The sequence below is a fragment of the Alligator mississippiensis genome, chromosome 3 (assembly GCF_030867095.1).
Source record: "Alligator mississippiensis isolate rAllMis1 chromosome 3, rAllMis1, whole genome shotgun sequence".
NCBI lineage: Eukaryota > Metazoa > Chordata > Crocodylia > Alligatoridae > Alligator > Alligator mississippiensis.
Window position 1 is genome coordinate 97478488 of NC_081826.1, and position 121896 is coordinate 97600383.

Consider the following 121896-nt stretch of genomic DNA (forward strand, 5'->3'; position numbering starts at 1 on the left):
ATATACAGGGCTTGATTGAAAACCCACTGGAGTCAATAAAAGTCTTTCCACTGACTTAATGGGCTTTGTATTGATCTTAAGAGAAGAAAAAAATCTGGGCTGAATGCACACTAATAAAGAAGTGCTAGAATTAATCCACTGCCATCTGTCTTTGTTTTGTAAACCACTCAACAGAGCCCAACCTGAAACTGTACAACAGATTCTGAAGAGCATACTATCCTTTACCACAACTGCCTCTGCTATACTTACTGGCATTTGTAGAAATGCATAATGATTGCCTGTAGGTGAGTTTTTTATATGGAGTTATAACAAAGAAGCAGAAGAGAAAGAAGCTCTATAATCTACAATCTGCTACAGCTGTTTATGTACCATATATGTCACATAAATTGACTGTGTAAGAAGACTATGGTAGCTGCAAGATCTGCTATAAATTACCTGCTGCATTAAATAGGCTACTAACATTGTTTGGTTTTAGGATAAAATGTTTAAATCTCTTGTTTTAAGAAGATTGGCCATGGTCAGAGCGAATGAAACTGTGATAACACTGTTAATTGTCTTAAAGTGAATTTTGTAGTATAGGGCATAGTGCTGGAGCCTGGCTATGTGAACCTGTTTGACCAGCTCATCTGGCCCCATAAGGTGGATGAGTGCTGTAGGGTCAGTCTGCAAATCAATCCAGTGCATGGGGCTATGTCATCAGGTTCCCCATGGGTCTGGAAATTTGTGGCAGTGTTAACTGCCATGGCTTCAGGAACTGTGGCAATTAATGCTGCCACTGCTTCCCCCACCACCAAATTTCCAGGCCTGTGGGGAGCTGCAAGGGTCAAATGACATAGCTCCAGGTTGGATCTCGCCCACAGGTTGGATCTTGATCACTTCTGTTTTAAAGCCATAAAAGAAACTGTGGAGCTTGTTCTCTGTCTCATACACGCACACACAAAAGCGAAAATGAGCTACTGAGGGGTTAGATCATCTGTTTCTTCCTAAAAGGAATTTATGGAAAGGCCACATATGAGCAACCAATTCCAGAGTTCCATTGACAAAAATGTTGAAAAATCGCCTACCAGGAGGTTGAATTGGAAATATTGTAGAGAGAGGGAAGGGCACGGAGGATTATCCCTCCAAGAAACATGAGATCAGTGCCCAGTGAGGATGCTAAACTTGCAGAAGTACAGTTGAGTAAATGAACCTGTTGGCACTGGGTCAGTAGGATACATGCTTCTGTGGAGAAAGCATTTCAGACATTTGTGGTCTTTGCTAAAATACAGTCACTTGGCTTCTGCTGCTTGATGACATAGCTCCTTTTTCTGACACTCTGTCAGGTGATGATACTATACAGAAAAGTTATCCCCTCTCTCAGTGTCATTCACAACAGCCAGCTGCTCCACCAATTTTATTTTTCCTGCCGCAGAGCTGATACCAGATGGCAATATACTTTACCTAAGATTTAAAAAAAACACTTTTAGTTAATAAATGTATTTTCCAGAGACCATCAGAAAATCACAATGCATTATTAAACTAACAATGATCAGCAATCAGCAGGAGACAGGCTTCTATTTTCCCAAATGATCTCTCTCGGCTCCTGTGAACACTTGATAATTTGTGGATAGATTTCAAAGGCATGACATGTTTACTTAGGATCATAGGAAAGTAGGACTGGAAGGGACATCATGAGATCATCTAGTTGACCCCCCTGCTCAAGGCAGTTTAATCAGAGATGATGATCCTATCTCAGCCAAGTACTTGACTTTGACTTAAAAGGAACTGCTTCATAATATCAAAGTTTCAGAGACTGTGTGGAAATAAGTCACTGGGCATTAAATTGGCAGGTTTCATGTCAATGGAAGCTCAGTGGATTATGGAGAGGACTTTTAAAATTTCTAGTGAGAGAACAGGTGATAACAACACTTTTCTGAGCCTTATGAAAGCCAATGAAAAGAGAAGCATTATAATTTCAAAGGAAACTATCCACCTTTGGCATTGTATTGTATTATGCCTACAAGAGATATTCTTTGTGGGAACATGAATAAATAAATAAAAAAAAAGTTTCAGCTACCCCAGCTCTTCAGACTAAGATCTGTCAAAAAGGCTGACGGATGAGATGAGATTATTTGAGAAATGAGACAAGGATAAAGACCTCAAAGGAGGCAGTCTGTCTCATTTTGGTCATTATTAGGGGTCTACGCAACTTGAAGAGGCAGGGGGCTGATCTTGACAGTCCCACCCCTCCCTGCAGATTGGCAGATGGCCTGAAATTGAGGTTTAGTTACCCTGATTAAGCCTGGGGAAGCCATTTATCCACACATTATTAAGTGTATATTAATGGCTTCCCCAGGCTTAATCAGTGTAATTAAGCCTGGGTTTCAGACCATCCCCAATCTAAGCATTCAATTAAACTCCACATATGCATTGGGGTGGATGGTGGGAAAAGGGCCAGGGGCAGCACAGCCCCAGCCCTTTTCCCACTGTCAGCCCTGAGGCACACGTGCTCCCACTGCTGACAATGAGGGAATTAATTTGCCCCAATGTATTTTTCAGAGGTTTGCATAGTGGTGAGAGATAATCCATGTGTGAGTCAAGGATCACTCACCTATCTGATAAAATCAATCAGAGTGACCAAAGTAAGGCTGCTGACATTGTAAATTATTGCTCACATATGTAGCATAATAAGCAGAATCCAGTACCCTTGCAAATATCTCAGGATTTGCCTACACACAAAGTTTGTCATACTCCCCCATAATGCTAGCACATTTGTAACACAGCCTACATCTAAACAAAAATACATACAAAAATGCTGTCGACAACTCCCAGGTAACCAAACAACCATAAGGATCAGACTTTCTTTAAGCAGAGAGCATGTCAGCAAGATCCTGTGCTTTGTTAAAGAACACTAAGACCATGCCAGCACACAGGACAAGCACTGGCATTAAAGGCCCAAAGGGTTCACCAACTGTTGTCACACAGTCACTGCTTAGCTGTCCTGTCTTGTCTGCTGTGTGGACTTCATTGCGTGCAGAGGCAAGTTTGTCAGAAACCACAAACCCGTATAAATAGCGCTGAACAATAGCAAAGAGCTCTTTGGACTGATAATTTCTGTTGAGCAAACAGGAAACCAGTTTGTAAAAAATAAGTCTATGTGTAATCACTACTTCAGTCACGGTTCTCTGGTATCCACACACTGACAAATCACCCCTACATTTACTTCTGTAATAAAATTAATACAAATCTTTAACAAACCAAAAGAAAAAAAAAAAACACTTCAAAGAACAAAAGGATGTCTTTACTTTTTAAAGCATCCATGATTCTAGTTTGCATAAACATCCTTCACCATACAAATTAAATGAATGGGAAAATTGAATAAACAGGTAAGCTCCCAAGAAGTCATTCTAAATAAAAATACGTGGTAAATTCTACTTCACTGTTACCTATGGTCCTTCCACAGCTCTCTATCATCAATTTAAAACGAAGTGCCCTGAAAAGTTTTAATTTGTAAAAGTAAGAAAGGAACAGTTTCCGATGCAACTGCCTGCCTGTCCACAAGATGCTGGAAGGCCTCTTGTTCCTCAATTGCAAGGGTGGGCAATTATTTTGGCTGGAGGGCCACTTCATGAGTTTTGGTGTCCTCTAGAGAGGGACACTTCTCTCTTTCTCCCACGCCACCATCCACATACTACCCAGAGCTGCAGTATGCTCTAGTCTCTACCCCACCTGGACCCTGCCAGCTGTGCTCACAGCTTATGCCAGCCCCTTCCTGGCATGGAAAAAGCAGCCTCAGGTGGGTGGTGGCATCAGCTGTGGATGCAACTGGTAGGTTCCAGGTAGGGATCAAGGCATCCACCTGGGGCCACAGCTGACATCTCATCAGGGCTGGGTGGAAGCAGTCCTGTCCACTCACCCAGCATAGTGGAACTAGCCCCACCTGCCTGGCATCACACAGTGCTCAGAGACAGAGTTGCCAGCTCTCCACAGGGCTGGATCCCATAAATTTGTGGCCACCTGCCCCTGGGCTGGATATATATAATCAGTGGGTAGACCACATCCAGCTCATGAGCTGCATTTTGCTTACCCCTGCTCTACTGCATGAGATACTGAGCACTTCCCTTGACTTTCAGACATATTCATGGAAACACAGGTGGCAGGTACTCCATTTGTGATCCCAGTCACTGAGCTGCCACTATGGGGTGGAGAAACATTTGCACGTTGGGTTTGGTTTCTGAAAACCACTCTGCATTGCCACAGTTGACTTGAAAAGTTTACAGAGGGGTTGGGTCCAGGCAAGTGTAACCTGCATGTAGCTTCATTGAACTGCTACAAGAAAGAGCATCCCGAGCACCCAGGAGGTGCAGATCTGGGATTTTCACAAGGGGTAGAGGTGCAGATGGTGTGACATAAAACAGACATTTCTTTTCCCAGTTAAACTAGATACTTTACTAACACGCTGGGGCCTCGGGCTGTATTATTCCATTTAAGGTGGAACAAAAAATGAACATAACTATCGGAGAGTGCATGGATTTGCTGAATTAGTTATAAAATTTTACAAAAAGCATCAAGTAGGCAGAAACAGTCAAAAGAGGCTGTGCCAGGCTTTTTTCTTTTTTTTTAGGAAATTGTTTATGTTCCAAGCCAAATCAAGCCCGACACCTCAGTAGGTACTAAACCACACCAGAAGAACAGTTATCTGTAGAAACGCTTAAGGAAAACTGCCTTCATGGACCCAGATACCTGGTGTTTCCCCCGGGCAGCTCATTTTGAAGTGAGGGGTGGACAAGGAATGAAAGCGAGGATCCCTGCACTTCCCCTGGCAGCACCGTCTCCTCCGGGCAGCGCAGGGGCGAGATGGGGGTCACCTTTCAGCGGCCTTGACTGGGAATGTGCTGTCTAGACCTGGGGGTCGCCCTCCCTGCAGCTGGGGGCTTGGCTGGACCTGGGGGCTCGCCCTAGACCTGCCTCTCTCTGGACCTCAGCTCTCCAGGCGCCTCCACCATGTCCCCGGCGGAGGCATAGCCCTGCCGACACCTCCCCTCAGACCCCGGCCCAGCCGAGGCCGCTGCCCCACGCGTACCTCCCCGCTCCGTGGGGCCGCGCCGACCCGCGCGGGGGGCGGGGCCTGCCGGGGGCGGAGCCGCGAGCGGGCAGGGGCTGTGCGGGTCCGGGTGCGGACGCGGCATGGAGACGGCGCGGGGCTGCGCGGGTGCCCTGCTGAGGTGAGTGGGGGCGTCTGGGCTGCCCGGGGGCTCTCGCGCAGGAAGCACAGGCGGTCACGCAGGGCCGCGGTTTGCAGGTGCGGGCCAGGATGGGGGCGGATGTGGGGCGAGCAGGAGACAGAAGGGCGGTGTCCGGGGAGGGGCGGCTGGCGCGGTGCGGGGCAGCGCCGCGCCGGGACGTCCCTGCCCGCGGAGCAGCTCCAGCGCCCGGGGTGCGCCGGCTGAACCCGAGCCCCGCCAGAGACGCCGCTTGGCCCTGCCTGGGAAGACGAAAGCAGCGATTCCCGACCACGGGTCCTCAACCGGGCGGTGCCCGGGGAGCCGGGAGAGCCTCGGGGCCACACGGCGTTAGCGCCCTGGCCCGATTCCCAAGCTGAACCCGGAGGTGTCCAATACGACACCTTAAAACAGGCCTTGAACCCCCCCCCCCCCCCCCCCCCCGGAGATCTCTGCAGCAGAAGAATCGCTCTGTTGTTTTTCTGTAGTCAAACCATGAGGAAAAACTGGGAGCTGGCATTTTCCAAGGGGAGGCATGAGTCTATGTGGGGTGCATCCAGCTGAAAGCGGACTGGAGGATGGGACATCTGGGTCGCTTGGGTTTCTAAAGCGTTTGAAGGTGATGAGAGAGCTCCACGGCACCAAGGTTTGCTTCCTCTTATAAGAGATATTAGTTAAGTAATGCTTGGTGCCCTAAAATTTGGGAGCCTAAGTACAGTAATAGGTGCATGTCTTCTGTCACCTGAAACTTCTGCCTCCTGAATTTCTAACTAGGTCATGGTGATATGAGTTTGTAGGTCACCTGTTAGACTTATAATATAACTTAAACTTTTAGGTACATGTTCATGTTGCTGCTTTTTTTCTTCTGTCCGTAGAAAGACTTGATTCTCACTATGGACTGGTCTTAAACTTGCTTGTTAATGTCTCTTTGTATGTTCCAATGAATGTACAATTTGGCTTGTCCACTAACTTTTTTTTTTAAGTCCTGTAGCCCACAGGGAGACTCAGTTGTACAGTTTGAAACCAGTTGCAAGACTGCCAAAAGCTCAGACATTGTTGGCTCACTTATTTTTTTGTCTATGAACTCTAACCTACAGGTCACAAGCCAGGCCATATAGTGGAGCCATTGGTGTTGTGCAACTTGTGGGTGCTCTGCAAGTGACTGAAGGCTGTTGCATGGCTGTCTAAGAATGTGCACTGAGACCTCTTGCACATAAGATGCAGGGTGAAGTTTAGTCTTCAAAGCCAACAGTGTGCACAGGTTCTCTGTAGCACTCACTGCCCACTGAAAAGTAGCTGAACTAACAGAAGCTACAATCCTCTGGGCTAAACTAAGTGTGTTAGGGGGGCTGCAGATATGAGCAACAGGTAAAGTAGATTGTAACCTTGCCTTATTCTGTCGTGGTCACTTGTATGTATGACTAGTTAGAAGATGCTTATCTTTCATCTGAGAACACTCTGGCAAGTCCTGGAACTGGCATGACTTATTAGTAAGGGATGAAAAATAAGCTAGAAAGACCCTTGCAATATTGAGGAATACTAGCTATAGACTTGCCTAGCTCTAAAAAGTAAACCACTTGCTAATTAAGTTGTTAAATATAATTAGAACTTTCTGGGTGTTCTTGCTGCTTGTCCTTCCCTAAAATAATTTCTTTCTCCACCTTCCCCCCACCCTCCCCGCCCTTGTCTGGGCTCTCAAACTAGTGGCTGAGGATCTAGACAAGTATATTTAAGACTTTGTCTGTGACAGGGGTGGGCAATTATTTTTTACTGGAGGGCCACTTAATACATTTTGGTGTCTTCTTGAGGGCCACCCCACCCAGAGCTGCAGCATGTCTCAATCCCCATCCCACCTGGAACTTACTGGCCACATTCACAGTTTACGCCAGCTCCCACCCGGCACGATGGAAGCAGCCCCAGTGTCAACTGTGGACGTGGCTGGCAGGTTTTGGGTGGGGATTAGGGTGTCCCCACCCCTCTACCCAGAACCTGCTGGCCATGTCTGCAGCTTACAGCAACACTTGCCTAGCATAGTAGAAGTAGTCCTTCTGGGTACCAGTATCAGCCAGTAGGTTCTGGGTGGGGATCGAGATGTCCACTTAAGTTCCATGGCTGATGCTGCCACATCAGTGCTGGGTGGAAACGGTTCCACCTGCCCAGCATGGCAGAAACAGCCCTGTCTGCCCAGCATTGTGTAGTAGCCAGAGCCACCAGCAGCCTGCGGGCTGGATCTCATGAGTTCTTGACTGCCTGCCTATGGGCTAAATACAATCAGTTGGTGAGTCAGATCTAAATGATTTTGCCAATCCAACTGATGGGCTGCCTACCTTTGGGCCGTATTTTGCCTACCCCTGGTCTATGAGAAGTAGAGTCTTTTGCAGACATCATGTTTAGAAATGTAAGGACTCAGCCTGGTGTCCAAATGAGTCCAAGGGCAAATTTGCTTACTGGCTCTTGTCATCATGTCACCTTATCACTAAGTGAAGCCTTGTAGTACCAAGTGAAACCTCAGCCTGATCCACTACTTTTGATCCCAAGTGCTATCTTCCTAAACAGGCAGAATGTAATTTAATTTAGAAAGTCTCCATATAAATGGGGACAAGGACCATGGATGGAAATGGTTAACTGATGGTAGTTCTAACAGTCTAAAAAATTGAGCTTTCATCTTGCTAGCCTTTCACTTTAAGGAGAATCCTAGGTATTAATTTATTCCTATGGATTTGTTTCCTCACTGGAACCACAATGAAGCATTATAGTAAGTCGCTGATTGGGGTAGACTTGAATCTCTAAATTACTGAAGAAACTTGATTTCAGGACTGCAGAAATTAGGTAACTCATACATTTGAGGAGGTATTACATGACCCCTAGTTAATATTCAGATTCATGTTTAGCATTTGGCCTTAAGTAGCACTTCCCTGTATTGGTAAGCATTAAAATTGCTTATGTGCCCTGGCTGTGTGCCCTGTTCATACTTTAGGGTTGTTTTGGTTTTTTTTGTATGAATTGTTTTCTTCCCCTCTGGGAAGACGAGGGTTCTTAAAGTTAACGGGGAGAATCCTTATGATGATAGAAGCTACTGACAGTACTGTAGCAGATAACTCAATATTAAGTGTTTTATGGTACTTGATGCCTGGGATTGTGGACATATCTGAAGCACTTCAAAATGCCCCTGAAGCCTGAAATAGTAAACAGTCCTTGGACCAGGGACTAGAATAATAACTAGTCCTAATACATAAAGTAGAGATTTATGCTCTTCTGGCCAAAGACTTGTGAATTGTTTTGTGCACTAAAGCAACTTCAGAGGAGGAATTGTGTCCCACCCTAGTAGCCTCTAGCTTCTCGGGGAGAGATGGCTTTGAATCCTTGAGGCAAGGAATTAAACCCAGATCTCTTGGTCTGGATGAGCGTTTCAAAGCCTGAGCTACTGTATTAAAAGGCACAGAGGAGAGGAAGAAACCATCTTCCCTGGCTAGTTGTCTCTTAAAAGGCAGTAGCCACTACTGCATTTTGTCCTAAGTCCAATCTGTAAGGTGTACTCAGAGAGCACCTATCAGAACAAGCTCCTGAGGGAAGATAAGAGCCTCAAAACTAGGTGTTTCTCAGCCTGTTGAAGCTTAACTGTGAGCTTGATAAGGCTATGCCACTCCATCCTGTGCAAACTGAGGATCTTGAGGGTACACAAGAGTATAGATGCCCAGAGAATGCAAAAATGCCCAGAACTGAAGTACCTGCTGGGTTAGATAACCGCTGAATAGACTGAGGATTTCAAAGTCTAGACTTGAGCACCAAAGTTCTGCCCAAGTCCCTCGTAGTTCTGGCCATTATGCTTCATGACAGTGTGTGGAACTCTAGTTTTAGGCTGACCGGTAGGTGGCAGTCAAAAGCTAACAACTGACCATTTGCAGCAAGCAAGGAGCAAATACCACATCACAAGCCACTTCGTAAACTGACGTTTTGGAGAGACGGACACATGCATTTGCTCACTTACAGCTGAGGCACACAACCACACAGTACAGAAATGTGTGGAGTTCTGTTTTATGCTGTACCCTATCATTACCTGAACTCTCCTTCTAAAGAGGGAGGAAAAACAATTTGGAAAGAAACTGCTTCAGTCATACATGGAACAAATAGTAATTATGGGAATATTTTGAATTAGATGACTCATTTGATCTCAATATTAAGTCACCAGCTCCTAGAAAAGGAAATGCCACTGGTAGCAAGCAGGCATATTGAGAACCAGCTAGAGTCAACAATAATGAAAGTTGTTTGGCAGTACTGAAAACCTAGTCTATGAGTCTTCAGCTGATTCTGGAAGAGGGTGAGGGAAGACTGACTACCCTAGTTCTAACTTCAATCAAAAATTTATACTAGCATTTAAAGTACTCATTAAAGTACCAATGTACCCAGAAGTAGCAGTGGATAACTGAAAGATGTGAGCACAAGTCTTGATAAGAAATAATGGCCTACAACGAAGAAAGATTACTATTGCTAACTTATACTGTACAAAGCATGAGGGATGTTATTTGTCTCTTGCTATGATGGAAGCTAATTGTGTGAATCCTTTCCTCTGATATGGAAACTATAAAGGTATTAGGCTGAATACCTACTTCTATGAATTATTCTTAACTGGAATAAAATTAGCTCCTGGAAATAGTTCATTTGATTAAAGTCTAGGCAGCAATGGTGTTTGACAAACCTGCATACCCCTCCAGTATAGACTTAAAAATTGGACTGTATCACTTAAGACTAAATTATATTTCCCCTTCAACATGATTGTGAACAAAGCCTGTCTACCTTACGGAGATGTAAGAACTCTTCTCTTTGAAAGGGGAGTTTCACTAATCTTCATATGGCTCTTGGGTGGTGGGAGATGACAGAAGTTTCTTGGATCTAGATTCCAGTTTCCTTTTAATAAGTTATGTGCCCTTTAACTACTTCCTGGCTATCCCAGAGAACTTTAATTCTTGCTTTCTAGCTGTTTCCCACAATATACCATCCTGGGGTAGGCAGAATAATTCAATTTTTCTCTTGCTACTTTCTTTATCTGAGCGTCCCCTTATACCTTTCCATGTCAAAGGAATTGATGATAGCCTATTTATTGGCATTGCTCAAGTACCTGATTGAAGAACATTTTTGATTTTTATGGATTGCACTTCAAACTGTACCTGCAACATCAAGAAGCTGGAGCTTTTTCAATAAAAAGCTGTTGCACAGTTAAAGCAAACATCTTCCTGTAGGAGACCCACCTTGATGAATAAAAACTCAGGACTGGGTGGATACGGGTAGGGATGTTTCATTGCTCAACTGGTGTAGCAATAGTATTTTGTAGGAGACTTGCCTCTAGAACTTGTAATTTGAGTAGACATGAGGCCTGTAAAATGTTGCTAATTAATATGAAGATGTGACCTTGTATCAATTCAACCTATGTCATCCAAAAAAACCTTTTTATCATGATTTTTCTAAGACTAATACTGTGAAATTGCTCATGGCAGGTGGTGGTATTGAGTCATTGGACCCATTAGACAAGTCTGGCTAGCTCCATGTATACAACTGCCTGGTAAAATGATGTAAAAAGGCTAGGGTTCAGAGGTCTTTGTAGAACCATGCAGTGATTTTTACTTCTCCCTCTTTTGCCACCTCCTTTCATGTGATCTTTGTGCTGACCTTGATTTTGCTAATTTATTTCCAGTTTTACCATTTCCTCTCCTATGATATAGTTTCTGGCATATGACAGAAGACTTTAAAAGTATTTTCTTCATAGCTGGTGAGAAATCATGCGGGCCCAGCACATAGGTTGTATAAAGTGCTAATTCATGGCTTTAAACTGTTTTGTTAAACCCAGGAATCATTAAGCTAATCCTTTTGCATGAAGTAAATAGGTTCCTCAGCAGGAACTAACTTCATCAGCAAATTGACTAACCCTGTTAAAGTTAACACTATTTTTTTAATGAACTCTGCTGGTCCAGGCGGTTTTGTTATGAGATTGGAACCAGAGTGCAGTACAAACGTCCTATGAACTGGACAAGCAGCATGCTTATTCAGTAGTCAACCTATCATATCCTTCCCAATGACTGACATCAATTTTCTCAGTTCAGATAAGACTCTTCTTTTATTTTTAGATCTCTGGTATCCATGGGAGCTTCTGTTGGGTCAGTAACAAGACAGACCCTTTTTCCTCCTCTTGCATCTGCAGGACGACCTTTTCGTATATCAAATCATGACCGAAGCAGTCAGAAAGGAGTTGTTGCAAGCAGTCTGCAGGACCTCACTAGCAAGGTATATCCAATGTTGCACCAGAAGCGTAACTAACAATTTTGTCAGTCAGAGATGCTGTCAAGAGACAGAGAGTGGAGTGGAGTGGAGAGGGGGATAGTGGTGCCACGTGCTGTGGGATGCTGCTGGTGCCCCTCCAAATTGGTGCCTAGGACTGGTGCTCTACTCACCTTAAAGTAGTTATACTACTGTGGTCCACTTTTTGGCTTTGATTTACCAACATCAGTAAGACTATCTGGACTGTCTTGTCTTCTCTGCTTTAGTGCAAACCTTGCTTTGGATGAGGTGAAGTCAAATGGTTGAAAATTAGACCCAAGTCACAAAAACTGGCTTCTAAGACACAAATAGACCATTATGGTATTTGCTAAAGGAGCCTTAATTTTTAAAATTCATGGCTTCCTAAAATAGCTTAAAAATTATATTTTTCTCTCCAGATTTAAAGGAGAAGAGGAAGCTTAATTAAAGGTTAAATTTCTATTTTAACTTCTGATGGGTATAATAATAGCTAAGATGGGCTGGATAATTTTGACCTTTTCAGGGCCCTCATGCTTAAAATGTGACTGAATTTAGTGAAATCTAGAATTCCACAGATAAGCATAGAAACCTCCTTCCATAGATAATGGGGAGGGGAGAGGAACTATTTTAAAGTGATCTACAATGAGGAGTATCCTTCTAAAATATTGTGTAGTTCTTAATGCCCAGAAGTTTCATTTCTCAAAAATCAACCCAAATTTTATATGCAATATCATAGAATCACAGAAAATTAGGGTTGGAAGGGACCTCAGGAGGTCATCTAGTCCAACCTCCTAGTCAAGGCAGGACCATCCCCAACTAGGTCATCCCAGCCAAGGCTTTGTCTACCTCAGTCTTAAAAACCTCCAAGGATAAGCGTGTACAAACTCTCTGGGTAACCTGTTCCAGTGCTTTACTACTCTCCTAGTGAGGGAGTTTTTTCCTAACATCTAACCTAAGCTTCCCTTGCTGCAACTTGAGACTGTTGCTACTTGTTCTGTCATCTGCCACCGCTGAGAACAGTCTAGCTCCACCCTCTTAGGAACAACCCTGGACATAGTTGAAGGCTGCTATTAAATCCCCTCTGTCTTATCTTCAGACTAAATAAGCCCAGCTCCTTCAGCCTCTCCTCATAAGTAATGTTCCCCAGCCCCCTAACCATTTTCACTGCCCCAATTTCCCCAGTTTGTCTATATCCTTTCTGTAGTGGCAGGCCCAGAACTGGACACAGTACTCCAGATGTAGCCTTACTAGTGCTGAATACAGGGGAAGACTCACTTCCCGTAACCTGATGTCAACGCTCCTACTTAAGCAGCCCAATATGCTGCTAGCCTTCTTCACAACAAGGGCACGCTGTTGACTCATATTCAGTTTGTCTAATGTAACCCCCAGGTCCTTTTCTGCAGGGCTGCTGCTTAGCCAGTCAGCCCCCAGTCTGTACTGGTGCATGAGATTGTTCCATCCTAAGTGCAGGACTTTGCACTTGTCCTTATTGAACCTCATGAGATTTCTTTTGGTCCAATCCTCCAGTTTGTCTAGGTCACTCTGAATCGTAGCCCTACCCTCCAGTATATCTACTAGTCCCTCCAGCTTGGTGTCATCTGCAGACTTACTGCGGGGACACTGCATCCTATTTTCCAGGTCGTTGATGAAGATATTGAACAAAAACAGCCCCAGGACCAGCCCTGTGGGGCACTCCGCTTGATATACTGGCTGTCAGTGAGACATCAAGCCATTGATACTACCCTTTGAGCCTGACAATCCAGTCAGCTTTCCATCTACTTTATAGTTTATTCATCATTCATCCAACCCATACCTCTTTAGCTTGCTTGCAAAAATGTTGTGGGAGACCATATCAAAACCTTTGCAAAAGTCAAGGTATGTCACATCCACTGCTCTTTCTGTATCCATATAGCCACTCATCTCATCCTAGAAAGGAATCAGATTGGTCAGGCATGACTTGTCCTTGGTGAATCAATGATGACTGTTCCTAATCACCTTCTCCTTCAAGTGCTTAGAAATGGATTTCTTGAGAACTTGCTCCATGATTGTTCCAGGGACCAAGGTGAGGCTGACAGGTCTGTAGTTCCCAGGATCCTCCTTAGTCCCTTTCTTAAAGATGGGAACTATGCTTGCCCTTTTCCAATCATCCAGGACCTCTCCCAATTGCCACAAGTTTTCAAAGATAATGGCCAGATAATGGCTTTGCAGTCACGCCTGCCAACTCCTGTCACTCAGCCCCCTAGGGTGCATCGCATTCAGCCCCGTGGACTTGCCCAAGTCCAGCTTTTCTAAATAGTCTGTAACCTGTTCTTTTGCCACTGTTGGCTGCTTCCCTTCTCCCCAAACTGTACTGCCAGGTGCAATCTGGGAGCTGATGTTGCCTGTGAAGACTGAGGTAAAAAAGGCACTGTGTACTTTAGCCTTTTCCACTTCATCTGCCACTAGACTGCCTCCCACATTCAGTAAAGGACACACACTTTCCCATATCTTCCTCTTGTTGCTGACATACTTGTAAAAACCCTTCTCGTTATCCTCGTGTGCATTGCCAGCTGCAAATCCAGTTGTGCTTTGGCTTTCCTGATTTCATCCCTGAATGCCTGAGCAATATTCCTTTGCTCCTCCCAAGTTGTTTGTCGAAGTTTCCACTTCTTGTAAGCTTCCTTTTTGTGTTTTAGCTTACTGAAGAGTTCCCTGCTAAGCCAGGCTGGTTTTTTGCCATACTTGCTAGTCTTCCTGCTCATCAGGATGGTTCATTCCTGTGCCTTGAGTAAGGTTTCTTTAAAGCACAACCAGCTCTCCTGGACTCCTTTTCCCTTCAGGCTGGCCTCCCAGGGGATCCTGCCCAAGAGTTCCTTGAGTGAGTCAGAATCTGCTTTGCTGAAGTCCAGGGTCCATACTCTGATGCTCTCCTTTCTTCCTCTCCTCAGGATCCTGAACTTGATCATCTCATGGTTGCTGCTGTCCAGGTTGCCATCCACTACTACATTCCCCACCAATTCTTCCCTGTTTGTGAACAGCAGGTCAAGAAGAACACAGCTACTAGTTGACATCTTGAACACCAGGAAGCTGTATCAGGAAGGTTGTCCCCAACACTCTCCAAAAATGTCCTGGATTACCTGCACACTGCTGTATTGCCCTCCCAGCAGGTGTCAGGGTGGTTGAAGTCCCCCATAAGAATCAGGGCCTCTGATCAGGAAAACTTCCACTAGCTGTTTGAAGAAAGCCTCATCCACCTCATCCTCCTGGTCTGGTGGTCTATAGCACCATGACACCAACCATGACATCACCCTTGTTGCTCTCCCCTCTGACCCTAACCCAGAGACTTAATATCAAGGCTTGCTTGAATAAGACTCATATTCTCCAGCTGCACGCAGCTTTTAGTTACTCGACTAGATGAGGAAAGCATCTTCTAGAGTAGAAGACAGTAAGGCATTAAATGAAGCAATACACAACTCCTTGAAATATATTCTGGAAATAGGTATCCCAGCTTGTCAGCTGAAAGCAGATCCAGATCCATCAGTGATGATGTTTTGGATTATCTGGCAAGTGACTTTACACCTAAATAAGTTTCAGAAGGAACTTAAGAGTTGGCAGCCTGAATTGTGTTTCACTCTTCCATTTATTATAGACCCTGGATGCCTTCCTGATTACAGCTGGAATAGTTACTTTGGTTTTAGAGGAAGATGGTACGGTTGTAGATACAGAAGAGTTTTTTCAGTCTCTTGGGGATAATACACTCTTCATGATTCTAAAAGAAGGACAGAAGTGGACACTAGTAAGTAGCAGTACCTCTTATGTAATAGTGGTGAAAGGAGAATTGTGGAGGATGGTAGTTTGGTGACAGTAAAAGGTTGGAAGAGGAAAAATATTTCCCCTGAAAGTATGATGTTAATCTGCTTGCCAAGGTTTCTGTGAAATCCTTCTGAAGGAGTAAAATAGGCAGCACCTCCAACAAAGCTCCATGGACTGGAATTATAGTGCTCCTATCAAAGTTCATATATGTGGGGATGAAATCCTGTTGCTGCCAGTACTTGAATCTCTCTCTTAACAAATAATTTTCCACTATCCAGTCTTTTACTAAAACAAAAGATGCTCCAAGATGCCTTTCATGGCTTGGGACCATCAGTCATTAAAGACTGGTACCAACCAGCAGCTCGTATGCAAATAATTAAGATCTATAAGTGCAAATAAGAAACAAGATAAGATCAAGTTTCCAACTATCCTTCAGTAAAATAGCTGGCACTGGAAAAATAAACTTCACTTAGCCAGTACTTCACATAGTTACAGAGTTAGTTCTACTGCTCTTTCCCAGTATATCCACATAAGTGACAAACCTTAAGCAGTCACCTAATTGTGAAATGGCATGATGTCCCCACCCAAGTAGACTGCATATTAATTCAAGCCTGCCAAGGTAATTATCACAGCTCCCCAGGAGCTGATATTGATCTCTCAATAGAATTCTATAAATGCCTATAACCTAGCTTCAAGTGTCATGTCCTTCTGACGAAAGAGCATTTAGTCTGTAGACCTAAAAAGCAGAAATACAAAACTGTCCCCACTAAACCTATATTTAACTGAAATTGGTTTGGTTATCTTGGCATTTCCTGTGCATTGAGGTGACTGGATAATGTGCTTCAGATTGTGGTAAATTAACTAGATAATAATAAAAATAAATAAATAAAAAGGTTAAGCATGAGCATAGCAGCCCTTTGAAGCAGGATGGCTAAGATGTATGTATCACCAACATCACACAAATGAAATGTGGTTTACTGTGGCACGCACCACCCTTGACTCTGACTGCAGCAAAATGTCCAGGTCCCTATCTAAATTTGGGTTGAGTAGGGATGGACTTCATCGCAAGTCTAAACTGAACCTCAACTCATGCCTCTAGAACTGGAGTGAGACAATTGAACAGCTGTGCCATTATGCCCCTATCTACAGTAAAATAGTCAAGATACAGTATATCCACTAGATGTCTCCCTACAGTGTGGAATGGATACAGGCAACTAGTTAAAGTGGTTTTCTTTCCTCCTTTTGAAATGAGGATACCAAGAGCAACTTTTCTTAACGTTGAGCAGACCAATATGGAGAGGGTCCAAAGGAGGGCCACCTGCATGATCAGGGGTCAGCAGGGCAGGTCCTACGAGGAGAGGCTGAGGGACCTGAACCTGTTCAGCCTCCAAAAGAGAAGGCTGAGAGGGAATCTAGTGGCAGTCTACAAGCTAATCAAGGGGGACCATCAGGCATTGGGAGAGTCCCTGTTTCCCTGAGCAATCCCGGGAGTTACAAGAAACAATGGACACAAGCTAGCGGAGGGTAGTTTCAGGCTGGACATTAGGAAGCACTATTTTACTGTCAGGGCGGCTAGGACCTGGAACCAACTTCTAAAAGAAGTGGTGCTGGCTCCTACCCTGGGGGTCTTTAAAAGGAGGCTGGATGAACATCTGGCCGGGGTCGTTTGACCCCAGTACTCTTTCCTGCCATGGCAGGGGGTCGGACTAGATGATCTCCTCAGGTCCCTTCTAACCCTACCAACTATGAAACCCAAAATGATGTTGAAATTACCTTTGTTTTCCATGCCACTCTTGTTTCTCTTTGCTTAGTGCTCTGCGCCAATCTGTGTGGTATAACTTCAACTGCATCAGCAATTCAAGAGATACTATTCCAAAGCTCAGTCACAAAACAAATTAGTATAAAATAAAAATGTTGAGCATCTAAGTTACTAATGAGTGTCGGGTTTCTTTATTAGAAACTAGCTATAGCAAATGCTTTTAAAGTACTCTTTTTCTTGGAGATTAGTGGAGCACTGTGTCAATATGACTCGTTTTGCTAAACAACTTAAATTCACTGTTAGTGTTGCAACCATGCTGGATTCCAAGTCTGATAGTGCAGGAAGTCCTGACTCCTCACCAGATAGAAATTGAACTAAAGGAAAGTAAATTGTTATGCAAACTGATACTTTGTAATGTCATAATTAGATTAACAGACGTACAAAAAACTAGAACTCTTGGTTCCAAAATTATACCTTTTATTAGACCAACTGGAAAACGGATTGATCCCAAAAGCTTGCAGAAAAAGACAATTTTCTTGCCATTTTCCAGTTGGTCTAATAAAAGGTATAATTTTGGAACCAAGAGTTCTAGTTTTTTGTATGTCTTTTTGTCTCAGACCAACATGGCTACCAAGTACACCCCTGATAATTAAATTAATGAATTAGACATACTTGAGAGGCCTAAAGGCCTGACCAGACCTTGAGTAACTTTTTAAAAGCCATAAAGTCACAGTCTTCTGTACTTCCTTTCATCCAAGGTAGCCATACCTTGCAAAAATAGGTGTGACAAAGAAGACTTTGTAATCTTTGGGTCTGAATCCAAAATCAAGAGGTTTGAGCTGCATGTTAAAACCTCTTGATACATAGGCAACATTATCAGAAAATATTCAATATGGAGTAAAAATTAAATCCTTCCCCCTCTCTTTTTTTTAATAGGGAGCAAATTGCCTTGCTGTACAGCAACCAAAGAAAATGGGCGTGGCCAACATCACATTTGATTTGTACAAGCTGAATCCTAAAGACTTCATTGGTTGTTTAAATATTAGAGCTACTTTCTATGAAATCTACTCTGTGTCATATGATATCAAGTGTATGGGAGCAAAAAATGTGCTGCGGTAAGTTTGAATTTCTAATTGCAGGGTGGTGGGGGGTTTAAAATAGATATACAGTGGTCAAGGGAGCATGAGCTCATCAAAAATGAAAAAGCAAAGAATACAAACTCGCAAGTCATGTCAGCATTAACGTGGACAAGTTGACAAAGGCCCATAATGCATGATACTTAAAAGAGTAACTACAATATCCCATTAATGTAGCTATGATTCTGTGGCAGAACCCCCAAGAATGCAAGATATAACACTTCCATGAGAAAAGTTGCTGTATAGAAACTACTTCTAAAATGAGGTGTATACTTAAGTTTTTATAGCAATATAAGGATATTCCATGTAATCCAGTCAATGAGACCAATATTCTGGGGGAAGAAAGCTGGAATACCAAAGTCCTTGATTTTGAAATCAAAATATGATCTAGCTACAGTGTGTTTATAACTCTAAACTTGAGTTCTAGTTGGATCACAAGTGTTCCCAGACTCTCCTGTCAAATGGAAGGAAATTGCATTCTTGCCCACCTCAGGTTTTTTTTTCTTTCTTTCTTTGGTGGATTGGAGCATGGGATATCTCAGTTGCATCCCCTAATTGCTCTACTGCTGGCTGGGTAGGCAGAATATAGAAAACCTGTTCATTCCAGCTTTGTAGCTAGACAAACATAAAGATTTTATTCATATTTAAATGAGATCTTCAAAAGTGGCTTTCTGGCATGGATGGATCCAAGCATTCTAAGTCCTAAGTGTAAACATTATTTGTTGTTCCTGTTTCTAGTCTTAGTGCTGCCCTCCAACCCTGTTTAGCCTCTAAAATTAAGCAGGGCACCAGGCTAAAATTAAGGTTGTAAACTGGTAGTTGTAAATTGACCATCTTGGAAAAATGAATGATTGCATTGGGATGATCTGGTCCTGTGCTACTTCATACCTATGCACAGCACTTCACTGAGTGCACAACTTGGCTTGACATACTCTTTTAAAATGAACACCTCTTAGTTTCTTAGTATCTGTAAAATTTCTCATACCAGAGCAAAATCATGGCATTCAACCGCATAACTGGGAATTAAAATCGAATTCCCCCAGCCAGTGCAAGATCCACTGTGTAAGTGACAGTTCCCTTATCCTCTTGCCAGCACTACAGCTGGTGAGAGAAACCTGACACAGGAAGTTCAGAAGGCAGAAGGAAAGCAGCTGACATAACTGGAGTTTGTGGGAGGCATAGTTATACTATAAAGTTCATGGGTGACTGGTGCCACCTTAGTCAGGGGGGGCACATGCCCCCCTCAGTGACCAGTGGGAATCTCCCTACGGCAAAACTCATTGACTGGGAAGTGGCCAAGTGGCGCTACATCTGACGCTTCCACTCCCCAGCTGGTGCGCGCAGGGAGGGTACTGGCACTCCTGCCTGCCCCCCTGTCCATCACCTAAGCAGGGAGCACAGTCAGTCGGGGGTGCACATGCACCCCTGTGTACCCCTATGTGTCGCCACTGCTATAAAGACCGCCTTCAGAAGCAAAGCCAGTGCATGCAAATCAAACTCCCTTCCATGCAAAGATATAGTAGCCTAAACGCACTTAAATTAGACACTGAGACAACCTTGCTGACTTGCAACGAGCTTGACAATTCATAAATATTGGCCAATGGACCATACTGATATTCTAAAACTTACTTCTAAGATTTCTCCTCCACATCCTCCTACAGAATATGAAGAAAAAGACTTTAAAAACACTGCAGTTGTTCTTTCAGTGGCATGGCAGGGGCTCTCTGCATGCTAAACTTGGTGAATTTCCTCTGACAGTTTCTTGCTGTCTTGACCAAGATCAAATATCCAGCAGAACAACAAATAACTTCCTTCACACCCAGGGCCAGTTGTCACGCATGTTGCAGCTGTTCTCAAACTCAGTTGTATGGCACCTGGTCCTACAAAGTTGTTAGGCCAGCCCCACCAAATGAATTCTTCCTAGTCTAATTGTGAGGAGAACATCCTGAACTCAGGTCAGATGGGTGTGTACAGTATTAGGGACAAGAAACGATTGCTTTGAAGAGCGCTCGGAAATGAAGTAGTAGTAGCACTTTGTAATCAGCATCCAACTTACTCAACAGAAATAAAGCAAAGTAAACCCTTTTTTCTTTTTTTCCTGGTAAAAGAATTATGGAATTGTCACATGGGGAAGAGAACCTGTCCTCCACACTAAACAAAAAATCTCTGCCGAGGTGGGCTATGTTAGAATCACACTTCCTATTCCTGCCCAAGGACCAAGAAGAAACTAGGCAGACAAAGCCAGGCTTTCCCTTGGAGGAAAGGAGAGCTCTTTATATACTGATTCCTACTGTAGTCTGCATTTGCAACTCCCTTTTGCCCCTGTTTCCTTAGTATATTTAGCTTGGTACTCAAGTCTAGAACTCTTGTCTGGGCAGGAAAGGAAGTGGGGTTAAAGAGAGAGACTTAATAGTGAAAGCAAAATTTGTTGGTGTAGTACCCGGTCTTAATGTTATATATATTTTTAAATATCTGGAGACCGGAAAGAAATGTGCCTAATGAGCAATTAGACATAAATCTGCATACTTGATACTCTTATAGTCTGTGGTTCTTGCTCCTTCTTCATAAAGCTACAGCTCTCATTGTCTTAATTCTAGAGGCATAATGACCCAATACCTTGTCTAACCTTGCATGTTTTAAGCTGTTACTTTTCAGCACTTACATTCCAGAGTACAGATAAATATTTATTTCAGTGTGAGGACAAAGCTTTAATTTTCCCAGGTCCATCAGTATTCTTGCCAGCTTGCCCTAAAAGTCCCCTCTAATACAGCAATAGTATGTGCTTGCTTAGCCAGAGTCTTCCCTTACTTTGTCAGTACATGCCTAAAGGAATGTGTTGCTCATAAAATTGGAAATGAAGTAATGCTGGGGGGATCCAACTGATTTCCTAATGGCTTCAAGTCACAGTGGTGTTGGGAATGGTTTAAGTGGGTGACAGCTTTACTTGCTCGGTGCATTCTCTTCTTCCTGGGACCAGCTGTACAATATATACACTGCTCCGTTATAACTACTAGGAACTGCACTGGCAATAGAGTGAGGCTATTGGCTAGTGTAGCTGTGTGTTCCCAAACAGCTGGAAGTGGGTGAAACAAGAAAGTTGTTAATGAGTCTTCTGAGTTCATACCAAAAGCTCTTTGGTCTGAAACAAGAAAATGGGGAGGAGGGACAGTTCCTTTTGTCTCTTTCACCACAGCCTGCTATTGACACTTTTTTTTCTTCTTGTAGGAAAGTGCTTCGTCTTGTGTCCCACCTGGCACAAGTAACTGGGCAATTCCTCCTCTTCACGGGAACTTACGTGTTGCAGTTAATGGGTGACTATGAGGAACAGGGCATGTGTACAGGTTCAAAGCACTAATGATGGGCAGTCTCGCTCTCTTTAATTCTGGATCCTTTCTCTTTTCAAATGTTTCCATGTTCAGCTTTAAAGGTAGTGGTCTGTGATGAAGGCTTATTGTTCTCAAAGTAGCTGGATGTCTGCTGAAGTGAATAGAAACTTTGCATGGCAAATTGTGTGGATCGTTTCACTCATAAGAATGTGACTTGTAAATTGGGTTGGAGTCTTTTCTTTTGAATGTAGTAAATGAAAAAAGTGTCTAATGTTTGGGAATGGGAGCCAAATGTCAATCCAAACTGTGTATCAAACCATGCATTCTCTGTGCACACAATGGATTTGCCTGCACTGCTCAAGATATGATAGCCTTGTAGGTGAACAACTACATTACACTTTCAAAATATATTCTCCCTAGCTTTTAGATCCTGAGGCCTGAATAATACTAGGAATAGTATACACTCTGGAAAATATACTTATTAATTTCTACTAAAATGTAAATAAGCAACCACTTTTTCCAGTACAATAAAATTCACTGCATCAGGGTTTGACTGGGTAGTTTAACATAAGCAGTAAACTAAATGAAAGTTGCTATCATTTCTACATGGGGTATGTCTTTCCAGCACAGTAACAACACAGTAACTGCTTCTATACATCTCCCTGGAAAGGGACTAGATTTCTTAGCCCTCTAGTAGTGCAAGCATGGTTGCCATCTGTCCATAAATTTAGAGCCGTGAAAAATTCAGGCTAAATATTTCTGTCCACAAACTCCATTAATTAATTTAAGCCTTCTGTAAAAACTATCAAGCCTAAGCTGTTTTGTGAAGCTCCCTCTTGGAAAGAAGCTGGGCAGCTGGAGCTTGACTGAAGCACAGAGCTGAGCAGTGTCACCTGGTATCTGAGCAGGAGCACAGCACTGTGCAGCAAGCCTTCTTTTAGTATTTTGTAGACTCTTCCACCTATAGCCATGTGCTGCTGCTGCTGCTTCCCATCCTCTAATACTGCTAGTTGCAGGTTAGCTTCCTCAGGGGTCTTTGATAGAGTGGGGCCAGAGGTGGGGAGAGGAGGAGCAGTCACATGATGTAGGTTACAGTCAGGAATGTTGGTGTGGGGTGAGTAGAGGACCTCTGCTTGGGAAAGCAAGATGGAAAATCATTGCTGCAGTCTATGAACCCAAGATTTTATTTTTTTACTGACGGTAGAAATATGTCAGTAAAAAAGGTTGTCAGTAAAAAGCTGATAGATTGTCAGTATAAAAAATGTGGTGAGCCAGGCATGAGAGAGCATCATTTAATACTATCCCAAAAGTAGCTGGACTGAAATGGGCAAGTGTTTTCACTTTCAAGGCAGTAATTGCACTGTCTTATGGGACTCCTCAAGACACCACTGTTAAAAAAGTAGATTTTAAAGAACACTTGGCTGGTGCAAGTTTACCAGTCTCAAAGTGCTTATTTTCTCAGCATTGAAGCCACACCATGAGCCACAACCTGCATTTTCTTCTGTTCACTGCTGTTTCCCCAGGATTTTTTTCCTTCTGAAGAAGCAGGATTAGATTAACAGCTCAAACCCATCTCTGCCTTTTTTGGTTCCCCAAAAGGACAATTGTGTAATCCAAGAGTGCTGGATGGGTATTGTTCTTAGAACAATCCTCTCTCTACAACTAACAGAAAAAGGATAACAGGAAGTTAGTAAAATTAAAGCCTTAATACTTAACTGTATACTGCTTCTTCAGAAATTAAAAAAAAATCTTAAATGGCAATGCATCTTTTAAGAAGTATGAGCACTGATCAGTGCCTCTAGAACAGTAACATCTAAGTTGTAAAGATTCAAGATGGAAAGATTCAAGACACGTACTAGATGTGCAAGAGTAATATTGATTACTTGTTAGACTTTTGGGTTGTAATGTAGGTGTCCATGCTGTGAATAAACTTAATTCCCTGCAGTTTCTAATGCAATAGATTTAACTTCTACCATTGCTTTAGTTTAGATTTGTATTGATTGCCTCTGCAGTGCTAGGGATATATAAAGCATTCTGGAAATCTGTTTTGTACAGTTTTATTCTTTAAATTTAATCTTTCTGTACTTGGCTGGAAACATTAATTTTGGTACTAGCAATCCATAAAGCCATGGGAAATTATCAAAAGTTAATGGGGTCGTAACATGAATTTTTTAAAACCTTTCTCAAATTCACTTATGTAACGCTTCTCTGAAGAAGTTAACATGTAAAAGTTGAACTGATTGTTCACCCGAGTAACAGTACAGTCAAAAAGTTTCTTCCTCAAAGTCTTTCCCTATTCTAATTCAAACACCTGAGCAGAGTCGCAACATGTCCCAAGTTGTATTGAATCTTCACACAGAGTGGAAGAAAAAGTATTTGAATAAGTGAAAAAACGTGGATGCTTTTGAAATTAGTTTCCACTGTCTAGCTTAGGGATTTCCAAACTGTGGTACACATACTTTGGGGGCATGTAAGGCATCTTTGGGGGATGCACAGGAGAAATTGTGTCATGGTGAATTTAATTTTTAGTATTATAATAATTGGCATTTAAGAGGTTAAATATACAATGTAAGCTGGTAGGGGTATGTGGGCAGCTGATAAATGGAAGGGATATTCAATAAGAAAAGGTTTGGCAAACTCTCATCTAGATGAAGTAGGATTATTTTTATTATGTTATTTCCTATTATAAAGGACATCCTTCAGAGATAGGAAAGGGGATTTGATTTAAAGTTGTAGGAGATCAGTCTTCCAAATGTGAGCCACGCTAATTATTATCGCGTATTAAGAGGTATGGATTTAATTGGGGAGAGGAGCGGTTTACTGGGGGGAGGGACTGTAAAAACAGTGTAGTCTGCTTTAAAATGAAAAAAAAACTGCAGAAAATGGTGACATGCTCTTCGGGCTAGGAACAGATGTTGCATCTGTCCCTGGACTAGTTGTCCCAAAGCAGAAATGACCCAGGACTGGTATGTACACATGTTGGCCTTCTAATCAGGGTTTAGTGAATGCACCGCTATTTTTCTGCCATTGATTCAATGATGTAATCCTGGGGTAACCATTTGGGCACACTTCACAATGTCCCAGAATAAACAGTGTTAGCATTTCTTATTCTGTGAACCTTTTTGAGGATTTATCCTGAGGCAGAGGACATAGATGTCTGAATGACTGCATTTTGTTCTGGGATGAAATGGTTTGTCCCAGGACAAATGTGACATCTTTTTGCAGCCCATGGTGTTTCTTGGTATGGTTAAAATGAGTCAGAGCAAAAGCTTCCTAGTCCAAGCAAATGCAAAGAAAACTACCTTTACTGCCATAGTAAAGCTAGTTTCAAATTGTTAAGCTCATTTAAGTTTTAGTGCATCCCTAGCGAAGTTGCACTTGTTACTGTTGTGGTTGGGGCTTATGAAATTCTAAGTGTCAAAGTTCTCTCCCTGTTGCATGCATTTTAGTGCCCCTTTGTCTGTAGTAGTTCGCCTTGCGTACCAACCATCCAATACACTTAGTCAAGCTCTCCAGTTACCAAAAAAGGAATTTTTCACTGAAGTACTCAATCCTGTTGACTCAGACACTGTTCATAATCCATAGGCAAAACAAAGTTTGCTCTCTCCAAGAGTGGAGTAAAAAAAAATCAAAGTAAAATCCTGCTGGCTTCCTTTGACTTCCCTTAGTCTAATTCTGTGTTCATAAGTATCCTTGCTGGTTTGGAAACACACAGATGCAAATGCTATTTTATAATTGTTTCAATTTAGAGAGAAAAAAATATTACTGAACTGATTTGGTCTGGTGCACTAGAGAAAATGATAACCTTGATTTTTGCATTGCTGATTATTTTGCAAGAGAAGGTGTGGTAGTTTACCACTTAAAACAAACTTTTAAATCAGCTCACTTAATCTCATTAGAAAAGTATGAGTGCTAGTGGCATAGCTTCTGAGGTAGTATTTATAATTAATTGGCCCATGCATACATAGGAGGATATAGTGTTTTTGGTTGAGGTGTTCATTTTTATTCTGTGAATACTTACTCCTAAAACACTGAGGAATATTATTGGATTCATGTGTGTAAACTGGTCTGCCACAGGCAGCTTCTGAATGCTGGATTTGCAACATTGAGGTAAATGGATACTGTTATAAAACCTGCACAAAGCTGCATACTTCTAATTCTGCCTCTGGTGCTGATTCATTTTGTAGCCTTGTACATGTCATGAAACCAAATATTTTAGTGGGAACAAGGAGGATAATGATGTTTGCTTTCCTCCAGCTGGATTTAGGATTATAAAGTACATTCATACTGATCATAGGCAGGTGGAAAAGACCTGGGGCATCTGTGTTATATCGGATGTTGCATTATATTGAGTCAAGACCACTAGAACTATTTTATAAAGCCTAATGGGAAAATTACTTGCAGTCATTCATCTGCCTCACAATGGCTCTTTTTTTATTGCAAGGAAGTGAGCCTTTCCTGAATAAATCTGCCATCAACTGCAGTGGCAGTTTTATAGAATTTGACTACTGTTTTGTGTTAACCCAGATCTGCCCAGTTGTTGGTGAAGCAAACGATATTTCTGTTTTTCAGTATTTCTGCCAGGCACAAAATGATACCACATGTTACTAAGATAGTGAAAGTAAGAAGAAATGAAATATAAGCAAAGAAAACTGGTCACTAAAGGCCAACTCTGGGGGAAGAGAAGTATTCAGATGCCTCACTCCCAAGCTTCTGTTGCAATCAGTGGGAGCCTAAACACCTGCTTGAAACTGGCTCTAAATACAATCAGACACTGAAATCAAGGGTAACTCTGACTGTGACTGTTTTTCTAAAGTTCTCAAAACTGCATTTGCAAAGGTAAATCCAGCTTTACCTAGATGGAGCAGGATCAATATTGTTATCAAAGGTCAAGACACAAACTACTAACCAATATCAAATATAAAAATTGTGTATCGGGTATCTCTTAAGGATACTCATCACTCAATGTTTTTCAGAGTAGACTGAGTATTTCCTGCATTAGGCAGTTTTAGTGTCTCTTTGTATTCTCTGGCTCTCATTTCAAAGAGTGCATTGAAGTGATATTGTGCTAGAACTTTTATAGGTATCTAACAAAATATAACTTTAGTTAAAGAAAAAAAAAAGCAGCATGCACTAATACAGTAGAAAGTCAATAGGCCACCTGCTCAGTTCCAACATAAAATATATTATCCAACCATCTCTATTGAAAAGGGAGTAGAATGTGTTAATGATTTTAGTAATTGTAAGCTCTGGATAAATCAGTGTTTGCCTCTTTTCAATATTATTAATATGGTAATATAATAATTATAATTATTACTAACACCGAGGTGTTTTGTGACTCATTGCTGGTGAAGCACTGTTTGTTTTTAATTTACTTTAATCTCTGTACTGTTAGTGGGTGGCAATCTACTGTAACATTAGTGAAAAGTCTCAGACATTTGACTGTAGGCTAAGTACAGACGGTCAGAAAGCCTGAGGCTGAATTGATTAAATCTTTGCAGGTTAGTCTAAACTACATAGATTGAACCAACAAGCAAGTAAACAGAAATTCACTTTTGATTCTGGAAATGCCTTCAGTGGCCCAGGCCAGAAGCCAGGGGGCTCTAGAGCACACCTCCCTGTTCTGCTGGAGTAGACAGCTTGGCCCAGGGAGGGTTTGTGGGGGAGGTGCAAAGCACCATGGGATGCTCAGGGACTATGAGTTAACTTGAATCTGGAGGGTATCTGGAACAGAAGTTCAATAAACTGATTTAACCTGAAGTAGTTAAGTCTGATCCATCTAGGTTTATCTTAAACTGATTTTGGCCATTTTGATTAGGGACAAAAGTTACATATCATAGATTTCATAGACATTAGGGCTGGAAGGGACCTTGGAAGATCATCGAGTCCAGCCTCCTGCCCCAGAGACGGGAAGTCAGCTGTGGTTACAGGATCCCAGCAAGATAAACATCCAATTGACTCTTAAAGGAGTCCAGAGTAGGTGCTTGCACCACCTCTGGCAGCAGTCTGTTCCAGGATCTCAGACAGTAAAGAAGTTCTTTCTTATGTCCATCCTGAAACAATCTTGGAGGAGTTTGTGACTCTTTGACCTTGTCATCCCATGGGGCTCTCTGGTGAACAGGCATTCCCCCAGATCCTGATGTACGTACACCCCTTGTATACTTATAGGCAGCTACCAGGTCCCCCCTGAGCCTGCGCTTTTCCAGACTGAAGAATCCCATAGCTCTTGGCCTCTCATCATAAGGCCTATTTTCCTGCCCTCTGATCATGTGTGGCTCTCCTCTGGACTCTCTCAAGCTTCTCCACATCCTTTTTGAATTGTGGAGTCCAGAACTGGATGCAGTACTCCAGCTGCAGCCTCACCAAGGTCAACTACAGCGGGAGGATGACATCCTGAGATTTATTTGAGAAGCATCTACGGATGCAAGCCAGAGTTTTGCTCACTTTGCCAGCCACATCACATTGGTGGCTCATATTCATCTTGTGGTCAGTCATGACCCCTATAAGCATGCTGTGGGTTTTTCTTCCCAAGGTGGAGTACCTTGCATTTTTTAGTGTTGAAGGCCATCGGGTTTTTGTCTGCCCATTTTACGAGCCTATCATATAAACTGGTTTAAGTGGTCAGGAACCAGTTTAAACCTGTAACAGAATGTAAGTTCAGTGCACATAAACCAGTTTCAAAATTGCTAAAACTGGTTTAAGATAAACCTGGTTGAATGTAGTATCAGACTTAACTGATTTGGGTCAAACCGGTTTATGCAATGTATGTCCCAGACCCTTTCCTGGTTTAAGTTAAATCGGAGTTCCCCAGAATCCCAGAATGCTTTTCAGCCCTGGTCTGTGCTCTCTGCTCAAACAGAGCAGGGCTGGCCCTGCCCCCAGCTGCCAGCAGGGACTTCAGCCAGGAGCAGGGCAGATTCCCCTGCCTCACCCCCTCCTCTGTTGGGGAATTGACTCGGCTCCTAGCTGAGAGGGGGAGTAAAGCCCCTACTGCCAGCTTTCCCCCTTCTCTGGGCATGGGGTGAGCATTTGTCCCCCTTGCTACTCCATCCTCAGCTGCCCCACAGACTGGTCAGGCTATGGGCTGCACTCACTAGGGAGCACTGCACTGCAGGATGGTTTGGGATGGGGGAGCTGCAGCCTGGGATGCAAGCCCCCTCCCTTCTCCAGTGTCAGCCACACTGCAGCTCTGCCACAGCCTGGTGGACGGAGTGGGCTGGGAGCCACAGAGGCTCTGCCAGACAGGGGTGATGGGCAGCACAGGCTGGCTCTGGTCATGTGGGTGGTGGGGGGAGGACTCATCCAACACCTGCAGGGAGTTTGGGGTAGGTCTGGCTTCACAGCGGGGGCAGGGGCAGGGATGAGGTACTAGGCTGCAGCTCTGCCCAGGAGGGATTGGGCAGCCCTGATGTTCTGACCACCCTCCCCCTCCTCCTCCCCCTCCCCCCCCCCAGCTGGCTCCAGCAAAGCAGCAGCACCAGGGGCCATGCTTGCTCCACCACTTTTGGGATGCAACAGGGGTCTGCAATGGAGGTGGGAGAGGGATGCGGAGGAGTCTCCCATTTTTTCCTCTCCATTCCCTTCCCTGCTGGCTGGGGAGAACATATCATGTTCATATCATGCTGCCATCCAGTGAGAGAGCAGGGGTGGTAAGACTGGGGACCCCTGACAGGGGCTGCTTCCCCCTCCCCCTCCAGGCACAGCTGGGCTAGGGTCTCTGTAGGCCAGTGGGGAGGTTTAAACCTTTCCCCAATCACACTCAGGCCTGCTGGGGCCTGGCCATGACACCCCCACCAGCTCAGTTTCCCTCCAGGTGAGGGCTCATGCTAGCGCCTACCCAGTCTGGCCTGAGCCACTGCAGCCATGTGCCTGCATTTCTGGAGTCAAAAGTGGATATCTGTTCACTTGCAGATCAGTTCAATCTACACAGGTTAGAGTAATCTGCAAAAATTGAATTAATTCAGGCTCCAGCTTTTTGAATGTGTTCCTAGCCTTCAAAAGTGGTTTATGTGCACTTAACTTCTGTTGTGTTACAGATTTGAACTGGTTTCTGATCACTTATACTGGTTTATGTGTAATTTCTGTCCCTAGCCATACAGTATCCTGTCCTAATGTTTAACTCTTTTTGGAACATCAGTTCACAGTGCAGCAGTAAGCTGTTTATTAAGCAGTTGTAATTTGTAAATGCCTCTCTTCTCCTTTCCCCCACCTTCAAACCAAAAATGTTTGCAACTATGAAAGAATATTTCAGTGCGTTTCTTTTTCTGTAGCGACTAAATGAAAGGGAACATTGATTGGTCACTGTACTGGGCAAATATGAAGTCTGCAGAAATGCTATGTGAGTTCTGTTTTGAAAATGCATGTAGAAATGGTATTATAGGGTTATGGCTCCAGGATTTCTGTATCAAATGTGCTTAATTTACAAGGAAAAAAGTTCTTCTTAACAACCCTGCTGATTGTGACTTTTTCCACATGGAGAAAATTATCCGAATAGTTACTGTGGAATAAACTACTCTCTTCCAAAGTAGCCATTCCAGAATAGCTCCCTGTATGGACATACACATTCAGAATAATGCTCACTTTATTTTGGAATAATTATTGTTTCCATAGCAGTAATTATTCCGGAATAAAATTACTTGCGTTCTGACTGATGTCTACATGGGGAGGTGTTCCTAAATAGGAATTGCAGAAAAAACTTAGCTGTTCTGCCCTATTTCCCCATGCAGACAAATGCTGCCAGTCTAGGTGCTAAAAATCAGGTTGTCCTTATCTCTTAAGCATTATAAACTTTAAGAAAAAAAAACTCTGCTGGAAAAATTATGGCCAGGATGACACTCAAACAATTCATGTTTGTATTTAATAGATCTGCACATGTGTAACTATGTGGAATTTCTTTAAAACAAACAAACCTGTTCTTATACAAATAATGCCCTTCAAGCCAATCAGCAGCACTGGCTCTGCAGTTTTTGTAAGAGTTATAAATTCACAGTGGAAATTAGTGTTTTGTCACTAAATGCAGCAGCTGTGGCTAAATCCATGCAAGGAGAAAATTTGATGAGTAGAGTAAGAAGTTGATTTTGTGTATGGTCCCATTTCAGAGCAGATCAAAATTTTAAACTTCACCTCCCTGGTGGTTTTTTCACCACTTTTCCTCCTCCCCATTTTTCTGTCAGGGCCCAAAGGGCACTGTTCTCCACTTTTTGGAAGGAAGGCTGAAGGGGATACGACAGTGGTCTATAAATCAGGAAGGGCGTGGATGAAGTGAACAGGCAACTGTTATTCACCAACTCCTAGAATAGAGCCAATCCCAAATTTACAGGAGAAATTTAAAACAAAACAGTGGAGTACTTGTTTACAAAGCACACAGTTAACTTGTTGCCTCTGGGAGGTGTGGAGGCAGATAGTATAATCAAGTTAAAAAGGGATTAGCCAAATTCATGGTGGACAGGACCATAGGGAGTTCCATGTCCACCATGAATTTGGCTAATTACATAGAAGAGTCAGGGGGTGCATCTTCTGATATCTCTAAACCAATGATGGTTGCCAGGGAAGGGACAGCAGAGGTTGGAGCACTTGAGACCTATCCTGTTCACGTAGTCTCCCTCTAGAGCAGGGGTGTCAAACAGCATTCACAGAGGTGGATTGTATGGCCCACTGGCATCTCACAGGCTGGACCACCCACCTCCACAGGGTAGACTTGGACTACAGGTCTCATTGCTGTGGCTCTATGGGCAATGGTTAATCTCTGCAGCTGCCAGAGCTTCTGTTTCAGCAGCTCTAGAACCTGGGATTCAAAGTCACTCGCCTCCTTATCTGCCACCAAAATCAGGGATTTTGGCACTAAGGCCACGTACAGACATTTCTCCTGGCAGAGTTGTTGCTCTCCCAGGAGAAACCAAGAGTGTACAGACATTCAGGATTTTTCTCTCAAGGCAAAAATGGTCAATCCAGGAGAAATATAATCTAGGAACCACCAGCATTAAATCACTCCCAGGGTGCTTCTCTAGGGCAAATGTCTGTACATGTTCTAAGAATGGCAGCAGGAGAACAGGGAGCAAGTGGCAGAGGTATTAACTCCCTAGGTTCCAGAGAGGCAACAAAATAGCAGTTCTGGCAGCTTCAGGAACTAACATCACCACTAGTGGGTCTTCTGGCTTGCAGAACAGTCCTGTGATCTGGATTCAGCTTGCAGAGGGGCAAACAAGTTTGACATCCATTCTCTAGAGCAGAGGTTCCCAAACTTATCTTATTGCATACCCCCTTCCAGAGCTGCCAACATACACCTACCAGTGTGTTTTATATTTCAGTGTGTTTTATATTTTAACCCCTTAAATGCCAATTATTATTATAATGAAAATGAAATTCACCATTACACAATTTCTCCCCCATACCCACCCAGAGATGTCTTGCATTCCACCAGGGTTACGCTTACCACTGTTTGGGAACCCCTGTTCTAGAGTATCTACTACCCAGCATTGTCAGAGGCAGGATACAGGGCTAGATACACCATTGGTCTGGCCCAGTATGGCAGTTTTAAAGTTCTGACTCCTCCTCTGCTTTCTCCCTACTTTTTCTCTTGGCAGAATCATCTACTCACCCTGTTTTTAATCAGTGATTTATAGATCATCTTTTCCACTCTGTGCTTGTCTTCTCTTCATCTAAATCTTCCTGTATCTCAGACCTTACCATCTGGATGTCTCATTATTACTATAAATTTTGCACATTCAATACTGAATACCAACTTTATTCTCTGAAATCCTTCCCCTCTCTCTGACTGCACATTTTTGTTAACAATGCCATGGATTTACCTCCTCTCTGCCAGGCCTGTGGCCTGGGCATTGCCTCTGACTCCTTCCACTGTAATGCCTGTCACAGTGAGGCTATAACTAACCCTTGATTATTCTTCCACCATAATGGCACCAAAAGATGTTCTGTACTTTTGCTCCACTCAGCTACATATTCGTGTCCACACTCGTATCATCTCCTGTCCTCATCACTGAAAACCTCTCTCCTTCAGTCTGTCTGACACGTTTCACCCCCTTTGTTCCATACAGAATATAAATGCTCCGATCATCTTCAACAATTGTCTCTTTGACCATATCCTCCTGTTTTTCCATAATGATTATTTCACTTGATTAACTTCAAGCTCCTAGCCATAACCTGGCAAGGGCCTTCCTAACTCTGCCTCATCTTATTTATGAGCTTGTTTCCTACTGTGCCAGGCCCTCCCCATGCCCATTCACCAGTGATGGCAGTTTCAGCCAGCCTCTTGCCCATCTATCCCACAGCTATCTTTGTGTTTTGTTCCATGCTACACTCTGCAGAGTATGTGAGCCCTGAGCTAATTTAGAATTAAATTTGACTCCTCTCACCTCAAATCCCATCTCAGGGCATACTTCTGACATACTCTGTCAAAAAAATGTCTAATGCTCATTGGTTAAGAGCTGCTTGGGAGACTTTGTTTTGTTTTTTAATCCAGTTGCAAATCTGAAGCAAATATTTAAAAAAATGTAGCAAATATATACATTTGCCTTGCTTTCCCCAACCTTCAAAGATGCTTCTGAGCAGAAGCAGTCTAGTTCTCTGCTCACACAGTACCTAGCACAAAAGTACACCTATCCTAACTGTCCACCCCCACCTTCATAGCTCTATATAAATGCTTAGTTAGAGGCTACCATGTGTTCTTGACAAATCATGGAAGTGATCTCTTTAACATCATTTATCATTTCAATTCACTGTAGAGAGGTCATTTAAACAAAGCAGAGCTGAATCTGAACATTTCCTGCACAGAGAATACAATAGCGTTCCCCCTCTGTTCCCCAAAGCAATGCATTCTCTTTTGTAGACAGCACATAAAGTAATCCTGTATCCTTCACTATCCTGGCCACACTGTTTAGCCAATGGACCATGAAATGGATTATTCAATGTGGGCGGGCAGTAGGATGAGCCCTGGACATGGGCCAGACTGACCTCTTACATTCTCAGCATTCATAAGCCTTTAAATCAGCATTATAGTAACACTTAACAGCCTGCAGCCATGTGCAGTTTGGCTTCAGTGCTGCATATTTTCCAAGTCTATTTAGTGCATATATGATTTCCTCCCCACTAATAATCCTTGACCAAAATCCTCCAGTGTTCGCTCAAAGGAGTGACTTCAGCTGCTTCCATGTAATCATGATGAGATTGCGTTCCTTCAGTGGGTAGTGCCACCATGCCTTTTCACTGCAGATTATCATTTTAAAAATAGGCTGGGGTTTGTTGTGTTGCAGCTTTGGCTACCCTCTTTGTGCTAAGCCTGGATGTGATTGCTAGGAATGTAATTTGAGAGAATCATTTGTCAAGAGGCCTAAAAGTGGTATGGTGAGATGGTTTGAACATGTGTGACATATGAATGGGAGCTGTGTTGGCTAGTAGATGCATCAGGAAGGGCGGAGGACAAGAGGAAATCATCATTAGAATGAAAGGGAGAGACAGGGAGAAAGAGAGAGAGAGACAAAACAGTGGACAACTGGTAAAGAAAAGTATAATTGACCTTACTTTCCTACATTCCCAATGTGGTCTCATTGTCTCTCCTAGCCAGCTGAATCACCTTCCCTTGCAAGGGAGTGGACCTCATCTGAAAAGAATACTTCACTTAATGTATATGCTATAACTAGCAATGTAGATGGGACTGTAACCCTTTTGTTCTAGCAACCTATTCCTTATATTCAAATCAAAGAGGATAACAAATTGAGAATTAAATTTTATGCAAACCTGTTTCCCTTACTAAAACAGGAGACATTTTTTCCAGAAGATGCTTTTTCCTGATAATCTTGAGACTTACTCTGTTGGCATCAGGATTCAATTATTTTCCTTTTTATTTGTGTTTCCGTCACTCAGAGCAGCAGATGATACTTAAATAAATGATGTAATATGATGCTTAAATAAAAGCTGGCAAAATGCTACAGACACCCTTGACATTCATTGTGTTCAGTGCTTCTCCTAGTAGCAGCCATCACTTCCATTTTGTGACAGTTCAACTGATTTTCCTTGAATCCCTTCTCAGAGGGATATGGCAAGTGAAATGCAACTACACTGAATCTCAGTTTAATTAAGGGGAAAAGTTGCCTGTCATCTGCATTACTGATGACACTCCATCCTGATGAGACAAAGGTCTCAGACTCTGTCATTGTCTCATGCCTACAGTGAAGAGGAACAAACCAAAATCCAGAAGTTCTCCGTTGCAGATGGTGTTTAGGAAAGGAAAACAGATGCCCAGTACTACCTTCTGAGATCCCTCACAAAGGAACCTGGACACCCATTCTGGATACTTCTGCAAGTAAATCAGCAGTAGCTCAGCTGTACCACTTGGGCTGGGCTATTGAGGCAGTCGTATTATGCTCTTGTTTTGTTTTGTTTTGGGCACTTTCTGCCTCAAATAAATCAGATTACAAAAGTCTCTGAGATATGCTGGTAGAAAAGCAGGGCACAAACCAAATTCTGCCTTAACTTTTAATCTCCTTGCTGTTCTAAATTTAATATTACATTACTTCTCTTGGGAAACTTCCAGGTAGTTTAATCCCCAATTTTGCACTAACTCAAACAGTTTACAGTCTGATGATGTCTGCTCTCTGGATCTGCAGCTTTTAAACAGATTTGAATCCACCATTTAAGTCTACAGTTAAAAGATGTGGCCACAATGCCTATAGGACACACCGAACACATACATCCTTCCCGTCTCCCCTGCGGCAACAGCAGTTGCCTGGTAGGCATGATTACCAGCCCTGCAAATGTTCCTGATTCAGTTACTGATAATGATAACACAGTTATAGAAAACACTGATAAGTAAAAAGGGCTGTAAAAAATGTTGGTCTCTCTCAGAACAGAAATGGCAGTAATTAATTTTCTCTCAAATGGGAAAAGATTGAGACCTGATTCTCAAAAGCATATGCTGAAAACAACACATGCATCTTCTTGTCCACTTATATCATCAGTAAGGAGAGTGTCTGCAGGAGAGAAATTTCCTCCTACACAGCTCACAGAATTTGCTCTGGGCTCTTCTCAGAGCATTTTTCTCTCACAATGCTTGATCCTACACTTCAGAAGTGCCATTTACTTGCACAGAGACAAAGCCATCGTATTAACAGGACTACCTCCTTTGAGAGCCACATTTTCAAGGAGGAAAAAAGAAGGCAGCAATCAGTGAGCTGGAACTCTGACTCACAGGGAAATAGTGGTCACTGCCCCTTCTATGACCTATAATCACACTAAACATGAAAATAAATTACTAAATAGAACATCTGTTGCAGTAATACTGGAGATATATGATATCCTTTTATGCTAAGGATGGAAGTTACAAAACACCTGACAAATAAATTAATTCACATAAGCAAATTGATTTTATCCCTGTTAAATAACTCACCTAGTTTAACTGTAATGTAACAAAATAAATATATTTCATTACAATACATTTGTACCAAGTTTGATTGAGCCTCTTAATTTATATGCACCATATGTATGAGAATGGACATATGGAAACCAGATACATTTTAAATATTTCTATGTCTTTTTGCAGTTTTGGAAACTTCACAATGGTCAAATGAAACAAGAAATAACAAGTGCTTTGACTTCCTCTTTGGTTTTTGATGTAGGAGGAGTTTTATTTATAAGATTGCTGACATGCCGATCCTTAGTGAGATGTGGGTTTTGAATATAGTTTTGATAATGAGCTGCTTCTTGTAAAATTATGCTGGTAGTACATGACGGATGCTTGTACATGTTCTTGTAAATCAAAATAAGATGACTAAAAATGACAAAAGATTAGGGAAACCTATCTGCATTGCTAATAATCATATTAATATCTTATAGTAACATGAACTTCTCATTACCCCTTAGAAATTTTTCTACCAAGTAGGAACATTTCACAAAAGCAGTATATTTAGGATGATCAGCTTTTCAAAATGCAAAGGTGGAACACATGTCTGCCTCCCACCCCTTCACCCCCCCCACCCCCCCATTGGGCGGCATGGCCGGAGCAGAGCCTGTGGGGGTGGGGAGGATGTGGGCTGCCTGCTGCTGGGCTCAGGGCTGCCCACCCTGCTGCCCTCCCCTGAGGGCTTCTGCAGGCCAGCAGCCAGGACCCAGCACAGGAGGGCAGAGATGCTCAGTGCTGCTGCTGCTACCACCACCAGGAGCCCCATACCAGCCAAGGTGTACCCTGCTCACCTGGAGGCAGTGGGGGCAGCAGTGGTGGTGCGGAGTTGTGCCCCCCTCTGCTGCTGAAAGGGCAAAGGGTGCCTCATCATGGCAGCATGGCTGGTGTGGGGCTCCCAGTGGTGGCAGCAGCAGCACCAAGCCTCCCCACCCCACTCCACTCCACCCTCCCACGCCAGGTCCTTCCCACTGGGTCATAGAAGCCCCATGGGGAGGGCAGTAGTGCAGGGAGCCCTGAGCCCTACAGTGGAAAGCCTGCATCCTCTCCCACCCTGCATACAAATCTTGGGGGCACATGTACCCCCATGCCTCTTCCCCAGCAGTGCACAGAGAGGTGGGGAACCAGCCCCCCTGTGCCTCCCAGACAAGCTACCTATGGCTCCATCCCACTTCCCCAGCTAGGCCTTGTGGCTGTGCATTTCCACCCTGGCCCTGGGGCCCAGGCCCCACATACCCCTTGGCTGGGCAGTATCCCCAGGCCCACTCCCTCCCTCACCATGGAGACCTCAATCTGTGCCCCCTCCGCCCCCACTCCGTAAGCCTTCCCCTCTTAGATTTACCTGCAGGCAGCTGGGGGATCTGCTCTCCATTGTATTGTTGGCCATGTGCACGTGTATGCACACACACATGCACATGGTACCCCCTGCATCCTGCTCCCCACAGCTCCAAGCAGGCCCTTGCAGGCTGGAACTCTGCCAGCCTGCAAGGGGAAACCATAGTTTCCCAAGTTTTTCTCCTTCAAAGGAATAAATCTGTGTTTTTCCATGGAGAAAAGAAAACCCAGATCCCTGCACATGATACTGAGATGATAGATGACTGTGGCGAGGGGAATCTGGGACAAATGCTGTCCCAGAATCATTCAGTCCGGGACCAGGACTTTATGTTTATATTTCAGGACTGTCCTGCCCAATTAGGGATGGGTGGTTACCTTAAGTATACTAAAAGCAACTACTTTTCCTGAAAAGCAGGACACAGCTTAGTAATCAAACCTCATGGCCACTAAACAGGGCAGAGCAACTCTGGTGTTTTTATAGGACAATTCAAAATATTCCATGTGGTGTTTTTTTTCTGACTGATTCTCATAGTTAAGAGGAAGATGACTATGTCTGATGTTATTGCTGGAACATCTTTTCTGTTTACTATGGTAACTTGTCTAGAACTTCCACACTTCATCCTGCATTATAGAATCCTTCTCCTTTATGACTCAGTATTTATTAATTTTCACAAGAACTAGAGGCTCAGTTTAAAGGTGCCAAATTGAGATAGAGAAAGGTATGTTATAAGCTTCTGTTTATTCAAAGAACAGGAACAGTATAACATAGGCAATGGCAGTGCGAGATTCCCTACACAGACCAGTACTTGAGCCATGATGCCATGGCACTCTGCAATACCATGGGATTCCTTTAAGAGTGCTGCACAAGATTAGCACTGTTAAGTATCTAGACACCTACACGATTGACACTATAAATCAATTCTAGGTGGGCTCCAGTCAGCTTGAACATGAGACGCAATTTAAAATTATAAATAATATGTGCAAATGATACACGTATGTTTAGACCACCTTCTTTACACAAGTGGTTCGAGTGATATACTGGGCGTATCTACATGAGACATTGACTGCAGAGCTGCCTGATTAGCTCTGCAGTAAAGTCTCAGCATCTACATGTGCTAGGCCTATTAGGCTGCAGGAAACTAATCAACTCTGTCATTAGTATTTGTAAACACAAGTACTATCTTATGGCATGGTTTAGTGAACAGCAATGCACATGTAGACACTGAACTGGCTGGTTGCCTCCTGGCTAGCCCCACACTGGAGCACCCTTGTGCCCCAGTCGGCCCCTCCACAGCACATTGAGCTGGGTCGGAGCAGCAACCTGGGTCCCTGCCAGCTGGGGCTGCTCTGACCCAGCTCAATATGCTATGGTCCCAGGCACACGTGTAAACATGGTGCCTGGGAACAATAAATTCTGGCATGGTATGCATCAGAGTTTATTGCATCGCATTGATTTCATGTGTAGACGCACCCACAGAGGAACTATTTATGGGTGTGAGACAGGCAGGGTTTGGCCCTAAACATTATTTATGTTTTACCAGCTGCTTCTGATGCCATATGTCTGTTAGGGTGTACATAGTCATGGGTTTGTGCAATTCATCAAGTTGTTTGGAGAGGCGTTTGGATGAAAGATGCCTAACGCACTAGTCAATACTGTCACATTGTTTCCTTGTAGTCCCCCACTGGTCTGTCTGTATCAGCTTATTGTCTCTGGTCTCATACTTAGATTTGGTGCTGGAAGCATCTTTTGGATTTGTGTTTGTACAGCATAATGTACATAATGTAATCTCCATCCATAACTAGGCTGCTCGGTGCTATGGTAAAACACAGAAAAAAATAATTCTAGAATGGCAACGCTGCTATTGTTATAAGACTGATGTGTGGGCTCCTGTTTTGAGCAAAGGATGTAGCACTACGAGTGACTGAGAACTCTAACTCTGGCTCTCATATTCCGGGCCACAGACTGCAAACCCTTACTCATGTGAGTAATGCATTGAAGACAGTGGTTTCCCTCTATATAAAATGAAGACAGTGCTTACTTTATAAGTAAGGCTAAATTGTCTGATGCTTGCAAAACATGGATTTGCATAGGAGTGAAGTATGGTGAGAAATATCTGTAACTTTTTCTTGTATATGTATGAAGTGTGTTGTTACGTGGTAAATACTAATCACAACATGCAAGAGCTAGTAATTATTTCTCAACTTACCTAATGCTAGAATTAAAAAAAAATCACAACACAACCATAAAACTTGAGACTATCCACAGTCTGCTGTCAGCAAAATACAGCTGCCTTTGCTCTATTCTGATGTTACTGGAAGACAAAGAGAGACATGCTATACAAATTTGAAGTGTTATTAACAATTATATTACGATCACTTGTTTTTGTTACTACTTTGAGCTTTGTCTGTTATAAATACATACTTTGGAGTAGAGATAATACCAAGTCCCACATGGTTAATGTTTTGGACTGTTCCACTTTGGTCCCTTAACAGCAATGTGGATGAAATGCCATTCACAGAGATCCAGCCCCAGGGGAGGCTGGCCAAAGCCAGTTGCTTAGCCTGGGCTGGCTGTTTGTGCAGGGAAGTTGCACACTGAGGAGAGCTGGGAGGGAGGATCACAGTCCTGGAGCCAATAAAACACTCACTGAGACTGCTGAACTCTGCAAAGAGTCAGAGAGAGAGGGCAAGAAAAAAGGGGAAAGAGAGATTTGGCCTTGCAAATATCACAATGAGGGAAATAGTGCACATCCAGGCTGGCCAGTGTGGAAATCAAATTGGAACAAAGGTAAGAGATCTTTCCCACCCCTAAATAGTAACGTTAACTTGCTTACTTTTTACTAAGAGCTGTATGTAGCGGCAGATACTTTACATTGCTGTCACAGCTCCTGTTTAAGCTTTCAGCAGCACAATGAAATGGCTCTGAAAAGCATCATTGCCTTCATGTGTTTTTTTTTCTTGAGAAACTCCAGGATAATTGGCAATTTCACTCATTGCTCTCCATGCCATGTTGGAGAATGTTTCTCTTACAACAAAATAGGCTCTGACCTCTCTTGAGATCTGTGCATATAGACTAGGCAGCTGGAAAACTAGCAAATAGGGAACGAAAAAACTCATCTCCTTCATGTGACCATAAAAGGCTTTGAAAAAAAATTAGAATGAAGGAGGAAAAAATGACTGGGGACAGTGGATCAAAAGAACAAAAAAGGCAGCAAAAATAAAAACAACCGACAAATAGCCATCAAAAAATCCTGCAGAATCCCAACCGTTTGTATGGTTGGTTTGAAATCCTGGTGCCTGTCTGCTTGGCTTTGTCTCTCCCCAACCCCACCCCATCTCCTCGCTGCTGTTCAGGCCAGGGGTAGGGAGGGGCTCAGAGGAGCAGTTCTCAGACATGCCAAGAATTTGGCAGCTGTTACTGCAACACATGCCTCCAAGGGCTGCCCTGTCCCTGCCAGGATTTGGATAATATGACGTCCCTGAAAGAGATGTGTATTGCTTTAGCAAAACAATCTAGTGGTTGTGTTTTAACCAAGTTTCTCCCACTTTTTCTTTCCCCCCTAAAGTTTTGGGAAGTGATCAGTGATGAGCATGGCATTGACCCAGCGGGAGGTTACATCGGTGACTCAGCATTGCAGCTGGAGAGAATCAATGTCTACTATAATGAATCATCTTGTAAGTGTATGGCAGCAGCTGCCTGAGGAGAAGTCACAAGGGGAGAAAGACGGGTCCTCCCTTAATGGGAGGAGGCATGTGAAGATAGCAAAGGCTTACTCATAGCTTCAGCTACAGACTTGATGAGACATGTGTGCATGGTTTTATTTGGAATCCATCATCTGGAGTTACTTTCTCAGCAGAGGGGAATGGTACAGGACAGCTACAAAACTATCAGTTATGGGGATTTTTTTGTTTTTTAGTTTGTGATAGATATTCTCTTGTAAGATGTGATTAATTCAAGTAAATGTGCCTCATTAGTTGGCTGATGCTAACCAGTCCCTTTTGCAATTGTACATTCATAGTCCATTGACTATGATTTCAGAAGCTATTAGAGTTGAGCCTTTCTTTGCTGGGAGGATCAGTGGTGATTCAGTGAAGCAGCAGCATCCCAGAACAGCTGATGTGGAAGGTGCTGTGCTGCTGAGGGAGTTGCCCCCGGTACGATCTGTAAAACTGCAAACAAGACTCCCTGTGCACATTCAAGACACTTTTAGTAAGTGTGGAAGTGTCACTGTGTCCTGGACAACTTCCAGCTTAGGGCATTCATTTTGTCTGCATGAATCTATGATCTAATTTTGAGTGGAAAAGGCATTCTTTGCTTCCTGTTATTAATTGTTATGTAGTAATGGAGCACACTGTTTTCCACCTCTTAAACTGGCTCCATTTCAGTCAAGGAAGGAAAAGATTCCTTAAAGTATAAATTTGCAAAGCATTTTAAGATCATTTGAATGAAGGCCCCTTCATACGATTGTATACAATTACAGCTGCTTACCAAGAACATGCAACTCATTTTGCCACAAAGTTGTCTCTCTGGAAGCCAACTGGTAAAAAGCTGTTTTAAAATACAGTTTAGGACGGTGCATATGACTGAAAACCCCAAATTATTTAAATCAGCTAGTTAATCACAATAATTTCTTCTGTAATGCTTGAGAGGAAAGATTCCTTTTTAGGAAGATGAAAGCTGTATAAAGATACACAAGCAAGCTAAACAGCCTAAAATGAAATATAGTTTGTTCGTATATTACACTAAGAAATATAATAGAAGAAATTAGCCTATTTTCATATGCTAAGAATGTATTGACTTTTTATTGTAGCCCAGAAATTTGTTCCCAGAGCAGTTTTAGTGGACTTGGAACCAGGAACCATGGATAGCGTGCGATCAGGTCCATTTGGTCAACTCTTTCGACCCGATAATTTCATCTTCGGTACGTGACTATCATCTTTGCTTTTAAAAATAGATGGTCAGTTACCAAAAAGTAACTTTCAAGTTAAAATGTACCTTGGATAAAAAGCATGAGAGCTGGGCTGTTTCCTCTACCCCGAGCAGCTGTAAGCAATCATTACTAACAAAAATTGAGAATCTAACGACACAATTCAAACTAACCAAAAAAATAACCTTTATCCAAAATAGGGTCAAACACCACTCTGTTAATTTCACTGAAAATCCCCTCAATTGCACATATTTACTAAACATTCTCTGTGATGTTCTGCTAATCTACACCATGCAATATCTATTTCATGTAAAGAAAAAATCCTGAGGGCCTCTATACTTTCATTAAGAAAAAATAGGGAATGAAAGACCTACCCTCGCTTACATAATCCATTAATAGTTGGATACCAATGAGAAACTGAGGAAAACAAATGATAAAGTACAGAACAGATTGTCATATACAATCTAGCACTAGGATGGTTGTTTTCCAGTAAAATTAGGAACTAACTTAAAACCGAACAGAACTGACACTGAAAGCAAATGGGGAGTTTCCATCCCATGTTGTTCTTTTTCCAGGATGCAAAGGTAGACCACAGATCCAAGCAATGGTAACTTTGGAAAAGCTAGTTTCTGAATTTCCATTATACAGCTGTGCTCACAGACCAGACCAACCCCCTGAAAATTAATTCACCTACGCATTGGAATCAGAACTTTGCAGACAGCACCCACCTCTAAATACAGCCAAATGAGCAGAAAGTCTCTCTTGAACAATAGGTTGCTGTACTGTACTCTCTTCCTGCCAAGCAAACAATGAGCTAATGCCACATGATTAAGTGGTGTCTGACGCTGAGTCTACAGCCAGCATCAGGCACTTTCCTCCAAATCTGCTGAATAATGTAGAATGGCTGCCTTTGAGCTCAAGCAATAATCTATTATGTCAGAAGCCAACAAAGCCTTTTGTTTTCTCTGTGTTATATCTGTTCCAAACAAAAGACTTTGTGGCAACAGCTGATAATTCCATACTTGCCATATTCCAAACCACTGAGACTTATGCTGATAGGGAGAGATTTCAAGCAGTTTTTTTTGCCCTCCCCACTGAAGTCCATATCAAAATAGGTCACAGTTTAGGTGTATTAAATACCTTTAATTTTCTTGAACATATGGGGCCTAGTCCTGCTGTCTTCCCACACTTTCCAGTAAGATCAAGGAGAAATTTTGCATGTGCAAGAAATAAGCAATCAGGATCTTAATTGCAGTTTGCATTAACAAGCTAACTGACCTAAAGGAAAGCTTCCTAGGAACTCTCCTGCTGTTTGTTTTTCTTGCTGTGCTCCTGTTTCCTAAGCTCAGGGTGGATGTGGATCACACCCACTTTGGCTATGTCACATTCAGGAAAGCTTAATGGTCTGCAAACACATGCTGCACCAAATTCACTAAATATAATTAGAAGTGGATTTATTCAAATGGAAGCAACCATTTCCCTACTTCCCTTATTTAAATGGAAGCAACCATTCTTCCATCAGCCAAAGTGTGCTCAGTATTGATTTAGCTTAAGTCAATTCCCTACCAGTTTAAAAGTGAACATACAATGGGGATGCCATGATTTATTTTAGATTGTACAATCCTTGGGACTAGGATCATCTATTTGTTCTGTGTTTGTACAGTTCCAAGGGCAATGAGGTGTTGGGTGCATGAGTAGGACTTCAAGGAATGCAAATATTACAATACATATAATAATAAACAAGTAGTGTTTGTATTTAAAGTTACATCAGTGTCACTTTTAATTGTTTTAAAATTAGATTAATAAAACTGGGGCAAAATGCCATGAGTAATCTTAATTCAGTTTAAGCCAAGTTTACATCAAACTGGAAATAGTCAGGGTAAGCTACATTAATATGAGCAAGGTTTAAACAGAATCCAAAGTATCTACAGAAGTCACACAGCTATGAAAACCCCCCCAAAGTCTTAAATTTACTTCCAAATGTATCTTGTATAGTTTCCCCATCAATAAAATGAAGAGGCATTGATGTTATGAAGATTTGGTATTAGCTGGGAAACCTTAATTTGGCTGTCATCACAGGCACTTTCTTCCATGGGAAGCCTGCCTGATTCTGTGCACAAAATGAACCATCTCAGGGGGTACACAGGGATTGTGCAAGATCTACAGAATTCCTCCCTCATTTGTTGCAAAAATCAAAAGTAGAGAATGAGACTGGAGATTGTAGGAAGAGAAAGCATGGCCTTGTAGTCTGAAAACAGGATTCTATCCCTGCCTCTGCCAGAGGCTCCATTTTGATTCTAAATATGAAACATTCTTCACAGCTGGTTGCTAATTACACGTCTGTAATTTTTTTGAGCATCTGACTTGAGACTTTGGAGTCTAATTTGCACACATGCTGAGCACTGGCAGTTGCAACTTAATGCAGTAGGAGCTCTGATAGGATTTATAATGCTAAGGCTTATGTATCTAAGATAGAATACCTAATGATAGTTAACCTTGTCTGCCAATGCTAGCGAATACTTTTAACCTCAATCCCTCTGTGCCTCAGTTCCCTGTCTGTAAAATGGGGGCATTAATGCCCACTCACCATACAGAGGTGATATGAAAACAACTCCATTAATGCTGGTTAGCACATTGATACTATAGTGCAATGGCTCCCAACCTCAGGGTGCAGCCCAAATCAGGGTCATGGGGGTCCGCCCCTTACTCCATCCCTCCTGCTTGTGGGGCTTTCCTGGTGCACAGTCCATGCAGCTCTTGCCACCGCTGCCCCCTGCAATCCCGGCCCAGCCCAGGCTCTGTTGGTGCTGCCGGGCATGAGTGAGTTGGTGGTGGGGCCAGGGATCGCAACCTGGATTTAGGGCGCAGCAAAAATGGTTGGGAGCCACTGCTATAGTGAATAGAGTGACAGCATGCTACAGGGAGCACCACAGAAAAGCCTGTAAAGAAATTAATACTTCTGCCCTCAGGGCAGGATTTGAATAGCGTACAGTGTATAAGGCACTGGATCACACATTGAATAAATAGCTGAAAGTCAAAGGTTCACCCAATCCTAACAGCCCATAGCACGAGGCAAGGGCAGATCAAGGGGGAAGGGGGGTGCACTTGCACTCCCCTTTGAATCCTGCTCTGCCCAGAGCTTAAAGGCAACTACCTGGCAGTGGCAGCAGCACTTCTAATCAGGGAGCAGTGAGCAAGTCAATGAACTTCATTGGAAGACTTACCTTATAAATCAACCTGATTCCTTATAAACTCTTCATTCCACAGGTGTTAATAACCCACTCCTTTTTAATGGTTCTTAATAGTTCCACTACTCAAACCATCCTTTCTTCTGGAATTCTTTCTGTTAGTTGCTCCTGACAATGTAGCTCCTAGTCTACAGCTCTGCAGACTGTATTTAGCTCTAGCTAGAAACATTAAGTCAGGTGTGGAAATTTTTACTCAGGTGTGAAAACTTTCAGAGAAGCACTGGGTGCACCGTCAAGATGCTCAAGAAGGCTTGATTTTGTTTTCTGAATCTGAAAGAGATGTACGTTTAATTCTAATGACTACAGGACTAATGAAACAACAAAACAAAGTCTTTTGAGTATTTTTGTCTAGTTAGTTGTATTTTTATACATAATATATGATATGACAAAATAATGTACATTCCAACAAAGTTCTATTTATTTTTGCTTCAATCGAACTGCAAAAGGTAGACCTAGGCCCCCAGCATATTAGTAATGCTTCTAGGTTTTCTTTAACTAGAGAAAAATGTGTGTTGTATTATATGTGATGAGGTACCACACCATCTGCATCTCCCTTTCCAAAATCCTAGATTTGCCCCAGGGGTTAGGTGATTAATGCATGCTAGATAGTGTAACTAATAGCACACATGGGATATGTGCTAACATCATATCCATTTCCAGCTTGAATGATCATGTATTCATTTAGAGCTGGGTTGATTAGGAGGAGGATTTCGCATGAATCAAGAATGGGCCTTGAACGCATAGGTTTAGAATTGTAGCAAAAGAGGCCTATACCCTGGCCACATACTGAACAATCACCATAAAGTAAAACAGAATAGTGGTTTAGTGTGTGTGTACTGAATGAGATAAGAATCCTGGAAAGATTCATTCTCATTCCCATTCTCACCACCTATCCAGCCCCCAGTGCCTTCTCCCTAAGGCTTCCATCAAACCTCCAGTCTCTTTATTCAGTCAGCATAAGATTCCCAATCTGGGCTCACTTGCCTCTCTTGACCCAATAATATTCTGCTGCAATCCTTTTGCTTGTGAGAAGTACTTCTCTTCCTGTGCCCCTTTTACCTTCATCAGCCCTTCACCTCCAGTCTTCTTGTCCAGACAATCCTAGTTTCACAGAGAAGTAAGGCTGAAAGGGACCTCAAGAGAAGAGCTCACCTAGTTTAAGCAGGGATCAAACCTGCAACTGTGGTATTAGCACCGTGTTTTAACCAACCAAGTTACTGCTTTTTCTCTCCCTAGATCCTTGTATAGTTCAGTGCACCCCATCTCCTTGTCTAACCAGTCACAGTCAGAGTAAACAGACTCCTCCAAATCTAGTCCTTTTCCTTCTCCTGGATGTGGCTTTTGCCTCCTCTGCATTTTTATCAATTGGCTTCCTGTTGCATATTGTCTGGGTGCTTGTATTAGGACATGGAACACAAGAGGGGGCTCCTTTTTCTCAGTTGCTAGACCCAGAGGCATCCTAGCCTGATAATGGCATGTGCAGTCAGCACTGAGTCCTGTGCAAGATGGAGCATGCTTAGGGAGGATGGAGTCTTTGGTAGTTTTAGTTAGTAGAATCAGATGAGTCTCTACTGAGTGTATATGAACTGCAGTTTTCAAAAGCCAAATATGGGTGGATTTTCATAAAAGCCACATCCCTGACACAAAGGCCATTCCCAGCCAAATTGCAAGTCCCTGTTCCAAAGCACAGGGCAGTACAACTTAAAAAAAACACCATGTGGCTGGGATTTAACATGGGCAAAACAATTTATTTTCCCTTTCTCTTAAAACAGGGCATCCAAAACAAACAAACAAAAAATCCAGCATGGGGCAGGCAAATATCTAGTATCAAAAACTTCAGCTCAGACAGTTTAAGTTTCATCATGTTATAATTAACTGATAATGGAAAATCCTGAGCACATATAACAATCGGCAGTTCTACCAGGCCTACTTTTACTACTGTTTTTGTTTCACTAGTTGGACTTTAGATCTAGCAGAAATATTTGCTGTAAATTACAATTTAAAGAAAGTCTGCATCAGTAAACTTATGGCCATCTACCAGAGCCTTTCAAACTGCAAGCTTTTGCAGTCTTTCATTTTACTTAGAGATGTCACAAGCAACACAATAGATCTTTAATTAAGATATATTAATCTGGGAATTTAGAGTATTCATCATATAGCAAAACATCTTCTGAAGTCCTCATCTTTATCATTTTCTCAGGAAAAGAAATCTATAGGTAGAGCCAAACCAAATTCAATTCAAGTTACTTTATCAAATGTAAACTGTTGTCTCGCAACTTAAACAGTTTTATTTCTGCCTCCATGGTATAATGGTATCATCACTAATGCCATTAAATTATACAGCTTTCTGCCACAGTTTTTTGTTTCATTTTATGGTAGATTGTTAGTTTTTCCCTCTTTATATCCCTCTCTAAATCAGCCTTTACAGGACCAGTTTCCAGTGCCTTGGATTTGTTTCCTGGCTCAATGTTATAAAATTCAATGGAAAATTTCCTGCATTTGTTTATATTATTTCATTTGAAACTGAACAACTCCTCTAATTGTGATTGAGAGGGATTCAGATCACTGCATGGTCACAAACCTAATAAACTATAATAGGTGCTCCAAAAATACCTATAATTCTCTGAATCAAAGGAGACAAAATAAGTGCAACTTTTGTGCTATTTATCTTACCACCAAACACATCCTATGCACCCACCTTGCTTTGAGAAACTTGCCTTTCCATGCTTCACATTTGTTCCCCATTAGTTTCCCATGTGTGTTTTCTACCCATTCCAATTAGAGCCAATCCCTCCTACTTAAGGGCCACTTTGCAGAGTAAGACACTGTAGTATCAATCTGGTCCTTTAGTAGGATCCTACCATACGCACAGAGCATTACTTTTTGCTAGCATTCTGACTGATGTGGCTAGTCACTCTGGCTGAACAAAGGTAATTTGAAGTTTATTCTGTGCTGGAGGATATTGTTTTGCATGCTATGCAGCTGGACAGGAAATACAGAGCTTCCCACATACTTAAAAGAAAATATAGCAACATATAGAACAATGCCTTTGCTAACCCAAAACAGAACAAGGAAACTGAAGCTTGGTGTAGTAAAGATAACATATGCAATATTTGAACAGTACCAAACCCTGTGATGTAGGTGGTCCACAATATATACAGTGGGTCTTAAAGTGAGTCACGGAGATAAGGAAGGAGGAGAAGAGTAGATCAGAGCTTTGAAAACTGGAAACCCTGGGTGTGATTGAGTAGTACTTATACACTGCATTTGGTGGGACTATCCAGTAAGTAGTAATTAATGTTAATGGCGTGTCAAACCTGGTCCCCTCTTACAACCTTCTACTATCAAAGCAGTAGAACACTAAAGTACACTGGGAAGGACCCGGAATAAGAAGGACTAAGGGTGTTACAAGATTCCAAAGCAAGTAGTCAGCTTTATTGCTACATCTGCTTTGTAGAAGGCAAAAATAAAGGGCCAAAATTATCAGTGAATAATGAAAACTACTCATAAGAACAGACCGAAATAAACAGATTAAGTTTTTCTAAAAATTTACAGAGCTCAAGCTGTCCAGTTCTCTCTAAAGTTCTCTCTCAGATGTAGAGACACAAGCTCCATTGATTTTACAGTCACTTACGTCAGTGCAATGTAAGACTAACTCGGTGCATCTACAAATGAAATTAGCATGTGGCAATAAACTCCAGTGCAGTTAGCACTGGAATTTATTGCTCCCAGACACAGTGTTTACATATGCACCCAGGACCGCAGCATGTTGAGCCACAGCAGAGGAGCCACGGCTGGCGGGGCCTGTCGCCCCAGAGCTATTCCGCCCCAGCTCAACATGCTGCGGAGGAGCTGGCTGGGGCATGAGGGTGCTCCCATGCGGGCTACCCTGCAGGCAGGCCCCCATGCTGTAGCACCCTTGTGCCCCACCCAACTCCAGTCACCGTCTATGTATGCGTTTCAGCACACTAAATAACTCCGCCATAGGATAGGACTTGTTCTGGAAAGTACTATTTTACAGCAGAGTTAATTAATTTACTGTGCCCTAATAGGGGTGCAAGTGTAGACAGTGATGTTTTACTGTGGAGCTTATTAGTCAACTCCACAGTAAAGCACACATGTAGATGCACCCACAGCATAAAAACAACCTGTTCAGGATGACTGAAGTGTTGCATCTCGTGCATTCATTTACACATGTCCAAAGCGAGTGGAGATAAAAAGCCAAGAACCGAGTGAGCATGGAAACTGAAGCGCTCTTCAGTGTAAAACATGCTCACTCATGTAGACTCCCTCATACTTTAAAATGGGCCACCCACACTAGGGATGAAGTAACTTTGATCAGGCAGCACAAGCAACTTGCCCTAACACTGCCCAGACTGCAATTTGTTGCCAGATAAATAAAGAGGTATTATTTCTGAGTGTATAACTTGGTTTCTGTAAAGATTTCAAAGCATGCTTGAAAGTGAAAATTCTTAGAAACACTCGTAAATGAAAGAGAAACTGCTAGCTAAGTGTAACACATGAAACAATAGCTCACACACTTACAACTCATCGTATATATGTGATTTGAAGCCATTACACCTCTAAGCTTAAGAGTGGTGCAGCACATTGACCTGTGAACTGCTTGCAAACTGCCCTGTTTGCTCTCCCCTGCTTACTTCATAAGAAGGTACTTATGATGGTTTAGCACCTATCAATAACTTTTATATTTTCTTTCCTTATCCTATGTTATTTCAGGACAAACAGGTGCAGGAAATAATTGGGCCAAAGGACATTATACAGAAGGAGCAGAACTGGTAGATTCAGTGCTTGATGTAGTAAGAAAAGAATGTGAACACTGTGATTGCTTGCAAGGATTTCAGCTCACTCATTCCCTTGGAGGAGGAACAGGTTCTGGCATGGGAACACTACTCATCAGCAAAATCCGAGAAGAATATCCAGATAGGATAATGAATACATTTAGCGTCATGCCTTCTCCAAAAGTCTCTGACACAGTGGTAGAGCCTTATAATGCCACGCTCTCAGTCCACCAGCTGGTTGAAAATACGGATGAAACTTACTGCATCGATAATGAAGCTTTGTATGACATCTGCTTCCGCACCTTGAAGCTTACCACCCCTACATACGGAGATTTAAACCACTTGGTGTCTGCTACAATGAGTGGAGTTACCACATCGTTGCGTTTTCCAGGCCAGCTGAATGCTGATCTTCGGAAGCTGGCAGTAAACATGGTCCCATTCCCACGCCTTCACTTTTTCATGCCAGGCTTTGCTCCTTTGACAGCCCGGGGTAGCCAGCAATACCGAGCACTCACAGTTCCGGAGCTCACTCAACAGATGTTTGATGCTAAGAACATGATGGCAGCCTGTGACCCAAGACATGGACGATATTTGACAGTGGCCACAGTCTTCCGAGGTCCCATGTCCATGAAAGAGGTTGATGAGCAGATGCTGGCCATCCAAAATAAGAACAGCAGCTACTTTGTGGAGTGGATCCCAAATAACGTAAAAGTGGCTGTTTGTGACATCCCACCCCGTGGCCTCAAGATGGCCTCTACCTTCATTGGTAACAGCACAGCTATTCAAGAGCTTTTCAAAAGGATCTCTGAGCAGTTTTCTGCCATGTTTAGGAGAAAAGCCTTCCTCCACTGGTTTACAGGAGAAGGAATGGATGAAATGGAATTTACAGAAGCAGAAAGCAACATGAATGACCTGGTTTCGGAATACCAGCAGTACCAAGAAGCTGCAGCAAATGATGGAGAGGAAGCATTTGAAGATGACGAGGAAGAAATCAATGAATAAAACCAATTATCTTATAGCAGGTCAAAATTCTTATATCTGGATTTCTAAAATTAGGTTTAAAAAGCCATATTTAGGTTCCAAAAGAAAAATGAAAATGTAGTTGATGAGGGTGTGCCCATTTAGATTCTGCTAACTTAAGCAGGACCTGCAAAAGCTTAGCACCTCTGAAATTCAGGCCATTTCTATTTAGGAGCTTAATTTTAGGTGCCCGATTTTAGAATTTTGGCATAAGAATCTGTCCAAGGAAATCACTAGATTTCTTCAAATAAGCAAAACTGTCTTTCACAGAAAGTTGTACAAGAGGCAGAAGGGGAATGGGTATACATTTGGGAAAAAGGCTGAACTGTTTTAATCAAACTGAGAACAGCAAAAACTGGTGGATCTTCAAAGTGTAAAAATACGGCACTGAATGTACAGTACTGAACTTCCAAGAGCTAAAATCTATTAATACAGAGAAAGAAATGTTTTATCCATGTTCAACTCTTTACATAGTAAATCTTGATACTAATATTTGACTTCAGACATTTAACAGCAAAACTAAATAAAAATAAGTATCCTCTCAATACCAGTGTTTTGACCCATCAATACCTAATATACTTAGAGTGAACTGAGGAAAAAATGTTTACTAGAAATGTTTTCAAGAACTGTAATGCCTATGTACTCTCAGAACTTCTTTACCAACTTGTCCCAGGATATTCACACCATGTATACATGCAACCTATGCACTACATGACAGATCTTGTGCAGGCTCTCCAATGATATGCTTGAATCTAAAGGATTTAAGATAGTAAGAGGGAGGGATGCATACAAACTAATTATTGTGACTTACATTCTATAAAATGGATTTATATTTCAGATACTTTGGAACAACTCCATGCAAAGGAAGAACAAAGCACCTCAAGAAACCCAAACTTTAAAAGCATCAGGAATCTTTTGATCCCTTCTTTCTCCCTCTCAAAATACTGCTTGAGTCAATGTAGTACTCTTGAATTTTACTAACACTCTTGAATAATTTTACTAACCCTTTAATAATTTAATTTTGTTCCAAAGGACTTCACCTATTATACTATAACAGTCTATTTGGGAATCAAGGAACTGGACAGAATGTTTCAAAGTATATGAGAAATAATTGTATTTTGGTTACAAGCCAATGTTGTCTGCATAGTTTTAGCCCAATAACATCTATATTAACTTAATTCTAATTGTAGGTTTTCTGTAGAATGTGACTGTGGATTGAAGGTACCGATTGACTTCGCTCTGACACAGGTGTATACCCACACATGCCACCAGGAGGCTGGATGGATGAGCTTTGAGAGTTGCATATAAATTCACAGGAGCTCTTTGGAATGATCAGTTATACAAAAAGGAATTATTACGTAGAAAGAGATCACAGTAAAAAAATAGTAAATTGTAGGATACATTGTAATTGTGTATTGGAGTGTGTACAAAAAAATGAGAGAAAATTCCAAACGTGAATGAACAATTAACACCGAATTGTGTACAAAACAACCACCACAGAAAGGGGGGACTTACTAACAAACAAGTTCACTGGTGTCCCACACATGACAGGCTATTAGCACCAAAGAAAAGAGGACAAACTTATTGTATTCTTTAGCTAATCAGAAGAAAAGCCTGCTACTGTACTAACTTGTAAGATACGTTGCTATAGCAGGGGTGGGCAATTATTTCGTCTGGAAGGCCACTTAATGCGTTTTAGTGAGCTGTCAGGGGCTGCAAGGGTAGCCTCATCCCTTGACAGGTGCCCCATCCCTTGGTTGCCGTGTTGGGGCCAGAAGTCCCACCTCTGACCTTTGCCACCGGACGTCCCTCCCCTTGCCTCGGAAGTACTCCGGGGGGGGAGAGGGTGTCATCTTGGAACTGAAGTGGGGAAAATCATTTACTAAAAAAAATCAAACATCGACTATAACATTATTTAAAAAAAATATTTTTGTCCCTATTTATGTGCATTTGTGTAGTATATATAGAAATGATTGCATAATAGCTCAAAATACAGTCTTACTTTTGCATATTGTGTGTGCGGGTTGAAGGGGGTGTGTGTGTGGGGGGTTGGGGAGTGATGTGTGTGTGGGGTGTGGGTATGGTGGGTGGGGTGTGGGAGGGAGGTTGGGAGGTGTGGGGTATGTGGGAGGGTGTGGGATGTGTGGGTTATGGGAATGTGTGTGGGTGCTGTGGGGTTTGTGGGGTGGGGCATTCCTTGGAGTCCCCAGTGCGCAAGTCCCCAGAACCTGCAGGTGGTGGCAGCAAGTGGGGCCAGCTCCGCCCAGCCCTATAGCGCACAGCTCCTTGTGCTCCTGCCCGAGTCCCTGACTGCAGTGTGCAGGACCAGCCCCACCCAGCCCCATAACATGCAGTTCCTGTGCTCCCACTCGAGTCTCCAGCCCCACATGGTGGCAGCTGTGCGGGCCGGGAGCGATCCGGGCCCTTTTGTGCACGCGGGCCGTGGCCAGCAGCCCGGGCACGCGGGGTCAGAGAGGACCGGAGGCGAGCTAGAATTAGTCACGGACGTGTAGTGGTTGATTGAAAGATTGTTTACTTACACCAAAGGTGGTCGTGGTGTAGGCTGGACAGTTTTCCAGGCACAGCTCTGCTTAAATCCTCGTTAGAGGACTACGACAAATTCGTTCTTTCCCGCGGAGTTGTTGAAGCTCTGTGGGTTCGGTAGTTTCTCGTGCAGGAAGGGATACGTCTAGGAATCTATCAGCGACGGGGAGAGGCCAGAGGCTGTTCAGGTCTCTGTTGCCTTTTAAGAAATGCATTGGGTCCGTGAGGATCTGCAGCGCTTGGAGATCTTCACGCAAGGCGAAGGTTTCTCTCTCACTTCGATCTCTCTCTCTCGAACTCCAATTCCTCTCCCACTTGGGCGGAAACCACCCAAGCTCTTTATACGGCTAGCAAGCCAATCGCTAGCCATCACGTGTGCATATTTTAGAACTGGCCAATAATGTGGCTCGAGTTCTCATACAAATGGCGGGAACTCCTTGCACCGAGCATTTCTTGGATGCAAAAGAAATGCACCATGCAAAGAAAGCTTCAAATTGGCGGGAAATTCTCCATTGCACCGGGGTTCTCTTCTGCTGCAGAAAACTCCACCGTGCAAAGAAGCTGCAATTTAGCGGGAAAATTATTTAGCAGTGCGGAAGCACACACAAACAAAAAATCACAACTTTGGGTTGTGACAGCAGCATGTGGTGCTGGCCTCACAGTGCTCCAGCCCAAGTCCCTGGCTGCACGTGGCAGCAGGATGCAGGGGCAGCGCCACCCGGTCCCGTAGTATGCAGCTCCCGCCTGAGTCCTCGGGACCAGCGTGTGGGACCAGCCTGGCCAGCCCCATACCACACAGCTCCCTGTGCTCCCGGCCCCATTTCCCCCAACAGGAGTCCCTGGCCCTCGGCCTGGTAGGGCCCTTACCTGAATTTCCACTCTTGTAAGGAAGTAGGGCTGGGAAACAGGCACTGGGAGGCCAGGCAACAGCCTCTGCCAGGCAGAAGCTTCTCATCTCTAGCAACTCCTGCCTTGGGGCTGAGGCCGGTCAGGTCAGGCCAGGCCAGGCTGGGGTGGGGCTGGTTGCTTAGCAACTGAAGCTGTACCTCCTGCATGGAGGCACCAGCTTTCAGAGGGCAGCCGAGGGCCAGGGCCCGTGATCTTTCTTTCAGCTTACAGAGGGGCCCTGCAGGCTGGCTGGAATCACCTGGTGAGCCGGATCCAGCCTGCAGGCCATATTTTGCCCACCCCTTTGCTATAGGAACTAGAATAACAGCAAGCATAATTGTGCTTAGATAGAAATGTCATATTTGCCTTACATAGCTTGGATGGGATCTTGAAGCTGCCTGTTATATTACTTATAGTATAGCCAATTGCACGTGAATTGTAATGAAGAGCTATGACAGGTTGAAGCTCAGTCATAGCTGCCTCCATTGAAACACGCCCAGAAATTTTTCTCTAAACACATCAAATAACTGATGGGCTAACAGACATTTCTGCGCTCATCAAGTGATTGTTAGGACATTCTGTGTTACTGTCTGCACCCAGAATTAATGCCCAGAGGCCAGAGTGTGAAGTCCCATCAAATCTTGTGATTGTTTCTCCTCATTGTTCAGACATGCTCCTCTGGCTGCAGCTGTATGGAGCTTCAGGAAGAACTTACCATGCTTTCTTCCTAAAAGGGGCATCTTTCCTCTTCCCCCTTCTTCAGTAGGTGATCTGATTTTAAGTGAAAGACTCAGGTGCTCTGCAGTTGGAAAGTGCAAGGGATCCAGTCTGAATGAAGGTGGTCAAAAAACTTGCATGGGAGGGGACAGAGAATGAAGTAGGTCTACTCTTTCCTCCCCCTACTCAACCTACCCCTTCAAGTCCTCTCCCTCACTTGCAGTTAAAACCAACGCCCTGCATCAGAAAGGGCCTGGGTTGGTGGAGGCGTTGCTGTTTTCTTTCATTCCCACTTCACTAGCAAACCCAGGATTTGGGGTTTGAAAACATACAGAACAGATCCTAGTCCTACCTTGTTCTGCTCTTCCTCTCCAGACCTTCTACCCCCACCAGGTTCCCCATTTATCTGTCCTTCCCCACTTTCCTTCACTCTCCCTTCCTTCCACTCACTCACCCACTCACTCCTGTCCTCCTTCCCTCAGCTCAGCACTTGTGTGCCTGCCATGACCTTGTACTCACCTCTGGTGTGGGAGATCTGCCCAGAAACATGATGTCAGGCAAGGCCAAGCCAAGAGCCACTCGTGGGCTCACAGCTCCTAGGACTGCTTGCAGCCAAAGTGCCTCTACCCAAACTTGCAGGAAGAACAGGGTTGGGGAAGCAGGCTGCCAAGGGCCGCGTGGAGCAGGGAGAGGAGAACAGGTCTCTAGGTACATATTCCCATCCAGGCTGCAAGGGATGCAGCTGTCCAGAGCACCACACAACCTCCCCAGGACAAAGCAGAGGAGCTGGCACCACCTGTGTGTAGGATGATCCCTCACACTTGGCTGCGCCCTCACAATCCCAGTTCCTTTTCCCTTCCCTGCCCCCCTCCTCCTGGGCCTCTCCACCCCCAGACTCTCAAGGTGGAGGTGAGAACTGTACCAACCCTGCTTTACCCTCTTAGAGGCTAAATTGAGCTGGTGTCACTAGACTTTTCTCCACCCACAGGCCACTCCCAGCTTTGCACTGGTCACCATCCACTACACAAGCTCCCCACTGCTGCCTTCATGTGCACTTCATTTAATCTTTGCCTTCTGTTCCATGTTTAGGATTTCCTGATTTCACATAGGAAAGGGGCAGGCAGGGTGAGACAGCCCTGTCTTTGCTTTGAATGTCTCAGGTTGGCTCCAAGCATCTACTCTCCCCAATTCAATCCAATCCACACTGTTACTTGACAGTGCAGCACACCTAGATTTACCTACTAGTGAAGTCGCATTCAGGACCACATGCAACAGGATGGCAAAAGGGTATTTGCTGCTTTTTAAACATCCATTCTTAGACTGCCAGTGCCACACAGTACTGTCTCGACCCACTCCTTAGAGAAATTTACTCCACATGAGGTGGGGCAGAGCAAGGTTCCCTGGTAAAAGAGCACTTGTAGTAGCATAGGTAGGTGACACCACCCTTTTAAAGCTAAGTTAGGGTTTATTTTGGCTTTGAGGAAGCACAGATCACTGCCCTCTGTGACATACATTGATGTAATGCCTCAGAGATGACAAATGGTCCATGTTTAACAGAAATAATTTATCTTCATAAACAGAATGATACAAAATGAGAGAAGGAAAAAAGCAAAAGGCATCAATGCAGAATACATGGAAAATAGGGCACTCTCTAAATGCCTTATCTAAAGCAGAAGTGTCAAACTCACCCTAGGCCAGACTCAGACCACTGGGGCTCTCCAGGTTTGTGGCGCCAGCAGCTGGTGTGGCAGGGCTGCATTTGAGTGGCAGCATAGGTCCAGGGGCCTGCCAGAGATGCCCACAGTCATTGGGTTCCACACTCCCCAACTTCTGGTAGCCCACTGGACTAGTGGCAGGCCAGATGGAATGGTTTCATGGGCTAAACCTGGCCCACAGCTCACGTATTTGACACCTGTAATCTAAAATAAAGGGATAAGACAGAAAAAAAACATAGAAAACTATTAAGTAAATTTAATAATTTTGCCATTAAGAACCTATTTTTTCTGATATTTTATATACCTCAATTTCTATACAGAGTCAGATTTTATTTGAAGTGTGCCTCTACTAATGCCTGGTTTATTTTCATTCCATGATTTAGAAAAATGTGACAAAAGGTGTTTTTTAGGGAAAATACATAGCGGAGTATTTAAGTACCAGATAAAAATTTGCTCCCCTCCGGTTTTTCTTGTTGAAAATTATTCTGGAGAGTATTACCATATTTACTCAAATATAAGACAAGGTTACCCCCTCCCTAATCAACATGGAGGAAAAAGCCCCTCGTCTTATATTTGCATACAAAAAACTCTCCTTATTAAATACACTTCCTATCATTAAATTGATGCCAGAAACAGTATGTGGTCAGTAATGGAAGCCAACTATGAAGCTGATTAAATGCAGCCAACACTTGAGCAATACTATAAAACATATGGCCCACATTGGGCAAACATACCGATAAGAACTTTTTTTTTTTGTGTAGCTTTAAAGAATTGGGGCAGGTGTTCCCTCAGCAGGGAACCAGCACCAGGCCTGGAGATACTGCAATACCAGGCTGGCAGCAGGACAGCCAGAACCAGCCCTGACACCCTCTCCTGGTTGCCAGAAATGCTCGATCTTAGTCAAAGAAGCAAAGATGCTGATTTTTAAGGAAATTTTTTCTTGTTCCAAGCCAAATCGGCCAAATCAATTCCAAATCTGTGAGTCATTCAAGAGTCATATGCTGTCCTACTACTGGCAAACATCCTCCACCCGCACCTGGGGCTTGAGATGCTTCTAAAGCAAAGATGCTGATGGGAACCCACCACAGGTTTAGCGCAGCCCATCAAGATATAGCATGAATTGCACTCAGCCTCCCTTCAGCACCGACGCCTTTTTCAACTCATGGAGAACCACTACCCTGAATACATTTCAACTTCCTCTTTACTCCCACAGCTGAGCTACACCTTTTTTCCCATTTCCATGATTCCTATTTATTTACCAGCTTTACATGTCGGACAAATATCACCAAACATCTATGGAGAGGCTGTTGCCCCCTCTTGACCTGTTGTGACTGATGTAGCCTTACCCTCCATAAGGTGAAGCCAGACCAGCTAGCCCACACCACATCTTTCTATAATTTTTCAGATGATCCTAGGACTCAAGACAAGAACACCTGGTTCCAGTTGTGAGTAGGGGGCTAATTAGCACTTTGTGGCAGGGGTATCTGGAATACAAACATATATTGGGCTAGGAGTGGGGGTGGGGGTCACCATAGCTTGAAATGCTATTGATTCTGCAATGGACTATATGATAAATCATGAGCTTTTGATAAATCATATAGCCCAATGAACTATATGATAAATCATGAGCTTTTTGCTTTGGACTAATATCATGCATGCACAGCTGGTAATATATAAGCAGGTACAAAAGTGTTGTTCAAAAATATGTTTATGGAGGGAGTACCTGTGCTGAAACTTGCAGCAATTTGCAAAAAAAGGTAAAATGCATCAATTCTAGGTGAATCAAGTCTATAGGTACCCATAGTAATTTGCCTATATGCAAATTTATATATGTATGTTTATTTCAAGGTCAGTGCTTTTTGGTCCTTTGCATTTCAAATTTGCCCCCCACTTCCACTCAGTAAAGGAACAGAGCCTGTGAGCAGGGTCTGACAGCAACAGGGGGTGGGGGGGATCTTCAGGGGGAAAAAGTTATCAGGGCAAAGAGGTCATCTGACCCCACTCCAGCCACTCTTTTCCCTGATGTAGCATGGGAAGGGAATAAATTTGTCTGATAATTAGATTCTATACCTGAAAATCTGTAACAAGTTTATACATTTTCCATATATAGAATCTAATTATTGGGATATTTTATATTAAGGGTCATCTTAGATTTGAGTAAATAGCGTTTTGCAGGAGTATGCCATCTCTTCTATCAACCGTCATTTATTCTATTTGACACCCACTTGTCAAATTCTCCCTACAAACTCAACTCTAATCAGACTGGACTCAAATTTGTATCAGGGCAGTGAAAAAAGTTTAAATATCTCTCCCTAAAGTGAGTCTTTATGCCCTATTACTGAATTATGAAGAAAACCCCAATAAAAGTCATATTTTACTTTTTAACATTTACAGAAGTTAAGCACATATTAATCAGCACAAAGATGTAGAGCTGGACAAGCTGGAAAGCTACATATCAATTTCTCCGAGGTAGTACTATTGAGTACTGCTGTATTAAATTTGGATAGAATAAGCCATGTAAAAATACATTCCCTTCCCTTCTTCTAACGCAGGGGTTGAGCAAGTATTTGGGCTGGAGGACCCTTAAGGACTTTTGGTAGGTCTTGAGGGCTGGAGGACAGGGCTGGGGTGCTGAGCTGGCCTCAGCCCTGTGTCAGCTGGTGGGAGGATGGCCCAGGGAGATGACAATTTATCCCTGGGCCCCTCTGCCCCACACCTACTGACAAGCACTGGATAGAGTGGGCAAGCAGGGTTTCCATGGACACCAGCCCAGGTCCCCTGCAGGCAGGGCACCCTTGGCCGGGCAAGCAGGAAGGCACACCACCTGCCTCCTCGCTGCTGCGCCACCCAGCCCCATGGACCACAGCTCTTGGCGTGCCCAAGAGCTGTGCGCAGGGATGGGGTGAGCTACACCAGGTGGCACCTCTGCACCCATGGGCAGCAGGATCATGGCCCAGGCTACCCCCTGTGCCTGGGCTGGACAGGACTAAGGGACCTGCTGCAGGCTTCACAGAATCACGCCAAGGGCTGGATCTGGCCCATGGGCTGTATTTTCCTGCCTATACTCTAATGGGAGCTTAACAAACAAACAAACCATGGACAAATGCTAGAACAGCAGCACTGGCCACTCCATTTTGTTTAAATAGGAACAATTTTAAACAAACAATTCTTCTCATTATAGTCAATGTCAATTGAGTGCTGAAAACATAATAGACAACAACTTCCCTTTACAACTGTATATTCCTTTTATTTTTAAGGTAAACCTGCATGATAACCAATGCTGAACTGATAGAACTAGACAATGAAAGACTTCTGTTAGTCACAGCACAGGTTTTTCTTCATCCTTCTCCTAAGGAATTTGTCTCCTGCCTGTAATAAAGGACATATGAGAACACAAGCCACTAGATTGCAAAATAGTCTGAATGCACCTTTAGGCTTTGGCATTCAATAAGTAACCAACAAATGTATAAAAACTGTTAGTGATATTATTTTTAGCCATCTCCATGTACTTTTATAGTTGCCAAACAACAATAATTTTATTACTACAAGTCAAGGTAGACTGTAAATGGTATCTTAAGTCTTCACATCATGAAAAAGTACAGGGAAGTTCTCACTGTATAGCTTACTTGAAGGATTACAAACTTTTGGATGCAAACCATTCATTACACGACAACAGGCTTCTTAGGGACGATGCCCGGCCCCCCAATATCTTCCAAAATATTAAAATGTACACCTGGAATCAATTAAGCTGCCATCACTTGATCCTGAAGTTTCAGTCATTTCCACACTATCTAAGTTAAAGGATCTTTTGTCCATCACCAAAAGGACTCCAGTGGCTCAGTTTACTTGCTCTATCCCCATAAAAACAAAAACAAGGACTGTTTGGGAAGGAAACTGCTAGCCAACTTTTCCAAAAAAATGAGGAATCCTTAAGTGATGCAGTCTGTAGGTCACAATCAATTTCAAGAAGCTGACCATTATAAATGGTATAAAACCGTGTAAACAGGTAACTTACTTACAGTCCAAGTTATGTGTTTTCTTTCTAATCTCATCTGATGTGACATTGGTGCTCTTTATAACAACACTTTGTAACGGCAGCCCATTCCCTCTCCCACCCCATTTTTTACTCTTGCAGCCTTCCAGAGGCTTTTGAAGTGCTTGCCCAAAAACAGAATCCTGACTCAACCAAAGCTTGTAAGTCAGGGGGAATTTGTACAAATCAGGATCTCTGAATTGGGCCAAATTTCTCTCATGAGCGATCAGCTTAAAATACAGCAAAACTTCTTCATATAAGCACTGATTTTATTGACTCTTTCAAAGAAACCTTATTTACACAATGAACACAGTACATTCATGTGTTCAATACCTTACAGATCCTTGTAAAAAAAATTCAATAAAACTGAATAAGTTGAATTTAGTTTTACACTTTAAGACAATGAACCATGACTTAAATTACAAATCTATTCAAGCAGGACTTTATTTTCATGGCCAATGTTACAGCAGTTCTCCTATAAACTTTTTGCACTGGAGGAAGAAAACTACAGGTAGGCAAACAGTTGATATTCCTGCAAAACAAGCGTTTTGTAAGATCAGACCCTGGGTTAAGCCGTCAGTATTTTCCACATAAGGATGTTATGATTTACGCTTGGATGGAGATCAAATATACAGTCAGATTTTCTATATCAACAGTTATGGATACCTGATTTTTAACTTGGATTAATTTAGAAATGGACCTGCTTGACCAAACAGTTTCAAAGTATTGGGGGGAAGCTGGGGGTGGCGGTGGTGGGGGGGAAGCAGATATTCAGTTCTGTATTCCACTTTAGGCCAATCTTCAAATAGTCTCCCTTCGCTGACTGCTAAAAAAGAATCTTTTCCCTGTGAATGAGGACAACAAACAGGCTCAGATTCTTCCCATCTTTCAATGTAAGCCTCTACTCTTTCACTCACCAGCAGTAGAGGTTTGTTTGAATAAACAGATTTTAATACAAGCATTCTGGAAAACACTTCCATAGCAAGTCAATACCACAGCATATTTCAAAATTAAAATTGCATCCCTCCTGTGATCTGTCTGGCAACCTCCTCATCAGTTGTCTCCTCTTTCTCACGATCTTTGTTCCAGTCTTTCAGGCCTTCTGGGAGTGAAGTATCTTCATCTAAGCTGCCTGTGCCTTCAACAAATTCTTCATACGTAGATTTTTCTGCAAATGGTCTTGGGCCGAGTAATTCAACCATATCACTTTTATCCAGTACCTCCTTCTCCAGTAGTCGGAGAGCAACCTAAAGCAACAGAGAGGTATGTTACACATATTCAATGTTTTACTTGAAAGAATTTACAGGGTAGGTTGTGTTTAGGTTCTATGTCAATTCATTTTGGAATGAAAATTGGAACCTGAGATAGGGTGTGCTTCATACAGCATGATTCTATAGCATCACAGAAGCAGAGATTTGTATTTTAAAATCTTACTGGTACCAAGTGCACTGCCTTGTTTATCAGAAATTGCTGTTTCAAAGCAACGCTGTGAAGGGCTGTGGAGAATGTTATGTTAAGCCAAAAATGAACCTTACATAATATTCAAAACTGCTCCAGTATCTTTACACACTGGACCATAAGTTTTAGTAGGTCAGAGTTAAGAACCTGTTAAGAATATGCTAGAATTAAGTTAAGAAGAATAAGAATTAAGTTAAGAATATGCTATAAATTACAACAAATAATTATTGGTGAAGCTCTGCTCTGCAGAATAGAATGTGTACAGTATCAAGAAAGTAGGGATGCAAGATTGTAGGCTTAAGATTTTAAATTTCCTAGGTGAGTAGAATGAATGTACATTGTGGCACCAAGTACATGCAAACCTGAGCTCTGACATTATTTGAAAGGACAGACAAGGGGATATATTTACGAAAATATTTCATCAGAGAAAATGAAAACAAAGTGGGAAAAGATTACATGCTAAAAGAAAAACAAGTATGACTCACTCCTGTATTCTTAAGCAGAGAGGTTATTAGTGGTGTTAATCTGAAATCAATCAGAAGACAGGGTAAATATGCACCTTTATAGACTAAGTTTATATAAAGGTGCATTATCTACTCTGCCTTCTCATTCTTGTGTTCTTACTTTTCATTACTGTTAGAAATGAAGCGTCTACAAACTTCTTAAGTTTTGATATTCCTCTGAGATATTATGGCAATATCTTTTTATAGGGTAATAGCCACCTATTTTACCATTACTGAATCCCAAACAAGCTCCTGTATTTTTACAATGAAGTCTGTCAGGTAATGCATACCCAGGAAAAACATCCAGCCTTTATATTAAGTTTTCCTGGTCTGGAAGTAAAACATACACAGGAAGGAGCCAGAATTGAAGTAGAATGGTGCTAGATGATGTATTGTTTGAAGTTCAGCATTTCAGGGAGCATAAGAGATGATATGTTTGTCTTTTCTATGACTAAGTTAAAGGCTTCATTTCCAAAACCTTGATATTTAATTATTTTATAAAGCTATGTAGTTTTCTCAGAGTATATATTTCCTCCTGAAATAAGATGTCTTATTTTGATGAATTTGTCACAACCCAATTAAAGCAGTGCCCATGCCACAAGCAAGAGATACTATTCAAAGCAGTTTTATTTTGCACTAGGTTAACTAAGGGTTAACAAGATGATAGTAACAGCCTTCTTTGCTGTGCATGCCAAAAAGAGATTTATAGCTGCGCCACTAACAGAAATGAAACTTTTGCCTTCTGTGCTTTACATAAATCATTATAACTGGTCAAAGTAAAAAGGGAGTAGCCCTGCAATAACACCCTAGCGGAGACGCTATATAATTGGCGATTCTAATTAAATTTATGATGTGGCAAAAAGCAATTGGCTATTACACAAACAAAACCCGCTTGTACTTCCGCAAAGTCGGAGACCTCCGCACACACCTTGGAGACCTCTGAACATACATATCAGAGTAACTTGACAATTTGATCAATTGCCAAAGTCGCCCCGTCTTCGACCCAAATTTAGACGTAAATCAACGACTGCCGGCCCGAACATTTCTGCCCGAACATGCAGACCGACCTAACGAACTCTAAGCTGTAACTAACCAAGTATCTGACCTCCGTCATTCACCACCTTGACGGCGTAAGTAAACAATCTTGCTTTGCAACCTATAAGCGTCTTGTGCCTAATTCCACTCCAAGCGTCACAAGTACCCGCCTGACGGGCCTCTAAGGCCCCCGGACTCCTCGCTGCAGTGCACGGCAGCGACAGAATTTATATTTAAAAGTTGCTTTAGATGCAAAAAATCTACTTTTTATTTCAAATTGCAGGCTTTGCTAATAACAAATTCTGCCTTTTACTAGAAGGAAGGAATGCTTTTTTTAGCAAGCTATGTTGAACTCTACACGTATTGCAATATGAAATGGGCATAATGTATTTGTTACCAGAATGCCATAATATTTGTAACTACTGGCAAGAAACTGGAAAGTTTAAGATGGCTCGAGAATGTATTGGTCTAAAGAACTCAACATGTTTACACCCATGGGCTTTGTAGATATGATCAATTTCTACTGGGAGAATCCCTGTTTTCCTGGTAGAAACCAAAGGCTTTCCCCAGCCCAGCTCCCACCCCTTCCAGTATTCCCTAAAACAGTATCCAGTACTCCAGTGCTCAGGTGGGTGGCAGGGACAGTGATTTCAAAAGCCAGAGAAGCTGGGATCTGGGCTTGGGGAAAGCATCCTTATGCCTGCTTTCCAACCCCTCCATCTTCCTCTTGCCATGTGCACTATATCCGGCTGACCAGGAGCAGAGTGGGAGGAGGCAGACTGTTGTGCCACAAGGCTTAGGAGCCTTGCCACTATTGCAAAATGCCCCTGCCTTGTTCTGGACTGTTTTGGGTCAGTCTGGAGTAGTCGAGCAAGGCAGGCTGCCATGCCCCTGCAGTAAGACTCCCAGTATTCTGCTGCAGAACCTGCATGCTCCCCCTCTCCCTGCACTCCTCTGAGTTGGCCTGGAGGAATGAAAGGAGCAAGACTATTCTCCAGGAGGGGAGAATTGGGAGGGTTCCCACCATAGCAGGATGAATCAAGTGATTGGTAGGATGAGGGAGGCATTTTCCCAGGGCTGCAGCCCTCCTGGGGCTGTGTAGGAGCTGCTGCTTTTCAGTGGCTGCCAACTACCACTTTAGAGCCTGCCTCCTTCCCAAACAGACACGGGGGCAGGCTGCCAATTAATGGGCTCCCCTAAGAGTGGAAGTTGCTCAGGGAGCAGCCCTCTAGTGTCTGCTGGCTAGACAGCTTGCCTGTGAAGCTCTCCAGCCATGGGGCTAGAGGAACATCTGTACAGTCCAGATCCAAGCTGTAATTTCTTCTGGTAGAAATAAATGTGCGTACATGCCTCTAGAGAATATACTTTCCTATTTAGCTTTTAATTTCCAAGATAATAGAAAAGTAGGGCTGGAAGGGACTTCAGAAGGCCATCTAGTCTGATTCCCTACTTAAGGCAGGATCATCTTATCTAAGCCACTCTATAACAAGTTTGTCTAACCTACACTTAAAATGCACAAAACCACCTCCCTCGCACAACTACCAGGCACAATGCCCAAAAACACCAATAACACCCTCACTTGCCAGAGATAAAGAAGTGGAACACAGGCAGTCAACATCCTGCAACTGCAAGGGGGGGCAGTAGCTTGTTAAAATGCATTTGAGCCATCCAAGAAAGAGGACCGTGTCCCCTGGTTGCAGAGGAAGGTAAATTGAAATTGGTATTGGGCAACACAAAGCTTACCTTCTCCACATCTGCTTTCTTCTCATTCAAAAGATTTACTGTCCTGTCATAAGCAGCGTTAATAAGTGATCGCACTTCTTCATCAATCAATCGTGCAGTTGCTTCACTGTAAGGCTTTTCCAATATCTGCTCTCCTTGATGTGGGAGATCAAAGGAAATCTGCCCTACTTTTTCATTCATGCCAAACTGAACAATCTGAAAATTTAACAGATTAAGTAGTGAAATATTTAGATTTTGGATTAAGTAGTAGTGTTGATGATTGGAGCATGTGAAAAAAAAAGCAGATTTCTTATTTGGACTAATTTATAATTAACAAATGTTTCTTTTGACAAAGAATAACTACTATTTACTTCCTTTTAAAGGGGTATTCTAAAAGATGGACAAGTTTGAATGGAAGATTCATTTTTAGTTTTTTATTTAAAGTTTCAAAACAGCCTAAACAAACAGTGAAATTTCAAAAAGGTGGCATTGTTCATGATGCTTTGCTGTTTAACAGATGTTTCATTGTAATTTTGTTCTTTTTAATTTTTCCATTACATTTCACAGAAGCAATTATTTTACTCTTTCAGAGGCACATTTATCTAATCAAGTTATACTAAGAGAAGCAAAAACCATCACCACTCTCAAAATAGATCCTAGAGTAGTAACCCCTAACCCTAAATGGTGATCAGCTAAAGCAGGGGCTTTCAACCAGGGGTACTTGGGATGGCCTCAGGGGGTACTTGGCAGTGGGTGTTGTTGCCACTGCTGGCACTTCTGCTGCTGCTGTGCCGCTGGCCCACTCGCCAATTAGCTGCAGAGGATCCCCACCCCCTGCCACTGATTGGCTGCTGGGGACCCCCCTCCCTTGCTCGTCGACTGGCTGCTTGGCAGGCCTCATGCCCTCAGAAGGAGCTACCATCTCTGCTGTTTTCATCCAAATCTGCTGAAAAATGACCAAGTCATAGGTATTTCAGTGATTCCCCATTATAGTCCATGGCCAAATCTCCCCAAATCAGCACCAAATCTTCCAAAGCAGATTCAGCCAAATCAATTCGGGACAGTGATCCAAATCAAATCAATATCCTCCGAACTGGCTGAATCCAAATCAAATACTTCCCTATTTGCACAGGCCTAACAGGCATAAATAGGGTGACCATATGTCCTGGTCTGGCCAGGGCACTTACAGATTCTGTAGCCTGGTCCTGGCTGGTTGGTCAAAAGTCCCAGGCTGGAGTCCAGCAGGTAGTCAGCCGGGCAGGCATTGCTGCTGCTATGTGGGAACAAGGATGTACCATGTGTGGGCAGGGTGGTGCCTGCTCAGTCTACCCACCTTGCTCCCGGCTGAGCAGCAGCAGTGCCTGCCCAATGCATTATGCTGCTCCACCTGACTGCCAGACTCTGACCCAAGACTTTTGACCAACCAGCTGGGACTGGGCTACAGATTCTGGCAGTGTCCTAGCCAAACCAGGCTGTATGGTCACCCTAGGCATAAAGGAACTCCCTATTTACGCATTTCCCTTCTAAAACAGAGGTTTTAGGTGTTACATACATGTTTGGTTTTTTTTAATTAAAAATTTTCCACAGGAAAGAATTTTTAGTTTACTAACTTGGGGATACGTACACCCATATATGTGACAGATTTTTGATGTTACTGACCTGAGCACTGCTTGTCTTCTCGTTATTTTACAGTACCTGATGCATTAAATGCATGGTTCCCAGTCTTAACTAGATAAAGGCCATGTATGTAGTTGAGCAGCTTGAACTCTATGCTGTACAACTGTAGAAACATTTGGACCCAACTTGTCAACTACAGGTCAGTCGCATCTTACGCGGAGGTTACGTTCATAAGTCAGCGTGTAAGGCAAAAATCGCATATAGTCAAATAGTCTATTACCATGCCAGCGATTTGACTAGTGGTGACTGCCTCTGCCTCCAAAACCTCCCGCCGCCATGGAGCCATGCTTAGAGCTGTGCGGCCACTGGCAGCAGCGCAGCACTGGGTGGTGGTGGAGATGGCTGCATGCTGCCCGGCTACACAGCTCCGGGCAAGGCTCCATGGCGGCGGTGGGAGGTTTTGGAGGCAGAGGCAGTCACCGCTGGCAGCATGGTGGTGGCCGGGCCTCCAGGTAAGCGGCAGCACTGCGTGCAGACTCAAGCCCCGCCCCCCCTCCCACCCTGCGTAAAGTTGAATTTGCACAAGTTAAATGCGCATAAGATGCGACTGACCTGTATAGCCATTTTGGAAGTGCAAGATTTCTGCAAAGATTTAAGTATAGGTATCTCCCCCATACATTCCTGTGCCACAGGAACTTAAATTTCCTTATTTACAGGAGTAACTTATAAAAACAAAATAAAGTCTTAAAGTAAGATGGCTTTGTTATTAAGGCACACATACAATACAATGGCCACAGCAGTTATGAACTATTGCTGTGGGCAAAGACAAAACACAGATGCATAACTCTGTGTACTCCATACATACTGTGGTTTGAAAATTTAAGGTCCAAGAGTGAGGTCCAAACCATGCAATTCAAAACCTGATTAGCCAAGCAAAAATGTGGCTTCTTTCAAGCAATCCTGTGTATGACTAAGGGAAGATTGTAAGAAAGTTTTCACATGAAGCACAAACCTGAGCATATGCGCTCTGAGTCACCTTCCTCAAGTCATCTTGGGCTCCTGTTGTAATTTTTCCAAAGAAGATTTGTTCAGATACACGTCCTCCCAAGGTCATGCACATTCTGTCAAGTAGCTGCTCTTTGGTGTACAGGTACTGCTCTTTTGGTAAGTACTGAGCATAACCTAATCCTTTGCCACGTGGAATAATAGATACCTTGGTTTAAGGAGGGAGTGGGGAAAACAGAGCAAACCAAAAAAAAAAAAAATCACACTCCAAATTACTGCAATGTTATAATCTCTGACAAGATAGCATATGAAAGGAATGTCATGGTCCTATAAGAAAAAAACCCATATACGCATACCATATACCATCTCTACGGCTTGTAGTCTGTTGCTGAAAACCCTGGGCTTATTTTTGGAGAGGGGAAGTGTGAGAGTTGAGAACTGTTAGTGAAATGTTGGATAGTTTTACCCAAGCATTGAGTGAATCAGCTATTAGATAGAAGTGCCAAAAAGCCCTACTGAAGCATGTGAGCTATACAGATGCTGGGGAGCAAGGTCAAACTGACATGACTCCTCTTCAGGTAAAGCACTGTTTTCAACCCAAATGGCAATCCATCTTTCTTGCAGATGTCAGTGCATATATACTGAAATGCTTTTTCTCAAGCATTTTCTATTACCATGGATTATGGCCTATGGTCTATTCAGAACAGTAGCAGTCATTTAAAATCATATATGTAGGCTGGACTATTTTAAATGTGCTCTACATTTGAGAAAATAATTAAATTTGCAGGACAGGTATACAAAAGCAAAAAGATTATGAATTAATGCTGATTGAAAGCCAACCAACATGGATGAGCACTGTCAATAACTACAATATAGCATTACCCTAATAAATAAAAGGTTTGGGACTGGTTAAAGTATTTTAGTTGGTCTGAGAAGCATTCATTACCAGCTGCCATACAGATATAATTTAGCGAACCTAAATTAAAATACACAATATATTGAGATCAATAGTTCTCTGCCTCTTTCACAGTGGAACCTTCCCTCACCCAGGTGACTGAAGCCTAGCTTACATACCTCACTTATACCGTGGAAAGACTGGGTAGTTGTATCTCAACAGTATCTGTTTTTCAACTCGCAGTCTTCAGCCCTCCTTAACTTTGAAGGAAAACAATCCTAAACATTTGACTGGGTATTCAATCTGAACTCCATTTAGCCTCTGGCAATATTAGGAGAGGCCAATTATTGTACTGGTTCTGTCTTCAAAAGAAGACGACCAAGACTCACCAACTAATTTCATATAAGCTAAAAACAGCTGTTCAGAAGCTTGCATCTTATGGGCAGTAATGATCTGAACTAAAGATGATGACTGCAATCTCCCCCCTGCTGCCAAATCTTGAACCCAATGTGGCAGGTTGGAGCCAGGCCACAACCCTCCCCCAACATGGCCAGATCAGGGCTGGGCCAAGCCCCTTTTCCCTGCACAGCTGGATCAGGGCTGGGCCAAGCCCCCTTTCCTTGCATGGCTGGGGCCAGGCTGCCCCCCACTTCACCTTTGGGGACTGGGTCACACCCCTCCCCCTGTTGCCTGGTTCAGGCGGCCATGCCCCCTTCCCTCTGCCTGACCAGGCTGCGGCAGGGCCACACTTTCTTCTTCCCTCCTCAAACTGTTTCTCCACAGGGTCAGGCCATGCCCCCTCCCCGATGCCAGGCTGGTTTGGGGTTGAGCCAAGTCTCCTTTCCCCACATGGCTGGATCAGAGCTGGGCTACCCTCACCATCCCCCTCCATCTGGTCACATAGGGCCCTACCATGCACGTCCCAAGTGCTGAACAGAGTCCACTAGATGGATCCAGCCCATGGAGGGACTGGGCACTACCCATCCAGCCCCATGTACAAAGGTTGAGCACTACTGGTTTAGCTTGCTTTACCTTTAAGAGTGGGTCAGCATGTTCCAGAAACCATCCTGCAACTGCATGCCCTGCTTCATGATATGCTACTATCTTTTTCTCCTCCGGTTGAAGTACCTGAGTTTTCTTTTCCAAACCTTTACAAAACAAGTATTAGTTTACCAAAAGTTTCAAACCGTTTAATCCCAGCAAAATCCCTTTAGTATGCTTCTATTTCCTATTACTGTATCTTATATATGTTACGTTAGTCCTGGGTATGACCCTAAACTGCATCCAACTGGAGGGCCTGGTGGCAACATGGTGGGGCTACTCGTGGCAGGGTAGTGCCTACAAAATACCACAATGTAGCAACCTCCAGAGTAAGGTGAGTATACAGTACCTCAAAACCATAGCCCCCACTGCCTTGTGGGTAACTCCTTGGTTGGATAAAGGCTAAGGGACATCACCGTGACAGAAATATGATCTCAATAAAGCATTAGGCTGTCAGCAGTCATTTTTAGCTGTTGCTCTCTGGTAGAACAACCATCAAGGCATTGAAAGTCTAGAACTGGTCTGGTCTGTGGATCCTGTCTCAGTGGTCTAAAGGGAGGATGGTAGGTCTTGGGCAGCCTCTACTCCTCCATAGGCTTGCCTAGGTGTACACATCAAAGATCTTGGTGCAATGGTCACAGACCTCTTACTGTACACCATGATCGAGAGGACTGATGGTTGCCTGTATATGTTGTTTGGCACTGACACACATTATATAGGAATAGTAATAAGTAAAAGAAGGAAAAAGGGAAAGAACATAAAATAAAACTAATAATATTTTGCATTATGCTCTGTATTTATGTCATTAATATGATACTGTTATCTTAACATGATACAGTTTCAGTGTATTCTGATGCTCTTTATCAATGCTATTATTTTAAATAGCCTGCTCTGTATAGCAAGTCTTTTAAATTTTACCAAATCTCAAAACAGGTATTAAAAATTCTTCTTGGCCCTCATCTTGAACAAATGAGGGAAAAGCATCAAATGAAATTTGCAATGGAAGGGAGAATTACTACAGCAGTGGTAACCTAATTCATTAAAATCTTATGCTACATTATCAACAAGAAAGGGTATAGTTAAAACTGACTTAAAAAAAAAAAACAAGCTACCAGATCCAAACTACAGCATATAAAGAGAATCCTCCTGCCTCGTTTTCTTTTCAGATGATTCACTCTACTCTCTCACCTCCAATTACTCGTTCAATTGCTTGCTCAAAGTGCTTTTGGTTTATGGCATCTGAAAGGTGTCTTGCAGCAATTAAAGCAGCTTCGTTACAAACATTAGCAATGTCCGCACCTAAAAACCAAGGCAAAGAGTAAATCATTTTCAACTACTGCTCTCTCAAGTCTTTTAGGAGAACATAATGTAATCTAGTGTTAGCTAAATACTAAGCACCCCAATAAACTAAATCTCTTCAGAAACTGAGAGCAAGGTTGCAACTGCTACAAAAAAGTTTGTTTGCAATGCTGACTCATAACTATATTATGTGAATTGATCTAAATTTTTTTAACCGGTTATCAAAGAATTTGTTGCCAAAAGAACTAATTTGTTAAGTCTCATCCCTCAAAGTACTGTCTGTCATAGGCCTTGTACAAAATGAGTAATAACAGCATAAACATCTCCCATATGGGCCCAGTATGTGCTAATGCTTGTTCTAAATATCATCCAGGAATATAATGACAGCTTGGTCTGCATGCCATTTGATAACTGTTCTCTAAAGAGACTTGAAATAATAGTAACATTTAATGAGAACCACAGTTTTTTTTAGCACTGAAGACCAGAGATAGGTATAGGCAGAAAGAGTTATATTTAGATCCAACAGTTATTGCTATCTGGTAGCATAAACCTAGGTTTGATTAGGACACAACACCTACTGATGAAAGCCTACATATACATTGCCAGGAAAGTATCTCCAAGTCTGGGGGAGCTGGAGCAAGATTTGAATATAACAAAACTACTGAGAGAGATAGAATATACATGTACATAAGAAAAAAAAATACTTGTATTGAATTTCTCTCTGCAATAATGTCCAGAGTGGCAGAAGGGCAGAATGAATGTTAGTAAACCAGAGAAGTGGAAGGAATGAAAAACTACTTCTACCTCTGCAATAACTGGTATCACTTGTTTAATACATGCAAACTAAACATGGCTTTGCAAAGTAATTCACTTACCTGAAAACCCTGGAGTTAGTGATGCAAGTTTTCTTGCTAGATTATCTTTATTTAATGTACTATCTAATTTCAGAGGCCTGAGGTGAACTTTGAAAATAGATGCTCTTCCTTTTATATCTGGGGGTCCTTTAAAAGGGGGTTGAAAAGAAAAAGAAAGATTATCTTTTGAATACGAAGCCTTTCCTTTTTATATACAAGACTTGATGCTGCAAAAAATCAGGTATGGAAATACCTCCAATAATTTTAATGGAACTACTCAAGGGCCTAATATTAATATTAAATTCTATACAGACTACAGTAGAGCTAAGAACTTACCAAGATAGATCTGCCTATCAAAGCGTCCTGGCCTCATCAGTGCAGGATCTAGTATATCTGGTCTGTTTGTGCCTGCCAAAATTACTACATTTGTGGTAGTGTTAAACCCTGCCAAAACAGAACATGAAGTGTTTAAGTATTTGACTTCACACAATCACTGTTTATTTATGCAAGAAAAGCCCAACAGATGCAGCAGGAAGTAGGCTGCACTTTAATAAGCACCTTAACTACTGCACCTTAATAAGCCAAATATTTAATACAATGAGCAGCAATACTTTACGTCAGTGGTGCTCAACCTTTTGCACCCCCTCGACAGATAAGAGGGTGGGGCTGGTATGCAGGCCAAATCAAGGTAATTGTTTCAGGATTGGGCCCTGGGGCCTAGTACCACTCATAGATTCATAGATGTTAGGGTCCGAAAGGACCTCAACAGGTCATCGAGTCCGACCCCCTGCATAAGCAGGAAAGAGTGCTGGGTCTAGATGACCCCAGCTAGATATTCATCTAACCTCCTCTTGAAGACCCCCAGGGTAGGGGAGAGCACCACCTCCCTTGGGAGCCCGTTCCAGACCTTGGCCACTTGAACTGTGAAGAAGTTCTTCCTAATGTCCAATCTAAATCTGCTCTCTGCTAGCTTGTGGCCATTATTTCTTGTAACCCCCGGGGGTGCCTTGGTGAATAAAAACTCACCAATTCCCTTCTGTGCCCCCATGATGGACTTATAGGCAGCCACAAGGTCGCCTCTCAACCTTCTCTTGCGGAGGCTGAAAAGGTCCAGTTTCTCTAGTCTCTCCTCGTAGGGCTTGGTCTGTAGGCCCTTAACCATACGAGTGGCCCTTCTCTGGACCCTCTCCAGGTTATCCGCATCCTTCTTGAATTGCGGCGCCCAGAATTGCACGCAGTATTCCAACTGCGGTCTGACCAGTGCCCGATAGAGGGGAAGTATCACCTCCTTGGACCTATTCGTCATGCATCTGCTGATGCACGATAAAGTGCCATTGGCTTTTTTGATGGCTTCGTCACACTGCCGACTCATGTTCATCTTGGAGTCCACTAGGACTCCAAGATCCCTTTCCACTTCCGTGCCACCCAGCAGGTCATTTCCTAGGCTGTAGGTGTGCTGGACATTTTTTCTCCCTAGGTGCAGCACTTTGCATTTCTCCTTGTTGAACTGCATTCTGTTGTTTTCTGCCCACTTGTCCAACCTGTCCAGATCTGCTTGCAGCTGTTCCCTGCCCTCCGGCATGTCCACTTCTCCCCATAGCTTTGTGTCATCTGCAAACTTGGACAGAGTACATTTCACTCCCTCATCCAAGTCACTGATGAAGACATTAAAGAGTATCGGTCCAAGGACCGAGCCCTGCGGGACCCCACTGCCAGCACCCTTCCAGGTCGAAACCGACCCATCTACCACGACTCTCTGGGTGCGACCCTCCAGCCAATTTGCCACCCACCAGACTGTGTAGTCATCCAAGTCACAGCCTCTTAACTTGTTCACCAGTATGGGGTGGGATACCGTATCGAAGGCCTTCCTGAAGTCTAAGTATACGACATCCACCCCTCCTCCTGTGTCCAGGCGTTTCGTAACCTGGTCATAAAAAGAGACTAGATTGGTCAGGCACGATCTGCCTGCCACGAACCCGTGCTGGTTTCCCCTCAGCATGATTTGTCCTGCCAGGCTCTCACAAATGTGAGCCTTGATAATTTTTTCAAAGACTTTGCCAAGGATGGAGGTGAGACTGACTGGCCTATAGTTGCCCGGGTCCTCCTTCCTCCCCTTCTTGAAAATGGGGACCACACTGGCCCTTTTCCAGTCCTCCAGGACTTGGCCCGTGTGCCACGAGGTTTCAAATATTCCCGCCAGTGGCTATGCAGTGATGTCGGCCAGTGCCTTCAGCACCCTCGGATGGAGCTCATTCAGGCCTGCCGACTTAAAGGCATCCAGTTCTTCCAAGTGACTCTGCACCATCTCAGGGTCTACGCATGGAAGTCTGGCGCCTTGCTGCTGCCTCTCTACAACCCCAGTGAGAGACTTGTCGTGCCCCTCGCTTAGGAACACTGAGGCAAAGAACTCATTGAGGACTTCAGCCTTGTCCCCCCTGTCCGTCACCAACTGTTTCTGCCCATTTAGCAGGGGTCCTATTCCTCCCTGGGCCTTCCTTTTACTCCCAATATATCTAAAAAACAATTTCTTGTTGTCTTTCACTTGGGTTGCCATCCTCAGCTCCATGGTAGCTTTGGCCCATCTAACTGCCTCCCTACGAGCAGAGGAGGTATATTCGTCTTTGGTGATCTCTCCCTGTTTCCACTTTTTATGTGCTCCTTTTTTGGCCCTTAGGCTGCCCTGGATTTCTCTGGTCAGCCAAGGAAGCCTCCTGGCCCCTTTCCCTCTTTTGCCTCGCACAGGGATCGTCTTGCTTTGTGCCTGAAGGATCGTTTCCTTAAGACACAACCACCCTTCTTGGGCTCCCATCACTTCAAAACTCCTACTCTGCAGTGCGTCCTTGACTAATCGCCTGAGTTCACTGAGATCAGCTTTCCTAAAGTCTAGCACTTTCACTCTACTAGTTACCTTACCTTACTAGTTATTACTCCTTCCCTTGCCTCCATTGCCAGGATTCATCCTAGGGGGTCCAGCACTGCCCTTTTCCACCCCAGCAAGCCAGGCCAAGATTCAGTCCTGGGGCCTGGTGCCACCCTTGCCCAGCCCCCTGCCTCCACAGGGCCATGAAACTGCCCCTGCCTGCCCTACCCCACTGGGATTGGGCCCTGGGGCATGTTGCTGCCCCTGCCCAGCCCTCTGCACTAAGATTGGGCTCCAGATCCAGGACACAAGGCTCTCCAGATGACATGGTGCAGTGGGTGGCATTTGGCCTGTGGGCTGAGCACCCCTCCTTTACATTATGATCAAAGACAATGATACTATGATGTTCAAATATTTGGCAAAATATTTCCATATTTTCACAATTAGATGCACACACTTTCAGCTCTGCTTTGGGCAAGTTTCTGAATTAAAGTACTAGTTTAACCAAAGCAACTAACAGCAAATAGAACACTTATGAAATTGTGAACCTCACAACACTAGCTGAAGCCTGCTAAAGGTGCAGACCAGTTTTGTGCAACATCTTCACCCAATTCTGCCATGGGGAACTAAGGCGTCAAACACTGTCAGCACTTATAATTCCTGAATGCACTCAAACACCTCAAACTCTGCCAAACTGAGTAGTCTTTCTTAAATTTAAATGGGGAAAGAACATGTGTGTTCATTTTCACGTATACATTCTCTCTCAAACCTCAGCTGAAATCCTGGCTAACTGATGAGAAGAGCAAGAGCACTCATTTGGGTATTTTTTTCCTCCCCTCCCCCCATGCCCAGATTGATACTAAGTGGGGGGAAAAATTATTGGACTCAAACATTATGTCAATCTATCACAAAAGAATCAACAGATGCCCAAGAGCTTATTATACACTGTTATTAGAAGATGAATACTTACCATCCATTTCTACTAGAAGCTGGTTGAGTGTGTTCTCTTGTTCACTTTGCCCTCCAAAGTTGCCCCGTGCTCTCTTCCGTCCTACTGCATCTATTTCATCAATGAAGAGAATGCAAGGGGCATTTTTACGAGCAAGAGAAAATAAATCTCGGACCTTAACAAGACAGCAAAATACATGAGTTATTTTTAATCATCTTAAGGTACATAAAACATATGTGAGCAAGATCAATACCACTATCACACTACTGGCTGTTATACTGCCAGCTATTCTCGCTACTGAATGTTCAAGTCTCCTGCCCAACTCAGAAAGCTCTGGAAGACTGCTGTAGCTACTACAGTGGTGTAGCTCACTCAAAATCAGTCATGTGTGACCAGAAGTTTTATAAATTTGTCCTCCTTGGCAATACTTGTGTACATTCATTGCCTTTCATTTGTTTATATAAGTGTTCCTGAATGAACCTCAGAATACTTATAAAAAGGTTACTCACAGTGGGTGCATCTACACATGCGCTTTACTGAAGGGTTGACTAAATAGCTCTGCGGTAAAGCATCACAGTCTACACACCCGCCAGTGTTAGGGCGCAGTAAATTAATTAACTCTACCATAGGATTGTACTGTTAGGGACAGTACTATCTTATGGTGAAGTAATTTACTCTTCAAAATGCACATGTACACAGTGACAAGATCTGGCTGGGGCACGAGGGTGCTAAAGTGTGGAGGGTATCTGCCACCTAGCCACACACTGTAGCACCCCTGTGTCCCAGCCAGCCCCAATGCTGCCTGACGCCACCACCTGGAGCCTGGGACTGAGTCCCTGGGCCCCCTGGCAGCGCAGGGCTTCTCCACCTCAGCTCAAAGTGCTGCAGTCCCAGGCACACGTGTAAACACTGAATCCAGAAGCAGTTTTCTCCAGTGTGAACTGTGTCAGAGTTTAGTACACTGCCTTAATGGCACATGTAGATGTACCCAACTATACCAACCAACTGCAGACTGCTAAAAAATACAAAATGAAGTAACAGCAGAAAAACAGCCAACTTCCCTTTCCATTAAATCAACAGATAATATTCTAAACAAGAACAGGTATGTTGAGAAAGGTACAAATTTTATACAGTTCTGCTGTGAAGAGTGAACATCCTTTAAATTGTAATTTTCTTGAATTAAGTGGCATAATGAACAGAATGAAACACATACATGGGTGTGTTGTAGTACAGTATTTCTGGAAAGCACACAAGTTAAATATTAAAATTGTGTGTGGAGGAGGTTAGTGTAAAAGCTTTCAGAGTTTTATTACAGAAAGGAGCTGATTCTTTATTACAAAAAGGAGCACTGATATCATGTATCCAGGTCTGTGTTTAAAACGGTTTGAATTTTATGAACAAGGCACTTGAACTACGACCAGACGGCAGCATGCAGTAATTCTGTTCACTCACCAGATCAGGTTTTCATTAGAAATAATATACAGTAAAAGCTTTGTTATCCAGCACCCATGGAAAACGGGGGGTGCTGGATAACAAAATATGCCGGTTAACTGAGTGGCCCAAACAGACGTCAATGAACAGGCGTCACTGACCTTCCCAAAGCATTGCCAACCCTCCTGTGAGCCCAAGGGACAGGGAGGCGGGCCCTGTGCAGCCTCCTATGCCTTAGGCCATAGGGGCTCGGCAGCGCAGGCTGCTTTGCCCCGGGCCATGGGGGCTCGGAGAAACTGGAAGTGCCACGATGGGCACTTCCGGTTTCATTTTACCTTACAAGCCAGCATGCCGGTTAATAGAACATGCTGGCTTGTAAGGTGCCAGTTAATGGAGCTTTTACTATAGCAAGAAAACAGGCCAAATAACTGAAAAAAACTAACAAAGAACAGGAAATGAAATCATGGGAATAATTTGGCACGGTCTATGAGAAGCAGTGTAAGAACACAGATCAGCTTCAGAGCTTTATCATTTAAGCTGCTAAAGCTGCAATTATCATAGAATCATAGAAGTAGGGTCGGAAGGGACCTTGTAGATCTTCAAGTCTGACCCCCTGCCTGGGCAGGAGGAAAACTGGGCTCAATTGACCCCAGTCAGGTAGGCATCAAGCCGCTTCTTAAAGACCCCCAGAGTAGAAGCCAGCACCACTTCCCTTGGAAGTTGGTTCCAGATCCTAGCTGCCCTTACTGTGAAGTAGTTCTTACAGATGTCTAATCTGTAACCTACTCTCCAACTTGTGGCTGTTATTCCTTGTTAGAAGCATAGAATTAGAAGCATATCCGAAAAATTCAAAAGGAATGTGGAACAGAAATAAATGCAACTCAAGTGCTAGTGTTTTCTTTATGTACAATTTATATTAAGAGAACATTAAAGTTGCAAAGTCAAGCACTCAAAAGCTCTGAAATGTCAGTAGCAAGGCTTCCCAGATGGCCTTAGTTCAGCCTACCTGGACTGTAATGTCACAGTCTTTGGGTATCGACAGTATACGTGGAGCAGTTTCAAAAGGGAAGGGGTAGCTGCTGCTGCTCTAGACTATGCAGCAGGTGTCAAGTGTAACAGTTTACTGCTGCAGGCTCTTGCATATATAAATGAAGTAACTGGTCCAATTTTAACCCTACTTCATTCAGGTACAGTAATTTCTGCTCCCTCCCCCCAAAAAATAAGATTGTGTATACAAGTCAAAGCTATCAGTTTATGAACTTACTTAACATGCTTCATGATACTCTAACATAATACTCATCCATAGCACCCAAAAATCAGGTTAGCACAAGCAGCAATTTTATCAGTAACACTGGTTGCAAATCTATGTTAGCTTGTGACTGTGGCAAAGTAGGGCTCCCGGACTAGCCACAATGCTAGTTTCCCCACCTGCCTCTGGGCACGCTGCCCACCTGTCTTGTCTGCCATGCCTAGATGGAACATAACTGAGGTGTTAATTAGAAGGAAGGCTGCCCGTTATATACCCCGATATTGTGGGGGCTATCCGCGGCTCCGTTCCACCCCTACATCACAGCCCAAGCCTCGAATATGGCATCTCAGGCAGTCTACTCAACTGTCTCCTTCATCCATTAGTTGTGGCCCCTTCCATGGGACCTTCGGCTTTCCTATAAGCCCTGGCCCTGTCTCAGGCCAGTCGGGACCCCAAGCTTCTTTGCTCTATATGGGTGTCCCTTGCGGTGGGCCCCCGGCCTTTTTGAGCCTTCTGGTCCTGGCCCCAGTATTGACCAGTCAAGTCCCTCGGTTGGGTCTACACATCCTGCCTGCACTCAGGGATCGGGGTCCCCCATTCTCAGCTCAGGTGCTTCATGAAGCGTGCCTGGCCCCGTGGGGTCACTCACCCCAGCAGGTTCAGGTGCTTCTTGAAGCTTACCTGGCCTTCCCTGGATCACATGGTTCAAATAGCACACCTGAAGGTTAGAGCTGGGGTTAAGGAGCCCCTATACTTCCTTTAACTGGGATGGTAACTGGCCTGGCATTTTCTGGAGGCTCCTGCACCACTAGGAGCACCACCAGGCCACCCACTTCCGGCAGGGTGCAGTTTTAGGTCATGGCCAGGACCAGGAGCCTCCAAACCATCCCCTACAGCTCCTGCCCTTACCTCCAGGATGTTGCATGCATCAAGGCATCCATCAAGGATGTCAATGTGATGAAGTAGTTGGCAGAGCCAATCGCACCTCGTCATGCATCCATAAGTCCATCACGGGGGCACAGAAGGGAATTGGTGAGGTTTTATTCACCAAGGTGCCCCCGGGGGTTACAAGAAATAATGGCTACAAGCTAGCAGAGAGCAGATTTAGACTGGACATTAGGAAGAACTTCTTCACAGTTCGAGTGGCCAAGGTCTGGAACGGGCTCCCAAGAGAGGTGGTGCTCTCCCCTACCCTGGGGGTCTTCAAGAAGAGGTTAGATAAGCATCTAGCTGGGGTCATCTAGACCCAGCACTCTTTCCTGCCTATGCAGGGGGTCGGACTCGATGTTCTATTGAGGTCCCTTCCCACCCTAACATCTATGAATCTATGAAAAGTCCTTCACAAACTGGTCCAGGGAGGTGATTCTCCCTCTCTACACGGCACTGGTCAGGCCGCAGCTGGAGTACTGTGTCCAGTTCTAGATAACTACATATGTACTTCACTGTAGGGCTTAAGGGGAAGTTTTAGTGCAAACTTCAGAAAGCAGAGTAAAGTGATAAAGTATCACAGGCATGGATGACTTGCACTTACAGAATAAATTACAGACTTTTTTAACATACATTATAATCAACTTCATGGTGAACCTTTTAAGTACACCTAGTGCTACTACCAGAATACATTGAATAGATAACTGTAACTTAAGATATATCAGGCTTTTAGCCTACTAACTTTGAGAGCATCCTTTTAACAGCTGACAGTGAAATAACACAACAGTGCCAAAGACTTACTCGAGCTGGACCCACACCAACAAACATCTCTAAAAACTCAGAGCCGTTAACTGTAATGAAAGGGACATCAGCTTCTCCAGCTGTAGCTTTAGCTAACAGTGTTTTCCCAGTGCCTGGAGGACCTGTCAGAATGGCTCCCTGGGGGAAAAAAAAAAAGCACAGTTAACTTCTTTCACAGGAAGAAACATAATCTATACATAAATCTCACCCAAAGATCTTCTACAGTATACTTTAGGATAATCAATGAAGGGAATATTTAGAATGGGGAGCAAAACTGATTTTAGGAGGCTAAGATCTCAATTCCAATCTCATTTAAACCTGAATGCTGTATCAAAACTCAGGTAACTTGTTGCCATTTAACAGGTTTTGAAGATTTAGCTCAAAACATTTTGATCCAGAATATTAAAACTATGTTCTTGTATTTAGCTGGTGCAATTTAAGCACATGGGCACAACCTAGGATCGGGCTAAAAAAAACAGACAATTCTTTGTCAATTGATTATAAAATATTAGGCATACATTTACTATATATAAATACATAAAAAATTTTGACTGACACAAACATATGTCAGGCTGTCTAAATGAAAAAAACCTGTTATCGGAAGTACATGTGCTTCAGAAGCATTGTTGCACTACATATACACTATGGGCTATTAATTTTTCTTCAGATTTTTGGTCAAAAGAAAAGAGTTGGAATGAATCATCTGCTTCAAAATTACTGATCTAATAAAAGAAAAGAGTTGCAATGAATCATCTGCTTCAAAATTACTAACCTAATTCAGAGTGCCTAGGAAATATATACATAACTGAAATAATTTTAGATTACACAAAAAAAAGCTTCAGTACATTGGTTAAAACAGTTGCATCTACTGCACCTACTAAACTGTTGTTTCCTCACCTTTGGGATTTTTGCTCCTAGATCCTGATACTGTTTTGGGTTTTTCAGGAAGTTGACAAACTCCATGATCTCTAACTTGGCCTCTTCACAGCCAGCTACATCCTTAAACTTCACATCTATTTCATCTTTCAGGACCTTGGCTGTGGTTTCACCCACACTGAAAAGTCCTCCCATTCCCCGTCCTGTTCGACCCATGCCTGCAGGCCCTCTTTTTATTATATACCATAAAAAGGAAAGTATAAGGACTGTAGGTAGCAGGCTCAGAAGAAATGAACTGAAAGAAAAAAAATCACACAAGTTAATGCATATGAAAATAAGTTACATAATCGACATTATTAAAAAAGACAATGTTCTATAAATCTGTAGCCTTTAAGTTAAAAGGCCAAGAGGTTTTCAAATTTTTATCAAAGTGTTTTTTGTTCCTTCTTTCTCCTTCCTTCAATCCCTTTAACGCCCCTTTCCCATGTTCAGGCTGATTGGCTAAAACTTACTAATCGTCTTCCACATACCCACTTCTGCTTTTTGCAGGCTTTTTACCTTGGACATTATCTAACCTCCTCATTGTCCTTTATGCTTTTACCCTCATGGTATACCTTCCCAAGTCAGAAATTACTATTATATCTCCTTCTTTCTGATGGAGAACTGAAGCACAGAGATTAAGTGACCTGGCTCAGTCACCCTGTGCCGTGGCAACACAGGAAACAGAACCCTAATCTTTGCATGCTCAGGCTAGCACCTGAAACACTGGACTATTTTTCCTGTTGTTATACAGAAAATGGGGAACAGCACAGCATCATCACATAATATAAGAGGGAGAAATCAACAACATATGTAGAGGATCCCAGGCATAACAGACCAACAAGCAAAACACCAAACAAACCAACCACTGAGGCACTGCAAGCTCCTGGCTGAAGTACAGGACTCAGAAGTTCACTTCACAAACTAAAGGGTCCTGACGCACAACACTTATTTTCACATAGATAAGCAAGTCTTTCCTTCAATATTAGCTTAGACCAAATGCAGCTAGCAGGCTGGATATGGGCTGCAAGCTATATCATCTGACCTGTGGGGCTGCTGGAGGGGCTAGGAATTCAGGGGTAGGGTCTGCTGCCAAATTATGACAGGAAGAGCCCTGCTGCAGACATGTCAGGAGTGGAAGGGTGACAAGTATCTTAATCGCCATGGCTCAAGAACCTGCAGTGGTCAACACTGCTACTGCTTACAATGCAAGTGCAGTGGCTCCAGAGCCAGCCCATGACACCAAGGGAGTTTGGAACCTCTAAACTAGACCAACATGAAACTAGTTACTGAAATAAGCCATTCAGTGGTTACTACTGATACACCTAATAAGAGAAGCAGCTATAGTCTGCTGTGTTGGAGCCAACTCATGAAAGCTAAGCCATCCAAGACTAATGCAATATAAATCTATTTATACCAATTTTTATATTATTTATTGTACATCAATCCTTTACTCTTTGTAGGGATTCTAAGAGCGCTAAAAATTTAAGTTTGTCTTACTGCACAAAAAGGACCAACAGTGGACACACAGAAATATGAAATTAATTATATAATAAGATGTTAAGCTCATAAAAAAATTACAAGGCATCTTTGAATAGAGACAACCAAGTCCCTGCTCACTGACAGACATACTAGAACAATTAAGTCAAAAAAGAGAGCATCACTGGTAGTACTGCCATCTAGTGCACTGTGAAAGAGATGCACTGTTTCCTTAAATAATAGGTATAAGTTTAAATAATTTAGTTAAAGTTAAATAATAGGGTAAGTTTCTTACCCATCATTCATTGCTGCGTAGAGTACAGGTAATCTTTTCTCTGCTTCTATTCCTAATTCTTGCTGTGCAGTTTCCAGATTCCGTTCAAAAGTGTCCACGCTACCAATATGAAACCAGACTTCACGCTATAAAAAGAATAAAATTACAAACATTACAAAAGGTTCTTTCAGCTTCATCCCTATTCAGCAAAGGTGAAAAAAAAGAGAGAAGCTTAAGCTCAAGCTGAAGAACTAGGTTTGTCTTTCATAACCAAGAAAAATATATATAATGTAGTTTGCAAAACTGATTTACACTTCTTGCAGAAGAGAATGCATTTAGATTTGGCAAGTATACCTATGGCATTTAGGGCACAGACAGAAATGCAGATCTGCAGTTTAACTTATGCTGCTTCACAGATAGTGCCACGAGTTAGACCAATCCTTCAAACCGTTGTGTTGGGAGGGTGGGGGAATCAAGCTCCAATTTGGAGCAGACAGAGGAAGGGAGAGAGGCTTTGTCCTCTGCAGCCTCTTCCCTTAGCCCTTTCTCTTTCCTCCTCCTCCCCAGCCTATGCTGTCTCAGGATGGGAGGGGGAGAAAGCAGGGGAGGGATGTCTATTTTGGGGTTTCCCCAGCCTGCATTATAGTGACAGGGGGGAGATTGGAGTCTCCCACCTCGGGGAGGTGGGGGCTCCAATCCACCTAATCCCACCCTCCAATGCTGGCTGGGCACCCCCAGAATGAGCTCCCTCTACTAATCTGAAAACAGCACCAAGAGCAAGGCTGGGCTACATCAGCTCAGGCCTGCTCCCAACATACCCTGATACAAGTCAACGAAGGCACTCTGCTTTGGAGCATCTTCATCCGAACCCTCATATAATAAAGGTTCAGACTGTTATGGAACTGGGCCATTTTAAAGTGCTCTGCAGCCATGCATGTGTGTTAGGTCACAGTGCTTTCAGGGGCTACATTGGGTGAAAACTGTCACTTGTCTGTGCCCTTAGTGTGTCACCTAAAATACCAAAATTATACAGTACCCAAGTCAGCAGTATTAGAAGACGACTAGACTTCTATAAGAAGGAGGATACTCTTGCCATTGCTAACGTAAAAGTCATATGTAATATGCAAGCAACTTTAAAGAGGCTTTGGTTCTGGCCTTTTTGCTTGTTATGGGTGGGAGAACACAAGGAGAACTGATCAGACACTGAAAGGAAAATCAAGGGTTGCTTAGAAGTCTTAAGACAGCAAGAGCCCAAAAAATGCAGCTGTATTACAGAGGATCAGACCTGTCTCAGCAATGACTAGTTCACCTTAAGAGATTAAAAAAAGAAAAAGAAAAATGGGACGCCAAAGTTACATGTACAAAATTCATTTTGCTGTCATCTCAGCTCTTCACTTCTATCATAAAGCTTGACACTGCATGCACTTCTTTTTACAGCCTGACAGTTTGACTTTAAACAGTGCAGAGACCACTTTCCATGATTTACCTTTTTCATCATGACCATTCCGTGACTTGCCTTAAAAATGTTTTTTAAATTCTAACACTGGAAAAAATGTAGCCCTAAACATGAACTGGTTGAGAAACCAGGGCCAACGATGGTTTATGGGTTAAAGAGTAGGTAGACAAATAAGTCTGAATATTGGCTCCATTGATGAAGTAACTGCTGCAGACTTCACTTTACCCTGGAGGGATTTCCAGACCTTTGCTCAGCAGAAGTCAGCAGCCTACAAAAGCCCCTTGAGCACATTCTAAAAATAAACACAAGAAGCAATATGTGGTCATATGTAACGTCTTAATAATATTGAATGCTGTTATAGGATATGGCCAGTGGTGAATTACATGTCTGGAGTTATTAAATCTGACATCTATACTAAACATTTCAATATTACATTTGGACTCTTTAAAAATAGAAGGTTTCAAGCCTCAACTTTGGGAACTCTACTCCTTGGAACATTTTACCCAGCATTAGTGCTGCCTCTCCAGGTAACCAGAAACAGGTAACTTAGGCTGCATATACATCACCTTGGGATACTGGAGGACTGTGTTGCGGCTTCTCTCAGAGGAGAACATATACAGATATTCGCTCTCCTAGTCGTTCCCAGCTAGTTTTCTCCTTGAGTAGCCAATTTTGCTCTGGGGAAAAAAAACTGGAACATCTGTACACTCAGGGTTTTTACTGGGAGAGCAATTAGGGGTGCACTGATAGAGAGTTTTGGGGTCAATACCAATGGTCGATATCGATCCGACTGCCAACATACAGCTGGGCAGCTTGGAGACTCAATCTGCTCCCCCATACCCCTTCCTTCACAACAGATTTAACAGCCAGACCCAGCTGCTCTCCACACTGCTGGGCTGTGCTCCTGGCCACCTACATGCTGTGCTGCAGCTGCACGTACGGATGAGGCATTTATTGGCCACATTAGCCAAAAAAATTCATTTGCTGATGCTGTGAATTTTCCTTATATCGGTGCCAATTAGATATGGGACCGATGTATTGGTGGACTTCTGAGAGCAATAATTCTCCCAGGAGAAACTGAATCTCAGTACATGACATAAGGCTACATACAGGCATTGTGTTTCTACAAGGAGAATCACCACTTTCCCAGTAGAAATTGTTCATTCAATTGTTCCCAAGGGAAATACACACCCTCTGGGAGAAAAGGAACCTATCAATGTGAAGGATATCCCTTGTGAGATAAACTCTTGCAAGAATGAAAGCCTGTATGCTCCCTTCCTGGTTTGGTCCCATTTGGAAAAGAAGTGGAACAGCAGGGAAAAGCCCCACTCCCATTCTCCAGATCAGGGCTTCCCAGACTGGAGTGGGCAGGGAGCTTTGGTGGTGGCTTCCTGTCCCTTCATGGACCAGTCTCGGAGGACAGTGAAGTAGCTGCTCCTTGCTCTGCACCTGCTGCTCTCTTATTCTGTTCCCATTACTTGGAGCAAAGGAGCAGCAGGCAAACTGCCTGATAAATTTCTACTGCTATAAATGAATAGCTGTTCAAGATCTTAAACAAAAATTCTCCCGTCAGTTTACACTTACCTAGTAAAGGAGAAGGTGGAATCGTAAACATTCAGGGTTTTTTTTAAGTACATTTATAAAATCATAACATGTTACTAGAAGACTTTCATAGTCCACAACATGTTCCACCACCTAAAGAAGCAAACTCCTAAATAATGAAGCATATAGAGACTTCTAAAAGCTATGCATAAGACAGTGAGCCAACAAGCTAATTTTTACTTTACAAAAATCAATGGGCCATGGTTCTGGCCATATACCCATGTGACAGAAACAGGGAACTAAGAGAATGAGGAAAACAAGACAGGATATTTAAAGAATGTGTACACTTTGTATACTCGTATCTGGAGCAGACTGACAACCAGCTCTCCCAAAAGAGCTGCTGTAGTCAGCATTACCACAGTGCCCGTCACCATCAGACAGGGAAGCCAGTAATATCGCCACTGTTTTAAAACGTGTTGATTCTGGGATAGAAGCAGACATACATCTACATTGACAGAGGTTACGTTGTTGTAGTTTTACTCTCAATTTTTTCCCCCAGAGTAACTTTACACCAGATTCTAGTAAATTAGACTGGTAGGCCTACAGCAGCGGTGGGCAATTATTTCAGCTGGAGGGCCACTTAAATGAGTTTTGGTGAGAAGTCGAGGGCTGCAAGGGTGAGCCCACCCCTTGAAAGGTGCCATGCCCCCTGGTCACCATCTTGGAACCGGAAGTTCTGTCCTCTAAGCCCCTGACCTTTGCCACTAGAAGTCCCTCCCCTTGACCCTGGAAGTACTCCAGAGGTGGGGGAGGGATACCATCTTAGAACCAGAAATCATAAATTAGAAGTCAAACATCTACTATAACATATTTTAATTTTACTTCAAAAAAATATTTTGTCCTGATTTATGTGCATTTCTGTAGTGTACATAGAGGTGATTGCATAATAGCTCAAAAATAAAGTCTTACTCGTAAACTGTGGGGGGGATGGGTGTGTATCTCTAGTGGGGTGCGTATGTGGGGGGGTGTGGTTGGGGGGGTGGGTGTTTCTATGTTAGGGTATGTATGTGGGGTTTGTGAGGGGGTGTGGGTGTGTGTATATGTGGGAGGGTTGTGAACAGGGTGTGGGTGTGTAGAGTTTATGGGGTGTGAGGGAGGGTGGGCATCTCCCTATATGCACCCCCCATGGCTTACAGCCAGCAGCAGGAGGTGGCAGGACCTTGAGATGCTCATGGCCCATGCAGGGGCAGCTGTTCAACAGCATGTAGCTCCAGCCAGTTCCAGGAGCTGCATGTGGCAGCAAGGAGCGGAGCCAGGCCAGCCCGCCTCTATCATGTGGGGCTCACGTACCACTAGGGGAAATCCCCATGCAATGGAGCAAGCTCCCTTCCCGGCAACCTACCGCCACACACAACTGGTAGGACTCCATCAGGAAGCAAGAAGTGGGGCTCCCTGCCACTTTGAGAAAAGTCCCAAGAGATGCATGTGGTGGAGGGGGTAGGGGCAGGCTGTCAGCTCCATCGCATATGTGGGCTTCCCCGCAGTGGCGCATAAGTCCTAGATGCTGCATTTGAAAAGCAGGGAGCCCCATGTGATACAGCCTGGCTCTGCTCCTTGCTGCCAAGCACAGCTTTTGGAAGTGGCTGGAGCTGTGCACTGCCTGGCAGCTGCACCTGTGCGGGCTGCAAGGACCCCAAGGGCCTGCTGCTGCTGCCGGCAGAAGCTGTGTACCATGTGGAGGGGGGAAGAGAATGGGAGGCACATGCCATGGTCCTCCCAACCCCACCATCCTCCCTCACACCCCATACACCTACCCTGCTCTGCACTCTTACCACCCTGCTGAGTACGACTCTGGGCTCCTGCCAGCCCCATGCTTCCACCCAGCTGTAGCTTCCCTACCTGCTACCTGGAGCAAGCACAGCAGCAGGAACATAAGAAGCCACTGCTTTAGGCCAGGGAAGCCAAGCAGGTCCCCCAGTCACTGCAGTAGTGGCCCTACCCCAAAGCTGTGAGTGCTGGCTGGGGCCCTCCCATGCACGAGGGTGGGAAAGAAGTACATGGGCTGGGCACAATTTATTGGTGGGCATCTGCAGGCCAAATGAAATAGTCTGGCAGGCTGGATCCAGCCCACAGGTTGTATTTTGCCTGCCCCTTGACTACAGCCTATAGATATGTGTCTTTGTTTTTTTTTTTTCTTTAAGTAGAGCAGTTGCACCAATAAGGTTGTCAGGTCTAAAGTGTTAAAGTGAACAGTCACCGACAGATTTTTTATAAGTTTTGTGTCTGAAGTATAAATCAGTATCTGCTGTTTCCTGCAATGCCTTTCTCCAGAGTAAAAGTTAAAATTTACCCCATCAGGCGGAGACTTTCCTGGGATAAAGATCACCTTAACAAAACGCTTGTTGATCACTTCTAGCCTCTCCACCTGTAAGAGAAAAGAAAGAAACATTTTAATACGTTATGAATGACAGATTAGATTAACTACTAAAATAGTAGGATACATTTCCAACATGAATTTGGACCCTCATTTTCTTTTCAGTGTAGAGAGACAGTAAAGTTAAAGGTTGGGAGTCCCTTACAGCATAGAGGCTATAGTTCAGTGCATGATGGTCATTCTATTACAGACAACTACTTTCAGTTGCTTAACTATCAATAATTTCCCATTAAATCTGATATTTGTCAGTCTTCCTCTTCTTCCAAAAGATGAACTGTTCAAGAGTCTACTAGGATGTTTCTGATATTAAGAAGTGAAAGATGTTTTACAATTAGGTAGTCTTAGTCTCTGACACACCAACATTATAACTCAGAAACAGCTTTAGTTGAAGAGCTCAGACAAGACAGTCTTAATGAGAAACACCTGATGTCAAATCTGGCAATACTTTAAAATACAGTACCGTCCTCACTTATCCAAACCCTTTTGGAAAATGTCTACTGAAAAGCTGTTTGAACAGCCAAACTCATTAGGATGAAGTAAAACTGTTATAAAATATGCATCAAATTTAAGAGTAGGGATCCAGTATTCTATTAAATAAAGCTCAGGAGAGAACAGTTTGCTACACAAAACCAATGGTTACAAATTAGGTGTCTCCCAGAAAGAGGTGCACAGGGCAGACCAGGAAGAGCTGTAGTAAGAGTGGCTGGTTTTTGTTTGCTTTCAGTAGCATAACTAAGGCAGGATGATCAGGGCAGCAGTCCTGAATGCCAACATCAGGGAGAATGAATAGACTGAAAAAATAATAGCTCTGCCATGGCCACACCAGAGGCATGGCAGCACTCAGAAGCTGTCTCTGTACCATGTGTCCTGATGCCTTTGCCTGCTTTAGGCTTATCAGAGAACCCTAAAGCAGTCAAAAGCAAGAGCTCCTGCCCCAGCCCTTCCCAATGTGGCTGTCCACAAGACAGGTGGGGCAGTTCTATCTGGGTGTGGTGGCAGCAGCCTGGCTGAGAACCACTGACATAAGCTGAGGCAGCACAGCAGCAAGATCCTAGGGAAGATCCTACCAAACCACAGAGTGGGTGGGAGTCAGCAGTGCAGTATGTGCCACTTGTTAGTAGGGGCATCCCATGTCACCAGGGTGCTGTTAAAAATAAAAAATGGTACAGAGGGGTACCCTGAATCTAAAAAAGTTAAGAACCACTGGTATAGAACACACAAGTGCAGCCTGTCAGGAGGGTAACCTTTTTGTATCCAGCTGCAAATGCATATATCAACTTACATTTCTTTCAATCACTATCCAAGTGGACATTGAAGCAGGGGGAACCAAAATCTCCTATTTGGAAGGGCAGGTGCATGAATCTAAACATAATCAACAATAAAAGAGTACTGCACTAAAAGGACACGCTCCAGATGCCCAAACAGACATATTTTAATCACAGAAAAAACAGTCTTATTTGGATGCATATTACTACATCATACTAGAGCATCTACATTTGAAAACTGTGCTTAAAACATCCCAAATATCTTATTATACACATACAAGAACACTACAAAGGCTACAGTAGATTGAAGATGATCCATATCTAAGTGAATCGCCACCTACTTAACTCATAGTGAGTTGCCAAGTGAAGGATGATCTGCACAGCTGTCTGCTGCAGATTTTACTTCGAAGGGCAGTAAGTCTCCACTTAGAAGGAGCACAAGAGTAGTCCCACACAGCTGAAATAAAAGTCACAGCAATCAGCTGGATCAGCTGCAGCAGCATAACTTCTCCCCCCACCCCAACCCCACTTGGTTCACAAGTGCTACACAACCTAACCCTATAAATTTTTTGGGTACTATTGCATTTCACTGTGCAAATTATTGAAACAAGTGCCTGTGTGTGGCACTACTGTCTTATGCATACATTTGGGGGAGCTCACAAAATAGGTAGGTTCTTCTCCCGTTCTCTCAAAATTAAATTAAGTGTTAAAAAACCCAGAGTGTTACACTAATACAAAAAAAAAGTTGGAAATTAATGCAAACAAATTCAGAAGTTCAAAACTACCTAACGTAACTGACACACTGTCAGCATTAAATCCATACAAGGGCAAACTGGGAAGGTGGGAGGGGGGTACACATGCTAAAAATGTCAGGAGGCAAGGGAATAGTGGTGTTGTTCACCCCTGGGATCTGGGACTGAAACAAGGGAGTGACTCCAACAGAAGCTGTGCTGATGAACCCATGAGCTCAGAGGTGAACTGTATATGGGCCATGCAGCTGAAAGATCATGTGGCTAAGCTCCCCAGTTCCACCCCAGCCCTGATCCTCCCATGAATGTATATGATAACCCCCCTGCATAAAATAATTTCAAACTGAATAACCAGTCATCTAAAACACAATGCAGGTACACTCTATTCATGTTCAAAGCTCCAACTGTAACCTTAAGACATGAAGATGGTAACATTAGTTTAAAGTTTCTTGCACTTGCACCTAAACCTCAACTTTTGCTTTTGTGATTTTTCCTTAAATATTCCTTGTAGCTACGTAAAACATTTTAGACAGAGAAAAATTACTAAGTATACCAGAAAACAATAAAATTAAGAAGCTCTCAGGCATACCAGGTAAATAGACCTCAAAGCCCAACAAGCAGAGGAGTACATTTTATTAATTTTAATGAACCAGATTTCAATCTTTTCGTTTCCCCTTTGATGACAGTGGCCTTTTAAAAGAAAAAAAGCAAATTTTTAAAATAGAACATTCTAATTACTTGAAAATTAATTGTAGTTTTCTCACTTTTTAAAAAATAAATGCTTATGTATATTTAGAGATTATAAAAAGGAAGACAGAGAAATGCCTTTCTGTTTGAATACTGAAATTTACATATTCACCTTATATGGAGGCCAGGCTTCAGCTTTTGTCTTACAGAAGCCCAAGAGACTACTCATTTGGTTTTATGTAATAGTCCATTTTAGTAATGGTTTTCTGTGGAGAGGGCTCATCTCAGTTCACTGTGATGTTCTGAAATGGCCTTATTAGTTTAATTTTGTTATTATGGCTCATTCAGTTCTTTGCTCATAAGATGGAGTCTATACACTATGCTCAGCAGTACTCCCAGAAAGTTTTAAATGAAAGGTTTATCGTCTCTCTGACCTGTGACCAAGAAGCCACTTAGAAACTAATACTATAAGAGACAGCCCAAGTAGAATAGAGAAGCAGATGGAGAGACTTTAGAAACTGTTAAAAGACTAGAGAACAAGAATATTCTACCTAACACATGGTCCATAGGATGAAAAGAAGGCAGGCCTAGGTTTCTCCTTCTTCCTCTTCCCTACATAAAAGCAAGTAATGGCACTGGAAGAGGCAAAGATCCAAGACTGTAGGAAGAGATCTAACGTTTGCATACATCCCCTTGGATTTTTTGGCCAGAACTTTCACTTGTTTCCTCAAAAAAGGACCAGCTCCTAAGCAAGTCAAGCAAAAGGGGGTCACACAAGACACAAAGACTGCTACACCATACTTGTCCAAGGGAAGTTCTGTGGACTTCCGTGCAGTCCTCTGACAAAAGAATTCATGTTGATGATGCTGTTAGTTTACTTATATCCCTTTAGAATTGTCCTGAACTCTACTTACCATTCCTTTAGAAAGGTAGTTATTAACAAAATCCTTCCATGTAATTTCTCTCTCAGCATTTTTATACATGTAATATATAAAAGAAAGCCAGAGAAGTGTATTTCCCATGACGAACATCCAGAAATCTTTGTCATCCCATGGAATGTCACCCTAAGACATGAAAAGAATAAGAAAATATTAGTGTCTTGATTACAGAAAACACCCAAAAATAAAAAGCAGGAAATGCATAGCTGCTGTTTTCAAGGGTTCAATTCAGAATGCACTGAGCAAACCTAAATTAATTTGTTAAAATACTGTGATTTTGATACTCTTAAGACAATACACCCACTCATGCCTTTGTCAGAGGATCCTGAAGTGCTTTAAAAAGGAGGATACAATAGAGGTGGATCCAGGGAGATGCAGTGGTGAAGTCACACCCCCCCCCGATTCTACCCAAAGTTTAAAACTAACTGCATGGCAGCAGCAGCAGCAATTCTATTCAGGTAGCAGTGAGATACTCAATTGAATTCATGGCTCATTATAATCTACCTGATTCCTTTTAAACACTTCATTCCACAGATGCTAATAGCCATCACTCCTTTATAATAGTCTTGACAGTCCACTAAGTTATGCTTTCTTTTGAAATTCTGCTGTCTGTTAGCTGCTCCTGGTAATGTTGCTCCTATTGAACAGCATTGCAGATGGTTTTTAACTTTAGCTAAAAACATTAATTCAAGTAAATCTTTCTGGAAATAACTTTCAGTGAAGCAGAAGGTGCACTGCCAAGATGCTCAAGAAGGTTAGACTTTGTTTTATGAATCTAAAAAGGAGACATACATTTATCTCCAATGACTATAGGACTAATTAAACAGTATTTTCCGTTATCTTTTACCTAGCTTGTTGTGCTTTTATATAAAATAGCAAATTAATGCACATTCCAATAAAGTTAATGTTTCTGTTTCAATTATAATTGAAAAAATATAGCCTTGGCCCTTAGCATATTAGTAAAGCACCTTATTTCTTTTTCACTGGAGAAAAATTTGTTGTATTATATGGGATGACGTAGTAGTACATAAGCCCTTTTCAAAATCCTAGATCTGCCCATGGACACAATCAACTGGAAATGCAGTCAGTCAGACATTTTCAAAAGATGTAACACCTGACCCAAATTCTCTTAACAATGTTTGCTATTTTTAAAAAATAAAAACAACCACATGTGTTTTAAATAATTCTCCCTCTAATATTGTGTAGTACACAAATCCTATACAAACAAAGGAGGAAAACTAGCAAACTGAAATACACAGGGGAAAGAAACTATAATCACAAACAAACTGTTGAATGCACAGAGTAAATAGAGACATATTTTTTCTAATCTTCATTACTATAAATGTAGGTATTTTGGTAGGAGTACAAAAGAATCCAGAAAAAAAAGCTTGTTTGTCAATAGTTCTCTATAACTGGGCTGTCCAACTGGCAGCCCATGGATGAGGGGTTAAAGTTGAGGCCTCCAGCTCCTGCCCAACCACCACTCCACACAGTGCTCTAGCTGCAGCAGCAGCTGGAGTCTCCAAGCTGCCCCTCCCTCCTCCTTGTACTTTCTGCCCTACACCAGGTAGCAGGCAGCTGAGGGTGAGGCCAAGTAAAGTGAGACAAAGTAGAGCAGTGAATACATAAGAGACAAAGGCAGGAAATGCAGCTGGGGAGGCACCTGTGTAGCCCACAGGGCCTGTGGCTCACCCTGGTGCAGCCCATGAGGCAGGCAGCCTCCAGCCACTTGGGCCACGTGCGCTTGCAGCACCTCAAATAGAAGCAGTGCAAAGTTGAGCTGGGGCTTTTGCCACAGTGCACATGCTAGTACATGCACTTTGCTGTGGAGCAAATTGTGCCACTTGGGGCAAAATAACCCTGCCTGGCTCCTCCTGGATCTGCAGCCAGGGGGAGCTAGAGCCCGGGGCCAGCACCTGTGATGTCCTCAGCAGTATAAAAAGCTGCCCTGTCCTGGCCCCAGCAGTAAAAAAAGCAACCCTGGCAAGTAGCTCAGGGCTACTCACTCTCAGGAGCTTTTGGGACCCAGCCAGTTGGTACCTAGGGACACTACTCCGTGTGCTAGCTGGACTCCTGAAGCAGCCCTGAGAGTTCCCTGCAGCCTTTACCCACTGCAGCAGTCTGGCAGTGGTGGCTACTGCCTAGCTGTGACCTGCTGCACATCTGCCAGACCGAGATGAGGCATCTGCCCCTCTGGGCCAGCTGCCAGTGGCTGCAGGGCTGGCCTGTGTGTGGCACTACTGCCATGTGTGCCCCCTGCCTGGCCACCTGGGCAGCCATCGCCCAGATGTTCTGGGTGTGGTGGCCTGCTTTGAACTGTCAAAGCATGTCTTCCTGGCCCCATTCGGCCAGGAGGTCAGCCACAGTCAGCTGGGTCCAAGGTGCCAGCTCTGAGCAGGCAGGGTCCTGCCACTGGCCTCCCTAGCAGGAATTCTGATGTTCCCTATTGGAAAACTGAAAAATTCCTGATAAAAAAATCCCAAAGTCACTCTGTAAAATACCTAAAAATCCATGTTCCTCCACAATTAAAACAAAAGACCACTATGAAGAGAGAGAGAGAATGAGACACAGAGACAGTGATCAGTTGGGCAATGTTTTATCAATATATCTACAGTGTTAATGCACTGGCTGTTGGGGGCCTATGGCCACACAGGGGCTACAACCCCCCAACAAGGGCCAAATGGCCCCCCACAGGGGATACCACCCTCCCCTGCAAGGCCTACATGCCCTACCCCAGCCCCCCAATTGCTGCCCCACCTCCCACCAGGTGCTGCAGCCCCCCTGATGGCTGCCCCTGCTCCCCCAATGGCTGCCCTACCTGACCCCACCCCCCAGGCCTCCATGGCTGTCCCCCCAACCCCAGGCACCATCACTTTAAAAAAAAGAAAAGAAGAAAAAAACAGAAGAAACCCTTGAAAAAAACAGCCTTTACTAACCTTAGAAGGAGGGGCTGGGGGGGGGCTCCGGGGCCTCCTGGCAGAAGCACCCCAGGCAGCACAGGGCAGTGGGAGGCAGGAGGGCCTGGGCTGAGGCCACTGGGGCGCCCCCTGCCCTGTGCTGTTCAGGTGGTGCCCCAATGAGCCAGATGGCAGCTCCAACTGCCGGTAAGTGCTTGGGGGGGGGGGGGGGGGGTGTCCTTTGTTTTTTAATTTGAGCATGCTGGGGTGGGGCGCCAGGGAGCTGGGGCCTCGAGAGGCTGGGGGGGTAAGGGGCTGGACAGGCCAGGGATTGGGTGGGCTTGGGGGGCAGGCAGAGGGTGGGGCTGGTCACCGCAGGGATTGGGAGCATTGGGGAGCAGGCAGGGGGGTAGGGCCCGGCACTGTGGGAATCAGGGGGCAGACAGAGTGGGGATCAGGGGGCCGGGGGCTGGGCTCCACAGGGATCGGGGCCCGGGAGGCGGAGGGGGACAGGCAGCAGGGCAGAGCAGGGCTGGGGGAGCGGGCAGGGCCAGCAGGGGTCCACCCCATAGTCCTCTCCCTCTTATCCAGCCCCCCCGACCCCTTACTTATGGCACTGGAGCCCTGGTGAGGGGCAACCACGGAGACCCTGCCCCACTTTTTTAAACTTCAGTTTTTTTAGACCCCTGGATATCCAGGGGTCTAACATTTTTTCGTTCCCGCACGTGCCTCTTGCCCCATCTCAAAGGGGTTTGAGACGGGGCAAGAGGCACGTGTGCCCTTAGAAGTTGGACAGCCCTGATCTACAAGGCTAGAATGACTGGCAATTTCATCTAGTGTAACTTGTCAGATTGGTTTTAAAATCAAGAATACATATAGGTCCTCAAAGCTTCAGTACCATAAGAAACTGATGCACTTGAGTCTTTAATAAATGCAAGGTAGCAAATGCCATTAGAGAATACATTTTAGAGTTGAGACCTTTGTTAATCTGATCCACCAAGAATTATTTTCCTTCTTGCCACCTCTTTTTTTTCCTCCTCCTCCTCCTCCACTACCGCCGCCTCCTCCACCTTCTGTACCATCACTTCCAGAAGAATCCTGGTCACTAGTCTGTTTTGTTTCTACAAAAGAGGAGACACATATTAATATATTTGCATATCCTGTATAAATCTCAGATTAACACATGATATTCTGTTCTATTTTAGTTATAATTAAAGAAAAACAGTTCTGAGAACAACCTAGCCCTAAATATGTACTAGCTGTAATTTATTTCTGGGATGCTTTCTAATTATAAATAATGGAGTTCTGTTTTGATTGTGGTGGCAAAGGTAACAGTGCCTGACAAAGGCATAAGCTGCTGAAGATGTTTTGGAAGATAAATGTAATTTTTTCAATGCATCACATATTGTAATGTTGATGACGCTCAAGTCAAAAACTTAATATGCAGTTACATGGTTTCCATTGTCCTTCCTCTCATAACCGCTACCAACTATTATCTTATTATCAGATCTTCGTATCATCTATTTTTAACATTTCCCCATTCTTAGATACCATCCATCAGAATATGGAGGTGATGCACTAGATGGCCATGAGGGGATTATAACCTCATTACTTGTGCCAGTTTGCAACAAATGGAGGACTTTAAGGGCAATTAATCCAGCATCTTTTATCAGCACTAAATTTCATGCGAATAAAACTCCTCTGAACACCCAGGCCTTCATATTGTTATTTCCTTCTTTCAATATATCAGTGAGAGTCTCAAAAAGAATATGGAGTCTGATTCAGCTTTTTAGTGTCAACTATAGTGCAAAATCAATACAGGGGTTGAATTTATTTTGGCCTTTTGTTTTACCAATCGACTCTGTCCTCTCTTTCTTGTACTCTTTACTGACTATCCTGTTCTTGTCACATCTTTATGCCATCTCTTTCTATAATATCTAAGACACTGCTACTGAAAACAGTCTCCATCTCTTGACAGGGACACACACAGGCAACCCTGAGTGGGAGACTCAATGACAGATACTGAAACCCTGTGCAATGACTCTGGTCACTCCTTACATGAGACACGTTAGCTTTGTTTGGGAAAGTCTCCAAGATCTACCTATACAACAGTCCTGGAGATGGCTACAATTGTTAAAAGGCAACAATAAAGGAAATGCCAATGCCAGCCCAGGGAGACTTGGCAGGGGGAGGGAACTATTCCAAACCCTGCACACAATTTCAGACTAAAAAGGTTTTAATGCTATCAGCAGTTATAGAGCTGACCTAGACTAAAGAGAAGCAAGATTTCTGTTAACATATGCACCTACATGCAATGCTTGGAATTAAATAACATCTTTACCTTTTGTTTCTCCAGTCAACTCTTTGGAATCATTAGCTTTCTTTTCATTTGGAAAATATTTTTCAAATCCTATCAAAATAAAGAGAACACATTAAAAGCACACAATATATTTTTAATTAATGGTATTTTTATAAAGATGAATTAGTACTAGAGTGCAACAGATGCAAGCATTCAGCACATATCACCTTGCAATTAACCTACCCCTCTTGACTGTTCTTTACACAAGGCCTGAAGTATTCTACAATATTCAGTAAGAATAATATGGTTTATTAGACTAAAGATATTTATTCTAAAAGATGATTCTGTTGTTATCATTTTAAATTCCTTTATTAAATAGCTTCAAGTGAGAGAAAATTGCATTTCAAGCCAAAGATGGAAAGAGTGTTTAGTAAAATTTTGGAAGTCACCTAGAAAAAATGCTACACAAAAATCAAATCTAGCTACCCATAATATCCTTTGCACACCAACCCTTTTTCAATTCTACCCCCCCCAAGTACTGGAGAGCCTGTGAAAGGAAGACTAGACTCAAGATCCTAACTTGCAACACAGAAGGCAAGCAATAAACCAAAGAGCCAAATTTTGTTAAGATCTATTGGACTGTGCCAGAAACCTGAACATCATGTCTTAACTGCACAAAAAACAGAGCAAACTGGCCACTCATTTTTCATAGGGCCTACAGTGTGCACATCCCAGGATGCAATGATATCTTGATAACAGCAGCCAGTTACTTGAGAAACAGGTTATCCTTGGGGTAATAAGTCCAAATGAAACATGGGGTCCTCACTACAGAATTCAATAAGTAGCTTTTCAATCATTATTGCTAAGTTACAATTACCTTTTGGAGGCTGAGAGAAAAGTATTCTGTAAGCAGCAGCTACACTTGCCACAACATTACTTCTGCTAGTAATAACTCTTGTGGCAACTTGTTCACGGAGCTGAAAAATAAAGTGCAATCACTATAAGGCACCAAGAAAGTATTACAAATATTTTCACTTAAGCTTTTTAGGAAATCTTGAGATGACCACTAATCAGATATTGCAATTTATACCAGAAGTTACTTCGCAGTCTAAACTAATGAGCAGAGATTAAGAAAAAAAATCTCAGAAGGAAGTTGTATTAGAAATGATCTACCCTGACATCCAGCAAGTCAGGAATAATAACTGAGAACCAGACCCTGATATCTAACATGCGAGTCTGAACAAGAGTTCTGGATATACATGCAAGGTGTACCCGTTTTTGCTACATGCAGGAAAGAAAGCTCAACATTAACAAACGTCTGACAATATATATTACTCTCAATTTGTGGTGGCTATAGGGACGTAAAAAGGATACCACATCTCAAAGAGTTTACTCTCTCCACAAATTACACTTTTATACTGGCCTTTGGCAGCCACTGCTGATTTTGGGATTTTTGCCTTGCAACAGAGTGATTAAATGAGAGACTTCTGAACACATCTGATCCATTATCACTTGGGAGACCTTGTTTATGACGTGAATGAATGAACTGCACTCCCAGCAAAATAGTGAATTAATTTTTACTACAGACATGAGCAAGTGAAGGATTCTTAATATGCTAGACCCCGCTTCACACTTAAGTTAAACAAGCATCTAAAGCAAGCTTGAAGACACACCTGAACTTTGGATCCAAGATCCATGGATTATACTTTGAAGATCAAGTATGTTTTGCTGTTCAGATGTATAAAGAGCATTTAAATAATATACAGAGATGGAAGAGTTAAACAGTTTAATTTTACCCCATAGTTATGACATTTACAGTAACTCAGTAAAGTAAACCTTGAACTGCACTCACATGTGCAATAACTCCAGCATAGATTTGCATTCAATAACTTAAAAATTAAAGTTCCCTTTCTCCAATCTTACCTATTAAAAAAGTTACTATAGTTGCTACATGAACATCTGTGCAAGTGAAATGCTATGGAGCATTAAATCTGACAAGATGTTGCTAACAGCTATCACTAGCATGGCAATCTATTTTTGCACATGTTACTATACCAGGACCCTGTTCTTGGGCTGGCTGGAGATGGGAATGAACTAAATAGATAACACTGTGGAAGCATTGTACAAGGGGAAAATAACAGACAGTGTGATGACAAAGTGTATTTCATTTGCTATCAAAGCATCTGAGCTATTTCATGGAGACAAGGGAGCATGCCCAGTCTCTCTTGATCACAAGAATAAAACAGCCACTAAAATAACTGATCTTCAAATAAGTAGAAGCGAGCAATTCAAATGTAGTGTTTCAAGGACCTTTCAACCTACTCGTGGAGATACCAAACACCCACTATTTAACAGTGGAAAACAAACGTAAGCCCAATTATAATGAATAAATGTAACTGCATGCACCATTTCTTCCAGTAGCCGTGCTGGGTATCGTATTTAAAATAAACCAAAACTGGTTACCCTACCAAATAAGCCCTTAACACTAAAACGACTTAGTTCTAATCTGCAGAAGACTATGGAGGCACACACCCAGGACAGAAAAACCACAGCATTTTTAATTGTATAACCAGGCACCTCATGACATATATAAAAACAGGCACATCATCACTTCCCAACAATCGAAGTGCTGGGAAGCTTGTGCTAGCTACCTGTGCCTGAAAACATCCTTATGAATCTTTCAAAAGAGCATAAACTGGACCCAATAAGCAGCCTCTTCATTATCCAACTACTATGTGAAAGTACATAAAACATGACCAATGCTAAGGGCCTGGCAACACGCTCACATGAAAGCTGGCTAGCCACCAGATCTAGAGTTGTTAGTTTCAGGCACTAACTTTATAGCTGGTTGGCTATTTTTAAAGCTGGACTGTCACATTTATCACACAATAATTATTTTGCACATGGGGCCAGTTTAAATTCATTGCACGATTCACCAGTAATTGTGTGATTACTTGGCACTTGTGGCTGATCTTACTACATGCAGGTGGCCTGTGTACATCTATCTACCCTGTGATTCTCCAGCTAATCGCGTAATCTTTACTTGGTACTTGAGGCCAGTTTTACTGTGCAGGGGTGGCTGGTCCAAATTTATTGCAAGATTCACCTGTTAATTGCGCGAACGTTACTTCACATTTGTGATCAGTTTTACTGTGTGTGGATGGCCAGTGTACATTTATTGCACGATTCCACAGTTAATCACATAAGCATTACTTGGCACTTGTGGCCAATGTAACTACACATGGGTGGCCGGTGTACATGTATTGTGCGATTCTTCAATTAATAACACGACTGTTACTTGGCACTTGGGGCTGGTCTTACTTCACACAGGTGGCTGGTCTACATTTATTGCATGATCCCAGTTAATCATATGACTGTTACTTGGCTCTTTACTACATGCGGGTGGCCAGTGTACATTTATTGTGCGATTCCCCAGTTAATTGCATGACCACAACTTGGCACCTGTGCCTGGTTTTACTATACACAGGTAGCCAGTATGCATTTATTACACAATTCCCCAGCTAATCACATGACCATTACTTGGCACTTTACTACACATGGGGGGCCGGTGTACACTTATTGCGCGACTGCCCAGTTAACCATGCTGCCGTGACTCGGCACTCGCAGCCGGTCTAAACTGACAGCACAGTTTGCCAGTTAAGGGCGCGATCGTTTCCCAGCCCTTGCAGGCAGTTTACTTCGACTGCACAGTACATGTAACATGTTGCCAAGGCCTGCGAAGCAGCAGGAGGAATAACGCCTTGTGCAGAGGACCCAAGGGAGTTGCTCGCCAGCAGGCCAGGCCCAAAACAAGCTGGCACCCTGCGACCCCGGCCTCTTGGACTCCACCTCCCCAGACCCCGTGGCCCTGGTGCCAGGCGCGGCTTCAGTGCGGATAGGCATAGAGGCCCCGCCCCCCAGGAGGCCCCAGCCCTCACGCCAGGGTCGCTATGGCAAACCCCGCGCGCGAGGGTGACTCACGCGCGTCAGACAGAGCCCGGGCCCCGCCAGGCCCCGGCCCGAGAGCAGGTGGCCCCGGCGCCGCGAACAGCTGCGCGACAGCAGCAGCAGATAACGCAGCGCCATGGCCCAACGGCCGCCTCCCTGTCCGGGCGCCGCGAGACTCCACGAGACGCAGCTCGCGCACGCGCCAAGCTACACCTACGCCACGGCGTCTGACGTCAGCACGCCCCAGGCGGAGAGGGGAGGGGAAAGAAATGATTCCGCCTTCTTCCGGGTTTAGCCCCGCCTTTTCCGAACTCCGCCACTCAGGTCCCATTTCCTCCAATCCGGCGCCCCCAACCTCGCCTCTCCAGCAGAGGCCTCGCCCTCGCTGCTAGGCACCGCCTACTCTTCACCTGGCAGCGCCCAGGCCCGCCCCTTTCCCTTTTATCCGCGTACACACTTGTCTATTAGCCCGGGCCGGCGCGGGCCGGCTGGGGCAGGCGTGGCTGTAGGAGGCTGCGTCAGTGGGACTGTGATAAGAGGTGGATGCGTGTGTGCCCTGAGTCAAGGTGACACAAGCTGTGGGTGCCAGCTGCAGCACGTGTTAGGGCAAATCTGGCAGGATTTGGGGTCCTAGTGACCACATGAGGAGCTCGACCTGCGTTTGAAGGCCAGCTCACAGTGGCTGGAAAGTTCATACCAGCTGAGTGGGGGAGACAGACACGTGCCGCCTTAGTGTGTGTTGTCATGTGGCTGCCCCCAGGGGCCCCCAGTGCAGCCTGCCTGGGGGTGGGGAGGAGCAGGACTCCCTGATGGCCCTACAGAGGTTGGCAGGGGAGAGATAAACCTTATAGACTAACGGACTAGACCTAGAGAGCACACCCATTTGCATGAGTTAGCTCACTTAGATGCTGAGGAAGGATAGCTCACATGCAGCCCTAGCCGGGTGTAATCTGGCTCGTCCCCCTCCACCCCGCCAGGGACTTCCCAGCCTTTCTTACAGTCCCACTAGTACAACCTGTCTAGTGGGTTGAGGACCAGGGCTCCATGATTCCACACTGGGTAGAAGGCAGTAAGGTAGAGATGCACCTTTTAGACTAACTAAATAGACCTGTAGAGAGTCCCAGTTTGCATGAGTTCACTTCCTCAGATGCTGTGGAAGGACAGCATGTGTGCTGCCTCTGTGCGGTTTGGACTTGCCTCTGTGGAGGACCTGGACTTCCCCATCCCCATTCATCTGATAGACTAACTAAATAAACTCTACAACAGTGGTCTCCAACCTTTTTAAGTAGGAGATCACCTTTGGCATTTAAAAGCAACCCAAGATCAACTGTGCAGCACTGCCCACTGCCCCCCCCCAACAAATAAATCCAAGGGGATGGAAAGGGGTTGCAGATTGAGGCAGAAAAAATTATTTAGGGGTGCACCTCCCCAGCAGGTAAGTCCCACCCTGCCCGGGCCCCACTTAACTGACCCCTGCTCCTGCCTCTGTGACACTGACCATTACTCCTTCCCTCCCACATGGACTGACCTGCGGTGCTTGTGTGCATGCACGCGCTCAGCCCCCCACCCTAGCCTCGGATCAACTCCAAGAGGCGCCGAGTGGTTGGTGACCACTGCTCTATAGAGAACACCTGCTTTCACAAGTTTGGTTCCTCAGATGCTATGGGAGGACTGCACATGCACAGCCCTAGAGTGGGTTGTAATCTGGCTCCCCCCAGGCACTGTCCAGCCTTTCTTGCAGCTCCTCTAGTGCAGCTTGTCTGGAGGACCAGGACCCCCTGATCGTGATGCACCTTATAAACTAAATAAGACCCTACAGAGAGTGCCAGCTTTCATGCTGTAGAAGGACAGCACAGAGTCATCTATACAGTGGTGTGAGCAATTTGAACACAAAAGTCAGGGAAAAGAAGGGAAAGATGCTTGTGTACCTCTTTTGTTTTCAAGTCACTCATGCCACCTCATATACTGCTCTGTGGTGGCCTTTCAGGGTGTTTAATGAAGCAAGCTTATCCAGACTTGTGTTTTCCATAGGTCTTAGTCTATGAGGTACATCTCTACCCTGCCTCCTGCCTGACTTGGGAAGGCTGGGGCTAGCTGCTGCCTCTTGAAAACCAGGGGATGAAATTAAAAGACCCCCAAAATGATTATTAAAAAACCCCCTCATACTTTGTAAACTAATGGTACAGACTTGACCCTAACTTGGATATTTGAACATCAGGAATGGGCCACACACAGCCATGGGCAGATGCAGGGTTTTGAAAAGGAGGGGACATGGTGAGGTGTATCATCGCATACAACACGGTGCACGTATTTGTTTCTAGTTAAACCAGGAGCTGTTCTAACAATGGGGGCCTCTGTTCTGAAGGCGTAAGCAGAAACAAAAACAACTATCAGAGCGCGCAGGGATTTGCTGGATTAGACATACAGTTTTAATCCCATCAGTTAGGCAAAAACCCTCCGAAGCCGCTGTGCCAGACAGCTGGCTTTGAAGTGGGGTGGAGCAGGAATGGAAGGGGGGCACTACGCTGCCCCGCCTGGACCCGCACCTGTACTCAGCCTGAAGCGTGTTCCTTATTCCCGGTGCTGGGCTTTATACAACGAGGGCCGGTCAGAATTTAATCACACGTCGCCTGACTCGCGACGACGTAAGAGGACGTGAGGTCTCGGGGACACGGCCTCGGATAAGCAGCGGGGCTCATGGAGGATCCACAGCCTCTCGCTGCACGAAGCAGGTTTTGCGAAGGGAACGGGGAACAAGGAACAAGCTGCGAGGCTTGGCAGCAGCGGCGAGAGGCCCGGGGCGGTCACAGCCGGCCCCGCCTGCAGCCACAGTGCGGAGCACGGGCCCCACAACCCGAAGGGGCACCCAGAGAGCGGCCCGGGCTGCGTTACGTCGACGCACTGTCACGTAACGGCAGAATGCGCGGACGGGGGAGGCGAGTGACGCGAAGAGAGCCACGCGGAGTCACAGGAGGCGGCGCGCGGGGGAGGGGAGACTACAGTGACGCACTCGGGGTGAGGTGGCGGGGGGGCAAAGCCGGCGTGACGCACCGGGAGAGTACTGGGGGTTCGCTCCCATTGGTCGGCGCTCGCGACGCCCCGCCCCCCTGCTCCCAGCCGGCCGGAGCCAGGGCCGGGGCCGGGGCCGCCATTGCCATCGGGACGGCGGCGGCACAAGTGGCGCCATGAAGATCTGGAGCTCGGAGCACGTGTTCGGGTGAGCGGCGCCGCGCTAGGCCTTGGCGCGCGGGGGCGGGGCTCGTGTGACGGCCCTGCGGCGGGGCCACGTGCGGAGTGAGCCGGGGGCGTGGGCCGAGGGGAGAGCGGCCCGGCCGCCTGTCCCCCGCCCAGCGGGCGCAGGACGAAGCCTTGGAGCTGGATCCAGGGGCGCCTCGTGGGTCCAGCCCCGCGCCTGGTTCTGGTGAGGGGGGATGGAGCCAGACGCGTCTCGGTGGTGGCAGGTGACAGAACAAGGAGCAACCGTCTCAGGTTGCAGCAAGGGCGGGTTAGGTTGGATATTGGGAAACACTTTCTGACAGAACAGGCAGGTGGTGGTGGGGCATTGGAACAGGCTTCCCAGAGACCAGGTGCTATTTCCATCCTTGGAGGTTTTTCAAACCCGGCTAGACAGAGCCCTGGCTGGGATGATCTGGTTGAGGATGGTCCTGCTTGGAGCAGGGGGGTGGACTAGATGTCCTCCTGAGGTCCCTTCCAATCGTCATTTTCTGTGATTGGCCACATAAACCCAGAGGGTCAAAAACAGCCTGACCCCTGGCTGTCTCTCTCTGAGTTTGTTGCCACAGATCAATGGCTTTGTTATTTTCCTATAGTGCAGAAACGGAGTAAAAACTAAGCTGGCATTTTCCTGTGGGTGCCTTGAGTCTCAGGAGGTTAAAACCAGGGGTGGGCAAAATAGCAGATCTGGCTGGTGGCTGGAATCCATTTGCCAGCAGTCCTTGCCCGGGTCGCTGCAGCCGGTTTCCATGGAGACCCCAGCAGTGGCAGGGCCCAAGTTTCCATGGAGACCGGCCCCAGCAGTGCTGGCAGGGCGTGCGGCTGGGCAGGGAGCTGCTCTGAGGCCAGGCCTGGCGTGTCTCATGATGGTGACATCGTGGTCTGGAGCCAGGACAGAGCTGCAATCTGCTGCCTGCCTGATCCAGCTGCAGGGTGGACTTTGCCCGCCCCTGGTATATGGCAACTGCCCAGCCTCAAGGTTTCTGGTACTGAAATCTGATGTATCTTCTAATGTGAAATTAAAGGCAGGTGGTAACGAAGCTTTCTGTTGTGGCACAGCTTCTGTTTGAGTAACTGTGGGGCTTGCTTTGAAAATCTGCCACCTGCTGGAACATAAAGGTGTGTCTTGATACTGCATGAAAAGGCTAAGTGACAAAAAGAGAGATCACTTCAGAGGCCTTTGAAACATGTACTTCTACGGATGCAAGTGTAACTAGATCAGCTCAGGTACGTGGAACTTGACTTGGACGTGTTAGGCCCTTGGCTGCTTAAGTCTTCAAGGACAGTCAGACTTTGACTTGTCCTTGTTAGTTACCTTCAGGCATTTTCTGTTTGCCTTATGTTGTATAATCTCTGAAGAGAACAAGCACCTGTTGATGTGGACTCCTTATTGGTGGGCAAACTGGGACTGGTAGAAAAAGAGAATCTTTTTTAGAGGTAGTCTTCAGCTGGAACAGGAGGACAGCATTATCACTTATTTGCTGCTCCTATTTGGAAACGTGGAAAAGTTCACTTGATTTATAGTTCAGTCTGGTGTGTTATAGAGCCCCGTCCTGCATGGTGATCCAACTTGAGATTTTTTTAAAGAAACAGTAAGTGCATCCATGCTTTGAAATCATTAGAAAGACCAAGTGGTCTTATAAAACTACACTGTTGAGGCTATACTGGTTCCAGAGCTAGCTTGGGGGGTCTGCATGATGCTGACCTGCACTGAATAGATGTGTCATCAAAGACCCTGGGCCATATTTTGTGCACCCCTGTAATAAAGCCACTTGGCCTGCATCGGACTGGAGCTAGATTGTTCCAGCCCATGGCTCGTAAAATGTTGCTGGCCCCGATGTATCATGTATATAAGGAATATTACATTATACATATAATATAATGTCAGGAACCCTTTTACCCTACACTGCATTATTTAAGAAGGCAAATCTTTTGATGCTGGGTTAGATTCTAGTCCATCTGCTCCAGTATCCTGTCTTGGAAAGAGGCTCAGCACCTGATGTATTGAAGGAAGATCCAGGAAACGTCATGGAAGGTAGATATGGGATAATTTGACCCCAGACTGTGTATTTTTCAAATAACCAGTAGTTGGTGATTTTTTGCTTATATTTTAAAGCATGAAATAGGGACAGCTCTGAAACTTTGTAATGTTAACTACAACTCTGAGTGAGCCTGTTACTGCTACAATTAGAGATCCTCTTTTGCAGCTTAGGCTTTCTACCTTAGTAACATCCTGTGGTACTGAGTTCTGTTGCTGACCTGTAGAAATGAAACAATTCCTGTTTATTTGAATTGAATGTGCCATACTTTAATTTAATTTATATAATTCGGCTCATGCACTATGAGAGCAATTGGTAGCTTTTGTTCTTTTGAATGTCTCTTATTAAGTCCATATTTTGAATATATTTATGTTAGATTTCTGATTGGGGTGTGTCTTGTCTTTTCTTTAAACTGTTCTAATCGTTTTAGTTCACCCCGACCCCTCCCTGCCTAAAAAGCGTGTTCCTGTTGTTTCTTTCCTTGTTGTCTCTGAGTTCCCCTTTAAATTCTACAATATTTTTCTTGAGACAAGGTGACCTGCACTGTTCAGAATATTCCAGATGAGTCCATGCTACTACTTTATCTTTGCATATTTTATAATTAAGTGTATAAATAGTTATGTATTCTGTTTCTGTTTTTTTCTAGACACCCATGGGATACTGTAATCAAAGCTGCTATGAGAAAATACCCAAATCCCATGAATCCATGTGTAGTAGGAGTAGATGTGCTAGACAGAAGCCTTGACAACCAGGGAAGGTTACATAGTCATCGCCTCCTCAGCACAGAATGGGGACTGCCAAGTATTGTAAAAGCGGTAGGTAACTGTTACATTGAACAGTTTACTGACGTAGTATCATCTAAACGCATTGTCATCTGGATTCTGGATTGAAAATAAAAACTTACTTTATAGGAGAGCTTGTTTCCAGAAATTTTAAGGTGTAATCAGCACATCTCTTGCCAAGAGTGTCTGTGGGCTTATATGTATTGCAGTGTCTGTGGGCTTATTAATCGCTTTTAAGATTATAGTATTTTCCCATGCTGGACTATGAAATCTTTCATGGTTTAAGCACCTGGCATGATGGGGTGTTGCTCTTGATAAGGGTGTTCAGTTGCTCACAAATTACTGTGTAATGACACTGTGGAAGATCAGAATGTTTTTATGGTTCCTTATATTGACTCTTTAAATATGAAAATCTGTCTTGCCTTCTAGATTTTGGGAACAAATAGGACTTTGACATACATCAAAGAACATTCTGTAGTAGATCCAGTGGAAAAGAAGATGGAACTCTGCTCCTCCAATGTAAGTGACACTGAGATCAGGAAGCTTTTGATGATGACTGTTGGGAGTGGAACTTTTGCCTCATACCAGGATGAAGGGTTTCAGAAATAGCTATGAATGAAAACAAGTTTGTGAAGACAGACGTTTTCATTGGGAACTGGATAAGGCAAAAACTTATGTGCGGCCTGTTTCCTGAATGCACTTTTCGCTATTGGCTTTGTTCATTGCAGGAGTAGATAACTTAGATAAGAGAACTTTTACACGATTATACATTTCATGAAAATATCTGAGAATATGGAAATGAAACAACTTAGTAAAAAGTGATCTGATTAGTAAGGTTTCTTTTGCTAATGTATGTTAAACAGCACCAGCAACTTGTTATGAACCTGCACAATGTATTAGCTGCCTGTTTTGCTTTGTTATAATATTCTGCAACCTTAAGTCTGGTTTAAATAATGTGGTCATTAAGAAAGCCTTGTCCTTCTGCAATAAGCCCACACTTCTCCATGTTCTTGGAAATGGTAGTGATACTTGCTTTCCTGCAGAACCTTTCTGCTACTCGCATGCTGCAGTTCATAGGCTCAACATTCAGCAGTGCTACTGAACTGCCCACTCTATGGATTATGAGAGGCAAAATTGACTTGACTGTCATTGCATTTCCATGGGGGTAAGAAGAATTGCCATAAGTGATAATGCTGTTATTCTGCAGTTGGAATGATTTGACTGTCCTGTTTCTGCTGTTAAGGGTAATCAGGCAGTGCTTCTGAACTGTTGGTGGAGAAAGCTGATAGAGGAAGGCATACTGAGTATTTAGGTTCTTGCTTTTATTTTTAAGATTACCCTCACAAACTTGGTGTCGGTTGATGAAAGATTGGTCTACAGACCTCATCCAGAAAACCCTGAAAAGTAAGTAGGGTTGTTTGTGGATTTACTTGTTTGTGGGGGAGTATATACTATTTCCTTTCTATATCAATACTTATTTTTCCTTTATAGGACTGTACTGACACAAGAAGCAATTATTACGGTAAAAGGAGTTAGCCTGAGCAGTTATTTGGAAAGTTTAATGGCAAATACAATATCCTCCAATGCTAGAAAGGTATGTTTTTTGTTGGCAATAATTGGACATGCGCTGCTAAATATTGCATTGAACATCAAAATCTGCAATCTTCTCTAATTTCAATTGAGCTGGTGGGTGTTCAGCAGGTAGAGGATAACTTACAGGCATAAATACTCAGCATGTACAATATTAAAATACTAAATCCTTGTTGCTCTTGTTAGCATAAACATCATGGAGAATAAGTAACATGGCACATGCAGAGCTGTGTTTAAAAAAAAAAAAAAATCTTATAACTAAGCATGTGTATGCCAGCAGTTGACAAGCTGTTACTCCATGGAGCTCTTAAATGCTTGTTTCTGTTCAGTGTTAAAAATGGCTACTAGGGAAGACACAAAGGCTGAGTAGCAAGTTAATTCATTAATGCACTTTTTGCGTTGGTTGCACTGCTTATTTCAGTTTTATTTGCTTTAATTCTTGTGCACCATTATGTTCTAACTTCTGTTTATGACTTGAAAGCATCTAGAATAATGCAATAGAAGCAGTTTCTGTACAAAGACTAAACAGTCCTTGTGTAAAAGGAGGGATGTTGGCTAGTTCGTATGCCAGCTGTTATCAGTAACCCTCCCAATTTGTTTATCCTGTGAAGTAGAGTTCATCATAAAACCATGCTCAGGTATATTTTGTAGAATGTATTCTGCTTCGAGGCCCCTGGAGCAGTTTAGCACATTGCAAGGATGGGGAAAACAAACTCGGGGAAGGAGCAATGGCAGATGATCCTGGGTCAGGTTTGGTGCACAGACAGGGCAGGGAACTGTTCAAGGTCAGTTTTACTCCCAGAGATGGCAAGAAGAGGGATGCATCTCAGCCCTTGTCTCCAAATGCAAGAGGTCACTGGCATTGCTGCTCTAGCCATTTTGAAGTGCATTATTGACAGACAGATACTCTTGTGAACAAGAATGGCCATTTAAGGGAGGAAAAATTAGGGGTCAAAGCATTTCACCAAGGAAGGGGAGCAAAGTTACTATAAAGCATTTGAAGTGAAGGACTGACAAAAAATGTATTTAGTGTTTAGGAAGGATCTGGAGTAAGTGAATGAACACTAGGAAATGGGCAGAGTGACAGCAGCTGGGGGAAAGAACTGTCTGGCTGGGCTATAATGGCACAGGTTGTCTCTTCTTAAAATGGCAGCTTTGCATGAATATCCCTTCCTCTTAAACGTCATCACTCTCTGGACTCCTCCCAGTTCCACTAGGAGAGGGGAACATGTCTGATCTTACTGTCCCATGACTCTTGATTGCAGTTAAATCACTGGTGCATCAGCAGCTTTGTTTTAAAATAAAAGGCCAGTCCTAACTAAAGTACAGCTATAGAAAAGGCCAGGAGCTAATCTACTTAAAATGGTGAGGTCAAGCAGGCAAGCGTTATTCTACCTTTTGCTCTCTCCCTTCACCCTTCCAAGTCATAATTTCTTGATTCCCTAAGAACGGCATAAATATTCCTACTCTAACTGCCCCATTGTGGAGAGCTTGTCTTAATTGTTTTCTTTCTTCTTCCCTTGTAAGGGAGGACACCTTCTGTTTAGACAAACTTATTACAAAGAAACAGCACTTCTGTGTTCATCTTGCTGCAGCTGAATCCATTCATGGAGGCTGAACTTGGCAGGAATTTTGTCTGCTGTTTTCAGCCCTTTGACTGCTAACAGACTGTTCTACTTTAGAGGAGTTGGTGATCACAGAAACACGGTGCTGTGTTTCTATGTCTGAGCAGGATTTTGAAAACAGAAAAAGTTGCTGGGAAAAAAAGTATTTCCTGTTCTTTCTTCAAATGCTAAAATAAATGTTGAATTTTGTTCCTAAGTACTGAGACTGTAGATCTGGTGCTTGAATACTGCAATGATGATAGAAGAATCTTGTGCTATGTTATCAATCTTTTTTGTGTTACTCTAGGGGTGGGATGCTATTGAGTGGATAATTCAAAATTCTGAAAGCACCCTAAGCTAGCAGGCTTTTCTACAACTGCAGCTTATACTAACTAGTGGTAACTCCAGTATTCTTTTTTTTTTCGGTACAGCATTTCAGCTTTCTAGCAAATGTGTGCATGGACTGTTGTGATGTGATCTCTATCAGAATTAACTTGCATGCACATTGTGTATAAACACATTACATACAGGAATGGCAAACATGTTTATTAGAATAGTCAGAGATGCTGGATAAGACCTGAAAGGATCAGTTATTCCATCCCCTGTATCACTGGAAAGACTGGATACAGTGACTGCTTACACACACAAGGTAGTAGCATGTTTACTGCAGGTACTCATGCATGTGAATTTGTTACTGAGGCTCCACCATGCCTAATTTAATTCCTTTGGTTTCACTGCAGTTAAGGCAGTTTCTATGGAGAATAAACAAACTGGTTAATGGAGTTGCCATTATGAAGAGGGACTAGAACTATACAGTTAAAAGGATTGGGATAGGTATCTCATAATAGGGGTGGCCTGACCAGGGTAGGGGGTTTTTATGGGTTTTTGTTATGGATTTTTTTATTTATTTTTTGCTTTTTCGAAGTACTGCTGCTTGATTTATCCTCCCTGACTAGAATTGTTTGCATTCTTGAGAGAGAGAGTTGCTAGAATTGACCTTTACAATTTAAGTGGGAGTTTGTTGCGGAAGTTTGCACATTACTGTGAGAGCAAGTAAAATATTTCAATAATTCTGTATATCTTGCATTGGTTTCTAGTTTATTGCTGTTCACAGATTAATTGCCACCCCTAAACATGATGGTCATGAAACTTAACTTCAGGGCTTAGGGAAACGAGCGCAGCTTTCTTCGCTGTATATTTGTACTGAACGGTAAATGTCCCCTCCAGCTTTTCATTCTATTAGCCAGTCTAACTTGTCTCCGTCATTCCTGTATTGAAAAACTTTAAAACTTCCACTGACAAAATCCCCAAACCATTTTCATTGCTCTTATTCTCTATCATTATGCTGGGGTGTGCATATATAACTTAGAAAATGATGGCTGTGTGCTTTCAAGTTTCTGTCTCACCAAATTATCATGACTTGGACAAATAGTTGAAGCTTTATATTCTCCAAAAACTTTAGCTGGAGCAGCCAGCCTTGACTTGTGACCTAAAACTTATTAACAAATGTTCATACCCAGTTTCTGACATACTATTGAATGCATATAATGCCAAAATATGTAGTACTGGGTTAATGCAATGTGCATGCTTGGTTATGAATGTGCTTGCTTTAATCAGCATCGTATATAGAAATTAAAATAGCATTGTGTTGGTTATATAAATTGTGAAACTCTGTAAACTAGTCCTCTGTCAGATTGTTTCTTCTTACTGAGCAAAATTGCCCAGATCTTTAATTATGAAAGAAACTGTAATTGTGGAGCTTTTAAACCACTTAAATTCCAGGGCAGAATTTTTTCTGAACCTTTCCATTCCACCATGACGTGTTAATTTCTAGTTGCAAAGTAGTAGGGCTGGGTTGAGTTACCAGGCTTACCTGGATGTAAATAGTTTTCTAGAGAAGAAGAAAACACCTTTTCACTTAAGGAAGTTGCTTGAAAATTAACAATCTGAAAACTGGCTTTAGATCATGGCCTAGTCACTTATGGAAAGACTGGTGGTAGTCTTCTATAATGCAGGAATTCCGCTCAAAGTGTTGTCTGCTTTTTGACTAATTCAAGTATAATCTTCATGTGATTAGGCTTTAAGGTGATTAGCATTTAAATTGCCACTTTTTCAGTACCTTATACTGCTGCCTCTAATTAAGGGGATGGACACCAATTTAAGAAATAAACCTTTTAATTAGATTCTTGTGACATCTATATCATATTAACTGAATAATCAAAAGAGACTTTTCTGTCTCTGACAGCACTCTGCTTAGTTAGGGGCACTAATATGTGAACATTCATTTGTATTTCTTGTTGTGTGCCATAGTCTGCAAAAGTCTGGCTCTAGTAAGCCAAGTGAAAAAATATGCTAGTGACAGCAGCAGCAAACTGAAACCAAAGAGATAGAGGCATGTACAGAGAGGAAGTGGAGGGTGAATGGGAAGTGAAGGAAGAATGGGGTAACCCAAAACAATCTAAATATCAGGGAAGCAGAAGGGCACAGGGTGTATTGGTAATTGGACTCAAAACTACCAAGTGTAACATTATGCAGATTGAGACTATTGCATCAGGCTGTAATCTATATCCTGGCTTCCAAACTGTGGATGGACTACTCATGTGATCTTATGCAGTGAATGAATTTTCTCCTGCTTGGTCCTGGACTAAGAATGATGTTTTTATTAGATGGGTTTTCTGGTTTCAAAAAATACTTCAACAGCTCTTTGGGTTAGGGGCTATCAGCCAACATGGAGGGACAGCCCAGCCTCCTGTGACTATTATCCTAACACAGAAACTTGAAAAGTCGGTAAAAGGGACTCTTCATTTTCTAAACTTGACATATTCTTTGCTCTGAAGAAAGATAAAAATACTATTTCAAAACTAAATTTATTCAGCCAGGCTAGAGTCCACAGTCTGAAAACAGGGTCTTACAATTGTGTTGTGTATGTTACCGACATAAAAAAGACTGAGCTGAGTTGCATTTCTCAGTGGTTTGCAAAGTCATTATTTCGGTGTAGAGTCATTCCAATACCTAGCAGCTGGGGAAGTGGAGATGGGAGAATAAGTATCCTTCAGTTAGTGAGGGCATTGTTTAACATCCTCTTTGCCTCAGTATCTTTGCCTAACCTTTCAGGTTTTTGCATGCATTGCAGTTAGTGACGCTAACGACACATGAATTCAGTAGAGAGCATTTGTGTAAGTATATCTTGAACTGTCCATTTCACACAAATGACAGTAAATGGTAGCTGGATTTTGGACAAAGGTATCAGTGATAATGCTACTACAAGAGAACACGTTTTCCTTGTAGGTCAAAGATGTGCTTGCTGCTGTCAGGTGTTACTGGTCTGTTTCAGGGTCTTGAATGACCGTATTTCTATGGGTTTTGATCACTTGAGGGTTTTTGTGGATAGGTAGTTCTTAGTGTGAAGAACCTAGTTATCTAATTTCTACTCATTTGGGTACCATTCTGTGTTCTGCTATTGTCAATTCCTCCCCTTATCAGAAGGCATTTGTGCATTTGCTAATTGCTTTTTATCTAGCTTAAAGAACCTGTAAATAGGTGGGAAGGCAGAGTTATTTGGCAAGAATTGGAAATGGAAATGACAGCATAAGTAAAAGTCAGGGTTCTGTAGAGGATTCCTTTGTGAGGGCAACAGTTTTATTTCAGAAATTAGTGTGGTCTTGCCCGTCTTCCAGAGCATTTGAAACCTTCTGGTATTTAACTTGACAGAAGATTAGGTTCATTAGACCAGGTTGAAAAAATCTGCCAATGTGTGCCCCACCAAAGTCATGCCTATCAAACTTCCCTCCATGGATCTTTTAATTCTTTCTTCACTGGAGAAGAATTACTGGAAAAATCACTTCTGTCCTCCAGTTTAATTGTGTCAGTTAATTCTGCCCTCAAAATTGGCTCACCCACCTCCTTGCAGGGTGGTGCTGTTGCCTCAAGGGCTCTTCTGGTCATAGTTTAGGCCCTGAGTTTCCTCACTACTTTTCTCTTTCTTGATTCCCAAGTTTGCTGTTCATGAGGCAGTGGTCGTTGGGATATTCTATGGCTTTTCCTTCTCCCCTCTGAAGAAGCAACCAGCACTTCCCCAGGCCAGCCTGCTTGTCTGTGAACAGCTTCTCATCCTGAGTGAGCATGTTTTTTAACACTCCCATCTCTGTTGAGAACAACTTTAGTTCCTTAATTTTTGTGCATATTCTCATTTCTAAAGCTTAGGCTACAGTAAGAGCAAGAGCATTGTTCACATCCTACATAAGTGCTTCACAGAAGATCTGTAGTTGCATGAATTTGTAAACTTGAGCAGAGCCACATTCTGGTGACTTCATAGAAGTGATAGGTCATCAAGAAAATAAAGGGCTATGAATAAGTGCAATTAACAAGAGCCTAAGTAGACTACACATTCCAGGAGTGGGAGGGAGCCAGGGCAGTGCCTTGGCAGAAATCTGAGTCATGTGATCAGTCTTTCATTTAGTCTGATTTTTGTGCTGAAGAGATGCTCTGAAGGAGGAAACAGAACGTGATAGTTAACCCTTCCTCTCCTAGTCACCATAGGTCAGATTTATGCGGCTGGCAAGTAGAATGTGTGTTGGGATGTGGAGACATGGAGGTATTCCCCTTAACTGCTACCAATGAGTCAACCTGTAAGAGCAGCATTGTTCTTTCTAGCTCCGGTTTTTAATAAAGTCTCCAGTTCTCACGTAGTTAATCACTCTATAATCTAGAATAAAATCTAGCTCCATCCATACACATGCTGTCCTTCCTGCATTAATAGGAATAGTGAAAACAGAGGGGGAGAGAGTCTTGAATTTAAATGTGCTTTTAAATGTTTGCATTTCAGTACTGCCTTGACTTCTTGCACATGAGTGTTATGGAAACACTTTTGCAATGAAAATTCAGGATGAGGCTATTATAAAACCTCAATGTATAACGCCAAACTGGTTTCCTGTAGCACAATTCTGGCGTCTGACAGAGGAAAGATATGGAAGTTTTCTCTTGAATAGTGTTGCTGCAGACATTTTGATACTAAACTCTTACGTTCTCTTCTGACAGGGCCGAGATGCTCTGGAATGGGTGATCAACAAACTAAACACCGAGTTTGAGGAACTGAAACTCTCAACACGGGAGAGCATGAAATCCGCAATGGCAGCAGCATCAACAGAGAATTGAGGCCACAGCACTGAAGAGCTGTGACAAACAGCATTATTCTATGAACTCTTCCTTAGGCCTCCTCCAAGACTGAGCCACCATCACTTTTTGTATATGAACATTAGATACAAAAGAACTTGAAAAATGAATGTTGGGTATCTCCAGCCTCCACACAGCTGCTTTAGAATCCATTGAAGATATAAGTAGAGAAGTTCAAGTTAGTCTCTTTATTTTGTGCCCTCCAGACAACTGCAACAGAATCTTTGGCAGTTTTTTAAATAAAAAAAAATGGTAAGGTGTACCTTTTATAGAGGAGGCTTTTTCCATTTGATACCCTCAGTTTGAAAGTTTTGGTGTATTTGAGCCTCCACCCTTTTCTTTTTTTTTTTTTTAAAGGGAGCAACTAGTGCCACGTGGAGGGTAGATGGGTACAAAAAGCACTGACTGTTGTTCCCATTTTCACTGTTTGATAGTCTCTTATGGTTAAGTGGAAATGTAAGGAGGAGAGCGTGACACTTTGTAGAATAACAGAGGTGTTTACTTGGGACACGTAAGCTGCATCTTGCATGATGGCACTAACTTGCATTGTTAAATGCAGTGTCTGAACAAAAAACATACTTACCTCTTGGATATTTTGTATCCAAATGTAGATTTTTATAGTCATGAATAATCTTAACTATAATAACTATCTTTGTAGCTTTACTGGGGGATTGAGGACTTAATTTATTTTCATATTTATTATTCACTGGCTCTAGGGTTTTCTGTGTTTAAAAAAGAGCAACTGATGTCTCACGGAAAGCACTGGATAAAAGTTCACTCCATTCTTTTAATGCGGAGGTTTTGAAGAATATCTTTTACTGCTTCGTGGGTCCCTATTCTGCACTTCAGATCATAACTATAGATGCAAATCTGATGTCACAAATAAAAGCAATCATCTGAAGAATCAGCAGGAAACTGAGACCAACTCTAAGAGTAATGTGTTATTTTTCTTGTAATTCTTTCGTTCTAATAAAAGACTACTGAAAATTAGAGGCCAAATTGGCTTCTTTTTTTCCAGAGCTTTCCATAAGCCATCACTGGTTCTCTATTTAGTTTTTTTTAAGTAACATTTTTAACATAATTTGGTCATGTTGGCACAAATAATCTTTTTTAGGCTTATTTAAACATTTAAGTTTTTCACTGTCAGAACAAGGAATTAATGCATTTCACAGAGTGAAATAATAGAAAAAACAAGTTAAATAGCCTTTCAGAAAGTATGAAATCCAGAATTGTTACACAGTATCAGCTTGTTTTTAAACGGACACAAGAAGATGAACATATTGTGAAAGTACTGAAAGTTTTGGATGCAACCTTTAAGTGAAAATAGATGTGTTTGTGGGTTTTCTGAGTTTTTCTGTGCACAGACCAAAGGAACAGTGTTCTGAAGAGCTGTTTTCTTGCGCAAGCAGAAAATAAATGGTTTTGGAAGTCTATTTTGACCTGGATTTCCACAATTTTTTTAAATAATGGACAAGAGATGGAATTATTGTTTGATTTGCTTTGATTTGGGTACCTGAAAATGTTATGTTGGGGGAAACTAACCAATAAATCTAGGTAACTGTACAAACTGTACCAATGCCTAAATTGCTGGCTTTTAAAATACAAGTATAAATTAGAACTGTATCAAAATGTATCATCCTAAAGAGCCAATTTATTTCTGTGGTATGGTTGGGGGGTTGTTTGTTTTTTAAATTCAGCAAACATGTCTCTTTATGTGGATGGGAAGGGTTTCCTGTGTGTTGCAGATGCTCGGAACTAAGGCTTGACAGCATATCCTCCAAATAACAGCTTGCAGAATTAAATGTCTTAACTTGCATAGTGCTATTATAAGTCAATTGTCTCTGGCTTTCAGAGATGCATGATGTCATTTCCTGGGGAAGAGCACAGAGAAATGTTACAAATTCCAGTCTGTCATGGCAGCCTGGTACAAATGATTGAGACATGAAGCAGGTGACTGCTGGGAAAGCTGTGGTACAACATCCAATACATACATCTTGCTGGTGGTAAACAGTCAGATCTTAGGGTGTTTTCAGTCCCTTGCAATTAGCTGAGCATCCATGTATCAAATAGGTGCATTGCAAGGATTGTCTAGACAGCTGCTATGTTAAACATGAATTACTGTTGCTTAAGGAGTCCCACAGTTAGGATGCAGCTAGCAACATAGCTAGCTACCACTTACTACTTTTCTGGGGCTCTGAGATGTCCCAATCTGCCTCCTGCCAGCTCTCCTAGCCTCCTCCTACTCCTGGTTCAGGGCAGGCTACAGGCTGGTTTAGAGCTTTACTTTATCCAGACCAGTTATAATGGTTTTTTTCTGAATGTTTTTCCCTTTATTACTGCAGGTCCCTTCCCCAAAAATTGGCCTATAGCTCTACAGCAGTGTCTATCGTAGTTCGCAGAAGTTTACTCCTAGCTCCTGTGTAGCTGAGCCACTCCAGAGCTTCCTAGCAGCTGCCTGCATCCTCTGCTAGGTTGTTCTTCTGGTCCAAGTAGTTCCATGTTGTAGCTCTTTCCTGGTTGCTGCAACTCTAGACTTCTGTTGACATTCCTTCCTTTGGACCCCTGCCCCCAGTGACAAGTCCGGTGATATCAGCTCATTTTTGCTACAAAGCGGGCAACCCCTTTCACAGAACTAGTTGAAAACCAGTTTCAACTTTCTAAAAACAAATACATGTGCAGACATCTGGGTTTGGTCAAACAGTTGGTACACTGCAGCTGTTCTTTACTAATGGAGTTTGTAGCAACAGGTAGTAAGATCAGCTTTTCAAACAAGTGGGAGGAATGATTTGTGTGGGTGAGAGGACAGCTGTGTAGGGCTGGAGTGGAGGGGGGGGAAGGGATTTTTTTTTTTTTGTTTACTTAGCAATACTCCAAAATTATGTTTTAATTTTTAACCATGTATCCTGTCACTTCTTACAGTGCTCTGAATCCACCAGAGTGGACTTCCACATAGTAGGGTGCCTATCCCCCACAGCTGAAGATCAATATAATGGATAAATGGGTACAAAGATCAAATGGGACATAAGCTGCAATCCACTGCACTTTTAAAGTGGTTGGACAGTCTCTTGGTTGCTCCAGAGATCTGAAGTCTATTTGGGGCCAGGGGTTTAAGCACTTTGTCCCTCTAACACAGACCTAATGGCAATTATAAACGGTTGCATACTCAGTGAAGAACAAATGGAAGGAATGGTTATTTTTAACGATATCAATATCGATAACCTCAGTTGTCACCTCATTTGGTAATGAGGAAGTGCTTACCATGCCTTATCTCTTAATGCAGTATCCAGGGCACAGGAGGAAGGTTTTTTATCATGTATTTGCTTAAATGTCCCCTAGTGAAAAGGAACTGTCGCATGACCAGGAAAGCTGGACTCTACAAATCCATGCTGGGCTACAATTCCAACCCCTTGCTCATGAATCACTGCTTTTCTTAAGATTACTGGTTGAGAATCGGGCAATAGCTTCTTTCCAAACAATACAGGTGTGTACTGCCTTTCCTTTTTGCCCATCCTCCTTCGCTACTTTTTTTTTTCCCTAAGTAGTTTTCAAGAAGTTAAGGCATTTATCCTTATCACTGGCCAATATTAAGAATCTAATTTTTAATGTTCATTAATAAACACAAGCTGTTGAAGAAACTACTAAGGAGAAAAACAGGTATAGGCTCTTCTTTCTTGCCTTTCTGCACAGGAGCTGTTTAAAGTCTGCAACAGGGACCTCTACAGCTACGAACAGAAGTTAAGCATTTTATCCCAGGAGTCAGAAAGCCTCCATTCCTAAACAGTTGAGCAGAATGGGATGATCTGGAAATATTACATCAGAAAAGCTGGGACAATACAATACACATTTTTAAAGAGATTTATTAGTAATGCATAAACAAGAAACTGCATTTCTCAATCATAACAGGAAAACAAGCAGAAAAATGCTATTGCCTTTCTTGTTTTTAAATTGAGTGCTCTGGTGTATCAGAAGCCATACAGAAGTACATGCACAGTGACATCACACAGGAAGATAAAGAAAGTAGATAAGTTAATGCTTTGGGGGGCAGATTTGTGCTTTATTACGCTATGAAATTAAATATAAGGGATAGTCTCCATACTTTATTCTGCTCTTCCTTGGAAAGTCAAGTTCTAACCCCCTTCCAATAGTATACCCATCGCACACTCCAAGGTAGAACCCACCCAGTGCATGCAGTGTTGGCTGCCTGCCATCAAGCTGTGTGCTTGGCCCAGGAGACAACATCAAATGCAATTGTGAAATTAGTAGGCACAGTAGTAAATTAAATACAAACATCCATAGGCCTGAAGAGATGAAATGATAACCAGCCTCACAGGTATTAGACCTGATACTGCTCCAAGACCAAAGGCTCACAAACATACATGCAGAAGTTACGTTTGAGGGTGCTTCAGTCTTTGTTCTGAGTGTCTATTTGCTTCTAGTTTTCAATTAAATCCCTTGCTTGGAACAAAGCAAATGACAAGTAGTGGATGTGAACATGGAAGAAAACTGAAACAGTTTATCCAGTAACAAAATACAGCCCTTTACCTGATCTGGAGGGCTGGAAAGAAGATTGGTTACTTGTCAAGCGCGGGACTGTGCGTTAGGAAACCTGCACTCAATTCCTAGCTCTGCCACAAATTTCCCATTTGCCTTTGGGTCAATCATCTTTTTTTTCTTCACTGAGCACAATACCTCCCTCACAGTACATTGAGAGGCAGACCACGAAGCAAACTGACACTTGCCTATGCCACATCTTTCATAGCACTGTAGGAAATTCCAAAAGATGAGCCAGAGGATCTGTTTGCTACAGGGGCCTCCCCTTGATGGAAACCACTCCCAACTACTGAGTGGGAATAAGGCCTATAATGGGCTCTACCTCAATTCTTCCTTTTTGCTCAGCTACTTGGGTCTGGTCCTAGCCTCAAGATCTGGACCTTGGGAGTTTGTTGAGCACTTGAGGTTTCCCAATGGAAGAGCAGTATCAAGTATTATTTCTCAGGTGCAAGGACCCAGCGCTGGCAAGGCCCTTTGGATTTAGTTCAAAAGTTTTTGTATTAATAGAGGTATCTACTTCAGAACTGCTCCACCCTCCCCCTTAAAATTTATTTATCAAATGCTTTCAATGGAAACAAATGTTTGAAAGAAAACAACACAGCAAGAGGGACACTGCCCATTCTACACTAGGCCCTGCAAATTCCTACAGTGGCCAGACCAATAATGCCTTTGCTGCCATGCCTCTTCTGCTCCTGCTATACTAATATTAACTTTTAGCATGCCACTGTGATGAGGGAGTTGGTGGTAACTGGATTCTTAAGCACCATAGCACAATGTGTGCTCCATTAATTCAGCATCTGCCAAATTGTTAAAAAGGCTTAACAGGTGTGTAAAATGTAAGATAATTTGTTTCTATTATATACCAAAGAAACAAAAATGCAAACATCAGCTTCATGCTGGATGTGTCCCTGTGGTTTTAATGACCTAAGCAGGTCTTTCCTTGCTTTGCTTTACACCTATTATTGTACTTTTACTGCCTCTGTGTAGTTTTTTTCCATTTCTAAGTTAGGGACATCTAAAATTGGGGATGGCTTCCAAAAGCTATACTAAATCCCTTTATTTACTTTAGGACTATTCTTCAGAAACCATCTCTGCATCTCTTATGCAAGACCGGGGAAGTTCTTTCATTAATAAGACTCAGCTCATTATTCCTGGAACATTCACTTGAAGATCAGTTCCGCTGAGCAATCGACATCTTGAAAAACCTGACTTTGCTTGCTGTCATGACTACAGTAGGAACTGCAAGTTAAACATTC

General features: G+C 43.3%; 4 protein-coding genes across 8 annotated transcripts; 3 read left to right on the forward strand and 1 right to left on the reverse strand.

Annotated features, from left to right (window-relative positions):
* The first annotated feature begins 5125 nt into the window (after window positions 1-5125).
* CIDEA (cell death inducing DFFA like effector a) lies at window positions 5126-34452 on the forward strand. 2 transcript variants are annotated; one of them, XM_019490464.2, is made up of 6 exons: window positions 5130-5204; window positions 5690-5847; window positions 11321-11477; window positions 15118-15264; window positions 17977-18155; window positions 21402-34452. In XM_019490464.2, the coding sequence occupies exons 3-6, from the start codon at window positions 11334-11336 to the stop codon at window positions 21529-21531; spliced, it is 600 nt and encodes a 199-aa protein (XP_019346009.1). In that variant the 5' UTR covers window positions 5130-5204; window positions 5690-5847; window positions 11321-11333; the 3' UTR covers window positions 21532-34452. The 2 variants fall into 2 exon arrangements, with proteins under 2 accessions (XP_014462180.1, XP_019346009.1); XM_014606694.3 differs by lacking the exon at window positions 5690-5847 and having other exon boundaries at window positions 5126-5204.
* Window positions 34453-36886: 2434 nt separating this feature from the next.
* Window positions 36887-51787, forward strand: TUBB6 (tubulin beta 6 class V). The gene is made up of 4 exons (XM_006269735.4): window positions 36887-40035; window positions 40814-40922; window positions 42059-42169; window positions 50161-51787. Exons 1-4 carry the CDS (start codon window positions 39979-39981, stop codon window positions 51222-51224), a joined length of 1341 nt encoding a protein of 446 aa, XP_006269797.1. The 5' UTR covers window positions 36887-39978; the 3' UTR covers window positions 51225-51787.
* A 9600-nt stretch (window positions 51788-61387) lies between these two features.
* On the reverse strand, window positions 61388-101857 carry AFG3L2 (AFG3 like matrix AAA peptidase subunit 2). Of its 2 annotated transcripts, XM_059724256.1 has the most exons (18): window positions 101702-101786; window positions 99394-99448; window positions 98598-98697; window positions 97763-97831; window positions 96400-96542; window positions 92501-92650; window positions 88802-88876; window positions 83475-83599; window positions 81683-81956; window positions 80786-80923; window positions 76399-76552; window positions 72905-73012; window positions 72590-72715; window positions 71604-71714; window positions 70407-70522; window positions 68487-68687; window positions 65879-66073; window positions 61388-62386 (listed from the first exon to the last, which is right to left on the reverse strand). In XM_059724256.1, the coding sequence occupies exons 2-18, from the start codon at window positions 99415-99417 to the stop codon at window positions 62150-62152; spliced, it is 2346 nt and encodes a 781-aa protein (XP_059580239.1). In that variant the 5' UTR covers window positions 99418-99448; window positions 101702-101786; the 3' UTR covers window positions 61388-62149. The 2 variants fall into 2 exon arrangements, with proteins under 2 accessions (XP_059580239.1, XP_006269794.1); XM_006269732.4 differs by lacking the exon at window positions 99394-99448 and having other exon boundaries at window positions 101702-101857.
* A 2911-nt stretch (window positions 101858-104768) lies between these two features.
* On the forward strand, window positions 104769-117722 carry PRELID3A (PRELI domain containing 3A). Of its 3 annotated transcripts, XM_059724257.1 has the most exons (7): window positions 104779-104885; window positions 105962-106129; window positions 107588-107756; window positions 108153-108242; window positions 109057-109127; window positions 109215-109317; window positions 115955-117722. In XM_059724257.1, the coding sequence occupies exons 3-7, from the start codon at window positions 107619-107621 to the stop codon at window positions 116069-116071; spliced, it is 519 nt and encodes a 172-aa protein (XP_059580240.1). In that variant the 5' UTR covers window positions 104779-104885; window positions 105962-106129; window positions 107588-107618; the 3' UTR covers window positions 116072-117722. The 3 variants fall into 3 exon arrangements, with proteins under 3 accessions (XP_006269792.1, XP_059580240.1, XP_059580241.1); XM_006269730.4 differs by lacking the exon at window positions 105962-106129 and having other exon boundaries at window positions 104769-104885; XM_059724258.1 differs by lacking the exons at window positions 104779-104885; window positions 105962-106129 and adding an exon at window positions 106850-106937.
* The last annotated feature ends 4174 nt before the right edge of the window (window positions 117723-121896 follow it).

Bases quoted from the DNA above. Each gene is read 5' to 3' on its own strand.
- CIDEA (XM_014606694.3), top strand. From the start codon at position 5,167: ATGGAGACGGCGCGGGGCTGCGCGGGTGCCCTGCTGAG. The intron at 5,205-11,320 runs GTGAGTGGGGGC...TTTTATTTTTAG, and splicing joins TGCGCGGGTGCCCTGCTGAG to ATCTCTGGTATCCATGGGAG. The intron at 11,478-15,117 runs GTATATCCAATG...CATTTATTATAG, and splicing joins TGCAGGACCTCACTAGCAAG to ACCCTGGATGCCTTCCTGAT.
- PRELID3A (XM_006269730.4), top strand. From the start codon at position 104,854: ATGAAGATCTGGAGCTCGGAGCACGTGTTCGG. The intron at 104,886-107,587 runs GTGAGCGGCGCC...GTTTTTTTCTAG, and splicing joins AGCTCGGAGCACGTGTTCGG to ACACCCATGGGATACTGTAA. The intron at 107,757-108,152 runs GTAGGTAACTGT...CTTGCCTTCTAG, and splicing joins TGCCAAGTATTGTAAAAGCG to ATTTTGGGAACAAATAGGAC.
- TUBB6 (XM_006269735.4), top strand. From the start codon at position 39,979: ATGAGGGAAATAGTGCACATCCAGGCTGGCCAGTGTGGAAATCAAATT. The intron at 40,036-40,813 runs GTAAGAGATCTT...TCCCCCCTAAAG, and splicing joins GAAATCAAATTGGAACAAAG to TTTTGGGAAGTGATCAGTGA. The intron at 40,923-42,058 runs GTAAGTGTATGG...TTTTTATTGTAG, and splicing joins CTACTATAATGAATCATCTT to CCCAGAAATTTGTTCCCAGA.
- AFG3L2 (XM_006269732.4), bottom strand. From the start codon at position 101,806: ATGGCGCTGCGTTATCTGCTGCTGCTGTCGCGCAGCTGTTCGCGGCGC. The intron at 83,600-88,801 runs GTAAATTTTAAC...TTCTTTTTATAG, and splicing joins GAAAGTCTCCGCCTGATGGG to CGTGAAGTCTGGTTTCATAT. The intron at 62,387-65,878 runs GTAAGCTTTGTG...CTGTTGCTTTAG, and splicing joins AGAAAGCAGATGTGGAGAAG to GTTGCTCTCCGACTACTGGA.